Genomic DNA, 124,396 nt, shown 5'->3' with positions numbered 1-124,396 from the left:
TTTTCACCTCCGGCGATGGAATTTCCATCGATTTTCCTTTGCCTCGTACACTTGGAACGCGGTGCGGTAGCAATGTTTCGTCCTGTGTTTCATTCAAGCTCTACTTTAATCTCCAATTTAGGGGGGAAGCGTCTACGAAATGCCCAAAATCTGTACACCGATCATGCGATGTTTTACATCTTCGCTGTGCGCCAGTTATACACCTATTTATAACAAATTTTCGCGCTACCTAGAAAGCACCGTGTCCAATGGAGAACCCGACCCGACGACATCTGATACAGCTCACTGATCGTGTGCTGTTTTACCAGCTCGGTACAACTTTATTTCTCGCCAATTCTGACCTCAGTCGGGCGAAATGGTTGGCACGAAAACTGCACGTTACAGGGCGTACGCGATTACGTGTAACATTTGTAAAGGACAGCGTTATCTTACACCCTTAGAGCACGGAGCACCCCACGGCGAACGGCTGTGAAACAACTGCCTCACCCAAAGGCTACTCAATTAAACTCTATCTACAACGTGACCACGAACGATTAAAGAACTACACGCCACGACACGAAGCACTTCCCGCACAGTAGAGCCCGGTTAACCCTCACACACTTTGAAGGCTCCAAAAACCGGACCACCTACAACGCGGGCACCACCGGGGCCATCCACGGCAAACACGACCTTTCCCTAGCACAATCTCAACGAAAATAACCACGCGGCACGACCACGACTAGGCCACCGTACGCCCCATCATCTCATTAACACACTTTTGGCACCACTTGGACTCCTTTTTTTTGTTTAACGCGCTCGGAAGGAACAGGACGGTATATGGGCGATTACTCGCCACCCAGCCGAGCGGTAGTTTCTTTGTTTGTGTTCCTCAAGTGGGCGAGATTTTTTTGTTTTTTTTTTCTGGGGTATTTTGACAGCTGACGAAGACGAAGGATCTCCGTGGGTGTTTGTGAATTTTGTGAGCGTTGGGGTCCAATGCGGTCCAAAATTCCACACTAGGGAGTCTCTCCCTGGAGCCCTTATGTAACAGTCACTCTCTCGCTCATCCCAATGGCCTACCCGAAACACACGTTTGTGGGGGTGTGCAAAGTTGTAAAGGAATGCTTGCACTAGTTCCCACTTCAAGCACAAAGCCACCACGTGAAACTCCCGGACTCAGACTCGGTCAAACTTTAGCACTACACTTTAGCGCACGAACACACACACTCGGTATTGTAAGAGAGGTCTACAACCAAAGGCCCAGCTGATGGTGGGGAAGGCTAGTCTTTTTCTCCACTTCAAATCCCGCCTCGATACGCGTGCCAGGTGCCCTGTCGGGGTAAACCTTTCGGTCCAACGTCTCGAACGATTCTGCCCGACTACGGTGCGAACCGTGTGGTCTAAAACTTTCAGCGAACGATTTCGCGCTCCTCCCGCCAGCGCGTAGACCCCCCCCCCGTTCCACGGTGGATGGATTTGGTGTGTTTCAAGTTCCGATGATGTGTTCGGGCGGTAATACATGACGAACCGGCCGTATGTACTGCTCCATATACCGGGCAACGGCACAAACACGCAGGCAAAATCCGCGTCGCGGCTACTACCACCGTGACGTTGGCGTATGACTAAAACCGTGGCCAAACCGCCACGGTGCTGCTTTACCGCAAGGATACGGTTCCACCACTTCCATGCTACATGGGTGCCTTTTTTTTCGGTCGCATCCATTTCGTCACCGTTACCACGGACTGCTGCAAAACCACATAAGAAACCCACAACTTACAGGACCTTCCACTACATCGTGGAGTTGTTTTCCGCGTCCAAACAACATTGTATCCAGCGTGTAAGGACGTGGGGCCAAACCATCGGAAGGCTCGACCGTTACTAGGTTGACAACCTGGACTCGGGCACTTGGATGTGGCTTGGTCGCCGTTGACTACCGGAAGTGTCGCGTGGAAATTCCTGCGTGACCGAAAATTCCGCCCAAAACGCGCTGTCCCATGTTGATGTTTGGGTGTTTGGGGACTGTTTGGTTGTGGTTTACTATTTTACCGGCATTAAATGTGCTGGAACATGCGTAACAAAACACAAAACAACTGAAGAGTTTTGCTGTGAATAAAAGTACAATAATTGACCTTTTGAGTTGACAGTTCGATGGTTGATGCACTCTTCATTTCCAGAAGTTCCTAAACTCACAAAGTTTCAACCAAATTTCGGTTTGTTATTTGATATTTGTTCTAAACTTTCGATGATTTAGTTGAGGTTATACAAGTTTTAGCTTTTATATCTCAACTTTTCCACTTCCAAAACACATATCCTGATGACCATGCTCGAAACACCTTCAGCTGCAACTGCAACTGCTAACCTAACAATGCACCCTTTTTGTTGCCACTTTCCACACGCTCCAGTGTTCTCTCGCATCGTTTTAGTCTGTCCGGCGAAGGGCTTGGCCGGAATTCCATCACACACCAACACACACACACTTGGCATGGGGCAAAGTGCACCCGTTTTGGCCGTTACGTACGCCCGTCGAAAACCGGCCGTAGCATAATTTGCATAATCGATTCAGTGTACTTTTTTTGCCATACTATTTCTTTTTTTTTTAATAGTGTTTGTGTAACGGGTATACCCTGTCACGGCAATGAAGGATGAATGTGTGTTTGCAAAATGTAGTTGGCTCCGGGTCCCGGTTGGGCAGACATTCGATAAGCGGCTAGCAACTGAAACGTTCTCCTAAAAAAAACTAAAAGGTCCCAAACAAAGAGGTCCCAATGCACGGTGAACCTTCCAATGAACTCTGCCTCGACCTCAAGAACGTGCCCGGTCAATGCGTTCGGGTCTGGAGGGACCACCATCAATTTTCGGTAATCTACCGGCATTGCCATTTGCGGACAAATGAAGCAATTATCCACCGATTTTGTGGTCCGAGCACTGCGAAATCGTTGTTCCAACAAAACAGACGAAATTTCTATTTTGCCTTCGTTTCTTTTTTTTGCGGAGTTCCTTACATACTACCCAAGGAATACGCACAAAAGAAAGATTCCTTTCACATTCGAAAGACTCGTTCCGTGATAGGGACAGTAGCGTAGGATTTATATGTTGTTTAATCGAACTATTTGTAGACAGTCAGCTCCCTCTAATCGGGTCCGTTTTGTATTGTGCTTCCCGATGAATCGGAAACCCGTCGCTATTCTTCCCGCAACAATAACAACTACAACCTCAAAAAAAAAAACACAGAAACAACACATCGACCCAGTCACGCTTCACCCTTGTCTGCCACCATCCCCCGCAACCGAGGGTGAAAGTGTTTTGTTGTTATGCGTATCGCGTGGAAATTGTTTGTCAAAATATGTTTACAATCGTATCGTACCGTCCCCACCCGCAAGGGAGATACCTGCGCTTTGGCGCTTATTACTACTTCCTTCCGAAACGCTTCCCGTATTGCATACGGCCAAAAATGCAAATACCAGCACATTGTAACAGCAGCGAAGCAGCGATTCACGTTCGGTTGGCTCCATACGCTAGACGGCACGAGCTGCGTGACTCGTGACCAAGGAAGTTGCGAGCGCGCGTTTTGAAAGACGCGAAAGTAATGCTCTAGATTGGATATCTTCCTTTTTGGCGAATAGTAGAGGTTTTTGATAGCATGATCTGGCCAAAAAATAGACTAAGTCATACGTTTTAAGTCATTTTGAAGTTGATGGAAATTTTGCTACAGTAGATCGTATATGCCAAGGTATCATTTACTGTCATTTTAATTATTACGGAATTCCTCATGAATTGTTATTTATTTTAAACATAATATTGATTATCTTATTACATTTTTTGTACTTCTTTGCAAGCTTCTTCTAAAACAGTTTCTTTAAATCAATCAATCTGAAGAAAAATTCCACAAATCCCACAAATTTCCAGAACACCCTCACTACCCGCGTGATGTATTCAGCCACAAAGCCATCGTTAACCCCAATTTCGAACGATTTTGGTCATATCAATCCCGCACACACATAAGGCCACAAAGCGTTGCGATTCGTTCCACGAGCATAGAATATGTAACACTCGCTCCACGGCCCTGTCGTCCTCCATTTGCTAAGAACTGCATCGAAGGATACGTGTACCACGTGAAATCAGAAGGAGGTCATGGGTGAAGCAAACCCACGTTCACGAAACGACCAAATCATCAACCATCGAAGCGTGTGTCCCATTCATCGGTGCAGACGATAAGACGAACACCGGTAACCATCGATTGATGAGCAACCGAACCGCGAACCTACCGAAACCGCACTACTCGAGAGCACCTTTCCGTTCTGTTGGCGAAAGTTGACGACATACTCACCGCCCACCGGTGGAACGGACGCGCGCTGCGATTTTGGACGCGATTATCGTTCTATTAGTGGGAAGGAAGTTTGATCGTTTACTATTTACCATACTGTGGTGTCGTGGTCCTCCCCAAAAAAAAAATCGGGACTCTCTGGAACTATCGTTGCTGAAACGGGTTCTGTTGCGGGCGTTCGGCCACTTGTCCTACTTTCGTTTTGGCAGCGTGTGCGAAAGGAAAAGCTTCGATTGAATAAATAATGCTCCGTGGGTTGCGTTTCACAGACTTTACATTCGAGTTTTTAAAACAGTATCTCCTGATGACAGTAAATGACAACTGGAGGTAAAATAAACAATAAAACTTCAAAACAATCCAACCCAATCGTGTCCTGCTGAACCGCTAGCATGCACACAAACAGACAAATGGTATGAAATAATCTGGTTCCCTTGTCTAGACGCGTTTACAACGTCTTTCGTCCGTGTGGTTATCTTTCCTTTTCGGTGCTTATGTTTGCTCATCTTCGTTCAAACTGTCAGCTGTTTGTTTGTTGTGAGAACAGCGTTGGTTTTTGGCAGGTTTTTTTTTACACTGTTTGTGTCAAACTATTTATCCTTTGCACCTTTATTGTTAGTATAACTTTGGATTTGTTTTTGCTCGAGCAGTTTCAAACCCATCCTTTGTGTCTCGTACCCGTCCTTACTGCGATTTAGTTTTTACGATCTTTTGTAAAACATATTGTACTGACAGTTAGGAAGTAATGTTATTATTTTTAGGTAACGTGATAAAAAAAGCAATTTTTTAAGAAGGATTTTGCTATTCTCTGTTCAAATGTAGGTGGCGCTTGGTTGGTTTGTACCTGTGCGCACACAACGTCATGCTTCCCTTTGCTACCCCTCTGGTAAGTTGGTTCATTTGCTACCCCCTTAATTGATGATGCCATAAATTGCCTGCATTCGTTATCGTACCTGCCGGAAACTGGTTCGTACCAATCACTCTCTAACCTCTGTACGGTTGAGTTCACCTTGACACTCACCCAGGAAAAAAAACAATGGCACACGATCATCACGATCACATCACCAACGGGACTGAATAAACAACCATTAACCGTTGGTTCATTCAAATGCTTAAATCGCTTATTAGATTATCAGCTGCAGCTGCTCTTAGTTTTTGGGCATCTAATAAACACACAGCAGGTATCTGTATTTTTTTTTATTCAAGAACTACAAAAAACAACAAAAAACGAGATTACCACCGCTTGTATACAATCTTATCAAATCAGTCGTTGAGGTCTGTTACAGCATAGAGGTTCGCGCTATTTATAATGTGATACGGGTTTGTTTTTTTGTTTTGTTGCGCTCTTTTTAAACCCATTCTTCCATTCAACTTTATGGCCATCCGACTCGAATTTAGAACCACTGGGGTTGATAAGAAAGGGCACGCCATTTATGACGCGGTGCGATAGTGTGCAATGCAACGATTGCGAACCGCGCATGGGTTAGTTATACGGTGACCGTCAGTGCGCGAACACGAAGTGCTTTCCAGTTCCAGTGGCGAGTAGCGTACGATCGGCAATTTAGTTTGCCTGAAACACACTGACCCGCAATTCAAGTACCAGCGGTGCATCAAAGTGCAACAGAAAGTGACCTGTCTTCTACCGCGAGCTGCACATCCCTTACCATCGAAAGTGAAGCATGGCGTTACGGTTGGTCCGGCATCACCAATACCAGCGTGCGAGTTGGCTCAGGCAAGCGTTAAACTATGGCAAACGAGTTGAAGATCGTGAGGGAAGACGATTGTAAAAGTCATTATCAAGGGAGTAATTAGCACCGTGTTGCTGTGTTTGTGGAAGAATCATGAGATTGTTTTTGTCTCCATCTCCATGGTTACCTCGGTTTCATACTTGAAGCATCTGTTGTCTAAACAACACTGGCTGACTGAGAATGACTGAGAGCCGAATTGTAAAGATACGTTAATTTGATAAGTTTATTTACATACATTGTTGAAACGTTAATTAACGAAGTGGTTTCGGCGGATAAAAATACAACGCATTGTATTCAACTGAATGTTAAAGTGGGCTCAAAATCAAAAAAACCATCACAGAAATATTGAAAACGCAATGCAAGAGCACAAAGTTGATCAGCAAAAGTGCGGGAATCCAAATGATTCTAAAATAAAATACACAAAGAACGGGATAGAACATACAGACAGGCGAAAGACAGAAGAATCCAAGCATTTGTCCTTTGTCCTTTTGGTAGTAGTGGTGGTCTGTCAGTAAAGTTTAAAGCTTAAATATTACCCTGTTATCAAGTATTTCTCACGGTTTTCGGAGAGATGGTCTAAGAGATGGCATTCTAAATATTTATTTATGGTTAAGTAGTGGCGCAAACTTACAATATTCCTCTAACAATACGTAAATGATTTCGACTTAACATTCTTAAATTCTTCCATTCGTTGGGAATTTAAGCAAATGACTTAAATGTAATATTGATCGGGTTTTATCTTATCTGATTCAATCAAATAATATCGGAAACAATGGTCAAAATTCTCATACTCCTCTCGTTTAGCCAAACCATATTAAATCTTACCAGCTGTTGCTAATGCTTATCAATATTCTATGTTCAAACGCCATCTTTAGGATTCTACAATCGGTTCGCACACAATCAACCGTTGCTCCTGGAACGCACGAGCAACAGCAAAGCTACATCCACCACATTGGCAGTAAACCCCTCGTATACAGGAACGTCGGTCAACACCTGCGCCTGGCAGCGGAACGATTCCCGAACAATGAAGCCATCGTATCCTGTTACGAATCAGGCGCAAGGCTCACGTATGCCGCCGTCCTAGACAAGGTAAGCCGCTTACCGGCACTGCAGACACCCTAATTGGGTGACCACCGAATGGCGGCTGCTTCTGTTACGCCCCGAGCCAATTAAGCGCAATTACTGCGCCAAGATTGTCGGCGACATGCTTTATGTTGCTTCATGTTTTGCGAATTGGGAAAGGTCCTCACTGTCTGCTTATCTGGTTTGCTCCCGGCACAGGTAGATCGTCTGGCGGCTTCCTTCTATCAGCTCGGTCTGCGGCAGGGTGATCGTGTTGGAATCTGGGCTCCAAACGGGATGCTGTTCTATCTCACCAACCTGGCGACGGCACGTGCCGGTATGATTTCGGTAAGCGAATGAATGCGGGCTTGTGTATGTACGTTCGATAGCTGCGGATGCATCGTTTATGGCTTAAGGTTTGAAACAATCCAATCCACGTACGGTGCGATGGCCGTGTACACGTCTGGGTACGTTTCGAGACACTGCTTGGGCCCGAAGGAAAGCAACCCGTACAGCACGTACCGCTCGCTAGGGCCAACCAACTGCACCGACTGCAGTGGGGTGGCAGCCATGTTGAACGTACAAGCCCCGGAGGATGGATTGTCCCGACGGATACAAATCTGGCCGTAAGTTTTTTCCAGCGGTACATCCTGATCATTGTACGCGTCCTGGCAGCCGACCGATTCGATCGAACTTGGAAAACTGCGGTACAGAAAGGTGCTGGTGCTTCGTGCCAGCCACCCAGTGCGAATGTAGTACGATGGCTTGTGAGACTTCAGTGCGGTTGAGAACGGCAGGCAGATCGGCTTGATGTTTTCTAGAGTTGAGGCGGAGAACAAATCAAACAATTACGCTTGAAAAATGTACTTCAAAGTAGTGACAATCTCCCACTCACCCTGGTATACGTTGGCCTGCTGCCGGAGGCGTATGAGCGCTAGATCGTTGGCAAACGCTGGATTGTTGAAACCATTATGAACGATTATCTCCTCTATTGGTACCGTTTGCACCGGAGACTGACATTGTCTCCTGCCCTCGACAATAGCACAGTCCGGGTCGGATACCGTGTCAAACTCACCCAAACGTACGGCAACACTGTCAAAAGGGAGAATTAAACCTTGGGCAAAGAACGGAACCACCGCCTACTAAACACAACACTCACATTTGGTAAGAATTCGTTGGCAGGGAAACACACTGTGCCGCCGTTAGAACGTATCGCAGAGTGATGAGCGTCGCCTGGCACAGTACACGCCGCTGTCCGGTTCCGATCTGCTGATACTCGATCACACCCAACCAGGGATAGCCTTGAAAAACGGGTTTCGCATCTTCAGGTGTCGATGGGTAGCTGTTCACACCGCACACATCCAACGCCAGCAAGCGCTGGTTGTCGATGACGGTGCTCGAGTACGGGCTGCTCTGTGTGCCGCTCGTGTACCGGTTGATCCAGTCGAGATACGTAGCCACATCGCTGAAACCGGCGTAATCGGCCGACTGGCAGTTCTGTCCGCTGAACGAAACGATCCCCCGTACGTACCAACGGTTCTCGATCTCGAAGTACATGCCACCACCACTATCACCCCCACAAACCGTGGTTCCTATCGATGGGAGAACCGGCATCAGAAGCATATGCTCACAGTCGAACGATCGTTCGATTTGTCACCCCGCTTACCATTACGGAACCCAGCACAGAAAATATTCCTCGACAGGACGCGACCGAACAGGTTGCGGTTGCTTTCGAGACACGTCTGGGTGTCCACGATGGGCATGTACGCCACACGCAACCGATCGGCCACCTCGCCAATTTCCGTAATACCGAAACCAACCACCGTGCCGACGCGCCCGATCAGCAGCCCAATGTCCACCTTCGAACGTTCCCACAAGCAGACGGGCTGCACGTACTCCGTGAACTTGATGTCCGTCGCTAGCTTGATCAGGGCAATATCGTGACGCACCAGTGCCGCACTGTACTCCTCGTGCACGATGATCCGATCGGCCTGATGCTCCTGCGTATGCCGTTCCGCTGCGTACAGATACGTTCGGCCTACCTGCACCGACAACCGGTCCACCGGGATGACACCAACGTTAAGCCGCACACAATGGGCGGCTGTCTCGAGGGAGAGCGACATACATGTTTTTCGTGACCCAGACATCCAAAACCGTTGCCCCACAATCAACCGTACTTACCGGTTAGAATGGTGTTCTGGTTGATGATGGCACCACCGCACTGGTACGTGAACGTACGCTCGATCCGATGGAAGATGGCCGCGTGCCATGGCCACTGGCCCGAGATGGCATCCTCCCCGCCCAAGATCAGCTTTGCGTAATCCACCTTACGTTCGCCGCATCCTTGACCCTGCACCGAGCGGACCGTCAACAATGCCACACCTAAAACGACACTCCACAACGTCGCCATGGTAACGAACACCGTACGGATGGAGTGATCAGTCGATACTGGCACACCGTGTGCAGTCCACGCTGAGATCCCAGCCGGTTGAGAATTTGGCGCTTTTTTTGCGTCAGAATCTGTCGTCGTCGCGAGAAACCTGTTTCGGGTGGTTATTTCCCTTCGTTTGTCTGGCGTAACGGTGCGAAGACGGAAGATGTGATAAAGAACCGGCTTTTTAGCCAGATATGTTGATCTCTCCCCAGGAAAATCCCGTTCAGAGCATTGATCTTGCGATCTGTTCCGATAGAGAGCGAGAGTGTTATTGTCGCGGTGTAGCACTTTAGTGTCACTTTCCTTGTGTGTCTTCCCTGCAGGTCGGTATCAATCCCGCCTACCAAGTGCCGGAGTTGGAGTACGCACTTAAGAAGGTTGGCATCAGGGCGCTTGTTGCTGCGGAAGGCTTTCGCCAACAGAACTATTACGGCATGGTGTCTCATATCGCTCCCGAGCTTGCCTCATCGAAGCCGGGTGAGCTGAAGAGCGAATCTTTACCAAATCTGTCAACCGTTATCATCGATAGCCAGAAGAGTCTACCGTGAGTGGTGAAATTTGGACAATCTTCCCGGGAGAAATTTTGATGTGAATCTGATCTTTCATTTCAGGGGAGCAATAAAATTCAGTGAACTGTACGAGCTACCATCGGAACAGAGTATCAGTAAGATTGAAATGCTACAGTCCAAGATAGTACCGGATAGTGGCGTCAATCTTCAGTTCACGTCAGGCACCACGGGAGCACCGAAAGCGGCTCTGATGTCACACTTTGGTTTTGTAAACAATGGAATCCACATTGGCCACAGGAACGAGCTGGATCGGAGGGAGCATCGATTGTGCGTGCAGGTACCACTGTTCCACGCGTTCGGCATGGTCATTGCCATCATGGCGGCACTTTCGTACGGTTCCACACTAGTCTTGCCAACCGCAGGCTTCAAGGCGGCCGACTCCTTAGCTGCCATTGTACGTGAGAGGTATAAAAGGAGCTTTCGCATCAAGGAATAGCACGCATTCACGGTTCTCTAACTGTTTCCCAGATGCTCCATCATCCTTGGAACTCCAACCATGTACGTGGACCTTGTGCGACGAATTGTGGAAAGTGGAGCCCAACTGGAGACGCCCGAGATCGCCGTCACCGGAGGAGCCACCTGCTCGCCGAAGCTGTTTGCCGACATCAAACACACACTGGGCGTGCGGAAGGTAAAAACCGTCTTTGGCATGACCGAAACGACGGCCGTTATCTTCCAAGCTCTGTTCGACGAGAGCCCGGAAGATGTCCAGCAAACGGTCGGCCACATTACCGATCACTACGAGGCGAAGGTGATCGATCAGGCCGGTCACATCGTACCGTTCGGAACGGCCGGTGAGCTCTGTGTGCGTGGCTATGGTACCATGCTCGGTTACTGGGAGGATGAGAAAAAGACGAAGGACACGATCGGTGCCGATCGATGGCTGCGAACAGGCGATCAGTTCGTACTGCGCGAGGATGGCTACGGGAAGATCGTGGGTCGACTGAAGGACGTAGTTATCCGTGGAGGCGAAAACATCTACCCGAAGGAGGTGGAAGACTTTCTCAACACTTACCCCAAGATTCTAGAAGCGCACTGCATCGGTGTGCCTGACGAGCGGACGGGCGAGGAGCTGTGTGCGTACGTGCGACTCAAGGACTCGTCCGATACGATCGATCGTGAGGAAGTAAAACGTTACTGCGAGGGAAAGTTAGCATACTACAAGGTACCGAAGTATGTTCGGATCTTGAACGATCTGCCAAAGACGACATCTGGCAAGGTGCAGAAGTTCAAGCTGGTACAACTGTTTGCCTCGGAACGGTAACAAACACACTGTAATGGAAGGCGTTATAAAAGTTATTTTGTGACTTTTTCATCTGCTACGATTGTTTATTAAAGTAAGAAGCGAAAGATGTTTTTTTTTTAAGGTGCCATGCAAAACTATCAATATTCAGACAATTCCCTTCTGGACGGTAAAAACGGTGAAAGCTCGACAATGGTTTAGGCTCGATTAAAATTGTACTCACTTTGTAATACCTAATATTTTACTTGAATGTTGGTTTTCCGTTTTAAAAAAACTTATCAGATAAGAATAAACTACCGAAATGAACTGAACCTGAATTGTACAAAACACAGTATCATCATGTGACGAGATGTTCGATCTGCACCGATTTGAACCAGCAACGAACGTGAAAAGTTTCATGAAATATTTCACTCATACGTACACAGGAGCGTGAAACATTGCATACAATATTTCCGTTCGTCACTGCGCGGAACAACTGTGGTTGCTGTGTGATTGCTTTCTTCGGTTAAATATTTTTTTTAAATAATGTATCATACATTTAATTGCATTTTCGGATTATTTTTTGTCCCACTCATAACACCAAAAACTAGTCCATTTCATTGCAATATGCAGTACAGTTTGCATTAATCTGTATTTTAAACTCAGTGGATCACCAGCATTTGCTTTGCTTGCTCGTTAGCGCGCCGTTTGCTCTTATACCCTTCTGTACCATGCATTTCATTTCAACACAATCACATTAACACTCAGCTTTGGGTTAAATTATCGCTTTGTTTTGTCATAGAATCTGAGTAGTAGATAATGTTTACAATAGCTTACTTCTTTCCGCAAAGAGTTTTATGCTCTACATGTACCAAACACGTTGGGGTGTTTTGTTATTTGTCACCAAACCTTAACTCCAGTCACCACGTAATTGAAGTATTGAGAACACTCTCATAAAATGTTGTGTTTCGTGAGTGGGTATGTGTGTATTTGTGTGTTTAGGTTATATTTGTTATCATTTCTCCAGTTAAGTTCTGCATTACGCGTACGCTTCTAAAGGGAAACTCTATTATAAGAACATTACTTCCTGCAAATTGTCCAACAGCTTCTGTACGTTTTCTATCTCTCTTTCCCTCTCTCTCTCTCTCTCTCTCTCTCTCTCTCTCTCTCTCTCTATCCGTCCTTTCCAAAATGGTTGGAGTTTACTTAAAAGAAAACAAACACGTTTTCAAACGTTCCACCGCAATCACTCGACTGACCATCATTTTCCTCGTATAGGTTTCAATCTTTTACTTTGCTCTATTCTCCCTCGCAAACGCTAATTATGTTTACAATCATTTTATTACAACTACCAGCAACATGTACTGTGCTGTGCTTTATAATCGATCGTTTCCCGATCGGACAAATCGTTCCAAAATCTACACGAACCCAACGATCGTCGCGTACCCTTTGTGCCGTGCCGGCGGGCAGCTTTGCTGATCACGTTCGTTCAAATACAACTCACCACAACGTCCGGCATGTGTTTCGGCATGCGTCATGACGCTTCCTCATCTCATCGAACCAACAGTTGTTGAAGTTGCCACAAATTTTACAAACAACATAACAGTATAACAAGAATAATATGAAAGTGATAGAAACATATACAATAAAGCGGGAAATCCCACAGATCCCACCGATATCAGTTGAAACGCGCTATCGCTTGTAAAGGTTCGATCCAACCGGGTTAATAGTAAGAAGAAAAAGGTTACCAACAATGTTTTCTTTTGATTTATACGCTACTATACACCTAAGCTATGGTCCAGAAAACACTAATCGCTTCCTCCTACCACTTCTTTCCAAGCGACAAATAGCGTTAGCATCATATTTTACACACGTTTCAAATGGTACAGCTTCGGGTTTCCTTTCCTTTTCCCATTAACGACAGTTTCTATCCAGACAGCGACAACGATCATCGAACTACGGGGTCAGTGCAATGTTGAATTCATGGTGGCAAAGGAGGAAAAGGTAAATTACATCCCAACGAAAACAAAAAAAACGAAAAACAAAACAACCATTTCATTTGCGATTAGTGTATCTCTTATTTTCTCGATTAAATATACTCTCGCCACTGCTCTGTCAGTTATGTTTGTGATGCCTAGGTTTGTGTGTCGTGTTGGACGTGAGTTGGTTTATGCTCTCTTTTGCAGAGGAATCTAAAGGAGTCGCGCTAATTCTATTAACGACAAATTAAAGACGATTGGTATTACATAAACACGGATAGAACAAACTTACACGCTAAAATTAAACAACTAATAAGCAACTGGAGCAACTCTAGAAGTCAGTATGAGAACCGAAGTACCTATATCTTAAGAAGCCTTAAATGTATGCTCTTTTATCGCAGGAATCCTTCCCGAAAGCCACTACAGGCCTGTACAGCAATGGATTCGAAGCGTGAAACGCAAATTACGCGGCGGAATCATTATGACCCGCTTTTTACCCGTCGCATTATACGGAAGGTGGAAAGGGCCGGGTGGGATTTGGGAAGTTCCAGTGTGTTCCACACAGGCCATTTCCGTACTATCGTCTGTAGCTACATGTGTGTTTAGGTGGGGAATTGTAGGACTGTTCTTAAAGAATTATGTTTCCCCCAAAAACTTAACCACCTCCCACTTTCACTTTGACCGCATCTTTATCACCTACGAGCACTGTCACTTAGAAACTGTCGTCGTCATGTCATACGTTCGATTCCGAACCCGGATCACCATCTTCCGACCAGCTGACCTCCATCGGAGTGTTGTTCCCATCCGTACCGCCGTTGTCGCCGTTCAGGCTGGCCACAATCTTCTTCATCAGCGCGTCCTCGAGCGAAATGTTCGAATGGCGCCGTCGATGCTGTGATGGGTGTTCGTCCGAAGAATTAGCCTCGCCTTCGACCGTGTCATCATCGTTGTTCATTCGATCACTGCTCCGCTTACCACTGTGCAGTGGACTATTGTCGTGGCTACTGTTGCTACTGCCGGTGGCAGACGATAGACTACCTTCCGAAATGCACGATGAGGACGATGCGGACGATGTGGATAATGCTTCATCATCCGAGTTTGAACCGGATACGAGTGCCTCACCAGCCGCCTCCTTCGGTACGGTTCCAACGGCGAGATTCCCCTTGCGTGTAAACTCTCGACGCTTTTCTCGAGCCGTTAATCCCGAACCGGTCGCTTTTGCTGATGAGCTGCCACCAGTCAGTGCCGTCGTATCGCAGGTTATGAGACCACGGTTTTCTTTACTCTTCTTGAAGTTTGGAGTTTTGTCGCGGTGAAAAATTTCGACCGGTGGATTAGCAATGTCTTCGCCGTTTAGCTTCGGACACCGGGCAAAGGGACTATCCGGTTCGCTTAAAAATTCCGTCTCCTCTAGGAACAAATCTTTCGCTCGATGCATTTGGTGTTGGTGCTGTTCGGAAAATGGTTTCCCCGAACCGGACCCAACCATATCCATATCTTCGCTCAGGTATCGTTTGTGAGCGTATGGCGAGCTGCTGTAAAGTGGCTGTTCCTTCCAAGAACCTGGCATGTCCGACATTCGCAATGGTTTGCACGGGATGCTCGACACTCCCGGACAGGGTGATGCCGATGCACCAGAATTCGATCGCACAATCTTCTTTGGCGGCTCGGCCGCCTTAATGCTGACCGATTTCGAACGCAACCGGTGGCTGCTGGCAGAGCTGCCCGATTGTGGTGGTTTCACCGAAGATAGATCGCTCGAGTGTTGCTTCAGAATGGACGCTGCAGAGCTGGACTGTTGAATACCACCGTGACGTTCGCTCATCATCGCACTGTTCGTTGTCTGATTGAGTCCGGCACATTTGGGACGCTTGGCCACCGAATCGTACGCTGCACTCGAACGGAACGAACCTGCTCGCCGTACCATACGCGAGGCCGATACCTCTGGCGGTTCATCGTCGATCTCTAGCACCCACGAGACGGAATCACTTTTCTCCACCATTCCCTTAATGACTGGCGAGGTCGGTGGTGAAATGTCGTCCATGTCAAAGAACCGGTCCGAACAGCTCGAACGTGATTGATTATGGCTCAGCTGATGATGGTGATGGGCCGAAGCCGACTGATCCAGGCTCGATTTCGTGGCGTTCATCATGAAGCTCGAATTTTCATGGTAACTCTTCGACAACTCAGCGTACGCAAGCGTGAACTTTTCCGAGTTTTGCTTTAGCCGCCACTGTAGCTCCTCGTTGTGCAACGACAACCGGCTCTTGATTTTGGTTTCCTGATGCAGGTTGTCCTGCATATGCTTCAACTTTTGCTGCAGCTCTCTGAAACGACGGAAACAGTTAGAATACAACGTTATTAGTAAAGGTAGGCAAGCTAAAGCATAGGATGATCGTTTCGGTTACTTACTTCTCTTCCTCCGTTTTGGTCTTTAGCTGCACCTCAAGATCCTCTATGCGTGATTCGAGGGCTGATACTTTCGTCAGTGCTCCAGGCAGCTCTTTAGCGTCCCGTTCGTACTCCTGCGTCTGTTTGCGAAGTTCAGAAATTTCACGCTGCTTCAGATCAAGCACGCATCGCAAACTGTCCACCTCGTCCTGCAGCACTTGAAGGTGATTTATGTTGCCTGACGATCGATTCAGCTGCAACGGGATGGTCGGGTTGCCCGAAAGGTTCAGGTTGCTACCAGCACCAACCGCCGCACCATTTTGGCTAATTGGTTCCACCGGTCCATTACGGCTCTGTCGTAGCACGACACACTCGTCCTTTGTGATGGTAAGCTTTTCCTCCAGCTCGCGCTCCTTTCGCTCGGTTTCCCGACGAATTCGCTCCAGATCACGGTTCAGTCCGTTGATCTGTTCTGTTAGGTCACGTTCGCGCATCGCCGCTGCTTGCAACCGTTCGCTGTATGCCAACTCACTTGAGTGAACCTTATCGCGCAGTTCGTTTTCGGTACAGCTGAGCGCGTTAATTCGTTGCAGCAAATCCAGTTCCCGTGCTCGGGAGTTTTCGAGCTGTTTTTCATGTTCGGCCAATTTTGCTTCGTAACCATCGATGCGCGACAACAGCTCGCGGCTGTGGGATTCTTTCTCGACCAGTTGAGCCTCTAACGCGGCAATACGATCATCTGCACTGCGTTGCTGTTCACTCAGACAGGTTTCAACTGCAAAAATGCCATTCGTTGTAGATTGCATTTCAAATATTTCAAAAAGTTTATCTTACCCCTGCTAAGTTCACAACGATGCAGTTCCTGCAGCTCCGTTTCACGTTCTGTCGTTTCTAGAAGCTGCTGCTTTAGTGTCTGACTATTGGTGCGCTCCTCATCGAGTATGGACTTTGTTTCCAGCAGATCCGCGGTAGTCTTCTGGTGTGCCGTCTTGATTGTGGGACAGGAAAAGGCATCCAACTGAAAAGGAAAAGTAACAAACATTATGTAACTAATTGTGTAATCACATTGCTGCACTTTTACGCTGTACTGTAACTGCGATAAATTTGGACGCACCAAAAAGAAATGAAACCTTCGAAACATCTCACACCAACTATATGAAAATGAGAACTACATCAACACGATTCTGCGGATCACGATTGTGATCGGATCGACGACCAAGCCAACAATGATCAATCGACTGCTGCCCGCACAATCACACTCGAACAACAAATTTCATTTTGCCAATCGCATAATACATCTGTGCTCAGACACGGGCAGTTCTCCCGTTCCGCCTGATCTGGCAGGTCTGGTTACATGCGTTGAAGGTACTCGTGGCAAACGATCATCATTACCCGGCAGAAACGGTCCGAATCAGCTTATAGAAAACCGTTGAGATCAACTATATCTCTTCCTCTACGCAGTGTTAACATCTTCTTCTAACCAAACAGATCCCAGACGAAATGGTAAAGTTTGCAGGTGGTACGGGTCGGCTACCTGCAAAGGATTACCCAAAACCATATGAAAATGTGCGAAATAAGCGTTTGATTTCCAATGATGATAATCCGTCCCAAAACACCATTTCATTTTTCCTTTGTTTTTTACTTTCAGCGCAGGTATCTTTTGCTTTACCGGTGTTCCTAACAGCCCGTGAAGTAACCATAACCTTTTTACCGGATATGAATAAATTTGCATGTCTGTTCACCGAGCGCTTCATATGGTGGTCACTTTACAGTCGCCAGCCAAATACCTTGGAGGATTTTCAACCGTAAATATTCTTTTACAAGGACACTCATTCAAGACAGACATTATTTTCCGTTCCGTAATATCCGTTCTGTTCCATCACACTTACCACTATTAAATCGTACTCAATCATTTTAAGTCCCAAACAATCGAATCCGATACACACAAGGGATCACCCACGACTGCTCCACCACTAATCTCACAAAACGATGGGAGGCACTCCTATACTCTTAATAATCAATCACAACTAGCACTCCGATGCTGGTGTCTCCGTGGCACCGATCACTCTATTCAACCTCATAAACACATTGCACGACTGGCACACGGTTCTGTTGCTATTCTCGCAGCGATACGAGTATTGGCAAGTTGCCAACAGAAAATTACTAACGACACAACGTTGAGATGGATTCACAACAATGTGTCCGATCTCTGCGGTGGTTCAAGCAATACTGATCCTGCTCACGGAGTCGACCAGCCTAGGAAAGGTCCAGTTCAACAGCTACAGTGGTGATGACTACCCCATGCAGTGAGGATGTTGCCTACCAGAATATAAGGTTCTTCATGCTACCTGTTTATGACCCTCCAACAACGTACACCTAGACATTGTGCATCTCTTTTCTTCCTTTGCTTCCAAAACTTGGCCTGCAAAGGACAACAGCCCAGGCAAAATATAAGAAACTATAGTTAAACCTCGAACGGTACGATGGGTATGCAGATTCCTATCCTGGAGTACAGGTACACACTGCCTACATAGCCTACTTCGGACAAATCATATCCTACCTTTCGCCCAGGTCGTTGATCCAGACGGTTTCGGTACGTGAGCCACCTTCCATAAAGTAAGATACAGCACAGCACAACTAGAATAACCCCGAGTAAGTTTAACTCTGCAGCTAAATCCAACGTCAAGTAATTTGCCATCTTATAAAATTCACATGATAGCCACACGCGTGTGTCTCTTCGCGCCACGAACCACGCACATAACAACCCAAATGTCACTGACGCTGCAACAACAACAGCGCCAAATGTCAAATTCCACAATCAGCTGATGACAGGAATTCGAACGTTAATCCTGCACATCCATGATGCATCTGCGATAAGATGATAGTTTTTATCGTAACTCAAGTTGGCCTTATCGATAAACCGAGCGTCGTGAGATAATAATTGTACATAAGCAAACGAAATCTACACGCATTTGCTTTGTGGCTTATCTCCATACACTTGCATACGAAAACAATTCAAAGTAGAACACACCTCTGAAATTCGACGCATAGTCGAATCGTCGGTTTTCCCGAATTCCTCCAACACCTTCAAACACAAATATGCAGCAATTCGGGACATAAAGGGTTACTCGTAAATGCGTTTTTACAACTTGTCCAGTTGTACGCGTTAGAAACAAAATGGGAAAATAGGGAAAAAGGGTTCTTCGATTAGGTTTACAGTTTATTTATGACCTTTCTCCCGAAGCTTCCTCTTCTGTTACAATGAAATTAGAAAGAACATTTCCGTATTCTGTCATAACGAATGTGCATTCGCTTGAGCGTGTGAACAAATTCTATGTTAGATATAGGACTCGATTTTTGAACTACATGCATTTAAAGAGAGCATATCGCTCAGGTATCCGTTCCAAAGTCTTCAAAGACTTTATATTCTTTACGGCTACCTAATTTACTTGTGTGTTTCTTGAATACAAAATCCCATTTTCGGGAACATATAAATTCTGGAGCAGGCACTGTTATATAACATTCCTCTAGGAACTCTATAAACTACACACTTTCTATACCCTCTAGTGAAGGTAAAATAGAATATTCTAATTAATATTTGCACATGCTTTGAAACTATCCTATCATTTCAGGCAAAGATTATATGCGATTAAGCACCAATAATCCCGCCTTAAATAGGAATATCCCACCATCCATCCACACTTATGGTTCACACACCAACCGTACTGCCAACATAGTTTAATCTTTATTTGGGAATTTGAATTCGGGAAGAAAAATAAATCCACTCAAACACCCTCCGTACAATAAGCGTATTGTTATGCGCTTGAAGTACGGATGGACAAAAACTGTGGGCCACTTGAGCAAACGAAATGTTTCCCCAATATATACCGTCCTCACATGGAACACTTTTTCCCACATGTTACAATAAAAATGGCTTAGGTCCGTTTATTCCCGCCTGCCGGCGGTACTCAAAATCTGCAGATTATGGTACTTTCCTGCAAATATTCCAATATCGCACACATGGCCAAGAGGGAAAATCTGCATCGAACTAAATATTCACAATTGGCGAACTTATCCTAGGGGCTGAAATGATCAATCCTGAAAAATTACCATGGTTCGCTCCTATTTGAGAACATGGCACAGAACTTCGAGAAGACACTACCTGAGAGTTTCGGTTTAACCGTAAACGCTACCAGTGAAAGCGGATTTCACTCGCATTCGATTTGATTTACATTTTTAATAACCCTGCCTGCGCCCAGCATCTTTATTCATTTCCCTACTGTCTTCCTAGTTGCTGCTAAGATTCTCACAGCGCATGCAACCCAGCATCACCTGTGAATTATTGATTTTATTATAGGTTCACTTTACACTCTCATTTGCATATAGCTTGTTGAATTTCCGCTGCAAAGGACGAGCCTGCACTTGATGCACCATTCTTATACCATCCATTTCCCTTCGGTTCGGTTACGTGCATCGTGCGGACTACTGCTGCTGATGACACATTTGCATTTTATCACTCGGGCACCCACATTATCAGGTTATGCACTGGCAAGAATTACCAGGTGGTACGTTTCGTTACAGGCGTGCACACTTGAACGAATCGTTCCTTCGCCTTCGAACATTTATGCGTTGAATTTGCTTAGTCGGCCTGGGGAAAAACCCCCAACGTTTCAATATTAGTGCTCTGCACAAAACTTTCACACCAGCACAGTGAGATGATGGGACATATTGTTATTCTAATTTTTAGAGCAAATAATTGCTCTGGTGAATGGAATTGGATTGCAAAAAGGGATAGTAACAAAGCACTAAAAATTGTACATCTACGGAGGAATGCAGTAATCCTGTTGATGTCGTGATGTTGGTGTCGCTGATGAATATTCATGAGATAAGTACAATCAGTGCTGGAAACTTCCCCGTGCGCCGGATGCACGTACATGATTTCATTGAAAGATGGTCCGTGTGATCAGTTTGGTTCTCACGATGGGAAAATTTTATCCTGCCATATAACTACAACGATTTCGTAGCGTAATGCACTTTCGCTATCTCTTACCAAAGACTTTGGATGTGCCGAGAGGTCACATAGAATAGACGTAGTTTAAATGAACTTTAATATTGTATGAAGAATTGTTTTCTCGAAAACTTGTTAGAAAACAGTACGTTCAATTTTGAAAAGGAAAAATTGTCGATTCTTTTACCTGTCGTCGAACATTTGTCCATACTTGCACATGATCTCTCCCACTACCTAACTTCTTTTGTAACGGCCCGATGCGTCAGAGAAAACCACCTGTCTTCAGATCCTTTCGTTCACCGCGACCGTGTTATGTCATAAACCGACTCACATGCTTTTATGGTACCTCCTTTCTGCGTTCCGCCAAATAAAATATTTAAGCAAATGCCCGCCCACTTATCGCACCTTTTCCCTAACAACGATCCGTCACGACCATTTGCGGGTAACATAGTGCAATTTCACACACTCGTATTCTACGCATACTGACCAACGGTTGCGGCCTTTTGACCACCGTACGTGTTACAGTATCCTTTTGCGATTGAGCCGAGTGGTTCGATCGTTAAACGAATTAGGCTACAGTTTTGTTGGTGCAACTATTGTCTAAATTTTACCTTCGCAAATTGTGTTGTAAAAATCACATTTACTCGTCATGTCAGGTGAAAGTGAAATAACTGCAACATCACAAACGGATGACTAAGATACAGCAGATTCGCTGTGATCATCGTTACGTATGAGTCAATGCGAAACATCATCAGATATGATGATGATTCACCAAACGCATAAATCATGTAGCTGCGCGTTTTTGCTACCCCTTTCCATACAAACGGCAACCTAGTCCCGATGCATTAGCAGCACAAAGCGCTTGTAACGCAGTGCTGATGAGCATCTGTAACCCAAAACACTACCTGTGGATCGCATTACTGGAGCATAAATCATCAGATTTGTGGCTCGGTCGCCCGCGGACACGGCTGTCGGAAGCCAAAGTAAACAAATTTTGCTATCCGCGACCAGACACCGATTCCGATCGGGGGCTTATGGCGGAAACCAACCAAACGGCAACAATAACAACCATATCCTGCCGTGATGGTTTGTAGCGGACATCCCAGCGGATACTGCGTCGAATCGTATTTCAAATACGTTTGTCGTGCCGGTTGCACAGCGGTGTACCTTTGCAGGATGTTTATTGGTGCACGCAAAACGAATTAGGTTGCAGAGTGTTTGTTCAACAAATCCTGTGCGCTTTTCAGTTGTTTGCTAAAATTGTAAACTACTGTCAGATGCTGTGTCAACGATACGAAAACCAGATATCGAGTTTCGTCTAAAGTGTCCTTGCGCTATAATGCGATCCAATTTAAAACAACGATAAATACGATTTGTTGGCTGCGAAGAGCTGCATACTTACATTAAAAACTAGATATTGTACTAAAACTCCCAATGCCTCCACACCCTTTTGGGCATGGTTGAGCAAACAAATGTCGACCAGCTCGGGTCCATTTTTGCCAACGTTTTCGATGTTCAGGGCCGCTTCACGGTGAAGACCGTTGGCAAGCTCCCGCGATTGGTGCTGGCGTAGTTGATCACAGTTCGGTTCCTTTCCTGTCGCCAATACGGACGACGACGGTGACGACGAGCAGGAGGATGGTATCGTCAATTTCGACAGCCCTGACCGAAGGGCGATTTCTTCCGTTGTACCAGCTGCACCGTTTCGAAGATTCACCATCTCTGGGACAGTTCCTTTGGCCGGCTCGACTGTGGCGGCGTCGCATATCAACAGCGGCGAGCTGGATTTGTCCAGAATAATCGTTCCGTTGCGCTGGATCGCTTTGACCGACGTCGTAGTCGTGGTCGGTGTTGCAGCCACCCCGTTGCCATTGCTGACAGCGTGCTGGTGATGGTTTAGCAGGTGTGGTGGGGTTGAGTGATGATTAGACGCCGTGGTCGCAGCTGCGTTAGGGCCGGTAGACGACCGTATCAGTGACTTTGCCAACGGTTTGGGCGAGTTGCTAGTGACCGTTGCGGCGGCAGATGATTTCGTAGTCTGAGTTGCCCCACCGAGACGGTTATGATCTGGAATAGAAGCAAAAGGAACGTAAAGCAAGGTTAGTTTAATGAAATATTGTCGGTAGGTAGGATTAAAGAGTTATATTTATGATATCAATAAAATCGATGTAAGAATGAATTGCTCCGCTTCTTTTAGTGTAAGCTGCCGAGTATGGTTAAGCAAACGTACGCTTTCATTTCAGATGTAAACAAAAACTAGTTCTAGAATTGCCTCAATTTAGGAGAGTGCTATAGAAGGAGAAAGCCTGTGCCCCGTCTTACAGTTATAGTTCAGGCAGTTAAATTTTACCACCTCACCGAAAACTGCATATTTCAAGTACTCTTGTTCGTTTCGATTTTTCCCAGCCCAGAAAAGAAAACACAATATTCGTGTCTTTTTTCGTGCTGCTACGGCTAGTAGACCCCGTCGACAGGGAGCATGTGTGTTCATTCAACTTGTTCCGGCTGGACGCGTTTTATTCGTTTGAAAAATAGATCCGAAGTTTTACCGCCCAACACGCCGCCGGGCGTTATGCTCCACACGGCCGGGGATAAGGTTACACCAAATTTAAGACGTACGATGTTTACCCGAACTGTAGCCCGTCCTCTTCCATGTAATGCAAATATCCATTTGTTTTGCTCTTGTTCTTGGTTAAGCTGTGCGCATTGCATGATTTAATTTTATTCAATGGGTAATAAATATTTCAATGCCCACAATTCTCGAACGAAAAACTATGAAATATGGTAATAAGCATGTAATTACTTAAAGCAAGCATTTTTTTTTTTGCGTTGGTTCTACTATTCAAATATAACATAGCTAAAATTTATGTCATTTTTTACAGTAAAAAAGGAAATCTATAATTAAGAAATTGCTTTGCTCTCTAAATAACATTCAAACATACACAAACTTCAAAAAATAACTAAATTAAACCACCTATTGGTAATTAAATTTAAACTATGCTTAGCCTCACCGGAAGTAAAACAGCAAAATAATAAATAATCATCAGGTAATACGGTAAGTGTGAAACGAGCCAACGAAAAGGGAAAAGCGATCGTGACAGGAACTAAAGAGACAATTCAAATGATACGCCTAATGTCGGTACCACAGCCCATAATCGTGCTCGACCGAGTCAAGACCGGGGCCTCTACTTTGGCAAAATCAAACCAATCAACCAACCATGCTGCTGCGGTACTGCTGGACGCACATACAATGTAAATGAGCATGCGAATTAAAAATTCATGCTGTACTGCGTACAGTGTGTCCGCATTTGATCAATCGGTGAAGCTTGAAGTGTGCTATTGTAGGGTATCTACTGTTCCTGTTTGACTCCAGAGCTCTTCAATAACATCTTTCGTCAGTAGTTTTGAGTAGGAAGTTTGCAACACTAGCAGCGCAAACGGTCTATCGATTGCGGTAACGCGCGGTCGATGTTACTGCTGGCACACATATGGCTTTATGATACTTATACGTTGTCCATGCTAATGACAGCATCGGTCAGTCTATCTGATGATCAGCACGATTTGCCATTCGATTCCACTTGACCCAAGCTATGGCACTCGCTCTTTCATGCGTATTGCAACTCGGCGATCTTTAACTGGTTTGATGAAACGTGACAAAGATGTGTAGACTGTGAAATTATTGTAGGCGGCAAGTGGTCTTGACTCGCATCTCGTGATAGGAATCAACTCTCCAAAGAACTGCTTTTTAGTGCCGCTTCTTGTCCCCGTTTATGCAACTGATGAATAAAATACTTTCCAGAGGCAATTGAGGTAGCATTTGACCAACAATGCGACTGGAGAGCTTGAACACCCATTTACAATCTAATTCTAATATTGGTCACCTTCAAATGTACTAGAATGTCTGCAATTTCAGCTTCAATGTCTCTTTGGCTAATAAGCGATATGCAAGTTGATAGGCCAAGAAGATCGTTACTGGAATGAAAGCAATACGCAGCTCTGAAATGCAACGCGTAGAAATACGCGTAGGATAAAGTGAAACAAATAGCATATATCAGTGCACTAGTTGCACCGTCGGTCAATTGAAGTAATTTGTTCATTCAATTATGCTTTACGATATGCTAGTGCTACCGCTGCCCATCTCCGACACCATTCGCACCACAGCAACAATGGTTGCCGTGATTCGGCCATTATTCATCAAAAACTCCTCTTCATAACACTTTAACCGGGGTTGTTAAAACCATTGCCACAACCGGGCCACGGATGCGAAGTGTGAACACGATCCTTGTTAACACCGCTTGATGCTCTCTTAACCTCGTTCTCTGCCAGTCATTTAGCCACCGTGGACACTCATATTTGCATACAGACTCTAGCGATACGCTAGTAACATCTTGAGCATTTGGGCAAGGGAAACTTCTATCACCGTCCACAACCAAACTGTTCCGTACCTTCACCTAACTTGAACTCTTCGCCCGCCACACCCACACGATGTTCAACAACGCAATTTTGGAAGACACATGCGTGTGTGACTTCGTGTGTTGGATTAAAGTATGCTTTGTGGCTGGGCGTTAAGCAAACACTTTTCATACTTCGTTGAAATTTGCTGTCTAGCGGCCATATGAGAAACAGCCCGAGGGCATTCAAGCATATTTTCATGCGGGACCAGTCCGGTGCTGCGTACGAAACGAACACGGAACGCACGAACGGCCACCGGAGTTGTTCATAACACGATGGCGTCATCACGCAACATTAATGTTTGCTTTACGCATATTGCGAATGGTTGTTTTTTTGCAGGCAGAAATACAAGCTTTTCTTTCTATTCCTGATGATAACTAATTAATGATGTTAAGGTCAGCTGTGTACATAATATAGTTCAAAAGTGTATAAGTTATATTTGTTTTATTCAAAAAGCATCACCAAACCGAATAGCTTTGTAAAAGATAGATAAATGACAACAAATTACTTGTGTTATCAATCACTGATCTGGAAATAAACTGAAAAACTTACTGCAGTTTTACCCTGAACACGATAGCTATATATAACAATTTTGTTTCATTTAAAAATCTCTCCATTTGATATACTATCTAACCGTAAACGTTAAAGACCAAACGTTGATAATGAACATTTCAGCCAAAATTGTACCACAGTTGCATTTTTGGCTCATTTATAAACGAAGAGTAAATATGGCCAGGGTTTTTACAGGAAGCTACAAATCAGGTAAAAAGTACAGACACTTTGGCATGTAATATATTAACTGGCCGAATCCCCCCGAGATGACGTCAATCAACTTGAACACGCACCGATGAATGAAGATGGTAACGAACCGAATGGCGCTGAGGATGAAATTGAGCTGACAGATTGATAAAACGCATTAACGGGTGCGAAATTCAGTAGATTGCGAGCAGTTTTTTTTCATGTCAGCTCTTTTGGATGAAGGGCGCATAAGGAAAGAAAAAAAGTAAGCCATACGCAGAAAATTTGCTTCTCGAGAAGAAGAGAAGAGAGATTTCCCTTTCCAATTGATATATTATTATCTTATTCAGTAGGCGCGCGAGAATAACTCAACATTCGGTTAATTAGCATGTGTATTTTTTCGAACGAACCGGTGTGATTGTTGAAGATGTATGTAGTAAGTGTATGGAGCTGTGACATTTGTAATTAAAGTTTGAAATTAATTTTGATTTTATTTCTTGGAATAATGAAATACATGAAATAATAAATATTTTATTAACAAGTATGAAGACATTATCCCAATGATGTTCCAATGATGAGTTATGGTAAGTGTCTTTCCAAATATTCATCAAGTCGAATAACGCATGGCTATGTGAAAAACTTACTCGTTTCACAACACAAGTTACCTGTTCAAAATCAACCTCAACTAAACTCAACAACACCCTTTTCCACTGCTTGGCAACCTGATTTCAATCAATCATTAGCCTGCTTCCTGCTCAACGCCCCAAAACGATGCCGTAGCGTTGTCGAAAAGTGTGTATCAGGAAGTCGCGACAACGACGTCAACAACGGCGACAACGACGGCAATTAGTTTCGGTTACGGCAAGAAAACCGAAAGTTAGCCCATCACTCAAACCCAACTGCTAGTGGGCTTCGGGGCGGCAGTTCACGTGCCATAGTTCCGTGCAGGTCCACGACATCTTTACTGCGGTAGTTCCGCTGCGATGAAACAATGACAACCGGGGTGTCGTCGTCGTGCCCTTCCTTCTATCGCTCCCCCTTCCGACCTGATGCAGTGCTTTATTAATTGTCCACCGTTTGGGTAAGCGAACGAGATCTCCAGGGAACGAATGAGACTCCAAAATTTAGCATCGTTTACAGTACGTCATGTAACAGTCGGATGCCTTGGTACGAATGCCCCACCCTTCCTTTTGTTTTGCTGTGTGGCTGCTCTTATGAAACCTACCGTGCTACACCTAACTAGTTAGCTTTCAATCCCACATTTAGTAACGGTTACGGACGAAACAAGAGGAATAAACCTTATCCTGTCCCGAAAAGGTACTTGCTGTTAATTACCATCTCGGCCGTATTGAGCCACTGCATCGGGAGCTGAAAAAGACTACAGGGAGAGGAAGTTGTCGTTTTTTTTTCTTCCTCATACTTGAAGGTGTCTCGTTTCTCCCGAGGGTGTTCCGCTCGCCAAGATGGAGACATGATTTTATGTATTCTTCACATCAATTACCATGCGCTGATAGCTTCCGATTTACCCGTGTGGGATTTTCCGCCGAAAACGAAATTCGACCCATGTCTCAAATGTCTCCAAATGAAGGCATTGGAGTACCTCAAACTCTATGTTGTTTTGGTTGTACCACAGCGGGTAAGAAGGAGTACGGAAGGTGCAATACTTTCTAGGCCGGATATAGCTGGAACCAGTACCAAATGGCCAGCAGGGTACATCATCGTCAGCAGTGCAGCAGGAAGAGACCTGTTATTTTAAGGAACAGCTCATCTCCAGGCGCATGATGATGTGCAAGGTGATGTACAGGTACGGTGTCCGAAACGCTGCATCCCAAACGGATACAAGGTGCATTCCGTTAGCAGGACATTGTTACATAGCGTAGGAAAACAAACTGCAATAACAAAAATACAATGCACAAAAAAGCAGCTTGCTCGAACAACTATCTCAAGACATGTTGTTCTAACAGCAAGGTGCACCTCCTCATCGGAACCCGCACCCGCATATCGAGAGCATGTTGCATCCGGGTAAAAGCATCAAAAGGCGCCCACCTTTCTTTTGCATAAACGCCAATAAGTTTTGACCATTTCGTCCCATAACTGCAGTTGCGTGGTTAATGATTTTTACACGAGTTTTGAAGCAAAAAGAGAACCAATGAAGTCCAAAAATAACACCCTTTCCTTAAACGCTATACATCCGGCTAAAGTGCGGAGAAGAGAACGAGAAACGTGGTCAAGATTGAAAGATCGGCATGTGTTTGCTCGGAAGTTGTCGAGACGGGGATGAGGATGCGGGGTGGTCCATTTCATGTTATGTTGTTGCAATCGAATTTTATTGCTAGTTCAAGTCCAACTGCCACACGTTCGAGTGTGTGGTCGATACATGCATTCGAAGCGCCGGTCACACAGTCACACTCACGCACAGCAACTGAACGAGCCATTCTTTTACGATGTAACGTCAGTGAGATTGGAATGTGCATCGCCACCGGTGAAGATGCAGTGGGTTTCGATTACATCACTGTATATGGTGTGCGCGCCGATGAACGGAGGTGTCCCATAAAACTTCCGTACAACAACAAATATCAATTCAAATCAACTCAACTCCACGGTTTGCTCAATCTGTCGTCGAACAGTATCTGCTACGGATTAATCTTTGCATTTCGTCTACTTCCGATGCAAGTTTGCGCCCAAGGGATGGACGAATGGCTTCGGAAGCAATGAATCCTACGAATTAAATCTTCAGCACTAATTTAATCCACACCTTTTTGATGGAATCCCCCTATCGCCGGTTGATTGCACGCACATTTTTTTGTGTGTATTTTAGTTTCACCGGCCCAACATCGGTACGACCATCGTACCGTATCTAACAAGCCAATGCGACGCGGATCGATGAAGCTTGGCTTGGGTTTAATTAAATTTTTTAACGCGTACACGGTTTAGAAAAAAAACACTATAGCCATCATTTACTATTTGTAGAAGCGTTCGCATGATTTATATTTTTTCTAGCTACTTCCTTACACCTGGCTGAAACATCACTCACAGTTATGCTTACGTTTTTTTTTCATGAACGTCGAGGTGTCTGGGCGAATTTTTTTCCCAGCAAATCGTTGGCAAAAATCAACCATCTTGGAGCGGAGGTAACATACAAAGTTAAATCCCTTTTTTGCAGTTATTGAGATCAATCAATGGAGTGTAAAACAGTGTGTGTGTTTTTTTCTAACTCTACTTCACTCAAAATCACTTTCTACGCTGGAGAAATGCAACATGGCGCAGCTCCAACAGAGCCGGATTTCGTACATTTCGTGATGAAAGCAATGCAAAGCATTTGCGATAAGATATAAAACGAATTGTTATACAATAATTAAATGTTAAATATAATTGTAAGCTTTTGCAGCATGGCAATAAAGACATTAACTTTGTACTAAAATAATATTTTAGTACAACAATCGGTATTTTCATTTCTCGATCGTTAATTACATATTTAAAGATGCTTAATGCATCTCACAAAAAAACTTACGTAAAAAGCAATGCTTTCAAAATGTTTGTGTCTTAAATCTTGTATCGTTTCTGCACAAGTCCTGTCAATAATACATTCACAGTAATAATCTCTCATCAACCGTTCACCATCAACATTATGATTATCATCGTCATCGTCGTCGCTGAAACACTATCGTTTATTAAGCCGAAAAGTATTCCGATCCCAGCCTAATGTACCTTCCCTAGCCGTACAACACATTGGTACGTTCCCACGTCAAAGATCGTACTGCGGCTGATGTAGTGGTATACGGAACTCAAGCGTAGAAAGCAAACATATCCCACTCACTGCTGCTACGCTTCACCAGAACGAGAATTCCATTTCAATTGGGTCCGCCCTCTACACGAGACCTCCATTAATCGCCCTCAAGGATAGGATGGGTGCGTGTCTACGATAAATTCGCAGCAAATGCGATAATCCACTTGCAGTTTCGTAGTAGCTGACCTCACCAATAATGTTGGCTTATGGACAGGCACTGGTCTAACGAAACTCGTGCTAATTAATTCAACGAGCTTTTTTCCCCCCTTTTTCCGTCCTATATTCTGACGTCTACTTCAATGCGGTTGCTTTCAAGTGGACGTCCTATCTCGTTTGGTCGAGAACTTTGCTATTCAGCAAATTGCGTTTGTGTTTACCATTTTCCATCACGAATGGCCCTTCGCCAACTTGGTTTTATACTACCGGCTATGCAAAAATATGCACAACACTTCAAGTAATTCAAATAAGCTCTTAGGGTATTCGGAATTTTAACATTTAACTTATACTGCTATTCATAAAAAATATTTCAAGTTGTATCTTTTCGTTTCTCAGCTAAACTTTTTACATTCTTCATTTCTTAATGCTTCGAAGCTTATATCCAAAACGAATGCAGAACATTTCTTTGCTCATTATATCAATTACTTTAACGTATTCAAGCGCCGGCTGCCTGTGCTGTCAAAAATGATAAATATCCTACATCACTTTTCTACTGAATAAATAAAAGATCAATACCACGAATGAAGAACGATAAACTCATTGAATCTCTGGTTTGTGTAATTCATCGTGGCATGTGTGGCACACTGGAACCAAAACATCCCGTCATTATCCTCTACTGAACGGGTACTACTTGAAGTCAATGCTCGCAAAGTCAGAGTTTGTTCATGTCTCTTGTAAGCTATACATGTCTTTACATCTCAATTGCAACCCTTAAGATTTACAGTTTCAGTTGTGGTGTTGGTGTCAGATACTGTATTTATACACCGAACATTTATATACGCCTCTCGACAAATCACACACCAGCTCTACACGATGTCGTGGGGTTTGACAAACGGCTCGTGCGAGATGAAAAATCATTTTCCTTTTTTTCATAAAAACCGAACGAGCGAAACTAGCACAAACAGCGAAGTAAGCAACTAGCTGCATGCGCCTATTGCGCAGTAGAAGCGTATATTAAAATGTAGGGAAAACATTTTTTGGCATCCTTATATCAAATATTGTTCTTATTTGTGTCTAATGCAATGATGTCTTCTCAAGTCATACCGTAATCGTGTTGAATATCGTGTAAAATCGATCACATTGAAGTAAAATATAAAAATATTTAAATACAAGCGTATTTAGTCAAATACACATTCTCTTGCTTGCACTACACCAACTGAACCTCACTAACTGTTCCAAAGCTTGGATAAACAAATCATACTTACATCACTACAGCCAAAGTTGACGAAAGTTTCAAGATAAGATTTCAACTAAATTATTCCATGTACATTTAATCACATTTCACACTTTATCTCATTAAACGTTAGCTTCTGCAAACAATTCTTCAATGGATTTAAATCAAAGAATGAAATGATTCATTCTCATAGCAATCTCACTGGTACTTAAATGCTCGCAAAATAAATAAATATTGTAGAAAGGAAGGGAGGGAAAGTACTGCAAGTATCGGTTAAAACATAAACAACACGCGCCTAACCACAAGCCAATCTGTCATTCGATGTCAAGTTCACGCACTCGTACGATCGTCTTGCTAAACATGCTTCGAAGGCGCCACCGCACGCGACGCTAGCAAAATGTAAACGCGAAAAGGTGCTACGCGCAAGTTTACCAGAATCAAACCAGCACACTTGTCACCCGATGCTGTCGTTCGCTAACGTGAAACTGCGGCACACGGTCGATCATTTCACTGGAAGCTCATCATCGCAGCTACGATCACCTTGCGCATTCGTATTCCTTCTCACGCTGACCTGATGATGCACGGAGCACCCTCATAATCTATCCTCTCAGTGGACGAAATATTTCTCGCACATCCACTACAGCGCGGTTGGCCGCTGGTGTAAATGGTAGCATTGGAAGGATTAGTCTGAACTCGGGAGTATAACCCCCCGGGAGAGATACGATGGTAAGGGATTGCGTTCATCAGCTGCGATGCCCGTGAGTCATGCACATCACCATAACAAATGCACGATCGCACCGGGAATTGATGCTCCCGTCAGTGGTTGCTTCACTTGATGCGCAACCCAGCTCACAAAGATGCCCCCGGATGGGTGTATGGAGAGAAAAGAACGAACGACGAACGGATGAATCTAAATATAAATAAACTCTGATGCTTTTCAAACCGAATAGGGGTTTCAGACAGGCAGGATGGTCCATTAAATTGGTAGTGTCGCGTGACAACCCAAAACGATAGACAGGAATCGGAATTAAAACGATACTCGTCAGTTCGCATTTTAACTAAAAGTGCGAACGATTAGCATACAATGTTTCGTATTGTTGTTTCCTTTTCTAGGGATTTCCTCCAAAATTTCAAATTCCTCCAGATAGTTCAAATAAGCTATCGTCATCAAGCAAACGCAACTTGATCTTTCATCGTCATTTTCATTATCAAATCATTAAAACGTTTTTGGAATTTTCATAGAAATGATGCGAAAATAAATCATTTCTCATGGCAGAAGGCACATCTCTTATTCAAGGGTAGAAAATGTAAATTATTATTCTGCTTCACATATTTCTTCCCCCAAGACCACTTGTTGCAATCTTCGACCCTTTAAACTGCCCTGGAATTTGATCTAATTCCGGCAGACGCAATCTGAGCTCCATATGTTAGCCACCCACGGAAGGCATACGAGAAACTATGAGAAAATTGTACTAAAAATATGCTCACCAAAGGGACGCACGTAGGCAAAGCAAAAAAAGAAAAGCGAACAGATGATTTGTTTGTCTTTTAACCCTTTGATCTAAGAAAGAATGGTTTAAATGGAGTTGAAAATCAACGTTCATAAACGTTTCCTCAAATTCGTTTAGTTTTGCAGTTCAAAAATGTTTTAAACTGAAAATAATAATAAATACATTTCATCACGGTCCGGTAGACCAGCGCCAGGTCTTCACAGAATAGTTCCTTTAAATTATGAATTTAAACAATTATAGCTTCTTCACACTATGACTTCATATAACTATTCATCGGGGTGTTTAATTTAAGTAAATCTTATCGTTGTGTACTACTCAGATAACATCGTTTAAACAAAAAAGATTTAACATATACGAAGACACCATATGATACTCATCTACGAGATCGATCTTATAATACGCAATGCTGTTTCGGCGTTCCATCTTCCCCACAACACCCGGCGTTCGGCAAAGCATGATGGGCATTTGGCATTGGAGAGTTAAAAAGTCCTAACCAATGCCACACGCTGGCGTCCAAGACTATCCGCCTGGCTGTCGCTCGCTTGGGAAACATGGTTCGCTTGTCGTCTCGATTCGATTAGCAAAACGGTTGGTGGCAGCAGACGCTAGGCCAGTACGGGATGTTGATCGGAGTCAGTACCGGCGGCACCGGTCGCGACATACCGACCCGGCATTCGGCCGATCTCTTAACAAACCGATGCTAGCAATATACCATGCAGACGATACGCACGTATCTGCGCAGACGCCATCATTGACATGAAACTGCTGTGATGCCATTTTTATTGTGTTGTACACTCTGGAGGAATAACCGAATGATGGGGGTTCGTGCAGAGATGCAGCCGCCGTTTCGAAATCTAGCAGTGTGGGTGGTGCATTAAACATAATTTTGATAAAGTTCATATTGCGGCTGTGCAATAACACTTTAGAACACCGACAGAACTGATAATGCAATTGCATCTGCAGCATTGCACATTGAGCAGGGAAAATAATCATAAGCAAGAAAATACCTCCATTGATGCTGTTTTCCTTGTTGGCTTCCTTATCTTTTAGAAGATGTGCCGCAAGCTTACCTGGAATGATAATTAAAACATAAAAAAACTATTAATTTAAAGTAAAAGTGAAGCTAACGATTGGAAAATAAAATCATTTTCATTTGTTGTAGAAAAATGAACCACAGAAAAAGGAGCACCTAAACATAAAGAACATACGTAAGTTTTCGCCCACACTTTGACCTAGTTTTCCCGAAAACCGCAAAGCAGTTTGCCAAAAAAAAAGCAACTGCCGCACCTCATTTAGGGCAATCGAACGCGAAGACCTACATTACAAGCAACAAACACATTCGATCGAAAGCGAAACCTTCACTACATGGTGTACCGCTTTCGTAATGCTTTGTTGTCCCAATTTTGCTTTAATCAAGTGTGTCACAGGGCTTTTATTCCCATTGTTCTTATGTGTGATGGAGGTAAATTGGATAAATGATTTAATACATGCAAGTTTAACCAGAACGTGACCCGGTGTTTCTCAGCAAAGTTATATTTTAATAAACCGATATGCGAAATGCTTACAAAAGACCGCTCGCTGTTGATGACTTTTTTCAATTCTCCAGCATCCAATCACCCATACAAGAGTAATTAATGTTTAAGCAATGAGGCACATCATTCGGTTTATCGAAGCATCTCGCTTCGTCGCTGTGTTTGAACATAATATACAACCCTGCATTGCGTTTCACATGCACGAGATCACGAAAGGGCAATCCCAGACATTAAACCGAAAGGCTGCGTACGTAATGCATAGCTGTAATTTCACTTCGTTTCGATTCAATCCATACCGCAAGCGATGGTTATGAACAAATAAAATCTTCTCCAGCAAAAAAAAAGCACAAGCCATCGGTTTATGAAAGCGAAATTGAATAAACCCTTAGCCATGCAGAGCCACCACCGGGGCACAGAGTATCGTGCTTACGCATCACAAAATAAAACTACACTACTTCCCAATACCTACTTTTCGCAAGATTTCGTTTGGTTTTCTTCCACGGAATGAGATAGATTAATGAATTCATTACGGCGACGAGACGGACTGACGTTCAATCGTGTAAGTGCACGCGAACCGTTGCAGAAGAATTCCCTTTTTTTTGCTTGCTCAATGTCTGCACCCTTAAAACAGATCACAATCTTTCTCGCGCTGGAGCCGAGGGTACGAGCTCTTCTCGTATGAGCTGGATGACGCGTCCGGTCGTGTCAAACTTTCGAAAGGACCAATCGCAAAGAACACCGAATGAATGATGCACTTTATGCTTGCCGCCGGTTTTGTTGCACCAATAAAACGTTTCACTTGTTTTACACCAGCGCTCAGGCTAGACCTGGCAACGGACGAAACAAACGGGTACTCTTTTTTGCTAACTTTGTTCGAGTAAATCAAACGAATTGTACGAGTAAATAGTTTCTGCTGATAGAAAAGCAAATGGCTCAAATATTTTAAAGCCTACTGCGATGAGGCAAGAAATTGGTGCACTGAGATCGATTCCTTTTTTCCATTGGCATCAGCTGAGCTTGGAAGTAACTTCCACGTATGGGGTACACTTGAAACAGTCAAAGGATGAAATTATCCATATTCACATACACATTTCTTGACGGAATATAATCTAAATCGACACAATTCACAGGCCCTATGGCAAACGAACAAAATCAGCACATTTGCCAAATAAAACCTAGCACACCATCACGACAAAAAGGATACCACGTAGGATTTTGACAGAAATGACATCCGCAACGGAGTAGGCAATAGAAAAACACCACACCAAAGCACCGTAATACACTCTTGTTGCACAGCCCGGTTGTGCAATGGTATTGGTAACCACCCGGTTTCCATGGGCGCCTTCGCACATGTGTCCTAATATGCTCCTCAGGAAATAGGACGAAGAAAACTCCTGGCTTCCCTCTCCCGCATTGTAGACGCACACAACCATGCACCGTTTGTGACCGTAGCGAATGCACCGACCACGAGAGTGTGTGTTGGAGTAGGGGTGAAACAGTGCGAAAAATACCCACTTTGACAGAAGAACCCTTCACTTTCCAGGGTGTATGGGTGGAAATTCGGCACAGTGAAAGGCGAATGTGTAGACAGGATAGAAGGAAAAACTGAGGTGAAAATACTACGGAAAAAGTGTGCGCGCGCACCACTGTTTTGTGAGAGTACCGACCGTAGGCAACGGCGTACAGGGTTAGTGGCAATGCAAATGTGTGCAAACCGTCCTATGTTCCACACGAAGAACGGACGAACCCTGCGCTTCGATGGAAACGCGTACAGCGGGCATTTTCCCGAGACAACGATGAGTCATCAACACACATTGGCCGCTTCCGTACGAGGATTTTCTTCGAGCAATACACCCCTGCACGTTTTCCGCTCACAGTGAGATGACTCTCCATGTTTTGGTCACGAGTTTGAACTAAAATTGAGCGGTGGAAAACTAGCAAGAAAATTTTGGACTAGGGAGCTAAAGGTTTGAAAATGCGACAACTTGTCGCTGCACAGGGTGTTTCATCGGACAACGGGAACAACATTAATAATGTTTCAATCCGCTTGATATAAAATCTACAATTTTTTGTATATTGAGTTGAAAAACTATTGCTTAAATTACTAAAAATGATTTTCTCAGGAATTTAACGTTAATTTAAATTAAAAAATACCTTAATAAATTAATTGTTAAAACCATGCTGAATTATTACAGTCTTAAAATCCCTTTGTAAACCCGGCAAATAAAGCATGGTTTACACATTTCAGTCGTGCGCCTTCTTAGCAAAACAAATTACCCAACAGCTACGAACCATTAGACGGTTCTACTAACGCATAACACCCAACAGACGATACAAATCTTCAAGATTGCTCCCATTGCATATAAAACACGCCGGCATTACGCTGCCCCGCATAAATTTGAAGGCACAAGGTCTTGTCGACCGAACCTCATGGTACACGCCATCTTCTCGTACATGTGGCGTACATTCGCGTGTAGGAGACATGACAATGTCCTTTCGCCGGTCGTACCTGACAAGGTTGCAAAAATGCTTTCCGGTAGCCTCCCACCTATTGGATGTACTATTTCAATCTATAGGGTTGGAAGATTGTTTCAAAGATTGCCTGAAGAAAATATGAAATCCCAAATGATCACATGTTAGCGAAAAGGATCATCCTGAAAGACTGACTTTTTTATTATTTGGCCATCGGTAAATTGTTGGAAATTGTTTTATCAACACACTGGCCATTGGCCCATTGAATCGAAACGGCTCAGAACCCCCATTCAGACAAAATGCACCACTAGACCAAATAGAAGGAAAAGTGGCGGTTTCAATTGTGCGATGGCTGCGCTATTAGCATTTTTGCTACGAGGAGGCCTAATAGAGCGTAAAATACCAACATAAGTACCACGCGCGGTGGGTGGTGCCCGATTGCTTGGCTGATGCCGCCAATGAACTACAATTAATCGAGTTTCCGTGGGGAATAATTAATTTATCGAGGTCGGACTGTGGTCAGGGAGATCGCGTAATTTTGCAATTGCGATTTCAATACAGCCCGAACGAGTGTGTATACGCTTTGCGGTGCAGCAACATGCACAGGCAAAGGTGCCTAATGTTTCAAACAATGTTGCAAAGGGGAATGCAATTTGGTAGTGCTTGGTTCTAAAGGCTTGGAGTGCATATGCCGATAGGTGCATCAGTTATTGCTATGATTTATTTTACTTATTTATAATGACATTCCCATGATATCTAGATGCATTTCGACAAAAAAGTTCAAAATTTGAACATTCCTTCAACTGTTTCAAAGATTTCAAGATTTTCCGAAAATCTTTGCCTTCATCACAAACCACACAAAAACCACGGATCTTTTCACTTGAAGAGTAAAGATGACAATTCTGAAAACATTCCCAGCAAACCTCTTCACTTCCATGGAACGCTAAACATTAAGCGAAGAATGGTCATACCATTAAAATCCCAACTCAAACATAATGCTTCGTCTCCCGCTTGGAACACTACTTGCGGACACGTTAATGAGCACACCAAGAGTGCCGGCGATTGAGTGTGACAAGAAAGATACAGCTGTAATCGTGTCCGGAATGACTCTTTTCTCGAAAGTACGCTCGTTGAATTCTGTTTTAACGATCAACTCAATGAGACATAACTATTCTGGCGGCAGCACTACCAACCTTAAGCGTGTATTTATCGATTCGCAACGGAAAACGTCAATTGAATCGCTCAAATGCCGGCTGTCCCTCGTGCGACGACCCACAACCAGTGACCAATAAGATGCGCCGACCTCGGCCTGAATCATTCCAGGGACTCGATAATGACCAACTTCCCGCAAAGGAAATAATTACGATCAACCGAAATCACACGAATTGCACTCGAGCGGGTTTTTCGGTGGACGAAAACGACGGCTCTTATCATTTACCTTTTATCTTCTTCGGAACCTTCAGCGAGTTCCAGAGGTGCGCCGTCGACGGTTGGGGTGGCTTCTGCACCACCAGATACTCCTGCTCCTGCCGGCAGAGGTCAAAGTCACTGCCACCGGTTGATGATTTGAGCTTGTTCAAGCGGTTCTGCTGCTCACAGAAACGATTGCTACGCTTGAGCTCCTCCTCCAGCAGCGCATCCTGCAGCCGCGTCCTGGTGATGCTACCGGCCAGATCGGCGGGACGATGGCCATGCCCGTTCTTCACGCCGAGCTCGTTGTGTCCAACGAGCTCCGTGCGGGATGTTGGTATCGTGGTGAGTTGGTGCTGCAATTTGCCCGCACCTGGCTTTTTGCCGCTGGTCACCAGCCGTCCCATTGCGTCGACTCTTAGCATGTGCTCAAGATAGAGCGCTTCCTTTGCGGTACACATGTTGTTAGGCACGTTACCACCGGCACTTGCAGTTGCACAATTTGCAGCATAATTCGTTACGAGGGTTAGCCTTACACGGTGCACCTCGTTCGGGGTTCACTCTTGGACAATCGTACACTGTACAGCACTGTTCTGAGTTGCACACCCCGGAACCTTTGTTGCACAAAACTATCAGACGAAACACACGAAAAAAAAAATGCTTCGCGAGGCTTTCCCAATGGATCGTTTCAGTGCTACGAAAGCATAAAAGAAAAGGAGCGAAAATGGTACGACCCACTAAAACAACCGCCAATCAATCAACTGGGTCGAGACAGATGCACGGCATCCGGGCGCAGTACACTCCAAACAGAAGAAATTCGGGACACTCAGCTCACTTGCGCATCATGCGCGCACTCAAACACGGGTAATGCTTTAGTACTTTGGCAAAATTGGATCTTGAATACTCCAATTCCAATTTTCACCCATTTTCGATGCTTCGGTAGAAACTAACCTGCACCAACCGTGGCACAGTCCGTCCGTATTGCGTGTGCAGTTCCACGCACAACAAACACCCGATACGCGCACAACCGTCCGTTTCGGCAAGGTGATGAAAACTAAGCCGCGGCTTTCTTGAGCACCTGTTTCTCCCCTTCTGCTTATTTTTCCGATTCACGACCGAACGGGTCTCTTTGGTGCTTCGAGTCGTTACTCACGCGCACACCCAATGTCTTTGCCAACGGCGTCCGGGGATTTTTTTTTTGCCTAAAGTGGGATACAATTTTGTGGAACCTTTCGGCCCGTGGTCCCGATGGATCTTCCAACGTCTGACGGCGACGCATCCGTTGCGCCAGTTACTGAGCAACTGAGCGTAAGGTGTGCGTGCGTTGGGAACAGTGGCTACGCAAACGACGCAAACGAGATTATGCGCGTACGCAGACGATATAGGGAGAGAAACACCCTTAAGGCGGGAGAGTTCAAGGCAGGCCTTCATCTCTCGAATACACTTGCTCTTGCTCCCCTCGAAGTGTTTATCCTCTTAGGCACGTGCGTTAGAAGCATGGTTTGCGCATCGAAAAGTAAGTCCCTAGTTTACGTGCGTTCTTCAACAAATTCTACATTGCAATTGTTTTGAAGTGTTCTTCTGAGCAGTTTCTTTCATTAGTTTTTGTAATGCTTCAATGGGTATTTTTTATATGTTCTCAGGTTGTCATAAAATCAGAGTCATAAATAATTTTAATTTTAGATTAAAATTAAATTAAAATTAAAAATTATTAAAAATTAAAAAATTTTAATTTTTGTCCAATCCAACTGTGACAATTGAGGTGTGATTTTCTCAATTCGGCCAACAATTTCTTCCAATGAATGTTCCAAATAAATCAATCAATAGCTTCAAATATTTGATAATAGCTACTACTAAATCCTTCCGCTACTGACCTTAGCTGCCAGATTTGCAAGGATAATTAGAGCAAACAAAATTATTCACTCACGGTACCCCATCCGGGTCTAACATTTCGTACGTTGATTATCATCATTATCAATTTGGGTAATCACACTAAAAAAAAAAGCCAACCGGTCAAACAACAAAACCGCTTCACCAAACCACCGCACCAAGCTAATCAAAACCGATTTCCAAATAATGATTTGGACCGTTGGGCCAACAATTTCCTTCGCGTACAAATATCGGTTATCTAGCTTTGAGAAATCTGTCCGTTCTGCCCTAGTCTCGCATTCCACCAAACCGAAGCGATCAAAGCTTTACGATGAAAAGCCTAGGCAGCTCTGTGTGTGTTTTTTTTTCGGTTGCTTGGCACATAAACATAGCAATTTGCAAGCGGTGAACAAATTACTAGCGAACGATCAAATCGACCCAGCGATCATGCTGCTGATGATGATGATGATCAACTTGTATGCACACATTTCTCCACATTCGATTTCACGAGGAAGAGCAACGAACAAAAAAAAATCCATAAGACACGCGCACACCAGGCCAAACACTGGCTGGAGTCGTCAAATGTGATGAAGATTTATTTTCTGCATTATTTTTTTTTTCCTCCATTTAAACGGTACGCTTCAGAAGCGTTTCCTTTCCAGGGTGTACCTCCAATGAAACAAAGCGGCGTATGGTAGCGAAAAGTTTTTCGAGACACTCAACTGTAAGCGAATCAGTATCATATTCATCATCCGTAGTCGAATGCATTCAAAGGTTTCATTCGATTAAACGAAATTTGAACGCAGAAAAGCTCTGTTAATTCGATCGCCCGACCACGAACATGGGCCCATAATTTCGTTATTAATCTTTCATTCACATCAATAGCCTCAAAACCGCCTTCGGGAGAGAGAGAAAAAAAAAATGAATTTTCCCAAAAGCAAACAACAACAGATTTATCTTTCTGTGTCCTTCAAAAAATGTGTTGCCGCGCTTGCCAACGCAGCGCACTGATCTGATCTGATGGATTTAAAGCGCGGTAAAAGCGCTAACAAATCGGTTGGAAAAAGCTGCACAACATTTCCCCATGCTCGACGGGAGCACACCGAACCAAAATCGAAACATTCCATTACGAATGAAAACGAAATCGAAAATCTACACAATCGCTAAAGTGATCTTCGTGTTAAATCGCGCACCAAACCGCCCTTACACCGTTACTGTGATTGTGGCTTTCGAGTGCAAACGCAAGAAACGCATCACTCGCGAGACGGTTGCACGGTTGGTCCGTGGATCGATGGTTTAGCTCTAAGACGTTCGGGATACTGCCGACGAGCAGGTCGCTGTTTGGGTGGGCGAAAGTTGGGAAAATAGCGTGGCGTACGGAGGAGAAACGGAAAAAAAAGTAAAACCAACCTCTTACCAGCTCATCCCCTCTGGGTACACCCGCAGGGGTACAAACCGTGCAGATAAATGCAATGATAAAGCGCATTAAATCATTGTTTCTGCCGCTCCCAGTTTGGGGCCTCGTCTATCGCATTCGGAGAAATCGCTGCCCAAGAGCCACCCTGAGTGCAGACGCAACGTGTAATTGTTTCATTTTAGCCAAGTGCGAATGAATATTTATGCTGGCTGGAAAACTGATGTCGTAATAGCGTGAGCGTGAGCTTTTTTTTTTGGGTGGAATGTCACCGATGCACGGTCACCGTTTGGTTGACCCGAGCTGCACTGCATTGTGGTCCGGTTGGCCATGGCAAGTATTTTTTTGAATCATTTATTGTGTGCCGCCGTCTCTATTTTTATGACTGTTTATCACCACACTGTGAGGAATAATACAGTAACAAAGACACAATTACACCAGAAACCACCAGTTATTATAATCCAAACGATCGAGTACCGCTGGCCTGGGAAGCAAATGGTCTTCACTCAGTTGTTCAGGTATTTCGGCACAAGTTTTCGCGATGCGAACAAGAAGCTCCCGCTTGGAGTAAATGAACTTGGGTGGAAAAAAAATATACACACTCTTGCCCGCTCATATTCCAACATACTTTTGACCACCCTCCAATGGGCACGTGCATGGACAAAATAGTAAAACCGACCACCACAAACCCGATACGATAAACAAGCCAATAAACAGCTCCGAAGTTGCTGCGGAGTGCTGCCGAAGCTGCCTGCCATCACAATACAATGTGCGCGGTAAGTTCAAACGGCCATACGACTCCGGTTAGCTCGTTTGCACAAATCAGGTGTTGAAGGTTTGCAGCTGAACGCCAGAAAGCCAGACGCGTAAGAGCCTTCGAGCATGGGATTGTGATGTGTGATTGGCGCGTCGCAAAGAGCGCCCAGACACAGCAAAAGGGTAATCTTTATTTAAATATTTACATTTTCACTCAATCTGCTTGCACTGCCGGCGAAGCTACTTGGCCAAGCCGTGACGATGCCATCGGGTGATTTTATTTCTCCGGTTAGTGGATTTTGCTTCGCGAAATTAAACTTTCAGTTTCCTGCACCCGATATGATCAGGCGATCGGGTGGGGGCCCTTCCCTTATAGGGGGAAAAATATGCAGATAAATAGTACATCGACACACGACCAAACACGGTTGGCTATTATTTGTTTTCCATTACTCAGCTGGCTGGTGCTACCAGGGTTTGATTTTATTTTGAACATTGTTTCATTTCAACAAAAACATTTCACCCGCCGCCTCTCGCCTTCGCCTTCGTGGACATATTGAAAACCGTTCCATCAACGCCAACGTCCAACGTAAACGAAACAACGGTCGAACCGTATGCTGCTTTACGAAAACAAAACAAACGTACCAAACGATCATCAACACATTGGTCAAAGGAAAGTAACATCAACCAGCAAACCAGCAGCCGGAGTTCGCATGTTCGACACTCACGAAAAAAGGAGCCCATCGGCGGACAAGCGCGATTTTTATGCCGTGCCTTCACATTTTTCTTCCAGCGAAGCAAATGGGAGGTTGCTGATTTGGTCTGCTACTTAAACGGTCGCGTGTTTAGGGCTTAATGGAAACATTTACTTTTCCACGGCAAACGCGTCGCTGTGAACTTGACGAAACCGGAAAAAGGAAGCGAGAAAAAAACCGCAAGAAGAAACGAAATGGATCGGTACTGACAGACTTGATTGACTGCTGCCGTTTGAGTTGGACGGGAGGTTGGACATATTACCGATTTTATAGCATTCTTGTGATTTGTGGTTTCCGGATTGTGGGGTTTTGCATAAGGAAAAACACACAGCACAACCATTACATCGTCTACTGCTTGTAGTTGTTAAAAATATTATCAAAATGAACCATTTTTTTTTATTTGCATACCACAGAATCATGAATAGGTCGCACAACGATATTGAAGGCAGATTGATATCTAAATTTGACCGTGGCTCTCATGCGTCACTTTGGCTATCCAGCTAGAAGCGAGTCGCACATAGAAATCCAAACGAGGTCAAGAATTTCGTCCGTTAAAACCGTTTAAAAATAACGAAAATTTATTAATTAATTTTATTTTCCCAATTTAGCAAACAATTTGTTCGATAAAACATAAAATTAGCGATGTAGAAGAGTTTATAACCCGATTTACTTTATTCTTTTAAGAAGTTTAGGACAATCATTATGTGAGCTTTCGATCGAATATGCACTACTGGCACTATTCCTCCTGAAGTCCCGATCCGTTCGTTGGGCTAAACTGATGCTTAGGTACGCGCTCAGTGAGCAACGAGCAGATCTCAACGAACAGAGTTGATATAATTTTGACTGCAATCAAGGTAAACTACTGCATATAATTCCATATCTAGAATGTATGCTTTATAACGCTTTATAACCTCATATTTCACATTGTTTATTAGCGATATTATTCTCTCAAAGTAGAACTCAAAGCAGAAAAATCGAGATGTATTGCGAAGATGTGAAGTGTTTTTGAGCAAGGTAGAAATATTGAACACTTCTTATTTAAAATATCTTTATTTTATATCTTAACGAAAGCCAAATATACATATAAAATCTCGCAAATAATCGATTTGAAAAAAAGCTACAACAACTCTAAGTTGAGACCACATTGATTGCAGTGAAAGTACAAAGTACGGATCTGCAGCCTGATTCCTGTACGGTCAGGGAACAATCACGAAGCTTCTTCTTCAAACTTTCCGGTCCGGGTTTTGTTGAACTTAACCGTCAATTCCAACCATCGGAAGTTTGTTATCCAAAACCTTCTTCTAGCTTTCTGAGTTTAGTATTCCCTCCAGCCTTTAAAGGCGACTACCGCTACAGATACTATTACTTTTTATGGTTCGATTAATTAAAAATACGTAACGTTTTCTTCGTTTTTTTTGCTCGTTTTGTTTCGGTTGCTCTCTATCTCACTCGCCACACAATCGATGACGATAAGTGAAGGAACACAGTGGGTTCCACCACAACCGCGTTGCGTCCGTTACCTACCTAGACGAAAACTTAACGCCGGAGAGAAGCAAGCACTTTCTTCCGTCTTAAGCAATGGCGACTTCCGCACAGGAGGAAAACAAACACAAAGAAACTGTCTAAACATTTACTGCAATCAGGCGTAACGATGACAGCGCCGAAGAAGTGGTCATACGCAACTTCAAGAAGCGTTATAAAAAACGGAGCATTACTTAAAGGCGAACGAAAAGTGGCATTTGCAAGACCGCACTTTGCAATTAAAATCCCACACCGAGAGATGCCACAGTTGTGTCGCCAATCGGTACAATCGGTGCCCACCATCCATGCGTGGACTGGTCAATTAGGTAACCTAGCATGTTTGGAGACACGCGCCTTGCTAACGAATCTGCCATCGAACGAAGATGGAAACTTGTTACGTAAACCGACGACACATCGACGTCAGCGGAAGCAACGAACAGGCTCCTGATCGATGGCCTCAAGATACACTTCGCCGGCGGGTGAAATGCTTCCGAGACATTTTTGACTGAATGATTTCACGTTTCTCGATCGTTAGCTGTGCGTGGCACGCGTCATTTGTCGCCATTTTCGGTTTTGCGCTTTCGTATTGCCAAGCGACGGTAAAGCAACAGGTACCACCGAAACGATCGCGCAACGTTTCAAGATCACGATCACGATCGTCGAGTGCGAAGCCCTTTTCGACACCTTCCCACCGATGGATCGAGCTGAAATCTGTTTAATCGCACCGTTTTAATGGATTAACACACTGAATTGAGCCGCGCGTGAGTGGGGGGAAACTGAAGAACCCAATGCGTGTGTGGTGAAGTGTTGGAGGGAGAGGAAAAAAAACACTTCATTCACAAGCTGCCTGGACGGTGCAGGTTGGTTGTTTATGTTGCGATCGATACACGGGAATGCCGATAAATGCGGTTGTAACACCATGTCGGGCGAGGGCAAACTCCTGTGTGGCGTTGCGGGTTGTGCTACAATAGCCATCGAACGAATCGCATCGATCGATCAGAGTCGGAGCAATTATTGTGTGCTGGAAAGTGTGTTATTGCGGCAAGAAAAGAGTCATTCCATGCGTTTGAGAGTGGAGGGCTATGTGTAGTTTTGGTTGCAGTTAATTTCTGTTTAATTGAGCGATTAATTTCAAAGACGATTGCCGATTTGTGTTCGAAATCGGACAAATATTGAGGATTTTGATGTTTGTGGATTTGGTAGAGGTTTTCCATTGGACGGCTTTGTCCATGATGTTGTATCATTTGAAATGTATAGCACTTTTTTGTACCATTTTACATTGCCTTATTTGTATGCGATCCAACTTTGTAATGGTTAAAACTTTTAATTTTTCCTAATGCAGGACTATTACTAATCTTACCTAACATAACAACACTCGGCTAACAGATAAAATAAACCATTGCTAGTAGCAAGTAATCCTCTATTCCAAGCTCATTTGGCCAACAAAAAAACTTCTCCTTCGCAAGCCAAAATCAATTAATCTCATCACCTCTTTTGCGTCAGTCAGTGGAACACTGGAATTTACGGGAACACCAACCATACCTGTCGATTTTCACGGATGTTGTCGATCGCATTAAACTCGCGCTTTGAATGAAATTACCCTTTTTCCCTCAATATATTTAGCAAAACCGGGTAAGCCATAACACGCTTATCTACGCACGAGAACCGTACAAACGCTGCTACGATTTTCCATCCATCCATCGAATCCAAATGCTGCTCTCTTACTCGCTCTCCCTTTCTGGGGCAGCGATTTTTCCGATGGGAAATTCACTTCCCATCTCTCTTTGACACCGGATTTTGTGGCACACTCTGCTTTCCTCAATTCTCCGCTACGCTTTGTTCTTTCCAATTTCCCATCTTACACCAGCCAAGCAGCTCGCGCACGATGCGGAAAGTATTTTCCGCGCGAATATCTAGGTCGTACGTTGTGCTGCTAAATGCGGTCGACACCAACAACAACGACGACCATACCACACCACACCCGAGGGGGAGGGGAAAAGCTCCCAGAGAACCGTGGCTGAAGTTTCTGTGTGTTTTGACCCATTTCTTCACTGACTGGTGGAAAAATCCAGCAAATTCGCTGCCTACCCTCGCCAATCCAAATCCGTATGAGTTTGAGTTGCTTAGGCTCCGGTTTGCGCGGTAAGCATCCACGGCGCACGGTTAGTTACGAATCCCAGCTATTGGTCCGATGGTCTCGATTACTTCATTAAGACGAAGTGCAGTGATAATGGTAATTACATAGAATTACCGGGATGGTTACTGTTTAATTACATGCCAGCTACAGTACAAGCCACTCCTTGCTTTAATTCCTAGCTAATTCAGCAGTCCGGGCCCATGCTAAACGAAGACAAACGGGCATTTCACAACCTTTGCCGCTCTCCATCTCCCGCGGCTCACCTGTATCTTGCGTGCTAATTGTCTTCATAGTATCTGATTGCATTTTTTTCCAGTGCGTGACGCATTTTGCCACAACAAATAGCTTTACCTCCCTTCGTCCAAGTTCAGCCCATGCGTTGGAAAAGGCAAATTCCTGGTACCGACATTTCACAACCACCGTTTTCGCTCACGCTTTCTCAAGTTGCTAATAGCGTATTATTTTTTGAGATACATAAAAGAAACATTAATTAAGAAACCCGAAAATATGTTTTTAATGTTAAGTCAAATCGTAGGAAAGTTTTCGTAGGACTACGTTTGTCTATGATTTTAATTATTATTTTAAGGGGGAATATACTGTCCTTATATTCGAAAAAATCGATTTATTACTATTTTTAAATTTCTTGAAACTTTTAAGAATATCTGGTGAAAAATTCAGTTCAATATACCAACAAACAACGAAGAGATGACTGGACCAATTCCACTGGTTTGTGATGCGCTGTCAGAATATTTCATCCTTAGTTGTGTTGTGGACGTTATAAAGTTTTTATTTATAATTTGCCAAACATTTTCATCAAATAAAGAATTAATTGTTCTACAATCATGTTGAAATAATAATACTTTCCCTATCAAAACTAATACTGCTAGGTTTCTAACTGGGTTATTGTTGCTATTTTTCCCATATTTTTTTGTTTGCATTGCCACCTGACTTGTGCGTTGCGCATTTACCCTGTGTCCGGAGACAAACGAAGCACATTTGTGCACATAAAATTTGCATAAATCAACCAACGGCACAAATGAAACCAGCGCACCAGACGTAAGGGCGCCCTTTTGTTTCCCCATCCTTGTCTGTGCTGATGAATAAACAGGTCTCATTAGCGAGCCGTTTTGTGGAAGTGAAACAAAACGCACTGATTTGCATTCACTTCCGATTGGTGAGGTAGGTAACATTGCATTACACCTTTGCAGTACGCAAAGAAAAGCCTTCGCTTTACGCTATAAGCATTTCTGGCATTGGGTTTGGGGCAGGCTATCTGCTGGTGAAAGAATAAAAAAAATGTATAGATAATGCTAAGTAAACGGTAAATAGTACGCTTCCTTCCGGTTCAATAGAATATGAAGAGAGAAGGAGCAAAAAACAGCACCTCAGCAAAAAGATGTATCTACCTAACTAAATGGTTTAAAATTGGTACACCACACGCACGTAAAACTGGCAGTAATTGTTATTCACGATTTTCCAACTCGTTTTTTTTTCTATTTTGTTGTTTCCTTTCTTAAACACTTCCACTTAACTCACTTTCAACGACTGCTTACTAATGAGACGGTTCGCAAATGCAAGAGGATTCCCTTTTGCACGATGGTCACGAAGTTTTTGCACCAACACCACTAGCAGGAACATAGCAACGCGCATAAACACTCCGTGTATGCGTTAAATTATTTAATTGGACATAACATTCGGCATGCATTTCCGTGCCTGCCCCCTCGACTGTGGGTGGTACATTTTTCAAATGAGTTAAGTTCACCCTCTCTCTGTGCTGGCCGACTGCACATGCTCTTCTGAGCATGAAGGAACAGAGTGCAGGAGATAAATGACGCAGAAAGATAGGACTGTGTGGGGAAACAACGCCATATATTTATGCATGTTGAGTTATTTATTTGACGAATTCAATGAGAATGTGAATCCAGAAGCTTCAAACTCCAGCAAATCGCAAATTTTTCACATAAAAGCAAAAAAAAACATAAAAAAATGAATGACTGTAACAACAGGAACATCCGCAAAAGGATGCTTAAATAATTCCCTCCTATAATTAAATTCAATAAATGCCGGCAAACACACAATCCGCACAGCTGCACGGAATGATGCACCGACGTTTTCACTCCGACCAAACGAACCATGATAATTTGGCCCGAAAAAAAGCCCCTCAGTGGCATCATCAACGAGCAAAACCGAACAGTCTTAAAACGAAATTCGCTTCACTCTCTCTCACCGTGCTGCTTTTGTCTTCCCTATTTTTATTCGCAACATCATATAAACTCCAGCAATGCGCCAATAATATGCTATGAAAGGCGGGCGTATGAGATGCGAATCAACTAACTGGCAGGTCATGCAATTTTTGGTTGTTCCTGTTTTTTTTTCCGCTGCAAAACTGCTCTTGCCGACGCTGCTGCTGCTGCTTACTTTCACAACTGCTCATCCACAGCACGCACATCTAACACCAACAGTGCGGGTCAATCGAAGGGTGATTGTGCGCTTAAGATCCATAAAGCCGTGGTTCCCAAGCCCGTGATATCGGTGGCAAAACCGCGAAACAATCGCTCAGGTAACACGCGGGGAAAAGAAATGGAAAAATGGACAAAAAAAATACAACCCTCTAATCATCAGTTTCGGGGAAGCAATGCTTTCCATTCGGGGATGTTCAATTTCGTTTTCTATTTTACAACGACCAGAGGTAATAATATTATGACACTGTTACACAATCAAACCTTTTTTTGTTGAGCGTGGTTGATAATACGATATCTCTCGGTGCTGTCCGGTATAATTTTAAAGCCTACAAGAGCAGTTTTAGTGTGTTGATCTGACTGATTATAAAGCAAACAGGCTGATGATAGCAGAAGTCTTAACTGCAGTTTGATGCACGTTTGTAGTGCTGGTTGATAACAATACATAATACACCGTAGGAAAAAGTTTTACGACGAGATTAACATGGTTTTGAAGGATTAGAATTTAACGTAAAATTAGTTTGACTGAATGAAATAGAAGAATTCATCCAAATGACAACATTTGAGCTTTGCGGTTCATTTTTGGTTTGGCAGAATTATGTACCAAGAGCAAAAGATCGACTAAAATAATAACATTTGCAAATTATTATGCAAGTTATATGCTTAATTTATCGATTGCAAATCGAATCGTTCGATTGCATAAAACATGCTGCGAAATAAAGTAAATGTTGCCATAACGTTCTTCGCGATAAGCAACGAAAACAGCAAAACAACCCATACTATCGTTATTCTACACACTGTATGTGTATTCCGTATTGCATACATCGCGGCGCTTACATCCATCTGCATCAATCAAACTGCACTTACCTTTCAGCGGTGTCTTGGCAGGTAGCGTTCCATTGGCAGTACCGTTCCGCTTCAGCAGCATATTGCGCTTCGACGGTGGCGATGCCTTCAGCTGCTCCGGAACGAGCGGAATCGAGACGTTTGTTATGTTGGGAGATATACGTTTCTCTGTGAATAGAGCAAACCAAAGAAAAACGAGTTACGTTAAGCCAGTCGCGTAAAACTCATGCAAGCACTTGGAGAGTAAGTGCAATCCAAAACAGATTTTTTGGGCAAATATTGGGCAGAAGGACAGATTGTTTTTTAAACGAACCGAAGCATTTAATTATAAATATTTAAATGTGACGATTTTTCGAACATTATAGATGGAAAATTCATTTATCGAACCATGAACTATGCCGATCAGTATATGTGTTTGACACCCCTGCGCTAAAGCGATTTTCCATCCAACGCATCTGGAAAGTCTACATTCAGGCGCTTTTTCAAGACGAAACGATACCTTCTGCTTGACGTGCTGAGCTTGCATTTTCCACCGGATATTCCAGATTTGCTCGAGAGAGCATTGTTCAAATCGAAGAGGTACGAAAGAACCCATCATGTAATGTGCATTCCACTTCATAAATCAGTGGTGCATTCCGGTAACTGAGAAGCTGGAAACGAAAACTATTGCGTGAGGAATAGACTAAAATATAGTTTGCGTCCAACATTTCCGGTAAGAAAATTTATTTAATGCAATTTCCTGCAACACTAAACTATTTGAAATGTGTTTCACTAAATAAGAGAAGCTCTAAATCATTGGAAAATTGTTCTCGCTGTAAGAGTTGTGTTGTGTTTTCAAAGTTTTCCCATTCACAGAACCAATCCTTTGTGTTAACGAACTTTCGGCCCCACAGCAGGTATAAAAATCAGTTTTCGGAACCGGAGGCTACTGTGTGCTGACCAAACCATCCGTAACATCGACGAAACCTGCAGCCAATCTGGGCTAAGATCAAATCTCGTTTTCATCTCCATCGAGCGCCAAATCACCATGCAGACCCAATTACGCCTTTACTACGACGATCGTCCGGAACGGAACGACTGCCGGTGATAGGCAGAAACACACTATCGAGCCGATACGATGACTCCCTCGTCTGCTCGGTCGGCATGGTTTACATTCCCGTAAAAGGAAAACACAGTAACCGACTGTTCAATTCTTGATAATGCAGCAAGTTCCAGTGTCATAAGAGATCTACTCTTCCCAATGACGTTAAAATCTTCTAGCAGGTTTGCTAACCAAATGTGAAAAGAAGTAATGGAAAATGCAGCTAAATTCTTTGTCAAATCCTATGCGGTAACTTCCAGTATCTTCCTCAATAAGTTCTTCGTCCACCGTTTGGTTGCTTTCACTCATTATTTCGCTATTTCCCACGACTATCAAAACAGTTCGTTGAACAAACGATTAGAGCTGATCAATTTGAGTACAGACACAGAAGTCTGTTCAGGATACAGACAAAAAGAATTGGATTCGCTTTTCTACATGTTTTTTTTTTGCGTCCACATCTCAAATGGGAAAACTTAAACTAGGAACTCTTCATCCGACGCTGAACCAATTTCGCTCTGCTCCAGAAACCAACATGGAGCGGGAAAATCAAATCATGAATAAATTACACACCCCTTCAATTCACCTGTCATCCAGCTTACTGACCAGCCATACCATCATTGACCGATGCTGTGTCGAGTTGTTTGTCCGGCGCGTGTTGGACCTATCCGGCGGATGCCGCTAGTTGCCAGGTGGTCAGCAACTCGGAGCCAGGTTTTCCCGCACGGTTTTATACAAACATGCACCGCGAAACAACAACAAACAGGATAGAATTCCAGAACCGTGGCGACGGTACAGATACAGGGGCAGGCGCAGCGGTTTCATTCACAGTTCCAGTGCACCGAGCACATTGCTGGATGTGGCGATTGGCCCCGATGGGACCTGTTTTTTGTTGCCATTGGCGCATCTCGGCTTCCATTGAGGTATCGCGTATCGGTGTACATCGCACCGGGGAAAGGTTAGACAAGTCGGCGAAACATCAACGAAACTAAACAAGACACAAGCACGCGGCGTGTAAATAGCAATCTGGCTGTGGAAGTGTTTCATCGGCAATTATAACACGTTGCCTTTTTTAATAACATTTTCCCTATTTTTAGCATCCAGAGGATCGTTATCTTTTCATCAAAATGGATCAAACAAGTAGGAAAAATCTAGATAACAAAATAGTTTGATTGTTCAAACTGTGTTTGGTTAAGGTCTCTAAGCTTAAGAGTTGTACCAACCTCAAACCATAAAAATCTACCATCCCGCAAGTGATGTCCATTCAACCAACCATACATCTCTGGCTCGATTACCATCAGCAAATAAATAAATTCCCCGCACTCGAGCATTGCTATGAAAAGTGCAACACCGGACCGGCACCGTTTGCAAATGCATTTCTCAGTGCAATCACCATCGGCCTTCTGCACACGCTGGCACCGACCGCTGTACCTCTTGAGAATCGGATACAGACGCCAGCCGAACAATGTGCAAACGGAAACCCCATCATGAAGAAATGGTTATGCAAGCTGTAGCGATTTTCTCTTGCGCTTTGCGACGCGATCCGATGCATTCTTGCATTGTGCATTCTTCGGTTCCTGCCCATTTCCATCACTGTACAGTGCTAGCTATTTCATCGTTACATTTTCTTGAGACGGAAAGGCAAAGATGTTCTCCGTGGAGAAGACGTATCGTCTTTATTTCACCTTCATCTCTTAGTTGCAAATGCACACATACACACCATACAATAGACGCTGGATTTTCTGATCCGAACTTCTCTGGCCATGACTGGGGAACTGTTGGTCGGACTCGCAGAATGCTTGCATATTCTCTACTAATGCTAAAGAAATCTCGGCCCCTTTTAAGGGCTATAGTCATATTTTCCTATTTGGGGCAAAGATACATCGCTACTCGGTGAATGCGTTATGACAAGCTGTAAGCATCCCATGCCTTACGAGCTGCACCATTCTATTCCTACAACTACCGGTATTACGGAAGCGCCAAAGCTTTCCTTTGAGCGATGCAACTCGGATTGAAATCCACCACCCAGAGCAGCTAGGGAGCGCCGCAGAGCGTGAAATACAGCAAGCTAACGACCGACTGACCGAACCCGACTGGTAACGGAATTGGCCATACACTTCCACCGAACAACAAGACGACGGTGGACGGCAAAAAGGGCCAACATTATTCTCCTTTTTGTCGTGCCGTTGAATGGAGGAAAAAATAAACCGGAAAGCATAAAGTAATTCGCCCTGAGTTTAACCTCCCTCACCCGTGACGTCTACCGGATTCTGCCGGCGTTCCAGAACTGGTTCCTTCGGTATCGGTTCCTACAGCGGGTGGTATTATTATTGCAGCTTTCTCCCCTACCCAGCACCCTCGCGGTTGGCTCGGCTACAAACTGGTTGGCCTTCGGTGGGCTGTAGGTCGAGCAATGAGCCCTCTGCACCGTGCACAGCCGGTGGCCATTCGTCTCCATGCCCGAGAGTGGATGCAAATTTGCTTTTTAACCGGTCCCGCTGTTCCCGTTTCCTAACCTCGGCCGTCGTCTTTCCCAACATCCCCCAGATTGAATGGATGAGCGTAATTTATGAACAAAAAGCCACTGCACTCCCAGATGATGGTGCGACAGGAAATGGGTTTTGTCGGGACGCGTGGGGAAAGCGAAACGGTTGATGAGAGATGGCTCTTCGATGGTTCTGCGCTTTTATCTAGCAATTCCATCGCTAACCATCTACGCTAATGGAAACCGACAATAATCTAGGTGACCGGCATGGCTCGGTGTCACATGACGCTGGAGCATCTTGCATGTACTTACGCAAAGCGGCGGCCGCCCGAGCTGCGCTGCTCCGCGCTGGCGGTGCACCATTCGTCTTCGACGGCGGTCCCAGGTCGCTGGATGAAGAATTAATTGTGCGCACATCTCGCTTTTTGGCTGGTCCTAGGGACAGGTGAACGAGAAAGAGAAAACAGAAACGTTGGCGTTATGAAAAGGGTTTTGTGTTTTTAAATGCGCATTCTTAAGCTTTGATTTCTAATTTGTGTCCACATTCCACACATTGCAGAACTTATAAATTATAGTAGAATATTCAACTAGCCTCTCGATTCCCTACAAATAAATACATATTATCTACTCATTACATGACCGCCAAGTAGGAGAACAATCGCGGAAAGTCTTCAACCAAACCACCACCAAAAGATCAACATTAGCATAATCGTGCGTCAAGGCAATTTCTAACGGTCAGTACACCGTCGTAGAGAATAATACCAACCAGGAGCCCTCTATTGTACTGTCAGCTTATTTTTGTTTTGCAAAATTTATCGCTGTCTTCCTGAGTTGCCACAGGAATATTATTCTTTCACGCAGACATCCTAGACATTCAAGTAGACACTATCTCACATCTAGTAATGCGATTCGCTGGCTTTGCTTCCCTTGCCTTTCGTAGATGACAGAACAATTATTTTTGACCCTAACCTAATTCACCAACCACCAAGAGTACCTCTTACCGTACACTTTCCTCAAAAGTGGAGGACAATCTTTCGAGTGACTGCGAGTAAAACTCTCATTGCCTTTCTACAACTGCGTACTTCAAGTCTGACGCTCTGGCTCTCATGCGCCAAGTGTAAGCGCGGGCGTGTTAGCGAGGATCCGTTTTGAGGTTATGTTGAAGAATTCAAGATCACGCGATGGTGATCGCATGTCGACCCCCGGTTCGTGCACAAGCACGTTATTTGCTCTACAATTTACACCCAAACACCGTACGGCAGCGGGCTTCGGTTGGATAATACCTCCAACAGTTCTGGTGGTTCTCCGTAGCGAAGGAATTTAGACTCGCTGGTCGCTGTTTCTGGTATCTGGACGCCTAACCGCGCCAAACAATGGGACTTGCCAGATACTATTAGCTGTTCCACGCCAACTACATGCTACCCAATGCGATTAGACCATCCAAATAATCCGAACAAGTTGGCGCTATACCATCTGAGTACCACCGACGCATTCTCTGACCTGTATCACTGGCCGTAGGAAATAGTTCAAGTGCCTGGCACACGGGGCATCATAAATAACAAGCTTATTACTTTGAGCCAGTATGCGATGGTATCGGTTCTACTTCGAGACACTGGTCAAGAGCCAAAAAGGGGGAAACCGACGCTTACGGAACCAACCGAACCGCAGCGAACAGTACCGCGCAGATTTGACCCGACAGTTTCCGACACCCTCACTCGTTATTAGAAAATTCCGTCTTTTGTGTGGGATGACAGTGGACCCCTGTATAAGGAGCGCAAGTTGTTTTAGGTGCAGTTTCTCGATTGTTCCACGTACAATCAACAGCAACTTGGACGCGAGCGTAACGCACCAAGGGACAGAATAGCGTTTTAATGAACTAATGCAATTCAATTTTATTCCACTTTCCTCGCGATGTAAGCAGGGGTGATCAGCAGCAACCACCGTCGGTGTTGGAAGTTGTGGTACCCCCGTTACACTCATCGTGTTCATTGTTGCCGGAAATCGTCACCTTGGCACCAAACATAGCGCGCCAGTGGGTTTACAGATTATTCTAATTGTTTTTTGTTCTGTTCTTACTGCTACGCAAACCAGTAACTAACGTCCAATCTCCAGGTGGGCTGCAAGGTTTCTAAGTGTTAGCTAAAAGTAAAAGGTTAAATAAATCATTCCGCATCACTTTTTGCTCATTTAACACTTTCGTGAACGGAACGGACGTTTACTACCTTTGCGTAAATCAACAATTTTAATTTTAGGTTTAGCGATGTGTATTCATTAACCCTGATTTCCAGCAGAGCCTATGTCCAGAAAGCCAACTCTTGACGAAATGGTCCACGCCGAATGATATTGCTGTGGACTACTTTTGCCAAATGTAGCCTCCACATGCTCCGTCCTCCAAAATTGGAATTCGCCCAAGGAAAACCCCCTCGCAGCAGCGTGATTTATCCGCAATACATGCACATATTTATCAACCTCCATTATTCCGATTTTCCCAAAGGATGTAATTAAACGGTTTAGTTATTTGAAACGTTCTTCCCGTTCCTTAGTTTTGGACTCTTGGACACCGCCACGATTCAGCGCCGTGCAGAGACCGACTGCCCATTGGAAGCAGTTTTTCGTAATATCATCTCCTAGAAAGCTTCAATTTGCACATCTCGCCCACTGCGGATCCCACCAGCTGTTTGCATTTTGGTCTCAATATCTCGCGTATCTTAACTACACCAAGGCCCTCCCCACCGAACGGTGTTCAGCGATCGAAACCGGTAATTAAAGACGCTTGGAGAGGTGTTTGAGTCCCGGTCGTCACTAGACAAGCTCAAACACCGGCATCACATAATTATAGCCTACGGATCCCCCGGCATCTTCACTTCCAGAGCTCTGGCTGGATGGTGCTTGGTTTCACTTTAATTGCTAATCAATACGACCGAACTCCAACTGCTCCAACGACCAACTGTACCAACGACTTTATGTGTATCACCGTGGCACAGCGCAGTCTACGTACAGCTGGGATATGGAAATGTACTTTAAGCGGGCGATAGCGGGTGGCAATGACATGAATTCCGCGATATGGTAAACGGCGTCGAACTGCTACCGAAATGTGTAGAAGGACAAGTTCCAATTTACTGCTATCACACGGCGCTAGTTTGATTTGTGCTAGTGCCACGAAAACGTGTGGTTTGTGGCCTCATGGATTTACTCATGAGGTTTTGGAAATGTTTGGAAGTAGATCCCGCCTCAAAGTTAATCGGACTGCACCGTGACAAACTCACGTAAATCTTGTTTGAACGAGTTTATCAAATGTATCTGAATTTAAGATAAACTTCACAAATGCATGAAAACGTTCAGTAATTGGATGTCTTTCATGTGAAAAATAAAGCCAAGTAAATGAGTAAATTAAAAAAAAAATTACTCAGAATAACCGAAGATAAAGTTTTATTTGATAGACAATGTAGTTATTAGTAGTTGCACAGATGAATATTGAAGAAGCAGATTAAATATCCAAAGACGAGAGAATAGCATTAATCAGGGAAACCTAATTTTATAATATTAATTACTCCCGAGAAAATATGGTAGCCATTTTTCTCAACACCTCCATAAAATGTACGTTCACACGCGCTACTTCCAGCAAAGCTGTTTGCGGGAGAGAATAAAAAATAAACCGTGCATTATTCCCGTCACCTAATCTTCATTGGATTGCACCTTCTCAACTCGATTATGAACTTTGAAGCGTAACCCTTTTCGGGTGCCCCCAGTGAAGTGGATGTACATTTAAACTCTCTTTCCTACCCATCTTAATTAAACTAACAAGAGCATTCTCCAATCGTTCAACCCCCCTCCAGCTGTGCGTCCAACGTGGCGAAGCAGTCAACGAAAAGCTTGTCTGCTGCAGGGTGAGAGCAAACCGATGTCGCTACCGAGTCGTTGAAGCTTTTTATTGTGCAGGGTGGTGCGCGAGTCGTACACAAATTGGCTGGAAATGAATTTGCATAATTGACGTTTATTAAAGCGGTATGCTCTCCCTTTTCGCGAAGTAAAGAGCGAAAGAAAAAAAAAACACTCAAACAGTGCGTCTTTGATTTTACCTTTTCAGTTTCATGTTGGCCTTACGATTGGGTCCACTTGTGTGCATTTTTTTAGTTCTATCAACATCTTGAATCGTGTTGGTGTCGTTTTTTTCTTGCGCTCTTCACCACTAACCACACAGTACGCCGGAATGATATGTTTAGTTTTGCATTTTCGCAGCTTTGATTTGGGCGCGCAGTCCCACACACCTTCTTTTTGCGGTGCAGCATACAAAGTAACGCGTTTCACTTGCGGCTTTGCGAATGGCGTGAAAATGAATTATAATTTTTATGCATCTGGAGCATATGACGAGCCTTCGACCGCACACGCCAGACGCGCCATTCAACCGAACGGAGCATGGGTAGTGAATGGGCTCAGTTTGGTGTGGTGAGAAACTGGAGAAACTTACACAAAAAAGGAGATAACTCCTTTTTTGCCATCCAAAACCGAAACACTCCACCAGCATAACCGACCAGCAAGGCCAGCCGATCGTTGATCGGTGGTTGGAATTTTGCACCGGCATCATTCGATGTTCATTCACTGTTTACGCATGTGCAGTACCGTTTGCGTTCAGACGCTTGGCGATGGAAAAAAAATCGAAAGAAGGCAACAAATTGCACACAAATATCTCATTCCCTTCCTAGATTGAACCGGCAAGAGGTAGACGTGTGACGAACTCCGAAACGAAACGAAAGTATGTACACGAGATCCATCCATCAGCACTGACTTTTGCGGGTTAAGCAGCCCCCTCCGGACACGGACAGCAAATGCAAGGTGTAAGATTGAAGGAGGCAAAAAATTCAACCCGACCAACCAGTTGTAGAAAGTGATTTTTCAATAGCAAAAATGAGACCTGTATCGTTCTTTTTTTTATATCGCCATATGTTTTTCTGCAGAAGATCAAGAAACTGGGAGGAATCTTGTCTAAGTGCGTTGGCAGCACAAACGTGGACGGTTAGCGATAATCACTTGAAACTGTTATAAATACGTTGACCATTTCATTCGGTATGTGTTGCGTAACACAGCTTCCTAAAATAAACAGTTTCTAAGTAAATGAATGAACTCATCTTTTCGATATCTAAAAATTATCTTTAAAATTTTCCAATTTTGAAGAATTTTTTAGTTAGATTTTGTTAGTTTATAGCACAAAATTTAGGAATTTACATAAAAATGAGGTCAGCAATGCCCTTCTAATTCGTTGCAACAGATTTATTACAATATTTGTTATTGTTTTTCTTCAAAAAGTCGCGTAAAATATCGAATATATTACGAGCATAGAAAAAAGTACACTTTAGAGCTTTCAAGAATATACTATTTTACTCCCAGATTCGGCATACGAGAAAATTCCAGATGAACTTCCAGTATTTTTAGCAGCATTTATCCAACAGTGAAGTAAAATTCTGCAATATTTTCTTCACGATCTGTCAGCAACTGGATCGGGGCAGATCTCACTAATATTAAACTGCCAAACCAACAAATCACTATGCCATAAATATGCGGTCCAAATGAAAAACGCATAAAACGAAATTTCTTACAATGTATCTCGAAATAAATCCGCCAGAGGATAATAACAAATTTTCCATGAAATAAACCATGAACGCGGCAAGAAAAACACAACCGGCAAGCTGAAACCGAACGGGCTGTATGAACATGATTGCAACGCAAAACAAAGGGAGTACATTTATCAGCTGCTTTCCGGCCAATTGTTTTGTATGCAAATTTTCCACCACACCATCAACCTTTTGAGCTATCATGCAGTATCCCCTTGGCACGGACTTCGAACGCCGTCCAGAAGAAAACCCGTCCGCTTGCCACAAACTTCGTAGTACAACACTGTGTGTGTACGTGTGTTTGATGTAATAAAATGGTTTTCAACCAACTCGCCCGTTTTATGATGTTGCATCCGATCTCTGTTATGTTTCCTTAGTTTTGTTGCAGCTGCGCCTGTCCGCCAGCTTCTTAACTTACCTCCACGACCACGTTTGCCGAAACTGCCGAACCGTTCCCGCTCGATGACCTGCGTGTGAACGTACCGCTCCGAAGCCGATCGGCTCAGCTTCTCCTTCGAACCGTGCGCCCCCATGGTGGGATTATTGTTCCTGTACTACAACCGATGTTCCTCACAGCCCCGGCACCGCCGATCCAATAGCCAACTCATTGAACAGTCTGGCGCATAAATAAAACTCAACCACAGACAACACGCGCGCTTATCGGGGACGCTCGGTCCCGCCACTAACGATGTTCCGGACACTGGCACGCAGGCACTTTCGGTAACGAAGACGTCATAGTGGAATGGTTTCGGACCGTCGGAAACACCATTCTGACTGTGGCAGGTTAATTAGCCATCGTTTGCTCTGACATTGGAGGTGACACACTGTCGCCTGGCTTAACTCTTTCCGTTTTATACTCACAGTAACAGTCGCCTAACTCAAGCTAACTTTACTGGTAACACCAAAAGGGACGCTTTTGGATGCCCTTTGGTCGGCAACAATCTATAAAATTCCTGGAATGCTTTGCCACTTCAAAACATCATCCAAGCTGGACCCGACGACAGACCGGTGAGAATGTTTCAGCTACTTTTACCGGGCTAGTTAATTGCACAAAACCCCGAACAACAACTCGCACTGAACCGAAAATGGCAATGAAACAGCGAGGCTAATTTTTCGCCACAACCAAAATCCATCCGTCCGTAGCCGTAGCCGCAGTGACAACAGCAAACAAGGGGTTCGGTTGTTGTGTTAATTATCTCGTAAACTGACTAGGCCACTCAGCAAGCTAGCAAATTAATTGATTTCAACGCGTGAAGGAAGGAAACATTATCGTTACTACCACTGCATCAAATTGATTGCGCGAAAGGTAGATCATCAAAGACTTGATCATCAAAGAGGTTCGTTGGGATGTAAGCTGTGAAAAGAAAACAAAAGGTATAAGACGCCGAATGCTCCCTGGACACTTGGAAGGATCCAGAAGGCTAGTTGTTCCAATATTTGCATGCATTGTACGAAGCTACAGCAGTTGATTTTTACTTATTGCAATGGTAAAAGAGTAATTTTTAAGGTGTTAAACACGACTTAAATATCACGTTAAGACCCACAGTAGTTGAAAGATATTTGGGAACATTATCGAGTGTACAAACATGTCTGTAACATTGCTTTCTTACAGATTTGTTGTACGACTGTACTTAATTTTAAGCGAAGTAATTAGGACACACCTACACATCTACCGTTTATTTCGTAAAAAAAAGCCTCACTATGCGCCACGAATCACCGATAGCGAGACAATCCATTTCGGCTCGGACGATATTATCACACAAAGTCGATCAAGTGTTATGGAGCTAGACAACTAGAGCACAACGACAATGGGCGGATTGGATGCGCCCCACTAAGCGCATAAAAATGTTCGTCAGTTGTACGGAACAGCGAAAAAAAACCTCTTACTCATGTCGGTTTATTTTCTGATATGATCGCATCCTCAACCCATCTCAACCACTAAATACCCTAAGTCCGTCTTCCTCATTCGTCATTGTCATGATTTTGATGGTGGGTAATAGAAACAGCATCAAGCACCATTGCTTCATCGAACAAGCGTCCGCAACGTTTGGCTCAAATCTCAATCCGAGGCGGCTTTTCGAGGTTACCTAATAACATTACTTCCCGTCCTACATACGAAGGTGACAATGGCAAACAGAAGGACATCACTTGAAGTCCTATATGTTGGCAAACGAACAAATAAAAAAACCTTTGTTCTGTTCTGCAGGGAACATCATCAATCGGGATACGAATTGATTCTATCCCTTCTCCTGGGGACACGAAGAATACTAGTTCACGTTCGAATCCCTCAAACGAACGGATAAACGCCCTCGGTTTCGATGTTCGTTTTGCAACGGAAAAAAGCAATAATAGAGTTTGCACTCCAGACTTTCTCCGCGTTGCCTTTCGAACCTAAACCCACCTACGGTGACTTTGGGACTTGGGACCGCACCAAACACGCAGTGGATGTGTGAAAAATTGTCCCGCATTTAGAACATGCTGTTGCCGACCTAGTCGGTGCTCCTCTTCCTCCTCTCCCAACGAATGGAGATGTGTGCTATTTTCAGCCCCAGTGTGCCAATGCAACATTATCCCGCACCATCACACGAACCGGAGCCGGTTACTTGGCTGTGGGTTAGAGAACCAAGCAGAAGCAGACCGCAAACGCGACCTCTCACTTTCCCGGTGCGAGTACTGCAAATCGGGGATGTAAAAGTGTGCAAGATGGGTTTCATTTTTCATTTGCCAAGATTCGGAAAAACCAGACTCTCGTCGCACAAACGGTACCAAATCAGGTTGCAAATGAAGTTATGACAAGCTGATTGCGACCACTTGGTACAACAGTACGTTTCCGATGTTTCGTCTATCACAGTGAAAGCTGTATAGAATAAATGGAAATAATTTCACAAACAGAAGATAAACTGCATTTATCAAACAAATCACTATACATTCATAACTAAAGGCAAAAATACACACTGCATACAACCACCAATCAATATCACCAGCAACATGAAGAATTATGTTGCTTTAATATTGAACATGCATTAATTATTTAAGCACTCCCCTGTGGAGACAGCTGTGTTGAGCAAAAACCTCAAAGTGCTCACCGCAGCGCAACACGCGTATATCAGCGATAATCATCATAAATAACTATGAAATAGCATTAATATTCATTATCACTCGGTGAAAAATTATCATACTGAAACACACACGCACACACTCCACACTGTACTTCTTGTCCCCGAAGTGGATATAGAAGAAGGTTTCATGGTCCATAGACTTCCCTATTTTCCATGGGGCTCTGAACGAGTTATCGATGTCAAAACAAGGTGATTTGATAATGCAAAAATAATTCAACAAGTCCTGCAATTACTACACTTCACAATCTAACTTGTCATTGTAGGTTTGAAAGGTGCAATATTTGCACCACTGAGACGAAATATAGGATACGTTGCTTCCTGCTAATAATGATGTAAGTGCACTGTGTCTCGAATTAAACATCACATTATTAAGACAGGGCCCCACTAGCTGCAATTTACGTCACACACAGATTGCAGTTGCTGACACTGCTTACGTACACAAAAATATCTCGTGACTAACACTGTTCGTGATGGTCCGGTGTGCGATGGTTCCTAGTGACTCGTTTCTTCCGTTCGCCAAACATCTTCCTTCTGGTTCGTCACGATCAAGCCTGGAGCCCGTGCTATTTATGTCACACAGCATCACACAACCGCTCGAGTGACAACGAGATGTGAAGATGTGCTTGCAAGCGGAGGGGAAAGAAATTAATTAAATCCTTCCACATTAAGGCACAGCACGCAAACGCCTCCAAACTTTGCTCCCAAACACATTCACCAGTGACTAGAGCACAGGGTGCCGCCAAACCGGAACCGACGCTAGATGAGAATCGAACCTATCAAATGATGTTTTGTGGGGCTATCATAATGGGCGTTTAATGGTCCGACCGAGTTTTTTTTTACGTCCTATGCTATGGTGTAGAAGGGGAACTATTTCCTCTGACCCATACGACTCTTTAATCCGTCCATCTATTCGTCCAAATTATAGCCATCGGGGATAGGAGATGTTCCCTAAGAAGGATGCTCATGCGAGCATCTTCCAGTGACTCATCGCACATTTCATCCGCTCGATGGCGCCAACCGCTAATGCTGGAAGATTAATCGTTAACGGCACCCCTGAACGAAAGAGAGCAATTTTACTTACGAAAAATAGCGTTAAGAAATAATGTGTGCCTCTCGTGTTTCACTCTTTTCTTTTTGGCCATAAGATATATAAAGGAGCGTCACACATGTTACCGCATGCCCAGATTTGAGGCGACGAATTAATAGGCGAATTCTTAGAGCAAGCAGTCATAGGCAGTCGCATGTTTTGGATGACTATGGCATCATTGATTGGACCAAGTTTGCAACCATTATTCAGAGAGCAACAGGAGATAACGAAGATTCTCAGTACTTGGGATTGATTTTGAAAGCTTTAGAACAGGTGTTGACAGTTGTGTAAGTTAAGCTGATGCTCGAAAATATCTTCCATGTCATTGAATGATGCATTGGAAAGTTATCTTGAATACATAATTTCCATTTGCGTGAAAAAATGATAAAATGCGTGAGAAATCTAAAAATTTTAAAATTGTATGTAGTAAAGTTTAACAACTAATAAAAAAAACCTGTTCTGTTATTACAGTGCCTTAAGTAAATACACAACCAAAAAGTTGCCAAAGACCTCCTAGCAATTTCAAGTACAGTTGCAATAAACTGAATACATATTAAACTATCGGTCAATTATTCTCACTGCCACCAACTACACCACACCTTAAGTCACAAAACTTCAGACATGAGTAAAGCCTTGCGGACAAGCCTTCGTGAAAGCTCCATGGCCTGTACATTGGCAGCCGATTGTCGGATTGCTGCAGAAAATCTGCAGTCTTGCCTCCAAGGTTCACGCTCTGGAAGGACTCGAAATAACTGACCACTGCTCACTTGTAGCCTGCAGCGGACAGCACAACCGCTAGTGTTTGCATTTTTTTATTCAAGTGAAGGGCCTTATCAAAGCGTGCGCCATAACGAACACCAACAACCCGGGGAAGAGAAAGGTCTTCCGCTGCAGAACAAGAAATTGGTGGTGGTACGTATCAAAAACCTGGAGCCAACGAACCGGTAACTTTGCCCAAAGATACTATCGTTTCCCGAAAGTCGCCAGCACCGTGCCGGGTAAAGATCAACTGCAGGTTGAACAATTTAAAATGTTGTGAAAAAAAAAACGATATGCCACCATTATTTCTCTCCTTACAAACAAACCATGCCAAAGGCAAGTGGACGTCAAATCACTGCCTCAGATCATTCGGAATTCGCAAAAACCACGTGGTACCAGTGGTCCAACCAGTGATCCAAAAAAAAACAGGGAAGTTGCTCAAAAGAGACTCAAGATTAATGGGATTTACACAGTTTGGCTTCCGGAACGCACTTTACAATGATTATTATACGGTTTGCGAAGGTTTTTCCTTATCTCCTCATACAGTCATACAGCGAATTTTATACTGAAATACCACCCTTATATGCCTTTATAGTGTGCAACAAAATTTTCAAACACAACCTGTTTCTATTCGTTCAACTTATTTAGCGAAATTGATCAAATAACCTGCGTCGTAATTGGTGGAATCTTTCGAAACAGAAAGATGCAATCACAAAACTTTGAGCTAGATTACACCAAACTGCCATTAAGTTGAAACAAGCGCTATTGCAGATTAACCTTCAGCCATATTGCCCCACGACCAATTCTTCAAGTGCTATTGGAAAACATAGTACAAGGTTAAAGGGCCAAACACACAGAGGTAAGCTCGTTTCTTACAAATCCATCTCGATTCCCCCGATCGAATGCGTGTTCCAGTCGAAAAGAACTTATCCATTACGGGAGGTACTAATCAAGATAAAATGATTGGCCAAACATTATCCAGCTCGGACGAAATTTGGCCGTTAATTGAAAGACCAAACAGGTTGTTTCAGGCACAGAAAAGATCGATTGAAAGAACGTTACAAAATGTGGTCGTATTAACTCGTTAAATGTACGCATCCGCGGTTACACGTGTCATTCTGTGGGCCGCCACCGTTTTGCTGCATCTTCACTGAAAATTTTGAGAATGCTCTCTACCATGTTGACTCTCATTCTGTAGCGTCCAACGTGACATGATTCAAATAAACAAAGATTTATAATTCCATCGTATCTTGACACACCCAAAGATAAAGCTTATCCGCAATAAATCAAATGAAAGTTCAAGTAGGAAAAGACAAACATCGGTCCGCCGGTAATCGTTTCGTGGGATTGTACGAACGAAGATTAAATGGTGATGCTTTTCAAACAACATTCCACTCAACACACGCCGTCCTCTGAGGAGCGACATTGCATTTTGGTCTAAAGCCCGAGTTTCGTGACGGCGATGGAAGAAAGTCGTAAGTCAGCGCAAGCACATCATTTATGACACTTGAGGGTTTCCCTAGCATTTAGTCTAATTTATTGTGCCTTTCGCCCATTGCGACCGGTGGGAGTTTAGCAATCTCTCTCTCACTCCCTTTCGCCACTTCTGTTTCCCTGCGCAGTACCTTAGCGTGACCTATATATTACGACACAAGGGAGCCCCAAACGAAACAACGCATGCGAGAGTTGTTGAAACAGCTGCTTGGAAACGCTTGACCAAACGCACCTAGATCGATAGTTCTGTGACAACCCGTCGGCCTTTCTAAGCCCCTCCGGGAGTGTCCACCATGCTCACCCCCTGACTCCGACGTTGCGCAATGCCTTAACGAACACGTGAACACGCAAAACCTCACGCCATCACGTCTTCAATGTGCGCTTTCCGGTTCGAATAGCGATTACCTCGGGGTGGATCGGTTTCTGTCGTTTCTCCATCGTATTCTCCACTGTTGCAATATCGGACGGTCGGTGATGGCCAAAGCCAACCGGCGGGACAGACTGATGGAAACGCGCATTGCATTTTCGAGGAACCGTAACGGCACCGACTCTTCGGCAGGTCTCCAAAAATAGAATTCCCAGTAGGGGCAGGGTACCCGGGAAGTTCATAAGTCATCGAAATGGTCAGCTCGATGAGTGATAGTATGAAATGCGTATGCTAACGATGGATGTTCGCGCCGGAGGTGTAGCTGGTAGCGTGGCTTTAACGGCTGCCAATGAATCTGCCAAACGTGCATCAAGTAACTAGGAGAATAGCGATGCACCACAAATGAACCAAGGAGTACAAAGTGACTCAAAATGGTGATGGTTGTATTTATGGAAGCTCTTCAACCTTCTATTGTCGTTATTTTAAAGATAATAATTCTAACAACACAATTTCATAACTATAATTATTATCTAAAACTAACTATGTTTTTCATTTATTGTCAGGTGACACCGGTCTCAATACATTCATCATTTTAATCGTACAGTAACTAACTTTATGTGGTGACATCACACCCTCATGGTGTATTATCTACACCAAAAGAAATGAAACAATTTGTTTGTTTTCTTCCATGCACTCCAGACGAATGTTTATTTGTGCCAATGTGCTAACATTTCCCTGCAGTTGCTGTTTGCAGAAGGCACTAACAAGAATGTTTCGGGAGAACATCAGTTCCACTGGTTTTTTTTTTTTTGGGTATCCTTTTCTTCCTGCAGTACAACATACCCGGGTGTAATTTGCAATAAAAATGAAATATGCGACGAAATTTGCAAACACATGACTGCAAAACAATGTTGTACTGAAGCGCGAGTATGGAATAAACGATTTAAAAGGTACATCAGCTGAACATGACAACATTTTTAAGCTGTTGCCATATGTCGGTATGTGATGCGGCATTTTACTAGGACAACTTGAGGACAACGAAGTTATTTTTTCGAAATTTGAAGAATGATTTTATGAATTTTTACTCATTATTTTGATTTGCGTTGTTTCAACAGACAAACTGAATTGTAGAATATCAGACATAATTTCGATCAATAAAACTTAAAGTCATTTTGTTTTTAGCATTTTTGTTGTTGTACAGAGTCATTATAAAACCGGTTTCCCCCAATCTTCAAGCCGTTCTACCTTGAGATGCGTCGCCCAAGGACTAAGCAAACAGCATTTCGCCCATGTTCGTCAAATCTTTATTTATGATTCAAATTTATTTGAACGATTAGCACTTGACGACAACGAGATCTATCATCCCGCAAAGCAAAGTGTGTTTGGCGAAGTTTCAACAAACCGCTCGACCGAAACCCAAATCTCCGTCTGTCATTTTATCTTGGTAAGGCACGTAAAAATAAAATATCGTCCCCGGTGCGTGGTGTCAAAACATATCTTTTAACTTTCACCAGCAAAACTCACCTCGCGAACGCTTTCAATCGCGATGCTCATGTTCGCAAACAGCCATCAACTCCTTATGTCCCTTTTTTTTGTACAGGAAAAAGCATTCCCATTCGAGAATTGTTAACCCTCGCGATGGAAATGGCGCTACCACCTGTCCACTTGCTAACCTTTCCTACGCCATTTGCCCGCGGTACGTTGTCGCGACCAATACTCGATAATGTTTTGAGAGGAAGAAAAAAAACGCGTCACAAGAGAGCATGGGTTAAGGTAACAAGGATGTCACGCACGAGAAATCCCATTACCAGTTGCTGTTCCACCGTGACGTATCATCCACACAGCAGTGCACGAGATCGCTATCCGTTCATGTTGCGGTCGAAACAGATTGATTGAGATAAACACGCCAACATGAAACGAAACAAGACACTTACCCGTTACCGTTCGAATGTGACAACGGCCACTTAGGGACTTTCGAATCGTGGTACTATTACCAACCAGCTCGCTTGGTATCGTTTTTTTATAATGTTTTCAAAATTAAAAATAAATTAAATTATGTAAAAACAGGCAGCTGAACGCCGCAGAGAATTTTCCAATATTCCACACGACACCGACGCCTGGTAACTACCCACACCATGAGATGCAGTTTGGCCACGAACACTCGAACGCTCTTGAAATACAACTAGCAAGGAAACGCTTATTGTGCAAAACAAATATTCTCATCTTAAAACTTCCTTTCTTGGACACTACATCCAGTGAAACCCGCTCGCAACAGGGAATTACCGAAGAATGCGTCGCACCGCACAATGTATTCCACACGAACTTGAACGGCTAAAACCTGTCAAACAAACCTTCGCATAAAACAGAAGCACTAAAGGAACGACAACCCGTTAGTAGCCCGAAAAAAAATGAAAGATACACACAACAAGCGTGAAGCGGTAACGCTTCACAAGCAGGGAAGTGGAAACCACGACCCCCGGGCGACTCAAGCGCTGATGTTGTTGATTTGTTCAATTTTGGAAACCAACCCAAACACAGCTGTGCGGAGTGGCACTGTCGACATTTCCGGTACGGGGAAATGTGTCGATTGACGTACGCCGCCCGGCTCCGAAATCGCGCCGGAATGCTAATATTTCAATTAAACGTAACTGCCGGCGCATTTCGATTGTCGTTGCTATTTTATTTGTAGCCGTGCGGAAACCGGCACAATGGAGCGGTGCCATTCGCTAGCAACTATGTTGCCGAAGCACCGAACCATGCTTATGATTTGTGTGCGGATCCCATGGTGTAAATCTTGGACGTAGAATGGCATTTCATTTGTCTGGCACGGTGGTACTTTTATTTGATGAATTATTATACTATAGCCACTATCTTCGCGGTGCTTTAAAACAAAAATTAAAGCCTTGCTACAATAACTCACATAATTCGTTCGTTAAAAAAACAAAAAGACAAAACAAACAAATAAAATAACCAAATAAACTGCGCGGAGAATCATCCGATTCAGCAGGATCGTTTTCTCACCGTGAGCAATTAAAGCAACTTTGCAATTTCCTTTGCTTTCCAATTCATCTTCAATCGCTTCATTGCTACAATTTTACACTTTTCCAGTTTCTTCATCTTCGTTTGGTTCGCTGTTGCTCTAATTACCTTTCACTAAACCCATCAATGGCAGTAATATTTACGACATGAATCCCAAAGCGGGCAAGTACAAAAAAGATCAGCTGCTGATCAGCTAATAAATGATTGTTTTGTTACGCATATTGTTGACTGAAGAAATGGAACTAATTATGCAGTTGGAATAAACTACCCGCCAGCGGGGGAACACCTACACGCACACCTATGAAACATCATCTATTTCTACCGCAACGAAAAGTCCGAGTAGCGCCCAACAATTGGATCTACAAAATTGCTTCCCGCTAATTAAGCTTGTGCAGCCAATTCGTCGCTATTTGCGTAACATGCTTTGGGTGATCGAAATGTATTACCCAAAAACAGATCGCAATCAATTCCATACGATTTTCAGCCACTGGTCGAACTCTTCCACACCGCGCCAGTTGGCGAATTTAATTAATTATCCTTGTTGGCAACAATTATTTCACCAAATGACACAAACTTTGCTTGCAGACGGCGATGCAACTCAAAAATCGTACATTCACCCCAAACACCTCTCGACAATACCATTGCGTAACGGTGATATGTACACGTCTCCTAGGTGTGGAGACGATAACACCAAAAAAGATTTCACATAGTTTGGCACAGGAAAATACTATCTATCGGTGGCTATCAATGTCTGATTTGATAGCTGACCCGTCTCTTTCAGTTTCCTCGTGTAATAGAAACCGATTCCTATTTTCCGACCAACGGAACCAAGAGGCACCCGTGATGAGCGTTTCCCCGGGCAAATGATTCAGGAAGTGTGTTCATTTATTTACCTGAGCTTCGTCAAAGAAAAGCCGCCACCGGTCAGTAACGAGAAAAAAAAATCTCCATCATCAAAAAAAAAATCGCCCCCACCGTACGGAAACTGCTCTAAATGGGTGCAGCTAATTTTCCACCAAATTTCACCAAAGAAAGTGGGACTGGCCGACAAAAAAAGGGGAAAGAAAACTCGCATTCGCGCGCATCGATCGTAAGAAGTGTGGTCGTAGTTTTCCAATCTTTCCGATATTTTTATTCAAAACTTTAATGTCTTGGATGATCTTCGCTTTGGATTAAAGTCGTTTCTTGAAATAAAATACTAATAAAAGCATCTATCTGCTCCCCTACGTAGAACAGACATCCAAAACAGAACGATCGTAAATGCTATGAATCGTATGAGGATCGCTTTAAAATATCACCAGCAAACCCAGCTGCGAAAGGATTGACATTAAGTTTGATGGCCAATACTAAAATACCTTACCGGTGTACCGATCGAGGACAAGATCGTTTACATCTCTGTAGAACATGATGTATGAGAATACGAAATGGGCGATGAAAACCGCTTGGTTTATAGATGTACCAAGTATTCGAGACCTTGGATTTAAACACACACACTGGCAGGGTTTATGTGTGTGGTCCTAGTAACCCAAAAAATAGGGCGCCACATTTCTCGCTGTCCATTTCAATTCTCCTTAGCGGACGAATTTGGGCGAATTTTATGGCGCCGAAAATGACATCCCCCAATATCGGCGCATTTGGAGTGCAATTAAATCCCTAAATCCACTAAACCCGGAATCGATGGCATGCTATCATCGATAGCCTCAAGGCAGTATACTCCTCAGGCAGTACACAACGAAAGAACTCTGATGTCGAGACTTCATTAAATGAGACGAGTTGATGAAAGTTTGGAATAAAACGGTCTGCATTGGATGTATAGTAATCTTTTCGAAACTATAAAACGTTTTACCTAATTTCATGTAGTAAATTTTTAATGGCTTATGCTGGGAGTAGACTCATCAAAAGATATAAGCAGTAAAAACTAATGTACCATTGAAAGCAAATCTGTTAATGAATGTCTAACTTTTAGTACACAGCAACTTCAAAGCGAAGTATCCGCGATGTGAATAAAACATTAAATTGATATAAAATCATAGCAAACGGAAATAAAAGATAGACACTAATTTTAAACATAAAGTCTTTCCTTCAGATCATCATGAGTAATAAATTAAAATTCTGCATGCAATGCAATAGAAAGACACTTTTCGAGAATCATTATTCTTCTGGATATCATCGCCGCAAATAAAAATACAATTGAATAATAAAACCAAGAAATGGCGTCTATTGAAAAACCAGGTAAGTTTCCATGGGAAGTCTTAATTTGCTCCCGATGCTTACATTAGCCCACCATTAATTCCCCGTGAGTGTGCTCAAGGAACAAACGCCACCGAGCGAGCGCACTCTGGCGCGTATCACTCTGACGTGCCGTTCACACGTCAACTCGTTCGCCCTTGGCTCGCCTTCCCGCAATGGCGGCAGCAAACATAAATATTTCATTTAATTGACTGCTCAAGTCAACGGACTTACGCCGGGTATCAAATCAAACGCTCAAGCGAAGGGGTGGGTGATCCCCCGTCGGGATACATCTTGGCGCAGATTTTCACATTCATTCATTCCTTTTACAAACAGTCGAGTTTCATTCATTCATTCCGTGGAGTCTCAATCGTCGATCACTGCACCCTTGGCATTTCCCTTTGGTAGTACGCGTCTCCGCACAGAGTTTACAATCATTTTCCCACCGGTCGATAACAAAACAAACCGCTTATAGCAGCTGAAACTGAACTGTTTGAGACTTGCGTTTGCTCAGGACCAGCAATGTTGTTCAATTCCCGCTCTAGCGTCCTGAACGCCATGCCTAAATCCAAAACCCGCTGATTTGCGTTAAGCACACTCTCTTCCAGATAAAGTTACCGTGGCAAAGGGTACCGGTACGACTACATTTCATCTCGTTTACCGCGTCGAAATGTCAACCAAACCAGACAATTGACAGCTAGAACTGAGATATTTTCCATTCACCGCACTAGTCGCCTTTTTACATGGCGGTTCACATCAAAACAAGAACGCCTTTAACTGCCGGCCCAAAATCGCATTATGTAACGCATATTTACTTAAGCCCCGCGTCTCGACTAACAGCTTGGTGCTGAGAAATTCGACTAATTGGGTTGCCATTCTGCGTGCGCACTCCGCTGTCAGATTTTTTGCTTCGGCAAAATAAATAACAGCAAAAGGTCCAGCGGTGATGACAAACATCTGGATTGGGAAATAACCCTCATCGCTTGGAGGTAGCATGAAGAAAAAGCCCATTTTCGGGGCGACGGAGGTGCAAATCAGTTCCAATTTAAATTTCTTGCACAATCTTCAATCAACGCAACCGGAGCGCATTACACTCAATTTAAATTCAAAGCACTGGCAGCAGGGCCCTGGTAGCAGACTGCAGATATTATAGCGCACCATCCAGTAGTGTTACACCCCAGACGCATGAAAGAGTCACTACTGTTTATAGATTATTGTAAAGCAACAGGAGGTTTATACACTTGATCAACAAGTCTACAGAACAAATAATCAACAAGCTGCAGTACCATTGCTAATGGCTCAACCACACCGAGGTAGAATTGTTATTCGATTTACTTTAGCCAAAACAGACACGATTATGGTACGGTGCATATGTTGACGTGGAAATCAAATCATTAAATCATTGCAGGCACAACGAAGCCACCAGCCATGGACTGGTTTTCACACATGTTCGTTGTGGAGTGTTGAGTATTTTTATTGCCGTGAAGCATGCCATGAAGATCCCATGATCCACAGAGGTTAGAACCCGTACTCAGAACTTATATTTTTTACCATTTTCGACGTTCTCTACCTATTTGGAGAGTTTTATCCTTCACTGCCCACGAATCATCACATACGCATTTCGAGCAGATGGACAGTGCCGGTCTGAAGGCATGACCTTCAAAATTAGATTCCTCTGCTCATGACCATGGGGATAGTGGAGTGCGATGAGCATGATGAGACCAAACGATGCGGTTGTTATAGCTCCTACGTGTAAACTCTTCACTGCTTTTCCGTGCCGGTAAAATTATGCATTCCTTGGTATATTGTAGAGTGTAAGGAATGTTACGAAATTTTCTGGCAGAGTAAGAAAAACGACACGACTGTAAACATTCTCTGGTGCTTCTTGGTACCATGCAACATAATCATGGTGAAGGTAGCATAACACAGCCAAGCAAATAGTACGTACCTTGTACGGTAACTTACACAAACACACCACGTACCACCACTGGAAGCCAACAAGCCAACACGAGGTAAGATAATGCTAGAGATAAGAAAATTAAAAACTTTTTCTTCTCCACTCTAATCTCGTAAGAAAATAAAGCTTTTAAAAACATTCTCACTAATCGCCGAGCACCGAGGTGAGCCCTTCCAGCAAAATTAAATAAAACTATGTGCCAAACCCGAGGCTGAAAGGGTCCACACATACAGCCACTTGGGTTGAAGTTTTAAAAATCTTGATACTGGCCAGTGTTGGAATGCGCATCAACCGACCCGAGTAGATAAGGAAAAAAAACGGTTTGATACAACAAGACGCTAGCGGGGTAACTAATCTGAAGGTGCATTTACTGCGTCATACACACCGGGAATGTGTCCTCTATCGTCCCAATTCTTCTCGCCCCGCGGTGCGTTGGACAATGAGTGTTCTTTCTAATGAAATAAAAGCATCCGGGCTGAACGCTGGTTTTACGGATTGTATTTATTCACCAGGGGGACGAGATAACCTTTCCGAACTATAAAGTATCATTTCGTAGGTAGCTTCGGATGAGGCGTGAGCTGGACTTTGTTTTATGCGCGCTCTTTTCCTTACAGTCGAAAGATTGTTTTGCAGTGATAAAGATGGAACCACACAGCAAAGAGCCATGAAAAGTTTGCCACAAAGTTAAGAAAAACAGGGTTTTTTGGCTGCTGATATTAGAACGAAATAGTGCAAAACCCGCGAAACATGTTTTGTTATTAAATGTCTGTCAGACTTTTGAAATTAAATTATAAAAAAGTTCTGATCACGACACATGCAGAAGGAAATTCAGTTACATACCACCATCATAGAGCATCGTTAATTTAACATTCAATGAACCGTACCAAATCGGAGCAGCACCGTTAAACGATCTTTCGCGCCTGGGACTCATCTTACCGGTTCGCATGCAACCATCGGTCCAAACCGTACGCCGTGCTCCATCGCTTATGCAAAACCCAACCCGGTCGGGAGAACCGATTTCGCTTCACCTAACGGAACACCGTCCAATTTATTGCTTTGTCGGGAGGAATTTTTAGCCAAAACCACGCCACACATTACAAGTCGCTTAATACACCGCACAACAACCACCACTCTTCGGATCTAGCGACAGCATTCCAACCCGGTTTGCCGAAAAAAGGGACTCTTTTTGTTTCTAGACCGCTGGTGAAAAGCAACTAAACGACGAATAACGCTGAAAGTGGCGAATGATACGTTTTTGTACCTTTCGCCCAGCGCATAACCGCAGCACAGCAGACTAAACGCAAAACATGTGTCTTCGTCACCACCATATGATCGTCTGATCGGCGGGGGGAGAGAAAAATTCGCTTAAAAAACGATTGCTCTTCCAATGTGGAGAAAACCTAGGGTTTCGGCAAATTTGCACATTCCTTGATTGTTGACAACAGCACAAAAAAAGGTATTAATTCAAAAAATAATAAACTGTCCAAGATGTCTCAACGATTGCACAGCTCTTTTCTTTAGTTGTCTCACATTTTCGATAGTTCGTTTGGAGGTTTTTTTTTGTCTATCCTTCTCTACACCGCAAACAGAGATTTGGAAATGTATGCTCCACACCACAACGTAGGAGGAGGACTAAACACTTTCGCAGCGGGTGATCATCACACCCTGCCGTCTGCAATGTGTTGTCACGTTTGGCCACTCAACTCGAAAATAGGGGTTTTCGACCGGCAATAAAAGCTGAATTTTATCCGCAAAAAAACACACCCCACCCCAACTGCTTGAAATTCCTGAACTGTTGAGCGTACTGCTAGGCGCAAAAGCAAAACCAAACGGAGGTACCCCGGTACTTCGGGATGGAGTGGAATTTGCGATCATGACTGCGCGCAAGGTTACAACAGCTTGCCAAAGTCTCTGCGAGCGGGAGGAAACGTTCGCCAGCTTCTGGCCGGTCGAGCCGAATAGATAAACATCTCCTCATGGCTGTTCGGCCAGGTCGAAAGCACGGGTTTCTTCGGGTAGACAACACATACAAACGTTCAACCGCGAAAAGTTGCGAGACCAGCAGCAGAACACACTGGTTTGTGGGCTTTCTGCTGGGCTGGGATTAGTTCGCTTACCGCTAACCGCACGAACGAGCTGACGACGAGCAAACGGTTCCTTTCTGTATGCCAGAAACAAGTTTCAAGACGCAAAATTCGTTTTGTTAGAAGGAAAACATGTTTCATATCAAAATCTGCACCCGCTCCATCTCTCTGGAACTACGATTCAGGTAGAATCGACACACACCGGGGAGTAATAAAATTGGAAAAAACACAACAGGACGAATACTGGGATCTGCGGAAAAAAAAAGTTCCAATCAAACCAGAGAGCTTCCTCTTCAGCAATTCGAACGCCGTATTATGCTGCATGTTTATAGATACGTCGTATTTTTATCATTCCTGTTTTGTTTTGTATACCAGCTCATCAAATAAACGATCATTTGTGCCCGCTGTATGTGCCCGTGGTGTGAAGTTCGTCTGATTGCAGTTTATAGCGACTCATGTCTGGCGTGATTTCCTGCACCACAGTCCAATAAATAAACGAAATAAAAATCAATCGCTCAAACATTCCGCATTGCCACCGCAAGCATTGCTGCATTAGGAAGTACGTGCTTTTAATTACGGCACCTCGGGTCCTTGTTTTGATAGCAGACAAACAGGAGACAACCGTTTGGACCGTTTGGAGACAACGATAAAAATAACTAATTTCGCTAATGACAATGATAATAATGAGTATATCTTCAGTTTGGTTGATAAGCATACAGCACGTATACTTTAATCTTATCTGTTTCGATGAAGAAAAGATTTTATGAGTATTCTTTTATTTAACCAGAGGCAAATAACATCAAATTCGAAAAGAAATTGATGCACGTCAGTGAAGATTTTCGTGGAATCTAAATTACTTAATTAACCATTCGTTCGATCAACATTTATTCAAATAGCTTCGTACATTTTATGCAAATATTGCAAAACCCATTGGATCCTCTCATGAGCCTGGCGAAAAAAGGAACTTTAAAAACCTGAATATTAAACATGATCAGCTGCTGGCGGAGGGTTTTTTTTTTGCGGGACCGCCACGATGCTTTACGCCCGTCGTGTATCTGTTACTGTGCAAAACCGATGCAGAAAGGGGGTTGCTTTCGTCCGCTCGCTCGGGTCAATTCGTTGGACAGCTGAATGTTAAACAAATAATCTCAACTGGGTAGTAATAATTTTGCCACAAACGAGTTTCTGTCCAACCGGCGACAGATAATGACCGCAGCACTCACTCGCAATCTCTCACACAAGCAGACACTTTCGTTAGGGCACAGCCACACATCAGCACGTTACGCAGGGGAACCGATTGGAGACCGGTTGAAATACGATCATTCCTTCCCGCGGCAAACATATTCTCTGTGCATCGGGAACAGTATCACCCGCAGAACCGATGAATGGCTCATATAACAAACAAGATTTCAAACAGTAATCAATCACACGACACCCAGCACTTGGACGCGGTCACCACTAATTCCGCAGGTTACGCAAACGATGCACACAACTCACAAAGAACGGGCAATAACAACAGCACGAACGATCACAACATTGGTCGAATTATCCCGTAATGATGAGCACACGGTGTGTACACTGCTTTAAACCATCGACCGATTGCTGCTCAACAAGACTTATTAGGGAACTTCATAGGGTGTCGCTTAAATTAAACTCATCATTCCCGAAAAATCACCTCCCGAATGTCCATGCGTGTATGGGAAGACACTCACTAGTAACCACGCAGACGACAGATGGAAGGGAACCATCCCTTAATGGCCTATTTTTCATATAAATTTGGCGGATCACAATCGCACACTATGCCCGCACGAAAACACGGCTAGAAACGCGTTCCTCTTCGCGCTAGCGACCCGTCTCGATAGATTCACCATTTGCGCACCGCCACGCACCAACCGAAACGCACCAGCCGACCCCAAACTACGCGACCAAAAACCGTGGAACTTGGAACCTCAAAGGTGAAATAACAGTGCCGTGGATGGTTGGCTGGCTAGAGCCGCGATCCGGGGTACAGCGCAACCATGCAGCCTCTGATTGGGAATGAATTACGCTTTTCGTATTGGTGTGCGGCGTTGCGCGAGCTGGTTGCGCGTATCAAAAGCCGGTTCGCGTAAACGGTGAAGGTGTTTGGAAGTTATGCGAGCGAGCAAGAGAGTTGGGAGAGGAACCGTGTTCGAAATGGGAGAGAACAACATACGCATCGTTGGCGGGAAGATTGCGTATGGGAGAGTTTCACAGGTATGTGAAAACGGCTGCGTCAATCCGTTACAGGGGTTTGCAATCCGTTAATATGTTTCTTCTTTACTGTTACTGCACTGCCTCCAGAGGTCTTGTCGTTGCTGGAATTATTTCACTTTTATTTATCTTTAAATTGCTTAATATTCACTTTTTACTTAAGTATTCGGCTAAAAATAGGATGAGAAATTTTTACTTCTTCAATACTATGTGTTGAATAACAAATTTCCCTAATATTTAGTGACAAAACTTCGTTTATTACCACACTTCATATGAGATTAATAGCGTTTGTCCTCATTAGTTTAATTAACACTAGAACTACTCCGATGTTTACGAGTTATTATTTATTGTAGATTAATAAACATATATGATATAACATACGATAAGGAAATTAATTTTTATGAAAATTTTGGGAATTTGGAATGAAGTATGAACAATAAAAATAATTTAAAAAAAAACATGTAAAACGTAAATATAATTGAAATTAAACTGGATCAGTATTTTTTTATGATATCATCGGACTGTATTGGTAGCGGTGCCGGTCTTCACACGATAGGACTGGACAGGAACATTGACCTTCAAAGCAGAAAAGCAGAAAACCCCTGCAATAAGCAGGTTTGAGAGAATTGAAGAGCACAAGAGCGCATTCGTTATGCTCAGGTGCAAGCGCCAACGGCTCAACGAAAACATAAATACGGTTGCAATGAACATAAATATACATAAACTGTTAGTATATTTGTTTGCAAGTACATTTCTATAAAGACTTTTATACAATAATAATAAGATAATAATATATTTTTTAACAATAATAATTTATTTGCAATAGAACTGATTGCATTTTGACATTTTATTCAATCAATTCTTATAATATAAAATAGCATTATATTGTATGCACATCATATAGTTATATGAATAATTTTCCCAATTTCGTTCCGCTCTGTTGCAAAAACAAAACAATCCCAAAACACTGCTTCACACTAGCCAATTTGTACTCAATAACTCACTTCACCAGCCAATAAAATAATTGATCGCTCACCCAGTCGCACATACAAATCGCTTTCCAATGTAAGAAAAGAAAAACGGCCTTTCTTCATTTGATAGCCCAGTAGACAGACTTGAGCGCCGTACACAGAAAGCTTAAGTTTTTGTGCAATAAAACAGCCAAAAAGCTTTACCACTAACCTACAAGCGAAACACAGACAGGTGAAACGGGGTGCGATGAGGCGCTTAACACCCATTTTACGCTGTGAAAATAAAAATAACCTCCAGCCAAGCTTTAACTTTAATATCCTGACTCCCACACTCACACTCCCCTTGCATCGCTTTTCGCAGCGAATGAACGTGAAGGCACCACGCATTTAACACCCATTCGTTTCAATGTGGAACTCTGACCGCACAGTAATACACGTTACATTTTATTCGGTAGCTTCCCCCAAACGCTTTACCTTTGCACAAGGTGGAACCGGCACCTTGTTTGACCGCTCCTCCGCTAACAGAGCGACCTGAAACAAAAGGCCACCCAAATGAAAGCAATTCGCTCGTAAAAACTGATTAATGGAAACCGGCACGAACAACATTGGAAAATTAGATTTGAGCAGCAGCGCCATCCTCCTTTGAACATCGGATAGGTGCAACCGTAGATTAATCTCCAGATCACATTTCGCCGCAAATACAGTTCACAACACCACACAACAGAGGCAAGCGAAGAAGGAAGCGATATGGAGTAAAGCTCACCAAAATGACAACATCATCATAGTAATCGACCTGTTGCGGTGAGGAGAGTGCCGGGAAGTTAGAAACTAATTAAATTTCGTTATAAAACACACAGCCGCACAACGCTACGTCCCCCACGCCCACCCCACACAGGGGCACCCAACAAAAAAGCACTCAGGTCAGTGTTCCGTGCTAGCGCGCACACTCTCTTTTCCATTCGCGGTGCGCGGTCCGTTGGCCACCGCGAGGTTGATAAGTTTGGTGATTAATGCTTTGCTATTCGATCATCTCACTCCACCAGCGGAAGATACGCGTCTGCATCCGTGTATCACCTGACCGGTGCAAAGACACCGATGAACTTTCGTCTCGTGGAAATGTTATATCGTTGTTGGGCGGCATGGAAACTTCGTTGGGGAGTTTGTACACTTGGCGGGTAATGTAAATGGCGCTTCAAACGTGCAACCGTTGCAACACCTTGTTAATTAACGGTCTTTGCACTTTGGTTGAGTGAATTCATAATGAGAAGATCATTTCCGAGAACATGTTTGAATTTCAACCAAAACAGTTCGGAAAATTATCAAAACAAAATGGTATAATAATTTCAACATATTTATGATTTCACAAATAATAATCATCAATAAATAATAACAATCACTCGAATGTAATTCAAAAGCGTGATCACAAAATAATTAGTTTATTGATTACGCTACAACACTTCTTTCCTGGTAGATTAAGTAATTTGTGCATCTCACAATCTGTACCGCAGTGTCAGCGTCCGCCATGTGCTTTCAACCTTTAAATCAGGAAAAGCTCGTTTAAACGACGTCGACAGCGGTCTCGGTCAAAATTCGAAACTAATTTAATCCAAGAATTCGAAATCCTGGCACCACTTGCTGCGTGGGCCATTCGAGCCTGCCTTGACACGTTCCATCCAAATTTCCTGCACCATAATCAACTGAACAGAAGCGGTGAAAACTTCCTTTGGGTTTGAAAGTTTCGAACCTTCCATTCATTCCGTCAAGGGAAGGCGAAAGATAGGCTCAGCTTCCGCCGCATGGCCGTGAGATAAAGGAAACTTTGTCTTGTGCCATGGAAAACCCCTATTCACTGTGGCAGCTTGTCACAAGATTACAGCATCTTTGCGTGTAAGTTAGAGTATAGTTTTGCGAAATCTTGTAACGGTTAGTTGGAAGAGATTTTCTATATTATGTGGATTAAATTTGTATTGCTGTGTATTTAAAACTATATGCAATATGAAAAGGCTTTCTCGATTTTCTTGCTTTGACATCCATTCGGGATTTATCTACAGTTTGTTCGACTCCTACATAAACTATTTTTGAAGACAATTTTTTAAATTTCTTTAACTGAAATTATTAAAATTAAATACAATCGAATATTTAACAGTGCAAGTGCTCATTTATTTCAATTCCAACTCGACCACTTGCACGAATTTCCCAAACCAAAGACTATAAGCGCCAAAATGTATGCAACCCGCAATACATGTCTTTCATACAAGACTTCGTAAACAGTCGCAACCTACCAAAGCAACCTTCAAACTTATTCGCTCTACGTTGGGAAAAATAAACCTAAGCTGCGGAATTTTAGTTCAAACCGAAAACAAACTCTTTTTTATATAAAGAAAACAAAAGCATAACACATGTACTTACGGGTGCTGGGCAGTTTCAGTGCTAGTTTCGGTGAACCTCCGGACAGACTAAGATCACTCAGCGAGCTTTGCTCACTGTCTTTGCTGTGTGTACGTCCTCTGAAAGAAAATAAAGAAATGAAATCATCAATTCCTCGGTCTACATCTTTGTTAACACAGTTTCATCAATTCCAACAGAGGAAGGAATATCTTACGAACGAAAATAACGAAAACATGTCAAGGTCTGTATTTTAATGCACGGAACAATCCCATCAACAAACCGATAAGTGACACTTTCGTTTACGCTGGCGCACCTTTTCCATTCCGATAAGATAAGAAAGACGTACAGGGCTTGACCGCGACAAATTTTACATTAATTTGCGCTCATCAATACAAATGCAAAGCTGTATTTTTAACTCCTAGTTTTATTTAGATAACTCATTTAAGCGCGTCGTAAAAACAATAATTATTAAAGCTGATAAACAATTCGTTAGCAAATTTCTGCTACTTATACAAACAAGGTTTTTATATTTCTGAAATGTTACAGTAAACAACAATCATTTAATCTTCAATTATTTGAAGAATGATAATTAAAACAGCATAGAGAAACATAATTACTGAACTCCGAAACTAATCAAGTACGGTAAAAGTAGAGTAAACAACTCAATGACAACAAAGGATTTGAATTACAAAATTGTATAACATCACATCGTTTTTCATATGCTATGACCTGTATTGCTAACTAATACATGTCCATAACATCTTTTTTTCCAAACAAACAATTTATCGGTGAGAGATGCTCGCACAGTCAAGGTCAATCGTCGATGTCTTCTCATAGTGAACACAGAGATACACTGGACATTCTCTTTGCTGATACGCACGAATAAGCAAAACAGCTTAGATATAACGTTCGCCAGAAGAATCCAGTAACAGGTTACCCTGTAGGCCTTTATTTATGATCACTAAATGGTCCATGTCAATACGTGGTCAAACAGATTAACCTCTCCCAGCGTACCTTCACCATGAAGAAATGCCGACTCAGGAATGTTAAACCTTTGCTCGTGCAGTTGATGGCTGCTTTTTTTTCTCCGCATGAACAAGAACACATGGTTCGTTATGCATGAACAAGTCAATTGAGTTAGCTCTAGCGAAGTAAAATAAGTGAAATATTTGACATGTTCGAAGCAATATGTTTCTTTCGAGTAGTTGTGTGCTCACTTCAAAACCCACAGAGTTTGAGCATACTTTGAGCCAGTTATTACCGGTTTGTAAATTGAAACATTTATTTGGAAAAGTGGTTCTAATGAGTTTTGTAGATTTGTAGATTTCATCAATAGATGTGTTGAATAATACATACAGCGTAAGGAATGGTAAACCCTTTTAACAAGTTATTATTATTAGTGGTTATAATGTATTTTATTCTGAATTTAACTATGTTAAACTATTTATCTAAATAATAGTCCATTAATGGAGCATTTTGAAAACTTTGTAACGTACCCATACAAATTTAAATAAACTTTATACAAATACGATAAGAAATGAATGTTACTAATCCTGGATTCAATATATTTTCATACAGGATTGAAGGATCAAGCGAATTTGCGGACAATATTGTCCATACTACCCCTATTTAAATGAAACAGCTGTTATATTCATGGTTTCGTGTAGCACTTATCTATTGTAGGGAATCGTGATAAAAGCATCATCTAAATCAAGCTCACATCGTTCACGATCTACGGTGCTATCGGCGACACATTGCAAACAAATTTGTACCATAATAGCATGGCATGAACATGCCGAACGTCCCTTAACGGCCATGCACAATGTTATCGTCCTGCGGTTTAGTTTCCCCATTGTATACACCGCTTGCTTGCTACCACCCCCTGCACCCAACAAGCATTTCATTTCCTTTCAATCGTTCATCACAAACTGTATAATTCCATGGACACCTGTACTCGTGCACCAGTGCGCTTACGATGCCCCGCTAGACCACCGGAACTGTTTTACAATCTAGCCGGATGATACTCCGTGCGCACGCTGTATTTAGCAGTAAATCAATAGGGTTATAGCCATCCTGCTGTGTTCACATCGGTTAATCTATTGCGTCCTTTATCCGAGAATAGAATGCAAACACGGACAACCAGATCACAAAACCAGTGTTCGGGATTTCAATGTAAGAATGGACCCTTTCTGTTGCATAATTCTAACTTTATTACACCTCACTGAATCCTAACCTTGCCATTGTTAGACCGGACGGAAAAATGGCTCTTGAAACAACAATATAGCACAGGGCGCCAGGACATCCTATTTCCATTCGATTACATTTTAGGCCTTTTACATGTTGTACCGTAAATAGCTATGTGGTTGCAATTTTATAATAAATCATATCGTCCACATAACGAGCCATAACATAATCTTCAGAATAGGACACATTTTCTTAGAGTTAGGGAAAATGGAAATTACATAACATTTTTGTTTCACAATTGCTATCACAGGTTTCAACACAAAATTAGCAAGTTATATTGGAATTGTATAATAAACATTCAACATATGTCTAATCGGTGCAATTATTTGTCATAACAGCACGGACATCTCCACCGCTTTTATCGACCTAATTACCCTGTCCAAAACGCAAGGTATCCTAAAACACATTTTGGTTCTTCCTACGTTTGACGTATCATTGAAGCATGCGTGTCTTGCAATTACCAACTGCACTCGGCGGTAACATTGAGTGGTCAAGATATACCATTTAACCGAACAGGCCAAACACATGATTGCTACCGGCGGTTCGTAGAAACTAATTAAGCGTGTAATCCACATCCATCAACAACATCATTCTCTTCGTCGCTGTACTACAGTGTATCTCCATACCGCAATGTTTCATGTCTGATGTATCTTTCGTGGAGGCAAGTGGAGACGTCGATGATGGAAGCATTAGACAAAGCACCACCACCGGCTAGCAGCAACATATTGTGTGGGCGAACAGTGCAGTGGTTGTGCGGTATTTGCGTTTCTTTAACTGACCAAAGCCTATTGCTGCATGTGCTGGTGCGAGATAGGTATCAAACACACTGAGCTTACATAAGAATGTTGAGCCATTAATTGAAACAAATGCATTGCAGCACTAATACACGCGCGCATGTAACATTTAACCCGCCGGTTCAGTCTTTTCCGGTGTTTGATGTTACTGTTAATGCTATCAATGACAATTAAAGGTGTATCTTGTGTAATCTCATAGTTGATTTAATAAAACAACAGATTTAATTACATTTATTTCTTTCACGAAACTTTCTATCTTGTGTTAACTCGTAGGATGGCAAAAGGACGCCAAAAGACTGGACTGTGTCTCCTTACTCAAAAGAGACTGACTGGGTGCTGTACCTTATATTAAGAAAAACTTTAATAGCTCGTCATTCGTACTGTAAATAGCATTGTTCGACATGTATAATATTTATTGTGTATTATTTAAACTAAGGAAATCTATTGGAAATATTTTGGAGAAGAATAATTCGACAAAAGATATCATTTGTATTTAAAAACGCCTTTTTCCAGCTGTTTTTAGAATGCTATCCAGCAAAAGTATTGATAGCTCTAAACGTCAATCTAATAGAACCACTACGCAAATATGTCCCTCAAAATTGCTACGGTACGCTGCCCATATGGAGAAAGCTCACAGAAGGAAATTATTCAATGGCGCTATTTTTTCCACGTCATTATCGATTCAAGCTGTCAATCAGAATGCATCGCACCATGAGCTCGTATCCCGCCTGCATGGCGCGCTGGTTGACTTTGGTTGCAAAATAGAGGCGACGAGAGCATTATCAATATTCATTAGATTTAATTGACCGCTTAATGACACAAACATCCGAACGGTGATCGCGACACCGGCTCGAAATATAGCAACGGTGCCTCCAATCAAGTTCCAAACAATCAAATCAATAGCTGGTAGAAAGTGCTTCATTACACTACGCCCAATGATCCACTGGTCGTCGCATTAATGAATCTTTTGTTTCGTTGGTTTTGTATTTCATCGGCCGTGGTGCCTTGCGGTCAAATAAACACAACGAAATGCAACGATTAAATGTGGTTAAAACACGTGATTTGAAAGTGTAATCAGCTCGAAGCGTTTTTCGTTCTCTTTCTACACTATCTACCCACGGCAAGTAGGTGTAAGCTAAGTCAAACCCGTTGATCGTATGTTTGACAGTGAGGGGTAAATAAGATTTGGTTATCAGTAAAATTATTATCAATGTTTCGGTGCATCGGCTGATGCACTCTAAAAATAACGCTGAATAACCCCTTTTTTTAAGATTCCTGCAACACATACAACAAAAATTCTCTTCAACATATATTTGTGTGAAATGGCTAACCAATATGCAATACGCCATACGTACACGGCATAAAAAAACTGTGCAAACAATTTGAATTCAATGTCAACATCTTCAGACGCACGTTGTCTGGAATTTTTAGCCAAACATGGTGTCAATAAAGGCGCTCCATAACGATGATTTGGGGCCCAACATCTTCGCTAAACTTCTTTCAGACGTATGTAACACGAGCTGGAATTCGAAAGTGGTATTTGTGTATAGAAAAAAAAAGCTTTGTCTCAAGCATAGTAACAGCCTTATGTTGAAAGGCTGAAAGCATTAAAGTTTGCCAACACATTATCTAAATTGTTTGCGCTTTGGCTGTTCGAACCCAAACAGTTTCACAAAAGACAAGCAAACGATTCTGCACGAGCAATTAACATGACTCGCTATCGGGTTCTGGTGCAGCCCTTTCACTCGAACCATTCCGACTTAATGCACCTTCCGATGAGATTTCTTAAAAGCATGGATTATGTTAAGAAGGATAACGGTTACGACCGCGATCATGCTATCACAATGTCGACATTAACACGTGGTCCGGATAAAACCTTTGATTTTTATGATAAAACCCCAGCATCCAATGTTTGGTTCTGGTTCACAAAAACAACTTTTTTCCAGTTAATTTAATCGGAAACTTAAAAAAAAAAGCGAAACAAACGAAACCGGAATCCGAATATAAAAATACAAACCACTAACCAGGCAGTTGAGTATCGGACGCGACAGATAAAACCATTCAAATGCCATATCGCGACCGGTGCACGAACTGTTGATGTATGTAAATTGTGCCCGCCACCGTGTGTTTCACCCTCCACGGTGACGTAATTGTCTCGGCGCAGTAAAAACCAGCCGCACACGCACACAGCGATACGGATAGCATGAGATGATCGTAAAGCTTGAGAATTGATGCTAAAATGCGTGATACGCGCCGCTGCGCTAAGTGACGGATGGAATACCAGCGAGATTCACCTTCGCGGGTGGGGAAAAAAATGGTTAAGAAAGAAGGCCAGGCAGTCCGACCGCTGCATGATTGATCCGAAATATCGTCGCCGTACCGGTCGTGTTGTACTTAAGCCGAAGCGAAAACAGGTTTGGCGTTTGTTGAATTAGGTTCTTATCACGTCTGTGAAGGTGTTACAAGTGTTTGGGTGTGCATTTTGGCACCCGAAAAAAAAAAAAACGGTGTCCCATACGTGACAGGATGTGAAAATCAGTGCGAGATTATGAAACAATAGTGAGGAATGGTTTTGCAAAACGATTATCAAAACAATCAACCGCAGAAGATATGTGCGCTGTACGTGTGAGGGTTAAGATTTCAAACAACCTTACCATTCCATCATGGTACACGTGGTAGCTCCGCAACTGACAATAAACAAAGAAACCCCAAAAGCTAATTTCGAAATATATACGTCACCTCTCCCTAAAACGCCACCCCCCACTACCTGTACAATCAACACAAATACTTGATCTCGAAATAATGTTTCGTATAATGTTCGATTGTTTGTTCGTTTCTGATGACTGATTGCGTACGACTTCCTTCAAACTGCCGGCAGGCAAGTATCGCATCCAGACATGATGGTGTTTGTCGCTGGCAGGTAGAGAAGCGACAGGGTGGGAACGAGTATTGATTCGATTCACAAAATCGATCCGAGCACGTAGAGCCCCACCCGGTGCCACCGATGCCGATTCCCAACACCAATGCAACAGCACATCAAACGCTTCAGCATAACCGCACTGTGCTTTGCTGTTCGTTGGCATTGGAGCGGCATGCATGCGCAATTGGGCCTACATGGCAACCGAGGGAACCGAGGGGTGCGCGAGCGGTTGACGACTACAACGAACAACTTGTATTTGAGGGAAGTTGGCGAAGATAATGTTGATGACTATGCCGCCACCGACACACAACTTAGGTGCCGCTGGTTCCGAGGTCTTTCCATTAGACCTCAGAACTCACGCGAACATGCCAAATCAGGGTTGAGCAACTGACGATTTGAGAGTTTTATGTTGGACAATAGTGTTTGTAGTGAGATTTTTTTATATTTTTATCTTATTAATACCTCCATGAATTTTTTATTTCCCTGAATACACCATATTCTTAAGAGTTGTTTGTTAAAAAATAACAAATTTGTTTGAATTCCAAAAATATTATATGAACATGTCACATTACCGCATGATAAATGTTTTACATTTTACAGATAAATGTTCCAAATCTTTAAGTGCAGCGTTTTTGTATTTCTTTTTTCGAATGATCAACATTTTATGAATTGCATAAGTATTTATGTACTGAAACTTAAGAGTTTTAAGTTGGTTCGCAATTTAATATAAAACTTTAACACAGACATCAATGGGAATATTGGTAAAATTACCAAATAAAAATAACATAAAATATGTTTTTTGGTCCCATAGTCTCGTGAAATAGCGCGCATTCTGATACATGGAGCGTATCTCATTTGGAACAATCTCCGGTTGCAAGGAATGATAGGCTACATGGTAAAAGTAAGTGTAATAAAACCATTTTATGGCAAGCAACAGCTTATCAGTTGTTAAACAAGAACGAAGAATACAAAAACCCAGTAGATCGTAGCCGTTTTTCTAAAATGCAGGGTCCTATGAAGGTATTTTTCTAAACCTCTAAATTTCAAAAATTGATTTATTTAATAAAATTACTTTCAGAAATATCAATATGTTTGCCTAAAAAGCTCAGAGTAAGCTGTACGGCACACCCAGCAGCAACAGTAGTATGAGACAATAGTGTTGAATATTAGCCATTGCTCACCCCTGCACAATGCATAAGCTCACGCTAACCTTTGCGCTCTGAGGTCGGGCATGCACAACGAAACACCTTTTACAAAGCAAAAGTGTAATCTTTATTTTACATAACCGCACCACAACCTGTCCACGTACGCTACTGTTCCTGCTTCGTTCGAAGCATTCCTACTCAAGCATTGCCACTGATAAACGATCGAACCGAACTCGTGCAACACTAGAGCTGCAGCGAACAATCAACAACGTTGCATGTGCGTACGAAAACACACGTGAGAAAACTATTCAAACTCGGCGCTAAATGAGTTCCCCTTCCCTTCCGCCCCCACTTACCTCTTCACCGACCCGGAGATCGTTCGTTTGCCGTGTGCGGAACTGCGGCTTGCGACGCTGGTGCATTCGGACGGTGGACTCTTGAGCGAACCGGTCGCGGTGTTTGTTGCGGGCGAGTCCCGCCGTAACAACGTAGAACCCCCCTTCGAAGCACCTGCACTGACCACTGCACTGCCACAGCTAATGCGTGACTTCACGTCACTGAAATTTCGCCTCATCACTGACTTATTTTCCGCTATTTTGCTCATCACCGCGTCCCACTTGTTCGGTGTGTTGGATTTTTTCACAAAGCTCAAATTGGATCCTGTGGCACCACCGCCACGTGCACTTACACCCACATGGCCACGCGTACCCCCCGCACTGGGACGCTTATTTTCCTGATCACAATCCCCACCACCGACGGCACTACTGTCACCGTCACCACCATTGCACTGCTCGATCGGAACCGCACTACGTGACCCTTCCGGCAAATCCTTCGACGGACGCGTCTTGCTTAAACGATCCGTACGCGACGAAACGGTGGTTGGAGCGGACATTTCCGCACCCACCGCATGCTGCTGGTGATGTTTCCTTAGACCACGGTTTGCTTCGTTTTTGAGCTGCTTGCGACTGGCACTGCTGCCGCTACTAGCGCCGTTGCTGGTCGCGCTGTTAGTACTATTGCCGCTCGCGGCCGATCTCTTACCACTGACATCGTGGAAGCTGTCGGCATCGCAACGGCGCGCAACGTTCCCAGCAGCGACGACGCCACCACCACTACCAGGAGAGCTAGCGCCAGCGGTCGTACTCACGGCGGTACCAACATCACCATCAGCTTGCAACGCCGTCATCGTCGTAATCGCGAACTGGTGGTAGTGGTGTTCGCTCGCCTTCGGGGAAGCTCCGATGTGTTGCGATAAGTTTGACTTGCCGTCATCGCAGCACCGTGTTATATCTTTCTCGCGCTCGTCGAGCACCAATTTGCACGTCTGGTTTGGATCGTCATCTCGCGCGAGCTGTTGTTCGGAAGCTCGCACAAAGTTCTGGCTGTTGCTACTGCTCATCGTATCCGTCGAGACGTCCGGGCTCATATCGTCCGTTGCTTGCTGTTGATCTTCATCGAAACCTCGACGACCTCCACCACCACTGCTGCCGCTGCCTTCAGCAGCTGCTTCTGCCTGTTGCTGATCATCCGCGCGTCGCTGCACAAGATCATCATCGGCCCGATTTTCGACGTCAGTAAAAATGCCACTCGATTCCATGCACGAATCCTCATTCTGGCCCATATCCTGATTTTGCTGCTGATGCTGCTGTTGCAGATCTTGATCGTCCTGCTCGTCTATCGCATTGAATATGGCATTCGCACCTTGCGCACCCGCTATTCCACCCGCACCGCCCGGCGCACCGTACAGTTGCCCATCGATAATCTGAGCTCGTCGAGCGTCACCACGGTTGAAAACATCGTCCGCATCGCTTTCGGTGAAGAAATCCGAATCAGTCATCGGGTCCTGACGGCGCGGCACTGCCGCAACGGCGGCCGCCATCATCGGTTGCCAGGCGCCTCCACCAAGGGCCGACTTCACGCGCGGTCCATTCGACGGTGAGTGGTCCGCTCCGCGACTCGCCGGTCGAGACATTTCACCATCACCCTGGTAGCCGGTATCGAGGCTCGTAATACTCGTAATGCTCGTGATGAAACTATTCGACACCTTCGACGAGGTGGCAGACTTTGTCATCTGATCCGTCTTCGGGTCGGAATCGGCCTGGGACAACTCACTCATACCACCCGCTGCACTGACGCTCACTTGTCCACCACCCACACTTCCACCGTACGGTTGAGGGCCACCTGCTATCAGCAATAACTCCGATGGAAGCATAATATCGGACATGTCCGTCTTCACGCCCACCGGATCTAGTGGCAGCTCTTCGGGTGAGGGCGTCTGATCGATGCGACAGTGATGCTGCAATGCTCCGTGCTTGTGGTGATGGTGAGCCACTCCCGTGCCGACAGTACCGCTTCCGCCCATGCCCGTATTTAGCTGCAGCTCCAGGCCAGCCGCGTTTGCAGCGTTATTCGTATTGTTTGTGTTGGTGTTTGTAGTGGTCGAATCGAGAAATTCCTTCATCTGATCGGGCGTCAGGATGCCGAGGCTCTCATCCATCTCGAACGAGCCCTGCTTAGTGAGTGAGCTCGTGGGTGACTTAAGATGGGCGGGTTTCGTCAGCGAAAGGGACGAGTCGCACAACTCGATCGAACAATCTAAGGTGCATTCGGTCAGATCGAGTCCAAAAGAGTATCGCTGCTTCGGTGCTGGAACTGTGTTGGAACGATTTTCCAAATGTCGCCTCAGAACAACCTCCTGCTGTGCATAGGTTTGATTCTGCTGCTGCTGGTCTTCATCCTGGCAGCATGGCTCTGGTTCGTCAAGACTCAGGTCGAATATTTCCTTACCAGCGCTCACATCTGCCTCTATGCTTACTTCACGTTGATCGATATTCCTTCGTCCTAGGGAGTATCCCGCCATATGCTCGTCATCGTCGCTTATTCTGTCTCGGTCAAGCTCTAGCTCTGACGGAATCAGCGTTCGATCCTGTGCACTAATGTCCATCAGTAACATGCTACTGTTGTGCTGACTGCCAGCTAATTGCATCACTTGGCCACTACCCGTTGCAGCCGGAATGGCCATCGAATCTGAATGTAGCGTTGAACTAAACACCTTCGTTTGTCCATCCTTGTTTCCCGTGCTGACCGCACTGAACTGCATCAAATTTACCGACTCCTCTAGATTGAACGTTAACCGATTGGGCTTCGTTTTACTACTAGCCCCCAATCCCCGTTGCAGCTTTTGCTCTTCCACCGACGCCGTTCGGTTCAGCACGCTATCCCCGGGCGCCAGGCAGGACTCTTGACCGACGTCCGCGTACAGGAGTTCTTGCGTTATGTTAGGAATGCTTTGCGTCACGTTGAGCAACCGATCGTTAACCATCGTCGAGTTCAGTATCGGTGGCCGTCGGTTGCCATCCTCCTCTAGCAGAAGCTCCCCAGTGGATGGGCGTCGAAAGGGCATGGTACGCGTAAGGTCTAGCACCGGAGAATCGATGCTTTCGGTGCTTTCGCGCCGGAATGTTTTCGTCAGGCCCAAAAGCACATTCGACGACAACGAGGTGTGGCTGCGAGTGTGTGTCTGACTCAGCACAGGTGGCCGTGGACGATCGAGGGGAGAGTTCAAGGACTCTCGCGAGGACTTTACGAAGGTTCCGCTACGTCGTATCTCGTACGTAACGTTTCCATCACGCTGTAATGTCACAGTATGTTCATTCCTAGCGTACGTAGGAGTGTGTTTGCTCGCAATAACGATGGTAGCATTTTCTTCACTGCACGCCAGTTCGGCCGTTGGTGGATCCAGCAGGTTATCTGTACTGTTCGCTCCTACTAGCTCGAGCGATTCATCTACCAACATCTGAACTGTCCCGTCGGGTCCACATTGCCCTTCACCTTCCTCGTCATCGTCGCTTGGAATTGCGAATTCCCTTTGGCAAAGTTTGATGTCCTCCAAGCGTTCCGTCGTTCCCGAAGCGACCAGCTCCAGCTTCTTCAGAAATGGCAAGCCACTAGACTTTGGTGTTGTCAGTCCTAGGCGAAGCTGTGCCGGCGCCGGCGTAGAAGCGGTCAACAGCGGAAACGGACTAGGTTCGCCGTTGAACAATTTGTCGCCAGAATAGGACCGCGCGATGGAAATTGCCCCCGATCGGCACTGTGACGGTGGCCTCAGAAAACTGATTGGAGTGGCCGGAGGTTGGGGGGCTCCTCGTTTCGTAGGAAGCCGCACTGTGGTGTTCGGTACGCGAAAGCTTCCCGGCACTGGAATGCGGCTGCTCACACCATCTAGCCGGGGGATGCGCGAATGAGCCGTGTCCTGTGAACGTACCGAAGGGAGACATGAAGAAAGAAAAAAAAAACAACAATTAGCGTCATGTATGCGGAAAGCACCTGCACTAGGATTAAGTTGAGAGAGGCAAAACTTAGTCACTACGGGAAACCCTACAAATGATTGCCGTCGTCTTTTGAAGTCACGTTGTCGCGGAAGGTGACGCGATATGCTGCTGACTACATATTTTCTTACTATCTTGTTGTCAACATTATATTGTCCGAGCCTGCATGGCTAACAATAGTTATAGAGTCATACAAAAAAACTAACAATTCTAGACAAATAGATGAGGCTCTACAACCTTTGCCGGTCTTGACTAGGCATTCCTGACACTTTTGTATCTGTGACCAATTACCGACTACAAAGTATCCATCATAGATTTACGGATATTCGTACATTCGTTGACTATGCTACCATATGAATACTGTATGAAGACATTATCATCTCGTACAAGGTGCTGTTTCATGCCAACAGAATTCTTGTAGAATTGTTAAATCATAAAATTTATTACCCGTAACAGATCATTCAGTTGCAATTGCGGACAACCAAACAAATGTTTAAGCTACCAAAACGTCAAATTATCATAACCGAATAATTTGTACATGAGGTTCTGGCAACAAATCCCGGCGTGCATCTCTGGCATGTCATCACACTGCCGAGGGCAACAGCACGACGATTGATGTAGTTTAAGACTTTCCCATCTGATATGAACACGGAAGAAGGCAAACGGTCGCACTGCTCGAACGCACCTACATCATTTTTTTAATGTATGCGAAAGGAAGCCAACCAAACCCAGTGCTGTTTGGTTATGATACAGTTAAACGAGTGAAAGATACACAGTTTATCGGTAAAGCTAAGTCACACGAGCGCTTTAATGTTTTTTTTGGCCTAACTCAAAACAGACACACACATTATTCTGCATTGTTGTTCCTACATGAATATGGCAAAGGGTGTTATTCATGATAATTAATGCCTTAGGAGGAAGATACAACACATTTCATGAATTATATTGCTGTGTTTAAAAAAGAGGTCAATATAGTAGAATTGTCCGAAAGTTGCATTACTAAACATAGTTAAATAGAACACAACACTAAAATTTGCCTCTCGCAAAATCGACCACACTTATGAGACCATCATAAATCAAATGGTGCCACAGTGCAGAATGTGTTCGTGTTGCTCATAATCATTACCATAAGTGCTAACTGAGGAACGACAAACGAGCACGGTTATTTGACCAATTTTAAACAAATTATTCGGTTCACTTATTCCAACCCTTCAATCGTGCGGAAATAATTAAATGATTTGTTTTCTCAGCACAAACTTCGCTACTGCACAGACACACACACGCACACCAATGTGCTTTCCGACACAACACTCTGTAAACAAAAGGGAGGGAAAAACCATTTGCAGCTGTACCATCATTGCGCTCCACCTACTATGCAAACAACCAACGATATTTAGCGCTATTTCTCCGTTGTCTCGCAAATTTTTGTCAAAATGTATTCCTTTTTGTGCGTCCCATTTCGCTGTCACCGTGATAAATGAAAAGCTGCAACAATGCAGCAACTGCGTGTTGCATTCGGGGAAGGAGTAAAGGATGAATGGTTTGATTTATTCATCTGTCTGTATTTTGTGCATTGCTGCCGATTCGTTGCCCCGAACGTGTGCTTAATCAATCGATCACGGCTTGATAGTTTAAGCGAAAGCAAAAAAAAGTGGCTGCTTGTTTTTTGAATTACATATGTTTTAAAGAAAATAAAACTCAGCTTTGTTAATACATAACAGAGAAATAATGCATTGCTCGGGGGAGATTTATGTATTTTTTGTTTGCAATGCCATTGACTCAAACGGAAGTTAAAATCGAAATGAAAATTTTATTATTTTCCTCCAACTGCAAAAAAAAAATGGACACTCGCTCATTAATGTTACAGTTTCCGTTCCAGCGAACTGGACTGCCACTGCATGCGAGCGGAATGAATAAACTAAAAACTCCCTCCCTCCTACAATATTCAATATTCGGCCCGTTTGATCCTCAAAATGCTCCAAATGCATCTCGTAAGAGAACGCATCACACGTTTGCAGTGCGGTAACGGGTGAGCCGTTTTCATTTATGTTACGAATTTGCGCACCGACACCGTGTGTGTTGCACGTTTTGTGCATCGATTTTCGACTATCAAAGCTCCGAAAATTAAAAGAATGATATCGCTAATGGTCGTGTCGGTACCACTGTTTGAAGCCCGTCCAATAATTGACGAGTGATGGACGTTGAAAGGTAAGGTGCGCGTTGGGAAAAATGCAATTTCACGATAATTATGGAGTGTTAGGCACGCGATCGGAAACTTGGTCAGCAGTGCGATCGATTATTGTATTGCATAATTTAGTTCACTCGAGATGCAATAGGGAATTGCGGAAAATTGCTATTATAAATATGTTTCCACATATGTCATTAAAGTGTATCGATTCAAATTCATCATTACATTAAATGGACTTCAAATTTTTATAATAATTCTCAAAAACCCATTTGAAAAGATTCAAAAGAACAAAAATTGAACATGAACATTAAAAATTTGCATTAGATAAGTTATGTTGTAACCGTGCAAACTATTTAATACATTACCATAGCATATATCTTCCAATCATAAGCATAGTTGCAATATCATTTGAAAAATGTCTTAAAGTTGTTAGCATTCCTCTGTTGCGTAATCGCACCAGATTCGATGGCTAAAACAAAGCGATAAATGCATGTAAAATCACACAATGCTTTCCCGATTGACCAGATGCATGCATGTGCCGGACGGCAATGAAACCTAGACAAGAAATCTACCCTAAATCCTTGCACTCCATTGCACGAGGTCATTTCCATTTTCTAAACACTGCAGCAAAAGTAACACACTCGTGCACCTACTGTTATGTAGCAAAAGTGCACAGCTGGATTTATAAAAAACTGGGCCACCAAGCAAGAAAACACTTCACGGCAGAGTTCATATTGTTCACCACGAAACGGTCCGGGTTGGCAGTCAAGTGTACAGCCGGTCATCATGACAAGAAGGACAGAAAAGGATCGCTTCGAATTTCGCTGAAATATTATACCTCATTCCGAACGCAACACAAAACCACTTCCTTCCTGTTTCCGTGAGGAAGTTTACGTCAAAGCTGTCGAGCCATTCTCGGGGCTGTGTTCGTGATTGCAATCAAACAAGAGTGCGCAACCTTTAAGCGCGGTTATAAACGAATTCGCCGGAGGACGGGATTAAGCAAGTGGGAATCCTTAGCTGTGCCACTTACACTTGGTTCTGTCAGACGGCGTAGCAGGTGGTAACACAGAACTACACCCGAAACTAAAATAATCGGTACGAACCAATACGGAACATAGCAATGCTTCGAAAAGGAATGTGCGGAAAGTCAGTTTTCAGTTCCTACGGTAGCATTGTTTGCGACTCGCCAGGAGCTCGTAACTACTGGATGCACTCGTAATTATAATTCCACCCCGCTATATCACACAATTTATTGCAATTAATAATGCTTACACAGACTTATCAAATAATTGCCATCGGGGAAAGTCCCTGATTGTCACTTGGGACAGAATTTATGTGAAACCCCACCGAGAGATCGAGTAGATTGCTATCGAGCGTCCAGCACGTTCGCAAACCAGTTCTAAACCGAAATGCTACATCATCGGACCAAAGGTACGGCGTGTGGTGGGTAATTGATTATTCCCCTTTTCTGCTTCTGCTACTACGCCAGCTAGCATTCAAGTAAATTGATGCAATCGTACAAACACAGACAGCCTCTTCAGGATCGATGCTATCTCCGTTTGAACTACGTTCCGGTGGGATCTACAATCTACACCAGCACCAGGAAAAGCAAGAGAAAATTGGAACAGCAAAGAGGCCCTGGTGATAATAACCTCGGTTCATTCTTATGGATTATTTTATTAATTATTCTCCGGGGTGCAATTCCGGCTAGATGATCAATATTCAACAGTCTCGTTCCTGCTTAAAGCAAGATGCAAGGTGCAACTGAAGATTTCATAGTGAATAATTCTTGCATTTCTTGTTTAATTTTACAATTCTACGAATTTGAAAAATAAATTTCGTTCAGGATATATTTCAACCAATTGTGATATATATGTGGAAAAGCTGAATAGAATGGAGGATCTCTGGAGAGATCGTGGATAGAAGGTGGCGAGCTTGAAAAACTGAATGGAATGGTGCGAATTACTTTATGTCCCAAGTAACACATGCTCACATAATACCTTTACTACCATATAAAAAAAAATCAACACCACGCACATGCAAAGTGATTCATTCAAACCCCACCCCGGTAAAAACATGTGGAAAAATCGGTCCACCACTAATTTTTACTGCTGTACACCGTGTCCCGTGCACTTTTCTGCTGCCATGGTAGAGCTTTTATAATTTTATCACCGTTTTAGCACTCCCCAATGGAGCTTTATGCAATCCGTGACACTCGGCATTTGTTGAGACTACCGACAGAGAAAAAAAACTTTCCCCTCGTGGGGGGAAAAAAATAATAAAAGCCTGGAAAAAGATAAAAGCTTAACTCTCCACCAGTAATCGCAACACTGGTTGAAAACGTCGGCCCAAAAGCCATTGCTTTTCGACCGAGCGAGAACACACATGCGAGCACCGAAACGCGAGAACAGCAGTGACACTTTGCTCTTCCATCCCTTCACTTCTCTTTTATCTCCGGCAGCTTTGTACACCCACATAACACCCAGCGGAAGTAGCAAAGATGCGGTATAAGCCGTCGGAAAATCCCATATAGCTGCACGGGGAGCTAGGGATGCGAAAACCTCAGCCCACATACACCCAGCCACACACACACTCACAGCTTTAACGCATGCGCCCTTGGCAGAGGGCTACTTTGCTGAGCCGTATTCTAGTGTTGAAAGTAGCAACGGTTGAAAGTGGCCGCTAGTGTTGAAAGTAGCGCAAAAAAAAAAACCGTCACTAAACCGAAACCGAGCAGCAGGATTTTGTAAAGTCGCCGCTAACAGTACAGCACAATAGTGGTTGCACAATTCATCTGGTGCCTTGTTGAAGCGAGCCTGCAAAAAGGACGCTCGAGCCTTTGAGAGGTTGTCCCTCACGTGTCGTTTGCTTCAAAAGGATTTCTGCAGATTGGGTCGCTTGTTTCGTGTGACGATAAACGTTGCACAAGGTGAGGTGACTGATGGATTACTGGCCGTCAACTAAGTGACAGTTTCTTACATAGAGAAAAAAGCGAGAGACACCAAGAATAATATGATATCTGTTAATACTTGGACTTACTATTGAAAGCCCTCAGTTTTTAATTTAAACCTTCAACAAAACGACAATAAAAAAAGTCCTCAATTCTAATTTATATATTCTCCACCGGTAATCAGATCCGCTTTTATCTGATTTTCCGCAAATTAGTGATAATATTTTCAATTACGGTTATCCCATTTGGTTTCCATACCCGCAATATTGGGTTTCGAGCACCATCCATAAAATCATTACAGTGTCGCCAAACCACCAGTTGGAATAAAACGAACTAGACTAGCATCACCTCCCACACACACATAGAACTTTTCCCACCCGGAACCATATTTCAGCCGAAGTTTACCCAAGCTGTCCAAATACCAAGCACAAGAACGTGCCGTATCGTACTCGATGGATCTCGGGAGTCCTTTTTTCCGAGTCCCAGCCATGTTTACACCCATCCACACTCCGGGGACCGAGCATACCAAACGACATGCTGGATTCTAAATCCCGATAGATTCACACACTGGCGAGAACGTGGATGTGAGGATGTGGCTAGCTGTGGAAACATTGCCGAGGGTGCTTCAAAGAATGACACAAACACAATTTATTGGTTACGCAACGAATTGAGTACCGATGGCCGTGGGTGATGCAGGAAACAAGCTGCACTCAAAAGGACGGGGTTTTCCCATACAACATTTGGTTGGATGATGAAATGGAAATTAAATTCCACTTTGTCGATTAAATGCATTTTCAAATTAAAGCTTCAAGTTAAGAACATTTTGGTACTAAACAACAGGTGCAGAAGTAATTTAGATCTTAATTTATTCTTCTCCGTTTTGATAAGAATCTAGTCCATGAATTCTAATACAAAAATGTAAACCTCTTACACTACTCACTGATTCCGATGATGTATCAGACTGAACCAGCACTAAAAGTTGCACCCTCGGAAAGGGACCTAACCACAACAATGTACACGTTGAAGCAGTGACGTTAAAACGGTTCCATCTCGTCGCCGACTCGTCCATTTCTTTTGAAGTGCGGTACATCCTAAATACCCGACACAGCGAAAATTTGTTGTGTCTGGATTGTGCTTTTCGTTCGATATTTATTTCTTCGCACTCATCTCTACAGCACCAACCACTAACTTTCAATGCCGACAGCCACAAGCACAAAAAGAATTGCTGGCGCCGAAAAGCGATCGATAGAATTTTGTTTTTACTGTCACCAGACTATAACTGTGGTAAAACCAAAAGCGATAGTGCTCTGATAAAGTTCGTGATAAATCATCGCAAACACGGGTTGGATGAAAAAAAAAGTTTATTATGATAAGTCTCGAAAAAACACAATAGTCACAGCACAATGCTCACACTATTCGTAGCAAACTAATCGTCTAGATAAAACCGGTTAGCAAAGGTATGAAAGGTTCATCCTTCTCTGAAAAGATTTGTCCTTTTTAATCTTCAACCATAAACCCTGCGGTGTGTAAAATGCTACGTGAACAATGCGGTGGTCCCTATTATCTTCACACTTACCCACATGCATGTGAACCGAAATTTTATAACTCCACAGCAACAACACGAACTTTGCGCAAATACTGTCCAACAGAAAAAAACAGTGTATAGCTCCAACGAATTGTAGATTGTAGTGCAAACTGGCCGTTTTGAACAAGGGTTCATATGCACAGCGTATTTGCATCTTTCGTGCCGGTTCTGGTCGCTGCGCACAATGAACAATGAAAAATTACACCCGCTTCTTCCCTAAACACCAACAGCTACTGCAGAACAGCAAAGAATTATTATTTACGTCACATTTAATTTCGTTCAAAACACGCCTGCAGGTGCGGCAGAAGTTCGTTTCGGTAGTCAGCCTCCTGTGAGCAACAGGACTGAGGAGCGCTTACTAATCCTTGCGATAGATGCTGCAGGCACTGAAAGTACGTCGGACCCACACGGGTACCCTTCCGGACAACAAATTTCCATTAAGAATGTGTAAATGCTGCTTATTAAGAACGCTGGGCTTTGAGTGCACATGTTGTCAGGATACCCAAAAACGTTGCAAGAGGTAATTAATTTCAACGCCTTATGCACATAACCGGAAACGAAGGTTCGTTTTATTCAAATTCTTCTCAAAAAAACCAGACCAGAACTGGTTTCTCTAAACGGAAACTAAAAAAAATACTTAAAATGCAACAATGTTACTAATGGTTTGCTCTTGAACCTCTCGTGAAGGTAAAATCTCCAAGGAAAAGAACTAAAATACACAGCAAACATCGTGGGCACAGTTAAACACACCTTTGTGCCGCCATCATTATGTATTCAATAACAACAAAATAACAAAAATGATTATTTTATTTTATTTCGATCTGCTCTGCTTAGTATCCACTTCTATTATAGCCTGAACAAACATTAAAATAAATTTTTATGTACTTGTTTTTCAAACCGTCATGAGAGTTTTGCCTATCGGAAAGTTAGTTGATAGTGCACCGACGACAAACATGTTTCCTGCATTAGGTTGGTCCTTATTTTACCACTCAAAGAAATGCTTGTAAAATATCATCTCCCTCATGACTCGTACGTGCTCGACCCATGTTTTAGGCACAAAAAATGACTTTGAAAGAAAAGTTCAACGCTGAAAGCTAATGTCTACATTAGTTGTTGGCAATATTATTAGCAACATGACAAAATATGGCGGCTGAAATCAATTGCTTCTATTTATGAACGATTTATTTCCCTCAATACCCGACCTGATCCCGGGTTTCTCCGCACCACAACAATACGGATTTTCTCAATCAAATTAAACCCACACTTCAATGTTACGCCGAGTTTAATTTCGTGCAACTCCAGGCAATGTCACACCTACACGCCCCCAACGGGCCGATATCGAGCATGGTGGTGGGTGTGCTTTCTCTCCCAAAACGAACGTCTTGAACGGCAGAAACATGGAAAACCCGTGTCAACTTTCAACGCCTCCGCAGAAAGGCAGAAAACGTGAGTCTTAATCCGAGATGCCACGACCCGTTGGCAATACGTGCCAACGAGGCAGCCGTGTACAAATTAAGGTGAAATGGGTGGAAAACGGGTGGAAAATTGTCAATTCTTTTTTTTTGTGCGAGGAAAATGTCAACCGTTGCGCTAGTTGAAGTGTGCTGCTTCTCCCACACACTCACAGCGCTTTCAATGCCCGCAACTACTTTCTCAACAAATTTCGCAAAACGACAAACCGGTAAAGCCACAACCGATCCGTACATGCATCTTCTCCTCTGGCTGAATCTTTTGAACCACCCAACAAAAAGACATTAAAAATTAAGCCAAATCGAATAATGCTCCAGTGCAGCATGTCTACTTTAAATGCACGTCCCAATCTCTTCGTTCCACCAATTATCGCTACTCAAGCGTACCTTCCTATATCAGGGTCGGCCGAGCTACGAATGGGCATAGTGAAACGAAAAGAAAGTTAAAACAATTAAGTGCAATTCCAAACTGCGCTATCGTTTCGTGTCGCCTTTGCGGAAGTACTGTGCCATTCTCCTGCGGTCGTCACCTTTCGTAGCAGTTGCGTTGATGCTACGTTTGCATCTACCTACCCCTGAAGGGTACTATTGGCACAACCAACCCGCCGACGAATTGGTTGGTTCGTTTCTTTTTCCACCAAATCACAGTGCAGACGTTTTATGACCCAAAGAAATAAAGCACAAAGGCGCGACAGTAACCCAGTGTAATAAGTATCATAACCGTAAAGGTGCAACAATGTTCCCGCGCGCACAATCCGTGCGCGATGTAAGAGATACAATTTAGTCTCCCTTTAACCCAAACTCCCGGGGGCCGGTAAAATTGCATTAGTTTTTTGTTCGCATATATTTTACATGTCGCCCGGTTTATGGTGCTGGAAATTTTTGATTGACTCCTTTATTCCTCACCCCGGGGCCTTTTTTCTCTCTCGCATGACGCGTTTGGCAATTTTATAATGTTCGTGTTAACGATCGCCACCGGGGCTCTGGTCGTAAAATTGCGTGCTATCGATATACGTGCACTTCACTTTATCGCCGAAATTGAAGCACTGAAAAGTCAACAAAGCGGCAAATGGTACGAATGGTTGTGTTCAGTAACTGTTATTGAGGATTGTGGGAAGTTTGTAAGGTGATGGATTTTTATACCAGATTGGTGTACGTTTCATAAATGATGAGAACTACACCATATACCATAATATGAAGGATTAATATGGATAGGAATTCATTTACAGTAGCTCCATGTTTAGGGAGATAAGACCGAATAATATCGTTAGAAATACTGGGCCATTTCTATCACTTTATTCAATAAAATTACCTAGTATTAAAGTAGTATTACATCACTATACTCAAAATGGAGGATAAATAGAATCATTATATCCCAGAGGACCGTCCCTCGGTCAATCCAAATAGCTTGCAACTTTGAAGTCATTCTAGGAGGGACCCAAAATAGGGGGGCGGTGGGGTATCTCAAGCATAAAAATTCATTTTTTTCATTGAAAACAATTGCTGTTTCGTTGTATTAATCGAGTGTTATGCAAAACAAATTCTTATAGTTGCTTTTTATCGTTTTATGATGAATTAAAATAACATCGATTAATTTAAAATGCTAATATTTGACATGTTTGATGCTCACTAATTCGACATGATTTTACCTGAGCTTTGCACACTACAATTCAACTACTTAATCGACCAAAATTGAGCTAAGTGGTGGTACTAGCACTAAGGACAAGCTTAAATTATCATCTGGTATCAATGACAACAAGTTGGGCAGTTTAGTTTGATAAGTAAGCACTTAAGTGATTTTTGAGTAATGTCATGCGCTTCTACCAGCGAGTTAAGACAACAGTCAAAACATTGTCTGGGAACTAGAATCTTTTCTAGTTTTAAGCATTTTTAGATTCGTTTTAGGTTGAAGTAGAACAGAATAAATTAGAATAGGAGTAGTACAAAATCAAACTCTTTTTGAATGCCTGAATGCCTGAAAAAAGTAATTTTTAACTTGAAAATTATCCAGAAATGACTACATTCTCCCCTGAGAATCGATTAACATAGTGTTTCTAACAGTGGTTAAGTCTATAATAGCAAGATCCAAACAAAGCACCTTTATAACTTTCTCTTCAAAGCACTTAGAATATGTTATAATTGAGTTTCCCGAAGTGAAAAACAGACGCCTGTCTTCCTCCAACGGCAATGAATGTCTGTATCGATTTTCTGTGGATATTATTATTGCCTCGTGGGAATAAACTTACACCAGGGCGCACCTGAACCATAGTCACGCCCGGTAGATTAAGACGGATACCGATGTAATTATGTAAGCACGTCAGCGTTACCTACTCCCACCACGAACGAAACGGAACCGCTCAGCATCGTGCCAAACAACAGCACGTGTGTAAACGTATGGTTGCAATTGGTTTAGGTTCTTTTCTTCTTTTTGCACTTTAAAGCAGTGTGTGCTTTTAAAACTGAAGTTCACGTTGCACTAATGTACGGTTACAGGCTTAAATTTCCGTTCACCGTTACAGCACAGTTCGGATATCGAATGCCGAAAAGTGTGCACCAAGCAGGTCCCAATAGACGCACACTTCGAGCGTGTATTTTAGAGCAACTGAGTGTTTTTTTTTTTTGTTCTTCTCTTTTTCGTTGGTATGATTTCTTTCCCTCGGTCACCCAAGACGTCGTTAAAAACCAATCAACATACTAACCTTACCCGCTAACCAGCTCAACGCGCGACGACGACGATGATGATGGTGCGGGAACGGCTCGATTCTTCGATATGCGCTTAACCGCAACGGGACCACCGTCTCTAGTTAAAACCGAACTGTCTTCACCTTCCTCCCTTCGGTGAGTTTTCCCCTCTTTCACACGCGACTATGCAGCGCGATAAATACCATTCATCAAATTTGAAGTACAACACCTTCACCTTCTTCCACTCGCCGATCTCGAACACTTTGCAGGTCAATCGGTCACTCGATACTCGATGCGTTACGGCTCGTTTTTCTCCCATCTACACGAGCGGCATGGTTTAAGCTGCCAAAATGTGTGATTTTTTTCGGGACATTTTTATAGCACAAAACGTCTCCTGAGCTTGTTGAAGTTTAATAATACTTAATAAAGCGAATTCTCGACCCAAATATGCAAATAATAAACACCGATTTTTGTCACTTTTATAATTTTTTTTTGGTTTGGAAATTAAGACCACACACCGTGAAACTTGCTACGCAGGTGCACGTAAACTATGTTGGCCCGTTCGTGTCAAGTTGTTCCCAATTTTCGGTGAAACGATAACACAGCAATTTATGCTCCAGTGACTGGTGGCTCTCGTATACTACCACCTTATGGCACAGAGAAAAAAAAATTAGGTCACTTTCGTTTTCAACATTTTGCCTGGTTGGTTTAATCACTTGGAATAATATTTTGACGTTCCAATCATTTTTTTCCCTCTCGCTTTATTATCAAAAATTCACTATTTACAACGGCTTGCGCGCACTCTCTTACATTATACCCCGTCGTGAGCAGCACAACACGAAAGAAACAACACGCGTGGCACCTTCAAAGCCACTAACAACCGAACTAAACCATCGCCAGCAACTAACAATGCTTTTTTGACCCACCCCGACCCTGGCAACACGCACGACACAACACAACTCCGAAGCAAAACCTGTCTCTCTGACTCATTTTCTTCTCTCGCCGGTTTACGCTTGCGGTTTACCGTGTGTATGCACCGGTTCGCTCTCGATGCATCCAGCATGTGCAGTTGAACTGCACTTCACAGCTTACACCACACCTTCGATTTCGATGCACCTTGGGGTTTGTTCGGTTATTTTAAGCCCGCCCGCGATTTTCCGCTCCTGACCGCTAGGGTATACAAAAAAAAAAAACCCCGAAAACACCTCAGCTCAGACAGCGGCCACACAACACACTTTTAATATCGAGCAACATCAACAACATTCTCTCTTCCTTTCTACCGCGTTCGATAGTGGGGGTTTGTTGCTGTTGTTTTTTTGTAACGCAAATAGATTTGGACGTTGTTTTGTTTGCGTGACCATCGCCAAGCGTGCACCCTGACGATCTGAAGGGACAAGCCGGCTGGCAGCATTCGGACAGGTCGGAAGGATGATGCTGTACTCAGTGGTCATTAAATTGTCCCAAAAGCGAGGCATATTTTTAGCAGTGTATATTCACTTATATCCTGCAAGACTACATGCGTGGCTAAATTTAGACAGTATAAAAAAGATATTGCAGATCGGGTGGAGTATTTAAAAACGAACAATTTGTGACTTTCTCAAGAATTCGATGTGACACGTATCAAGCTTCCTCAAAAATCAAAATATTATTACAGAAACAAAACGCAAGAATTCGATAAGGAATAAGGATGAGGTTACAAAGATGCAATCTAACGATCATTCAAATATTCAGCTCAGCTTAACCATTCAACTCAGCTCAGCTTATCTCAGCTATAGAATCCACACGATGGCGTACATTACACGTTTGCTAAAATGTTATCAACCGTCAGTCGAGTGCGAAATATTAGATATGCAACAACAACAATTATTAGACTGTGAGTAGGACGAAATGGACATTTAAAAGAGGTTTTGCTAAAAATATTGGAAAATATTTAAGAAAACATACTAGAATATAAGGAATTTATTATAAAATTGTTTTAAAATTAAGAAACTTTAGTTTGACATTTGATAACAACGTTAGTCAAAAAAAAAGAAATGAAAAATAATTGTATACTAACGATGGCTAAAAAGTCTTGCAAAAATATATGAAAATGAACTGTTACAAATGGATATATTCCATAAAAATTTAAAAAAATTTAAGGAAATATTAACCTTTGTTTCAATTTTTTGTACAATTTGCAGGTTTTAATTTCAGTACGAGCTCAAAACAGTTACAACAAATAAACTAAACTTTATATTAGTCCACTTTCGGATGCATATGTGCAACAAAGCAGGTGACAATCGTAGGTAAGTGTGGCTTTATCCGGGTAGCTTCATCACAAACAAAATGTATAGCTTTAAATTAAAATCTCTAAACAGCCACGTCACTGTTCAAATCGTTATGTTGGCCTACAGTTTGACAGATGAATGTCACACTAGCCTTCGTTGTGCCTAAGAAAACCATAGCATTACGCAACCAGCCGACCAGGTCTTATGGCCGCTCAGATGTGATGAGTACATAAACACCCCAAACGCCTCACACATTGTAACGCCCGTACGAGACTGCCCTAGTGCGATCACATGTTTTCCATCCATCCTCCGTGCGTCCATCATAAAGTGCGAGTCGTACACACGATAACTGGGTCAACAGAGGGAACACCACCAGTGGATCAACATTCAACCACTCGTTTGCTCAACAACATGGTCCCTCGCATACCGAAAACCAAGCGAGAAAAAAAAAGGAATCACTCTCGTTAGCATCAACGTGGAAACTTACCATTTAAACATAGATCAAAACGGGAAAGCTTCGTGCATTGTTTAATGTTTATTTTAACAATTTAAACAACAGAACATCAAAAAGGTGTCCATATTCTTACCGAGGGACCCAATCGTTTTTAAAGTGGCATTCGTATTAGAAAAGTATTTGTTTTGTTTTGTCATTTTTCGTAATTCAATCATTTGTATTGGTGCCATTATGGAATTAAGTAATTTTCTGAGGGGTCCCATTCCGATGTTAGTGCGCTGCCGAAGGTCATCGAACAAAGTAAGCGGTACAAATTATTCACCACCAGAGTTTCTACCACTTCCAACCTTTCAAACCTTGAAATGTCTTCACGAAAATTTATCTCCCACAAATCTATTTTAAACCAACCCTTACGCATCAAATTAAAACACCATACCAAACCTGTTGAAATGGACGTACCTCTTACCTGCTGAACCTACCAAAATTCCTCTTTCGATCTTTTTTATCTCAAACCTACTTACCTTCACGGTAAACTAAAGCAAGTCCTACAATTTACACAATCACTACATTTCCAGCCGACAGATAATGAGTTGCATTGGGAGCATGTTTAGTGTCGACGATAAGGGACTTTCTAACGAGCAAATTATGAATATTCTCATCCCTCCCAAGGGGGATCTTTGAAATTGAAACCCACGCACACAAACTACCACTGCAGCGTAACGCAGACGGTTCCCATTTTTAATGCCAACTACACTGTTTCATCGGTGCAAAATTAATGCTGAAGATGCTCATCACCGATGGAAGGACTAAAGTGTAATTAAATATTGCACGAAGCAGAGACGCAAATGCAAAAAAGTATATCCTACACTCGAAAAAAAAATAGGAAACCGGCAGAAACTCTAATTGCATTCAATTAAAACTCCACCTAATTACAAAACCCCGAGCCAGGAGCAGCTATTCGATGTACGTTTTAATGCACCCGGCTTTACTATAACTCTAGAACGTCATTTGACAAATGAACATTTTGCCTTTTTTTGCACAATTTACACCGGTGTTTTGCTGGTGGCAACGGAAAGAACTTTATGTGCTTAATACTGCCACACGCATAGTTACACAAAAAAACGACAATTATGTTGCGCAGTCGGAGACAAACTCCAAGCGCATTAACCCGTTGCCACAGAGCTGACAAAAGGGACACACGCACCCAAAGGGGGGTTAATTTCTGTGTACACGTTGCATTAATTGCTCACAGGTTTTGTTCAAAATTCACGTTAATGTTCTTCATGGGAGAAGCACGCAATTACGGTCGTTTGTCGTCTAATGATTTTCACCTTTTCTTAAATACAATCTCGGGTGTTGAAATGCACTTGTGTGCTGATTAATGAAACTATTGAGAAGAGAAATTCATATGAAGCTTTAGGCGAGAGTTTTCCGAATAATGACGCACATGTAACTCTGTCTGTCTATGTCTGAAAAACATAACCGATTCAACAGAATGTGGAAATCGTAGCGATTCGTCAAAACATCTGGAGATCTTAAGATATTCGAGAGACATTGAATATTCTCGAATCTTCATAATAGAAGCTTTCAGTCTTTCGCCCAGGTTAAAGATTCATTCAGAAAAATGGACCTGTATCAAATTCACCCAACATTGGTATTGCTAAGTGGAGTGGAAAGTGGATGATAAATTTGTCAACAAAATAAATTCCCGTAAACATATTCCAACCAACGGCAAACTTAAAATAAATTTCTTGATGTCGCTATTGTCGCTGAAAAATCATTTCCCCATTTTATCATCACTCGCGGAATGGCATGCATATTGCACATTTTGAGTGCCAGTGCACTAAAAGAACATACTTTCAAAGCTGCCGGTATTGCTCGTGAAATAGCTATAGAATGACAATAACTACTGACAATGTTTTCTGCTTTCATTTTTTTCAATGTTCACCAAATAATGTTGCACCCACTTCGCTGCTGTTTATTTCCGCCCAATGCACCGAAACGTGAAAATGCGAAATCGAATCACAAATCGCCGATGCACAATATGTTCAGAAATTGTCGCAAAACACATTCCAGCGGTACCACACACTACCGCTGTTGGTGCTTACTCAATATTTCGTAACAAGTAGCTGCTTTTCGCTCAATTTTAGCATCACGCTTCTAGCAGGATAAAACATACAAAACCATTTTATCTAAAATGGAGACTGGATAAGAGTTCTTGCACACACCGTCTTTTACAAGTCAACGAAACGAGGAAAACTTCCCGATTTCACGGATATGGAGCATATCCGGTCGGTTCTACTGCTTCGATACAAATTGGTGCCGCCAGATTCACCATCTAGTGCATCGTCCGCTAAAGAACTCTCAACCTCGCCCCGCCTGCTTCTCCAGGCCTTCGTCAATGTTTATCTTTCCAGTGCATCGCACAGAAGCCGTGTAGCGATCCCGCCAGTGCCAGTTAAGTTCTTATGCACATTTCAATACTAAGCTGCAAATCCGCCAGCCGCTGGTGTAGAGAAATCCTGCTTGGCGAACGACAATGTCACGCGGCCAGCGATGCATACCGTGCAGCAACTTCTGCTGCCACTGAACCGTGAACGGAACGAAACTCGTACACACGCACACGTGGGGCCGATGCAATTGGCGGTTTAAAAAGAAGCGCTGCTACGGTGATACGATCAACAAGCAAAATGATTTAGAGTCACACAGCGAAACTCCCGCATTCAAACGTTCAACGCTTGGGGGTTGGTATTAGAGCGTGCAGAACTTAACCATTTGTGGATGGCATTGTTGTGTGTATGGTGCGGAAAGCGCACGACAAGCACCACCGTTTATGCACTACACTTTCGGCACTACGGATTGCAACAGATCGGTGATGTCAACATCTGTTGGTGATGCTGGAGAAGACGTTGCTTTGCTGTTTTGTTTCTGCTGTTGCTTAACTTGCTCCACAGCCACAGAGAGCGCGTGACGCAAATGATAGTTTTCCGGGACAGCTTAAAATCGCCTTTTTGTATCGTTTGCTATGTTTTTGGGCCCAATTTATGACACTAATTAAATTTCCCGAGGGAAGCGTCCCATACGGGTGTTTGGGACTTCGTGCCAAGTTGTGTAAAACGAATTTAATAACAACGATTAGTAGGTGAAACTTTAAAAATATGAAGCTAAATATATAAATTATACAAGAAGTTATAGATGGTAACAACAAATTCACACAATTAGTCATAAGTATCCAAAAATAATTATTTTTAGGAGTTGATTTACTAAAACACTTCATAAATCTTCCAACAACTCTTTCAATGTACATTAAAAAGACTTCTTATTCTCAACAGCATTTTGCAGTCCAAATTGGAGCTTCGCCTGTACAATATCTCCCTCGATACAATATCTCGCATAGAGCTTCACAGGCACAAAATCGTATTCTTAACACGTAATTCACCATGTGCATCCTTTCCTGCCGGAAAAAGAACCAACCCGCACACACACACACATACACATCCACAGAATAACTCTTCGACGGATGTGCAAAGTTTCACCAAACAGCATTTTTATCGATTTTCCACAACACCTTGCACGAGCTTATGCTTCCGTGGTGCAGCTCAAGATTAAGATATGAAAACAAAACACACACGTACGGGCTAGGCGTTGTCTTGTTGAAAGGGAGAAAACAATATTGATCATGATTTATTGGAAAACTTTGTTTGGCCTTCAACGTGGAATGAAACTGAATCGCAACGAATCGAAACACGCAGCACCGAATGTGAACTCTTCGACGTCACAGCTGCTGCAAACTGCTGGGCTGTAAGGAACAGAAAAAAAACCCGTGTCTGGCCAAGGGTGCTACACCCATGAGCGATTCATCTACGACATTTAATTAACAGCGGATGGAACATTATCCTGCGTCGAGTAAAAACGCCCACGAGACCCAACACTGTCATCATGGGCTAACATGTAGAAAGAACTCAAGAGCCCTTGAAGGTTCATTGGTAGTGATGAGGAGACATTATCATTGCATCACACCATAGGTCAATGAGTTCAAAACGGGTTCATGGCGTGCTAAAGCGTTGGCACTTTGGTTCATGTGTCCAGGGCGGGAAAAAAAAGAGTCCGATTTTCCATTCGGTACATGATATTTTTTTTTTTCCAAACGTTTTCCTTAAATGCCCGGCTCAGCTACTGCAGCTATTAACCTACAAAGGCACCAGAATTGAGGTCTACATGGGAAATTCCAGATGAGAACGTTGCGTGCTACAAATGAGGGTCTTTCTTGTTTCGAACTCAACTGTTTTCTTGATTTTCACCAAGGGTCCTTTTCTGTTTTCTAACAGTTCCGACGTCTACTGTCTCGGTACTTGCCACGGAGGAATATTCTGGGTAAGAAAGGTTTGCCGCTAGGTCGATGACTCCCCTGCCCGACTATTGAGAGCGACACATTCCGTCTGGCATCAATGATGTGGAGGCCGAACGGATGGCTATCGATGGTATCAAGATTACCTGGTTTACTTTCACAATCAGACTTAATCTGATATTGTGAAAGTTACTTCAGATTCATCGAGGAAAAGCTGTCAGAAACGATTATTGTTCTTTCCTCCTCCTAAAAACTCCTTAAAACTCCTTTTTTATGTTTTAAACGTTTGTTTCTGTAATTGTACGACAGTAAAGAAAAACATCTCCTTATTAAACCATATTAATTATTAATAAAAGGAGTTCATAGCAAGCCCAAGATAGCTTCCAGATATCCCAACCCTAACGCAACCCAACATATTCACATTAACTCGACAGTTCGTTTCATTTCAACACCACTTTACGACAGTGTTTAGCCGAATCGATATGTGATTTTCCGGAAATAGTTTCCCCATCATCATAGCAGTAAAAGACTACTGATTTTTCTTACCACCATGTGTGTTGGACGGTACGAATCCTTTGCCGGCTTTTCGTAAGCCACGTAAGCCCCGTATCATTCCGCGTGATATTTCCCGGCTGATGGATAAAAATGAATTTTTAATCATATTGACAGTTAAGTCACTTCGGCACCCCCACATGTGAGTGTGTGTGTGTGTGTGTAAGTTTGCCCACGCTCTGGTGGACCGTTCACGAATCGACAGCATTGCGCTCCGGGCACTCGGGCATTCTCAAGTAAAAAAAAAAGTAGGTTGCCCTCGGTCGTTGGCGCACAGGTTTGCCCTCGTGTTGGCCAAACAGAAAATGGAATATCGATTTTCTTCCTCCAGTTTGTCGCGTCCACTTCCCTCCCTTTATGCTTTCCCCCCCCCCCCCCCCCCCCAAATGTTCCCCAGAGAACCTTCGGGGTTCCCCCCCGTTTCGGTCGTTTGCCGTCTCCCTAGGCTCTACGGTGGGACGTGAGCTATTGTTCGATGTGCAGCACAATATCTAGGACATTTCACGTTCGTTTGTCTAACCCGCTTCGTTGCTGGGGCAATTGATTGAAGGAATGCAATTTTACGTCCGCACCGGTATTCTACGGCACGGAAAGGCACCGCCAACTTCCTGCTCTATATTACACCCCACCACGTTCGAAGCGGCTGTAAATGAAACGCTACGGAAGGGCCCAAATAAAGCTTTCCCCGATGCAACTCGTGACGTTGCAATGTTACCGCCGTGCCTCCAACGTTGACGAGTCACTTTTATTCCAATGCGAAACGTTGGCGAACTGCACAACGCGAAGCTTGATTTAATGATGTGAACAACGTGGTATTATTATCACCAATGCTGGTAAAATACCTTGCCCTGATAGTGAATCGTTATCGGTGAAAAAAAAAGCAAACCTTGACTGTAGTTCGAAAATGCCACCAGCCTCGTCGACTGGGAAGTTCAGGGGCAGTTGCATTGCAAAAGGTTGTGCACGTGCAGCAAGGATCCAGTTTTTTTGGAGTTCACCAAACCGCCAATGGCGCTGTATTATGAACCATCGATCAATGTTATTCGGGAGCAGATTTATAGTGCCCACCTTTTCAACTACATTCTTACCCAAAAAGGGGAATAAATATTTCAACCATTCCTACTACCGCCATCTATCGTAACAATAAAAACGATTGGTTTTGTCTGATAGATTGAGCACATCAGCCGATTCCCTTCAACAGCGCACAATCCTTAATTCAATTTAACTTTCACCATATTCTACTTCTTTTGGTAGGTTTCCTATACTTTCCCTCCTACACTCATCTGTTGGAAATATATCAGAAATAAAAAGATGACTTCATTTCCATATTATTCCTTTGATTGGTGCTCAGTGTTTGTTAGATCCCGTACGTGTTCTCTATTAAACGATATTCCAAAGAATACGGTGGTATTTGCTTCAACCAAAATGTTTTGGGTTTACGGTGTTATACTTTTGACCATCATATGATGTTGGGTTAACACATCTCCAATGAAATTGGTTTTAAAAATCAATATTTTACTTAAACGAAACGTTGAACACCTAAGCGACTCGGTGAGTCGGAGAGTCGACCACAGCAGTCTCTACCGTATCCCATCCTAGGATCGACTTTTCTTGATGAGTAAATAAGATTAGAAAATTCCAGACATGGCAGACTAACACTTCCAGAGCTTATAATTAGAAGAATGAGCGTTTAAAAAAGACATGACAATTTAGTCTATAAATTACTAGAAATCAAGTTTATTTAATTCAATTCAACAAAATAATGTTTCTTCTACTACTTGACTATCATCGATGCAAAAAATATATAATAGGTAAGCTAGTTTTATTTATTTTAATAGACTACATACCCATTTTTATTTCTTCAAAAATACGTAGGAATATTTGGAATGCTTTAACATTAATAATGAAAAGGGCAAAAATCCAAAAACCTTCCTGATTAAGGATTAAATTATCGATTCTTCTTCCTTCAAATGAAAAACATAAAGCCAACTCAGCTATTGAGAAAGCTATTGATTTTGAAATCTTCTTTTTCTAATGTCTTCATCGACTTTACTCATTCCCCATGTAAATCTCGTTAGTTTCCACCGACCCGGCCCAACACTGCTAGGCCATGGCCAGCAAGCAAATGGTTTGGAGAAAGTGAGCTGCCAGATTCGTTGACGACGCCTGTAGCACAACAATCGCACGGAACGGCTACGACAACGGCACAAAAGACATTAAGGTTGGGGAGTAACTTAATCATAAGTGCATTAGAATGATTATACAGTGGTTCCCGCCCGTCGAACGGAAACCCAACGGTGAATGCAAATCCATTTGCGGTAATGGTTTTATCGAACGGAATCATGTGTTTTAATCCGACTGAGGACGCACGGCACACGCTATGGCTGCATCATTAATCTGACGTGACAGAGAGCAGACGCAAGCGGATGAACAAAGCCATAAAGCTTCCCCCATCTGTCTAGAAGTCAGGTTCCATTTGTAGGGCAGTTTCCTCGTGTATTGTACGTTTGTACGTATCACGTGAATTCATTGCTATTAATTATTAAATCAGTTTTTCTCTGCATGAAGTATGGAAACAAAACATTAGCAGAGTGTGGTACGTAAAGCGGTAAGACTATCTATAAGGCCCTCACAGTTTGTGAGCTGAGGTTGCATTTCATAAATCATTCTCAGCATGGCACCTGTAAAGGTTTGTTCAATCTTAATTCAAGTAAGTTATTGCTTCCCAGCACCTCTATACGTCAAGATATAGTTCGCTCACGCTCAAGAAACACACTCTCTACGTGATCATTGATTATTATTGTACCAAACTCCATCACGTCTTTTTCGTTTCAATTGCGAAAGGGTTCGGATTTTAAATCAATAAACATTGACCTGCGCCATCGGAAATGTCCCGGAAGACTAGAACCAAATTTATGTGAACGTTCCCATGAAAATATGTTTAACCGGCCTAACAAAAGAAGTGGAGCATCATGGACATCTGGGCCGAAAAGAACCTTATGCGTCCCATGTTGCTTCGGTTTTACCAAGGTTCCCCATGGTTTATATCCAGCTTAAAACTAGGCCGAAAACGGTTTAGGTAAACCATAAGCGGAAGTGGCACAAATTTTTCACCTCGCTAAGCCCGTTTATTCGGGCGACAAAATTAAATTACTTCCCCACACACACACACTCACACGCCCCGGTAGCGAGCACAGCAGGATTTGGCATGGCCGTATAACACGTCAGCAGGTGCGGCTGATTGTGTTAAGGAAACCTTACGAAAAAAAACCTAATAAACAGCACATTAGAACGGTACGAAAAACGCAAATGAACAGTGGTACGCGGCGAGTAAGAAATTTTTGCCCGTGTTTTGTGTGGAAGAAAGGTATGAAAAGCACCACCATTAATTATCGAGAAGAAAAAGAAAAACTTTATTCCGTTTAGTCTTTAGTTTAACGGATTAGTTTTTTTTGTTTTTGTTTCATTTGTACTGTTATGTTTAAGTTGATAATATTTTTTTCCTTTAGCACAGAAAATTAATGACGATGCTTCACAACTCGTAGCAGGAAGACGTTGTCAAAATTTTAAACATAATATTCCTTTATGTGAAAGTGCTAGTTGAGGTTTAAGTTTAAGTTTGTTAAAAACTAGTTTAAGGTATAATCGACCCCATAGCCTCACAACGGTTTCTTGAGGGTGTAGAATTATATATTAGAAATTTAAAATTACGGAAAATAATTCAAATTGCAGTAGTTAAAATAAATATAACATTTTGTTGTTGTAATTACATAGCCTATCAAATATTTAACCTAAAAAACATAACCATTGCAGGCAATACCGTAAAACAAAACCGAATATGCAACCACAATCAATAACGATTTTCCTATAATCCATACCCAAATATTCAACGACATGAGCATTGCTTCATAAACTAGCTACATAAGCCGCACAGCAAAACAACCTAAATAAAAATCCCAGCCAATTGAAGCCATATTCTGCCGAACCCCGGCTCAATACATTCGGCTCCTTCCGGCCACCGAGAAGCCGACAACCACCACTTCGTACCGGCCGAAAGTGAATCGAAACCATCGTACCACGAAGCAGAGGATGGTTGAATTTTATCGTTTACATATAAATTTCCCATAAAATCGACCCGTCTGCACATCGTCCAATGCGTCTGTTTCGGTCGAACTTCCGGATCCAGCAGCCTGATGTTGCTGAATTCGTTTATGTTTTCACCTTCGATTTGATCTTTCTTTCGGGAGATGGTTTTTTTTTTGTTGGGAGGGGTTTTGTTTCATTTTCCACATCGACATTGTGAAAATCGAACAAGAAAAGCAACAGCACAACAAAAAAAAATCGCACAGATTGGCAAAATTTGTGTATGCTGATTTGGAATCGATAAAATTCACACATCCCTATGAAAGCGGCGGTACGTTTCTATCGATTTTCCCATTACCACCTGCATGCGGACAATCATCAAACATCTTTCGGGAAAGAAAATTCAATGTCTAAAAAACACCGCGTTTCTACCGCATCCTCGACCTCGTCCAGATTTTCTTTGAAGAATTACAAAAATAAGCTCGATAGGTAAACGTTTAGCCCTCTTCCGGCAGTGTGTGCGGGATTGATTTGACTATTAGCCTGACAACCTGCATTGACGGAGATATAAAAAAAAGAAACGATCGCCGTTCAAAATTCTTCATCACTCTTCGCCGAGCATCAGCTAATCAATCACGCTGTGGAAAACGTTTTCCCTGCCAACCGTAAACATTTCCAATCAAACCAAGTGGGCGAAGCAAGCCGTGGAGAAGGAAATGTTTGTTATAGAAAATAATACTCACACTAAAAAAAAACCGATAGAACTTTTTTTTACTCTTTGTACAGTTTGGGTTTGTGTTGATGATAGAGGTGTAGGATTTTTTTTTGGTCTCTTGTCAGAACATGTGGAAGATTAATCACTTTTCCATCACAATTCATCGAAATGATGTGGAAGGGTGCAATCTGCTTAACCGATAGTTGGAAAGCAACTAGTAGTGCTTTTGAACCAGCGTGATTATTAAAGATTCACATGTTTTTCTCCATTAAATGAGTATGTTGTATTTAAACATATGTGTTAAATGTTTATACTTATTTTATTGATACACAGCAACTTCAGCAACTTCTCTTCATCGAATCATTAATAAAAACCCAAGCCTTCTAACAACCTAATGCTGGAGGCAACACTCGTACATCAGTACTCAGGCTCCAAAGTTGAACCTACCCGGCCAATTCACCGGTGATGGTGGAATAGGAAATTCAATCAGCAAACTCATGGCTTACCTCATTTCCTCCTCACTCGCCCATTAGACACGGGACTTGAACTGAAAGGTTACAATTTTGTTTCTCGTTTTGTTCGCACATCGCATCGCACATTATCTGGGTCTTCTTCCCACAGCCCAACGGCTTAACAAGGCTTTCCGACAGAAAAAAAAACCAAACAGGCGTACCATCAGCGCCACCATGATCAGCATAATTAACATAACTTCCATCAGCGATCGCATAAAAGCTGTCCGCGGTGTTCAGCATTTCTCCTTTTCAAAACATGCTTCTTTCATGTTGTACTTAGCTGCAGTTGCTCACCGTCACCGTTGGGCTATGTCCGCTATCTGAGAACATCCCACTCAGAGGTATCTCTGTAAGGGTATCGATACGATTGCAAAATGCCCACCCGTTTCGCTATCACTCATAACACCCTCGCGCTCCATTTCAACACCCCCGGTGCAGCCCATACCACCTAGCGGTGCCTTGCGGTGGAATGTGTATTGATGGAAAAGTATTTTGTAAGCTATCAGTACACATCAGCACCTTGTTTGTTTTGTTTTTTCATCCACCCACAACACACAACATGGCACGAGGTAGCGAGACGCAACTCGAAATTTTTGTCGAGTTATGATAGTGAGGTGTAGCAGCCCTGGCTGCGTTAGCTTCCTGCACCACTGGTTGAATATACACGCAGTCGTGGGCGGAAAAAAAGCTCAAGCTAATTTGAAAACAACGCTCTAGGCTGTGGCACAAGCACGTGGAAAGGAAAAATTTTAACAGCAAACAATCAAACCATCCACGTTCAACTGCTTTGTTACAATATACAACACTCGTTACGAGGCGATTGTTTCTGTTTGGGTATGTTTTGTTGTTTTCCTTTCCTAATCGAACACCTCGTTGAGAGGCTTTCTAAGAAAGCGACGGAACGGAACGGTTAATCTTACACAAGACACGGCTGTTATCAATTTTAAGATGCAAAGGCAGTAATATCAAGGTGCCTCATGTGTTGCAAGAGTCTACAGTGCTGGAGATTCGAGAGTGAATCGATAAATTAGCAGTAGTGCTACGCCGATCTTCACAAGTCACCGATTGGTAGTAAATTCCATCAGGACCATTGGAGTTTCTGGTAAGCCATTATATGGGCAGACAATTACCCGAACACCTCGTTAAGGCAAGATAAAAAGTCTTGGAAAACTGGAATTATTTCGAGAATTTTATTTAAGTTATCTTAACAAACATAACCTCAAAGTATGATTTCTCGGCTTATCAAATCTGAAAGCACTGAAGTTCTCCAAAAATTTAAAACAGGGTTTTAACGAACGAAATTCTCCTTTCCATTTCAAACACCAAAAGCATACCATATCAACATTCAATTTTGTCGGTGCTGCTTGTTGCTTACCGGCAAATCATGAAAATACTTCTTCCCAACAAACGCTACAGACGGCAAAAGTGGCACAAAAAAACAAAGCAACTCTAGCCCTAGCTTTGCATCTCCTAGCTTCGGTTAATCCCGTTTTAGGGCTTTCAATTAACGGACGGATCAAGTTTTACGGCACACCCGAAAGCAATTTCCCTTTCCTTTTCCGCGCCAAATTTACTCATCTCGTTTGATTCTGCTGGTGGGACGAAAACGACAAGATGCGAGGCACTCGAGATTTGTGCGCGATGCACACATTTCATCTCATCGCAATTTTCATCACTTTTCCGCGGACCGTCTTGTTTTTTTTTCGTGGGAAAAGTCGCAGTGGGCTTGAAGAATAAAACTTCTGCATACCAAAGATGGTGGTTTGTTGTCAGTAAAAAAAAACGCACCCAAGAAGAAAATCCACTTTATTGTAGCTCTAAGCGGGCCAGATTTGCCAAAGAAAGCAGTGTACCTTAGGGTGCCGGTGCCGGTCTGCCGGTCGGTAGAACACTTCTGCCGGTCGAAAACAATTCACTGCAGGGTGTTTAAATAAACGCTAAGCTTAGCAGCATAAAGCAATGTGAAAGAAACGTTGGGGATAAAACTCAAAAACCTCAACTCGTAGTCGTAAACAAAAGTTTGCCGGCAGAACTTATACAACTCTGCTATCGAAAGTTAACTGTGTAGAATACACTACCCATTATATTGAAAAATATACTGCTGCTCCCGGCTGCAGTAACTCCAACACACTCCACCCAGCAGCAACGTCAATCAATGATTGTACGAGCAAATGAAACTCAAATCGATGATGGTGACATTTTCGGCCGTTGTTGCTTTTGTTCGGTTGCTAGGATTAGAGCGCTTTTTGATGCGCTCCATTTGCGCGCCTGTCTGGATCGCAATCGAGCGGACGCGTACCATGTAGCAGGCGAAGAACAAAACACACCTCGTTTGTCAACTGCCAACTATGCGCACCAGCCACCCCGCTCAATGGATTGTCGAATGTCACATGTCTCTCTCACCATGATTACAATCGCGCATTACCCCGTGAAAGGAAAATCTTCATCCATCGGGGCAAGGGTGAAGAGCGCGGGGTTCCTGGGGATCTCCCAAACCTAAGCCGTACCGGCGGGACCCGATGAGTCGGCAATGTGAAGCCAACGGAAAAATGAGATATCAAAAAGCATTTAGGAATTGTTCAACCGAATCAAGCCCCGTCACCGATGTTTCATCGTTGTCGTCGTTGAAAATCGTTTAAAAATGGGAATGTCGCTCATGTGAAGCAGTGACCATTCTTGGTAGCCCCTTTCGTTTTCAACTTATCTACAACAACAAAAATGTGTTCCACAAGTGTTCCAGATGGCTTAGAACACTCGATGACGTCATTCTTTCAAACATTCTTTGAATTAAAGCACCAGGTTTTACGTTATAACTGATATTAAAAAACCGAATATTTTGCAAATATTTTGGTTATAATTCGTATTATAGAATAGATATGAAAATCTAATAATCAAGAATAGCTCACGCTTAAATTTATTCTTCAAAACTTACCTTCGACATTGTTGGGCAGTGGTTTGCTCCAGCACCAAAAGAAGAACGCTCTGCTATTGCTCACAAACTAACAGCCTCGACACGAAAGAGACCTCATCGGATTAACAGTAATGAAGCCCAGAGTTCGGGCTCGTTTCAAATTGTACGTTACGCTGTTCGTTTCTCCAACCAATTACAACCTCGAAGATTATGCGCGGGTTTCCTTCCACTGGCAAACCTACATCCAATTGCTATGTTACTTGAAAAAGGGCACCCTCCGGTACCATCACATCCCAATTGACACCCGGAACAAGGCTCGCACACTCCATTCACATCCACCAGAATCGGCTCGGTACGGTTGCTAATTAACGAGGCCCAACAGTGAGAAAATTGATTAAAATAAGCCGGGATATGCCAATACGTACAAGCCGCGGCACAACACATTCACGTACACACACACACACACACACACACTCACAACACAATTGAACTCCAATTTCAATAAACTCTCCGACGAATGCTTTTCGTTCGAAGCTTCTACACTAATGGAACACAGCACCGCCACACGAACTGCTCGGGGTGAAATGAAGCACAGAAAACGAAAACAAAATTAAAGGAAAATGCACCCCGAGATAGAATTTCACCACATTAAAAACAGCGGTTGGTTGGGCTTTGAGCCCGGGGAAACCCAAACCACGCAGCTTCCGGTGGAGCAACGGTGGCGAGGAGAAGGCAAAGTTGTGCAAGCAACAAGTCACGGGCGACGCAATGGCTACGAATGTTCGCGCTGCTATACGTACGTGTCGTTGTCCTCGTCATCCTCGAGCCTCAAGTGGGTATGTTTGATTAACATGTTTTGCCGACGCATAGTTCACTTTCCGGTTATTACTGAGCAGCGTCATAATATCAGCAACAAACGCATTAAACCACGCGGGTATTGTACATTATTATCCACACGATCAATTTTGTTCCACGGAGCAGGCCATGAAGTATTCGATCGCACACCATATTGTGACTGCGATGTGTTTCACTACAGACAGCGAATAATCTTACTTTCCGAAACTTGTTTTCATTTGGCGGTGGTAGAAAATTGGGCTTTTCTGCAGTGACAGTTTATTCCCGTTTGCTATAACAGAGCGCCCAGAATAATGCAAAACTTTCACTACTGCTTGTGTTAAGCCTCTTCCACGGTAGCGACTAAAAAGCCCTCCAGAGTTGCACCGCATCTGTCAAACTCGATCCACACTCTCACTCACTCACTCACTACGCACCTGTCACACCAGCGCTCGACAACGCACATGCACCGGAACAAAACATACACCGGTCATGCCTTGCGTGTAGGCGTGCTGTCTATCATTATCGTCCGAGTCCCGCGGGATTTGACCTCACGCACACTTGGGTTTTCCTCCTCGACAATCGATTGCCCGTGTATAGTAACCGAACCGAGAGAAAGGTTGATGCTGCGCTGTTGCCGCATGAAGCACGCGTTCACAAATGACGATCTCGCGCGCACTCTGGATCAATCCGAATGTGCATTCAACGGTAACGTCCAAGCGCGATCTCTGCACTATTCGTCACTGTCCGCACCGTCCACACACCCGTCCCGATCACCTCCGTTTCACCCAGGAGCTGGTGGTCGTTTTGGGGAGACTTTCAATCCGCCATCATGTCGATACACAGGTCTCGATTCTCCTACCCTCTGCGCGGTTTCTTTCCACGGACGCGGAGTCACTTTCTTCGGTGCCGCTTATTATGTGGCTACGGTGCGGTTTTGGAGGAAGGTGTGAGATTGGATAGGTTAAAGCCACCGGTATGAGGCGTCGCACCTCACGCTTGGTCCAGATGTCCATCAACAATGCCTCACCAGAGGGTGACTTACACTACCCTTCGGATTGTGGATCATGCTGCATGGTTAGCCATGTTACCTTCGGTGACTTATTCGTGAAGCTGTGTGCTTGTGTGTGTGTTTTTTTTTGTTTTCTATCACTTCACTCGATGTTTACTCTTTTCCGCGATTTTTATTTCGACGATCCGCACCGTGATGATTTTTCTATTGGGCAGTGTTTTAGTGGTCACAACGCAACACTCTCACTTTCTTTGCTATAGCTGCGGTGGCGCTAGAGCCCCATACACACAACAGCCCATTAACCATTGCCTACTTTGCTTTGGTTTTGTTTCAATGTTTTCGCTGTTTCTTCTTTCTCCGTCGGGTTTAATTTCCACCCCAACGCCGGGAAAGTTATCTAAAGCCGTTACGAGCCAGTCATCCTAATGTTTCTTCATTATCTCCGAAAGTTTTGCAAATATCACGAACGAACGTTCGTATTTCGTCCATAAGAGGACCCACCCGGGCCAGTGGCTGCTGGATGCTGCAAAAGCGAGAGTTACTTTTTTCGTCGATGGCTTTCCTCTCGATCAACAGCGCCCAAAGCGTACCAATTGGCGCCCGATACGCTCACTCCAGATTACCTTTCTCCATACGCCCAACCATTTCCCGTACATTGACTCAAGCGTTGGTCCCTGATTGTATCGTTTATCTTCTGCAGATGTCTTCAGCATACGTTGAAAAGAAAAAAAAAACCCGCACCGGAGATTAACTTTTTTGGCACTTTCGCACACTTTGCTGCACCGTTGACGTGTGGCTTAAAATATTTGCCCGATTTCAATTAGGTCCACGAAATTATAATAGAAGATACACCGTTACACCGATCGTTCAGCAAGTGGCCGGGAAGTGAGAAATCTGATTCACACACATCATCACAACTGTACCAGTACAGGGTAGATCGGTGAAGAATCGACCCAAAGAAGAAAATTTTATCTTCAAAATTAATGTTTACAGCGAATGCGGTGCGGATCGGTTTGGGGGTGATCGATTTTTTTTTGTTGAGTATATCGACAGCCGGTTTTTTTTTTTTAATTTTATTTTCCTTCCTTTCGTCAGCTAATATTATTCTTTTACAACTTTTCTTTACTTTTTAGCTGAAGTAGTTTCGAATGTGGTGGGAATTGATGGCAGAAAGATTTAGTTTAAGTTTGTCTGTTTTCTTTCTGTTGTCTCATTATTTTTCTCTTGTGTTCATTCAAGGAACTTAATAACTGTTCATGCTTACTGAAACTGTTGACATTTTTGTTAAATTTTATATATATTGTGCAAGCTTTAATTTTTATGTAACAAACTTCCTATTTTTTAACAACTTTTCCAATAATTAAACGGAGCTCAAGGCATTTTAAATGCAATTTTCAATTAAATTCAAGGAATTCAATTTTAAATAATTAGAATACTTTTACTTATAACAAGTAAAAGTTTTATTGCCTGTTTTAGCAATAAAAGTTAATTCAGGATTGCTAAGAATCAAATTAACATCAAGCTGAACAGCAGATATAACAGCTGCGAATAGTCCAAGTACTGAGAACAACTGCCCAGTACTTGACTTTATCATGTTTTCTATATTATTCTTTTATATTGTAAATTCTACTCTATTTTTGTAAACCCTATTAATTGTCTTAAAATAATATATTCTTGTGTGGTTTTTGTGTTCGTTAGTTGATATTGTAAATATAAAAATTAATTAATCATCTCTTCCTTTTCGCCTTCCTTTCCAATACTGTTCGAATATACGTTAAAAACCCACTCGGCTTCTGAAACGTTATTAATAATAAAATATTTTTCTTATTAACACATCCACTTCATCGTGGCGTTTGGAAGCTTAAATCAAATGACTCACTTTACCGCAACACCGATTGACGCCATCGAAAATAAATGTACAAGACACCCGCGTTTGATAACACACACCCGTGCCAGAAAAACGCTACACGGTTCAACCGTTTTTGGGTAGTGTAGTTCATAAATAGGCAACTACAACTATCTGCCACGTCGACCACGTCGATGCGCACAAAAGTAAAAGAAGTAATTAAAACTGGAAAATAGCTATCAACCATCGTGTCGGTACCTTCGTCGCACGCCTGCCAGGGGCGCTACCACGTTCGGTCAGAATTGTTACGTACGTACGAACAATTCGACACGGCAAACTTTAGGCTTTTGGCTTTTACGTGCTCCGATATTGGCCGCCGAGCCGGAAGGCAGCGCCAGCAGAATAAACAAACAGTCGCAAGATGCAAGACACTTTCGAATAAATTTGTACACGTTATCCCCGCAGTGTTCATACATTATTTACGTGTACGTCCCTGGCGTAACGGCAATCGGTATCTTGTGGCGTTGTGCCTCATAAACTTTGGCCTGGCGACAGGAGCACCCAGGGTTGCTTGTCCGCAGCCGAGACACGAGACGGAAAGCTTCGAAAGCCATTAATTACATAAAAGCTTCTGCGCACACCTGTCAAAAACCTAAACCAATTCCAACGCTTTTGACATTCGCCGTTTAGCGTAAAGGTTCGCAAATGCTGAGGCTGTAGCGTACGGTTGGGCGATATAATTATCGACCATCAACCGAGTGGAGCGATTGTCTGTTTAAAGTATTTTTTTTTTTGGTGGGCTACGACAACAGTTTATCGCGATTTTGTTTTATTCAAAAGCTTTCCCACATTCCCTTTCGTTTGTTTGGCGCTAGCAAGATGGTGGCGCAACTTTTGCAATTCTGCAAAAAGTTACTTACCTGCTGCGGTGTAATGACACGATTCGAGCTCTAAACTGCCGGGTTTAAGTATTCTTTCGCAACACACTGACACCGTAGTGGCGGCAACTGACAGCCGCGTCAAAAATCTACCAATAAACGCAGTGATATCACAATGACTTTGCTCCACAATTAGATGCTTTATGTAGCGAACTTTTCATCACAACTTTGGAAAAGACCAATGTGACCAACGCAACCGGCACTGCAACGCTATCGCTTTAACAGAAACTTTTAACAACTATGGAGCACACTCCCAGAACATGCCACCGATAAGAGTTGCCATTATAAAATTGACTCCCAACAGAGGCCACCAAGTCTTCGCTCGGGAGGATGCCTTATTATTCATAATTTCATCTCTCTCGAGGTTCAGCATCGCCCAGCCACATGCTTGCACAAGTTCCCACCAAGCATAGGCTTCAACCGAGCCGGCAAAAACAAAAAAACCAGACGAAAAACGGCTTGAAATTCTTAGCGAAAAACTGGCTCCGCCTGGGGCGGTTTCAGAAGTACAAACGGGGGAAAAAAATAAACCAGGAAACGAAGCCAATCAAGTGTCTGTGCACAGAAGAAGTAAGCGCTGATGAATTTGCCACAGCGCAATGGGAAGCAACACATCATGCTGTACCGAACTTTAAACAGGAACAGCTACAACAGGAGAGCCAGCGCCAGCGTTGTTATTCTTTTCAGTTTTTCAGTCTGCAAAGTACCGCTTCCAACAACTTCAAAAATAACGTCCATTGGTCGGAATGCTCCAGTGCCATTGCGTATTCCCGGCACTTTCTCTGGATCTCTCCAATTTTTAGCTACTTCTAGATTTAATTCATCAAATGCTCGCTCGCACCAACAAACTATCCGAACTGTTGTAGTGTTGGCAGTGACAGTTGGCAAGCGCTGGTTTCCGTCGGTACAAACCACAAAGGAAAAACATTGCAAGTCGCAAAAAATAGCTAACTCATGTT

The 124,396-nt window shown here is 43.2% G+C and overlaps 3 protein-coding genes across 3 annotated transcripts; 1 reads left to right on the top strand and 2 right to left on the bottom strand.

The window, feature by feature from the left end:
* The first annotated feature begins 5,979 nt into the window (after positions 1-5,979).
* LOC128711245 (medium-chain acyl-CoA ligase ACSF2, mitochondrial) lies at positions 5,980-11,377 on the top strand. Its single transcript, XM_053806111.1, has 6 exons — positions 5,980-6,032; positions 6,924-7,137; positions 7,330-7,458; positions 9,868-10,088; positions 10,156-10,518; positions 10,582-11,377. Exons 1-6 carry the CDS (start codon positions 5,980-5,982, stop codon positions 11,375-11,377), a joined length of 1,776 nt encoding a protein of 591 aa, XP_053662086.1.
* Positions 7,515-9,553, bottom strand: LOC128711246 (serine protease easter-like). Its single transcript, XM_053806113.1, has 5 exons — positions 9,292-9,553; positions 8,777-9,211; positions 8,270-8,702; positions 8,006-8,202; positions 7,515-7,927 (listed from the first exon to the last, which is right to left on the bottom strand). Exons 1-5 carry the CDS (start codon positions 9,518-9,520, stop codon positions 7,515-7,517), a joined length of 1,707 nt encoding a protein of 568 aa, XP_053662088.1. The 5' UTR covers positions 9,521-9,553.
* Positions 11,378-14,007: 2,630 nt separating the features above from the next.
* On the bottom strand, positions 14,008-118,837 carry LOC128710736 (uncharacterized). The gene is made up of 10 exons (XM_053805591.1): positions 118,829-118,837; positions 88,117-92,012; positions 80,679-80,776; positions 53,635-53,757; positions 49,781-49,927; positions 33,599-33,661; positions 22,116-22,780; positions 16,540-16,723; positions 15,727-16,480; positions 14,008-15,641 (listed from the first exon to the last, which is right to left on the bottom strand). The coding sequence occupies exons 1-10, from the start codon at positions 118,835-118,837 to the stop codon at positions 14,048-14,050; spliced, it is 7,533 nt and encodes a 2,510-aa protein (XP_053661566.1). The 3' UTR covers positions 14,008-14,047.
* Positions 118,838-124,396: the final 5,559 nt, after the last annotated feature.

The sequence above is a fragment of the Anopheles marshallii genome, chromosome 3, assembly GCF_943734725.1.
Source record: "Anopheles marshallii chromosome 3, idAnoMarsDA_429_01, whole genome shotgun sequence".
Taxonomy (NCBI): Eukaryota; Metazoa; Arthropoda; class Insecta; order Diptera; family Culicidae; genus Anopheles; species Anopheles marshallii.
The sequence above is the reverse complement of the archived record's forward strand: the minus strand, read 5'-3'. Positions and strand labels throughout refer to the sequence as shown.

Excerpts from the sequence above, each read along its gene's own strand:
- LOC128711245 (XM_053806111.1), top strand. The coding sequence starts at position 5,980 with ATGGCGTTACGGTTGGTCCGGCATCACCAATACCAGCGTGCGAGTTGG. Across the intron at positions 7,459-9,867 it reads CACGTGCCGGTATGATTTCG|GTCGGTATCAATCCCGCCTA; the intron begins GTAAGCGAATGA and ends TCTTCCCTGCAG. Across the intron at positions 10,089-10,155 it reads GATAGCCAGAAGAGTCTACC|GGGAGCAATAAAATTCAGTG; the intron begins GTGAGTGGTGAA and ends CTTTCATTTCAG.
- LOC128710736 (XM_053805591.1), bottom strand. Across the intron at positions 53,758-80,678 it reads ACTGAAACTGCCCAGCACCC|GACCAGCCAAAAAGCGAGAT; the intron begins GTAAGTACATGT and ends ACCTGTCCCTAG. Across the intron at positions 49,928-53,634 it reads TCGGGCGGCCGCCGCTTTGC|AGAAACGTATATCTCCCAAC; the intron begins GTAAGTACATGC and ends CTCTATTCACAG.
- LOC128711246 (XM_053806113.1), bottom strand. The coding sequence starts at position 9,520 with ATGGCGACGTTGTGGAGTGTCGTTTTAGGTGTGGCATTGTTGACGGTC. Across the intron at positions 9,212-9,291 it reads CCAGAACACCATTCTAACCG|CCGCCCATTGTGTGCGGCTT; the intron begins GTAAGTACGGTT and ends CCCTCGAGACAG. Across the intron at positions 7,928-8,005 it reads GCAGGCCAACGTATACCAGG|AAAACATCAAGCCGATCTGC; the intron begins GTGAGTGGGAGA and ends CCTCAACTCTAG.